This window comes from Schistocerca piceifrons, chromosome 1 (assembly GCF_021461385.2).
Source record: "Schistocerca piceifrons isolate TAMUIC-IGC-003096 chromosome 1, iqSchPice1.1, whole genome shotgun sequence".
Taxonomy (NCBI): Eukaryota; Metazoa; Arthropoda; class Insecta; order Orthoptera; family Acrididae; genus Schistocerca; species Schistocerca piceifrons.
Window position 1 is genome coordinate 220,615,281 of NC_060138.1, and position 144,179 is coordinate 220,759,459.

At 43.0% G+C, this 144,179-nt stretch overlaps 1 protein-coding gene across 1 annotated transcript; it reads left to right on the forward strand.

Annotated features, from left to right (window-relative positions):
* Positions 1-13,369: 13,369 nt before the first annotated feature.
* On the forward strand, positions 13,370-112,743 carry LOC124802727 (protein SOGA3-like). Its single transcript, XM_047263736.1, has 4 exons — positions 13,370-13,688; positions 67,143-67,427; positions 83,068-83,340; positions 112,625-112,743. The coding sequence occupies exons 1-4, from the start codon at positions 13,370-13,372 to the stop codon at positions 112,741-112,743; spliced, it is 996 nt and encodes a 331-aa protein (XP_047119692.1).
* The last annotated feature ends 31,436 nt before the right edge of the window (positions 112,744-144,179 follow it).

The window sequence follows — 144,179 nt, forward strand, 5'->3', positions numbered from 1 at the left end:
TACGAGGCGTTGCCCTAGCGTGTATTTATTTCTATCTTCTATTAGACCGTCTCCTTCTCTCCCTTCACGCTGTTTATCTCCTCCTCTCTTGTCTGACTGACCATCTCCTCGTCTCCTCTGTCTGTCCGTTTCCTCCTCCATCTTTCCCTGCCCATCTCATCCACCTCTTATCCGTGTCTATCCCCTCCTTCCCCCTCTCTATTTGTCCACCTCCTCCTCTCCCTCTCTTCTCTCCGTGTTATCAGCCCCACTACAGCAGAAACCTTGTCGTTCTTACCCCAACAGAATTTCTTTCCACATGGTAAATGCAGGAACGTGTGTACTCAATTTGATTTACATGGTTCCAGTGGTTCAGCATGAGCTTCCCACTCGTGGTAGCCTGCGGACGCTCATCTCAAATGTATTTCACATATATTTCAAATATTTAACACATATTTGTACACACATTTCGCCTGTATCTCTCGTGAATTTCGACCTGCAGTTTCATTTTCAGTTGATTCAATGTTTATAGAATCGTATTTCCAGACCGAACGAGGTGGCGCAGTGGTTAGCACACTGGACTCGCATTCGGGAGGACGACGGTTCAATCCTGCGTCCGGCCATCCTGATTTAGGTTTTCCATTATTTCCCTAAATCGTTCCAGGCAAATGCCGGGATGGTTCCTTCGAAAGGGCACGGCCGACCTCTTTCCGCATCCTTCCCTAATCCGATTAAACCGATGACCTCGCTGTCTGGTCTCCTGAACCATAACAACCCAACGTATTTCCAGAACTGTATGTTGTACAATGATATAATTTTGCAGACAGATCCAGTGCTATATGTGTCAACTACTTGCGAAATATGTTGTGAATACAGTCAGTAGTAAACTATGTGTCACAAAATAATATAATTTCGTTGGTTCATTCAGTGCTGTATGTGAGTACTGTCTGCAACATGTGTTGACAATGAGTTTGTAGTAAAGAAGTAATAAATGAAATCGTCATGCCTGATGCTGCAGTTTTACTGCATGAACTGCGCAAACGTGGTAAGCAATAAACATTTTACCTTTAATCTTTTTGCGGAGATTGCCAAGGGGGAAAAACTTCGTACGGCTTAAAAATTCTGTAAAGTTCGTTGCAAGTCAGCTGTCAGTAAAGATACTAGTCGCTTAGTGAGATATTCAGGAAGAGATACCTACGAGCGCTGATTGTTCCTCAGGACAAGAATTTATTCCCTGAACTTCTCGGACAGTTTGTTCGTTTTTCTGTGACAATATCTTAATGAGTTACTTACATTTTAGCCAAGCTCTGTCAGCGGTGAATAGGGCGATTAGCACAGATTTTTTCCTCACATGGGGCTCACTTATTTCTTATAATCTCTGGATGTACCTGCAAAACAAAAACAAAAAAAAACACGGTATTTGAATTTTCTGTCTTTCTGTTTCCTGATTATGACTGAAAGGAAGGAATGATCATTCTCATATTATTAAACGTAACTGGAATGATATTCTTATATAACACCGTATAGCTTAAGCCTGCTCATGCATCTGCAAATTCTTCTATGAGAAAACATTGAATGATTTGCTAACAGAGTACGTGATATGGCTGCTATTTTTAATGTCTGTGGTGTGAAGTAAAGAAGATTCAGCAAGAACTAATGAATTGATATTATATTTTAATGAGAAAAAATCTTAAACAAAATTTTTAAACTAATTATTTTTTTAATTTCGAAACTTGTTCATTATTTTAGATGTAACTTAAGTTTCCATTACAGATTTTTTGGTTTGGAAAATACAACGAAGCCCTAATAGTGATGGGATCCCTAATTACGCTTCTGTTTCGTCGAAGTGCAGCAGCTGCTCATGAGTGACAAATAGTTGGAACAGGTCTTCATCTGATGCGGAAATAGAGTATAAAATCGCAATCTGAACCATTACAGCACCGAAAAATGTAACACTTACAATATCGTGACGTTGGTTATTGCGATACTACTGTACACACTGAAGCACCTACTGTGCTGAGTCCCGTCACATTTGCGATGTTACAAATTCGTCTAACGAGCGTAGGAGACTCGGGTTCACGGTGTCATACAGAAAGGTTAAATTCTTTGTTGACAACTCGTCCAATGGCTTCTCAGGCCAATACAACATCAGCTGTGACAATTTAATGTTCGTTGTACCAGTAGCCGGGGGCCGTGACCGCTATCTCATCGGTCGTATCATTAATTGGTATCCCAGCGACCCACAACTCCATCCTTGTCTTACCCTTTAGCTATCCTTGCTCACAACTGTTTGCTATTATCGCTCCCGAAGAACAAACCGGGTAAGGCCAGTTAATAAATGCTGCGATGGTAAAAACGCAAAACTAAGTTATCTGCATACTGCATGATGGACTGATTCTCGTAACGTATCCATTTCCATTCTTTTATCATTCAATCTGTCCGTCAGTGCGAGTCTGCTTTTGATATCCTCTTTTCTCCATCCGTCATTGGTTATTTTGCTGTCTAGGTAGTAGAATTCCTTAACTTCATCTACTCTCCGACCATTAATCCTGACGTTAAGTTTCTCACTGTTCTTATTTCTGCTACTTCTCATTACTTTCGTCTTCGTTCGATTTACTTTCAGTTCATATTCCGTACTTATTAGAATATTCATTCCGTTAAACAGATCCTGAAATTGTTCTCCACTTTCACTCAGGATAACAATGTAATTAGAAAATCTTATTATTGATATCCTTTCTCGCTGAATTTTAACTTCATTGTTGAACCTCTTTTAGTTACGTCATTGTTTCTTCGATGTATAGGTTGGACAGTAGAGGCGAAAGACTGAATTCGTGTCTTACACCATTTTTAATCCGAGCACATCATTCTTGTTCGACCGTTCTTATTATTCCGTCTTGGCTCTCGTACATGTTGTATATTACCCTTATCTCCCTTCAGCTTACCCCTATTTTCCTCAGCTTTTCAAACATCTTGAACCACTTTACATTGTCGAAAGCTTTTTCCTGTCGGACAAAGCCTATGAACATTTCTTGATTTTTCTTTAGTGTTGCTTCCATTATCAACCGCAACGTCAGAACTGTCTCTCTGGCGCCTTTACCTTTCCCAAAGCCAAACTCATCCTCATCTAACACGTCCTCAATTTTATTTTCCGTTCGTTTGTATATTATTCTTGTAAGCGACTTGAATGCCTGAGCTGTTAATCTGATTGTGCAATAATTCTCGCACTTTTCAGATCTTGCAGCCTTCAAAATTGTGCGGATGATATTTTCCCGGATATCGGATGGTATACCGCCATATCGTCAGTCTTATACATTCTACACACCAACGGTGATAGTCGTTTTGTTTCCACTTCCTCCAATGATTTTATAAATTCTGAAGGTATCTTATCCATCCCTTCTGCATTATTTTATCATAAGTCTTCCAAACCTCTTTTAAATTCTAATTATAATAGCGGATGTCCTATCTCTTCCACAACGACTCCTGTTTCTCCTTCTATTACATCAGACAAGTCTTCTCCCTCACAGAGGCCTTCAGTGTACTCTTTTCATCTATCCGCTCTTTCAATGCCTTGAACAGAGGAATTCGAAGTACAGTCTTCATGTTACCACCGTTGCTTTTAATTTCATCGAAGAATGTTTTGATTTTTCAATAGACAGTCAGACCTTCCAACAGTCATTTCTTTTTCTATTTCTTCACATTTTTGTGTGGCCATTTCGCTTTAGCTTCCCCGCGCTTCCTATATTTTTCGTTCGTAAGCGACTTGTACTTCTGTATTCCTGAATATCCGTGAGCTTTCTTGTACTTTGTTTCATCGATCAACTGAAGTATTTCTTCTGTTTCCCATGGTTTCTTTGTAGTTACCTTCTTTCATTTACGTTTTTTCCCAATTTCTGTGATTGCTCTTTTTAGAGATGTCCCTTGATCTTCAACTGAACTCCCTACTGGGCTATTCCATGTCGAAGTATCTACATCCCGAAAGAACTTCATGAGTATCTCTTCATTCTTTATCACTTCCATATCTCTCTTCCTTGTGAATTGATTCTTCTTGACTTGTCTCTTAAATTTCAGCCCACTCTGAATCACTACTAATCGTGATATGAGTCCGTATCTGCTTCTAGGTGTGCCATACAATCCAGTATCTGATTTCGGAGCCTTTGCCTGACCATGATGTAATCTAACTAAAATCTTCCTGTATCTTCCGGCCTTTTCCAGGTATACCTCCTCCTCTTGAGAATCTTGAACAGAGTATTCGCTGTTACCAGCTGTAATTTATTGCAGAACTCCATTAGGGATGACCAAGCTGGAATAGGAGTAGCAACTACACATACAAATGTGAGTTTTGTGCAGGTCCTGCAGCGCCATGACCGGCCCTGGGTAAACATTGCCGTGGGCTGCTTGAACACTGAGTTGAGCAGGCTGCTGCTAACTGAAACAAAATCTCATGTGAGTGCAGTATCAGTTGCTAGGGTTGTGGGAAAGATACGTGTCTGAGGTTCTTATACACTCTATAAGGGGGGGGGGGGGGAGGGGGCACAATCACACATAGCAGAATCCCTCTGTTTTCTAGTGTCAGAGAGGTATCATTCTTAGGTTAGAACCAGGATGCACGCACCATGTTTTCAAAGAAAAGAAAATAACAGAAGAGCTCCACAAAATTCTTAATAATGCACAGAAGAAAAATGTTAGCTTATCCGCTAAAGATATTAGACGATTGAGTAATAAGGTAGAAGATCTTTGGAAAATTCTGAGAGCTCAGAAAAGTTTAAGGTCCATTCAGTTAAATGGCATTCAGGTCTGTGGTTATTATCAATGGACACAGAATTCTACAATAAACTCGAATTTGTGGCTTAAGTTACTAAACTAGTTTTATTTGACTCTTTGAGATGGAGACTTGACTGGACAGCCGTTATGACTTTGTCATGTGCATTGCATGCCTTCGAAAAGTATCTCTGTTACATTAAGCTCTTCAGGGACATTCCAGTAGAAACACATCCTGGTAATATAAAGTGTTGCCTACTATGACCTGCATTAAGTGAGAAAACCACAAGTTTAGTTTTAACGGCAATAAATACAAGAAATTATACATTTAAACACTGATTTCTCCCAATTGGTCGTTTCGGAGATATGAACCTCCTTTTCAGCTGTTTTATGTCATATAATTTAACTTTACTGTGATATAAGATTGGTGAAAGCAATGAAGTTTGAAGTTGTTTCTTAACAGTTATATAAATTACAATGGATAAAATTATAATTTAAGCGGTCTACTCATGTTCAAGAACATTTAACTGAACAGGTCATTCAAAATCAAAGGGAAAAAAAGGAATTATTTCAAACAATGCAGGAAAATAAGTTATGTATGCAGCTTTCAAGTAGCAGTTTATGCAGTCTATGTAATCTATTCAATGAGCTTGGACTACAGTCGATACATTCCTTTCAGCAGTTATATGCTCGCGACTCACGATCATGAAAATATTGCACACAACATAGTCTGTTACAAAACGTATTACTCATCGTTGGAAAAAGATGAGGAATAGTTTAGTAGCTATAGATGTAAGCCCGTGCCTTTCGAACATCTCAAAGACACGTTGAACCGATTAGACGAAAAAATTGAATATTACAACAACAAAATTTATCTTTGTTGTCACCTCAGGTAGTCATAATGGCAGTTTACACAATTCCTCAAAAATTAATCTATGGATTCAACACTCCATAGATATCAATGTCATTAGAGACATCTGGATAAGGTTAGAGAAAGAAAACATTTTTTATTTCTTTGAGGTACGTAGAAATTCGCCTAAGTAACTTGTGGAAGCCATGGAAAACGAATGCTGCCATGGGGAATTTTAAATATGTCTTCTGAATGTGAGTCCATTTCTAACACATTCTTCAAGACCTCGGCTCAAGAGTTGTCTGGTTCACTGTTTTGGGTGTAAAGGCAGGTTTGTGGAATGTGGAGGATAGTCTGGTATTTCTATAATCTTTCTGAATGGTTTGTGGTTGACCCGTTCTTGGCTGGCTAATGGCCGAGTGGTTTCTCCACAACGGCAGGCGTTTACCAGTTCCTGTGGTAAATAAATATTTTGAAAAATTCTGGGTGGAAACAGCATATTACAGAATACGGTTGTTAGTGTGTGCAAGAAACAGCAAATGAATGCATTCTACAAGTTGCCTTCGTTGTTTTTTCGGCCTCTTTTTTCTGCAGTCACAGTTATACAAGACATGCAGGTTAAACACCGTCTTTTGCAACTATAATAAACTCTAAGAACAAATGCGTTTCGTTTTATTCTAAAGCGTCTTCGTTGGTCACTGTAACCATATAGCTTTCCTTATAACTTTGGTTTGCTGGGAAAAAATTCTAAAACATGAAAATAAATAAATAAAACTGTACACACACACACACACACAGACACACACACACACACACACACACACACACACACACACACACCGTTGAAAAGTTATAAACACACGCTCACACTAGTCGAAGAATATAAACACTACAAACAGAGAACAATAGCAGACGCTCTCGCTGCCACCAAAACTAAATAAAAGACGAACGTATTTCGCACATCGAAACAAACTGTGCAAAATAGCGAGATGGTAGTAGATCTTCACAACACAAAAATGTGAATATATTTAGTGTTAGTGAAAGTGCTGTGTGCAAAATCCACCTCATATGTATAGAAGGAAGTGAAGAATGACGTAACAAAAAAATGCGAGTATCGATAATAATTAATACCGATTATAGCAGTAAGTTTAAACAGGAGAAATGTTAATGATCCTAGCAAACTAAAATTATTATTAAAAAACTGTATTGTTACAGCGACCACTGAAGACGCTTTAGAATGAATCCAAGCTAATTTGGCCTTAATTAGGCTTTATTACAATCGCAAAATACGGTGCCTGATCTACATAACTTAAAAGCATCCTGCTTCTGAGTTTAATTTCCTGAGAAGTATTGCAGCATGGGTGTTAAAATATTTCCGTAGACCGGTTTTTGGAACTTACGAAACTGGGAGCCCTAAAAAGATGTAAGAAGATAGTTTTGTGTTGCCTCGTTGTAATTTTACCATTTTAAATAATTTGGAAGTGTTTGTATTGAAAATTCCCTCAAAAATTGAAAGTTTCCTTTAACAATTATTTTCGTTTGATTTTTATTTTGAACTGCGAGAGAAACCAGATATACCCGCCTGAGGGAATACACCAAGAATTTCATCCGGTTTCATAATTTTCCTAAAAAAGTGTGCAGTCTGATTAAATACTGAGCCTAACTATTAATTTCGTAACTAAACAAAGTGGTCCTTGTGCGTTAATGATCTGCCTAATAATGCTGTTCATGAAGTGCCTCCTGTGCTTTCACAATTTTCGTAGCAAGCTAATCCTGAAACGAAAATATTTTACTTCGTAATGTAAATGCTTGGAAAGGCGGTGCTTGCCGTTCTCTGTGTGGCAGCTACAAATTTGTATCTACAGTTGATGAGAGATTAGTGCAATGCTCCGGACAACAGGTAAAATATTTTATACACATTACTGAGTGAGACACACTTTAAATAAAAACGACTTGGAACTAAGACATGGACAATGCTCTTAGGTGAAATATTCCTTTCACAAACTGTTTTTAAAGAATCTGAAATGCCATTAATTGTTTGAAATTCATGTTACAACACACATTAACACTGACAAAGGGCAACACAGATATCAATCTCTCACTCTCACAAAAGTTATACAAATAATTGATAAACATATAAAATAACTTACAGTGAAAATAACACAATTTTTATTGAAAAACCTGACGTTCCATGATATGGATGTCTCACTCAACAATGTTTCTACATTACGCGCGACTGCAGTGCCACTAAGTAAAAAACATTATCTCTATTCATCTTATTATGTTTTTCTATTCTCATTACATCTAATTTCATTCTAAATCATTAATCGAATCTTTCTCCTCTGTTTCACAGTTTTCCAACACAAATGATTTTAGTTAAACACGGTTGCTATTAACTTTACTTCTACATTGTCACGAGTCGTCTGCTCGGCGTCTATCTCACCTGCCCTCTAGCGACAGATCTCCCGCACTCCTCTCTGCTTAAAATATTGTCGCCTAGCGTTTGACACATCCAAAGTATGTACAAATTCCAGAAATTCAAATAACAAATTCGCAATAGACCTGTTTCAATAAGTATTAAAAGTGATCAAAATTCAGCCGGCCGGGGTGGCCTAGAGGTTCTAGGCGCTACAGTCTGGAACCGCGCGACCGCTACGGTCGCAGGTTCGAATCCTGCCTCGGGCTTGGATGTGTTTGATGTCCTTAGGTTAGTTAGGTTTAAGTTCTAGGGGACTGATGACCTCAGAAGTTAAGTCCCATAGTGCTCAGAGCCATTTGAACCATTTTGATCAAAATTCAACGCAGTTGTAACACTGAAATACGAAACATAAGCAAATAACAAAAAACACTTTCACAATATCATCAATGATATGGAAAGCTCACAAATTACAGTTTTAATTTTAGAGCTGTATTTCATTTAAAACTATTCTACCGTGTCTTCCATTCAAACAGTATTTATTTGTACTGCCTTTGATTGTTATTTTGAACATCTTGGCTTATTTACTAGCCACAATTACTGAATAATTTAGATCATTTTACAACGAAAACAAAACTGACATAAATATTGATGTAAATTCTTTCTTTGGCAGATTAACGACACTCGATTGTATTATAGTAGAAAAGTTGGGGTTTGCTGTGGTAGGTAACAGTGTCTGAGGTTAATGACAAGATACGGCAGTTCGAATGTTACATAACTATCTTTATTATTTAGTGGAAACCAACCGTGTATGTCTTACAAAAGTTCTAAGCCAATTTGATATGAACAATGTTACAGGTTGTCGACACTGTTGAGTCGACAGTGTCGGCATCTGCGACAATCCTCCATTAGCACCAGTTCTTTCACAGACACACTGGTTAGTTGCAAGAGATTAATCGACAGTATATTGATGTTATCTGGAGCTTAATTCGTCTGCTTACATACGTCTCTCCCACTGTGTCTCGTAAAATGTGACTTGGTCTCACGCGACCCAACTTCTCGTCTTGCATGAAATACACACATTCTCACTGCTCTGTGGCTAACTCTGTGGTCCCCAGCACGTGCTCAGTGATGTTGCAACCATAGTCATTGACTCCCCGACAAATAGATAAGGACACCTAACTGTCGCTAATATTTCCCTGCTGGCACTGACAGAGTGTAATAATAATTCACATAGATGCTACAAAGGTTATTTGAAATTTGTTTCATAAAAATTCATATTGAATACGAAAAACATATTTTGGTTTCATTCACAGGTGATATTAAAAATATACAGAAACGCCAATGTTTTCGTTAGTAAAAAATTAAATAATATATACAGAAACTATTGGCAATACAAACATTTGAAACACTGAGAACAATTTGGGCCTACAACATGTTGATATCGGTTTTGAGATTTTAGCATGTATGGATGCTCCTGACATCTGTTGTTCTTGTGGTCAACCGGCTTTATATCCGTAGCCCCGCAGTGTATACTCGTATGTGAACATTCATGAAACGCTGTCTCACCTATTTGTCACCTATTTCATTTGCTTATTGGCCTAAAACATAAAATGGATTCGGTTGTCCGCACTACTCAGTTGCTGTCTAGGATACACAACACAGTTTAATGTCTACATAACATACGTAGTAGTAATAGTCCATAATCGGAGGAGCAAAAAATGGTTCAAATGGCTCTGAGCAGTATGGGACTTAACTACTGTGGTCATTAGTACCCTAGAACTTAAAACTACTTAAACATAACTAACCTAAGGACATCACACACATCCATGCCCGAGGCAGGATTCGAACCTGCGACAGTAGCGGTCGCGCGGTTCCAGACTGTAGAGCCTAGAACCGCTCGGCCACTCTGGCCGGCGGAGGAGCATCGGTGATTAAATATTAATTAATGTTGCATAAAATGAAGTGGCTGTATTATTTTTCCATAGCTAGTGTAGACTGTTGAGACTTGGTTAAAAAACGTCAGATCTATGAGAATGGTAATTTGTTTATAAAATTTGATTTTCACAAACATCTATTTTTGTCAAAACATTGTTTCTGTGCTGTGAGCCATCATGTTTCTCAGTTCCGTATTGATGTTATAGTGTTACACCATATTTCCACATACTGGGATTCTACTATTTAAGGGGCTGTAATAATCAGAATGCGCAAGAACAATTTCATCTGGGACATATGACATAATCTTAGTGGTGTGTGGAAGCGACCTCTCGACACTGAGAAGAAGAAAATAAATATGGAGATTTTTTTACGTTCCTGCTGGAGCAGTTTTACCACCTGCGTAGGCGTTGACTCACTTAACTGCAGAATGAGGTAATGCTGACTTATGCTGACAAATCACGAGTCGTCTGTAGACTAGAAAAACGGATCGCAGCAACAACCTCGACTGTCTACTACTGCTCACGAAGCCGCCGTTGGTGACTGTCGAAAAATTGAGGTGTTCAAATGGTTCAAATGTCTCTGAGCACTATGGGACTTAACATCTGAGGTCATCAGTCCCCTAGAACTTAGAACTACCTAAAGCTAAGGAAATCACACACATCCATGGCCGAGGCAGGATTCGAACCTGCGACCATAACGGTCACGCGGTTCCAGACTGAAGCGGCTAGAACAGCTCGGCCACAGCGGCCGGCAGAGGTGTTACGAGGGGCGTTCGTTAAGTTGTGCAACACTTTTTTTCTGAAAGTAGGTTAGTTTTACTCAGGATTCGAATATACCATATTATTACTCACTCTTTTCGCTACAAACATATTCTTCGTTCAATGCGACGGTCTTACGCCACATTAGTAGGAGGGCCTTATGCTCACATGGTACCACGCTGCTGGTCGACGTTTGAGCCAAAGTCGTCTTGTATCAATAACATCCCATTCACCCAAGTACTGCTTCCCATGGAGACCGTTCTTCATTCAGCCAAACAGATGGAAGTCGGAAGGTTCAATGGATCCCAGCAGGCACACACCTTTGAGTACCATAACTGGTGGACAGGTATGTCAGCACTACCAACGGAGACAGCGAGGTGTTTGATTATGATCCATCGATCAACTCGAATGAGAGCGTCCGCACGTTCCAACTAAGCACCAGTCACAGCTGTGTGCGACGAGCCGGCACGCCGGAGATCGGACAGGTTTCCTAGACCAGGAGTTCCCAAAAAAATTTTCTCGAGGACCTCCTCATCGAGCATGATTGGTACCTTCTCATATCACAGTATCAAGTACCTAAAAAAGCCAAATTAAGAGTCTTTTTATACGTTTTCTATTTTTGGTACTTACAAGGGAACCTCGCCATAGCACCCCTCTCAGATTTAGTTATAAGTTGGCACAGTGGATAGGCCTTGAAAAACTGGACACAGATCAATCGAGAAAACAGGAAGAAGTTGTGTGGAACTATGAAAAAAATTAGTAAAATATACAAACTGAGTAGTCCTTGCGAAGATACGCAACATCAAGGAGGTTGTAGCAGAAGGAACGCCGTGGTACCATGGTTAGCGTGAGTGGCCGCGGAACGAGAGGTCCTAGGTTCCACTCTTGCCTCGACTGAAAATTTTACTTTCTTTATTTTTGCAAAGTTATGATCTGTAGGTTCGTTCATTGACGTCTCTTTTCACTGTAAGAAGTTTAGTGTCTGTGTTTTGCGACCGCACCGCAAAACCGTGCGATTAGTAGACGAAAGGACATGCCTCTCCAATGGGAACCGAAAACATTTGATCGCAAGGTCATAGGTCAACCGATTCCTCCACAGGAAAACACATCTGATATATTCTATACGACACTGGTGACGGCATGTGCGTCGCATGACAGGAATATGTTGTCGACCGACCTAACTTGTACACCTAGCGAATGGTAAAAAGATTCTTCTACCTTGCCCGATTTAGGTTTTCTTGTGGATGTGATAATCACTCCGAAAAAAGTGATGAAAACATAAGAGTTTGTCACATAAACTGAAAATAAAAATTTAAACTTTTCACTCGAGGGAAGACTTGAACCTAGGACCTCTCGTTTGGTAGCTGCTCTCGCTAACCACGGGACCACGGCGCTCCGTGTCACGCATTGTCCTTGATGTTGCCTATCTTCGCATGGACTACTCAGTTTGTATATTTTACTAATTTTTTTCATAGTTCCACACAACTTCTTCCGGTTTTCTCGATCGATCTGTGTTCAGTTTTTCAAGGCCTATCCACTGTGCCAACTTATAACTAAATCTGAGGGGGGTGCGATGGGGAGGTTCCCTTGTTAGAAAAAACATTGACGTATTCATTATTGAAAAAATACTGAGCAGTCAAAACAAAAAATCTGTTATCATACGAAATATCTTTAATACATTTTTTATTCTAATAGCATCTTGCGGACCCCTCTGGCATAGCTCGCGGACCCCTTGGGGATCCGCGGACGACCTGTTGGGAACCACTGTTCTAGACCTTATTACGATGGTGACAGAGGCCTCGCCCAAGGATTCAACGTGCCTTTGTTGACTGCATGCCATCCGTAGACATTCTGAAAGCGCCTACGAAAATCTGCGATCCTTTGATTTTAAGCCAAAAGAAGTACTACGACAGCTCTGTACTTGGAACGCACCTGCCATTTCGAAGGCTACAAGCAGCACCATCACCTGTCGGAAGTTCATGAATCTATAGGTGCTGAAGCAGGAATATTTCACGATGGCGAAAACAAATTTCAAGTTTTTTCAACGTAATTTGTCCGAGGAAAACTGTGTTTCATCCTTTCCAGCTGTCCGTCCTCCAAGCTGAGTCGTAGGACAGAGCAGTAGTGTCAGTCAGTCGGCAGCCGAGTCGGGCAGCTCGGGTCCGTTTGGCGGGGTCGTCGGCACGCCAAGTGAGTGCCGCCACGCGAGTCCAGCGCCTGGGCGCCACTTTCAATTTGGCGCCGGTCGCGCCATCGGTCTTGCGTCCACCCGCTCCACCGTCTGTCTCCCCTTTTGGGGTGGAGCTCACCACCCACCCGGGCCTCCACCTCTCGTACTCCCCACCCGCTGGGGAAGGGGGAGGGGAATCCCCGGGGACTACCCTGTTTTGTTTGCGCTGTTGTTCGATTCTCCCCAACTCCTTCCACCACCCTCCTCCCACGACGCGCGCCCCATCCCCCTCCCCCGCCCCCTTCGCACCCCTAACTCCTCCCCGGAGGGCGGGCGGCGCGCTCCCTGACCAGAGAGAATACAGACGGCCGAATTATGAAAATGAGTGCGCGCCGCGCGTACCCCGGGCCGAGCAGTGAGTGTCGTCTTGCGAGAAGAGGGCTGAGCGGCGTCGGCGGTGGCGGTGGCGGGAGGAGAGGAGAGAAGAGGCGGGCAGAGTGATGTGCGCGGGCCGGCCCGCCGCGGCGCAAATAAACATGGAGATTTGTGCGATGGCCCGCAGCCACTCGCGACGCCAGATAAACCAAACTGATTTGTGTCTATGTTGGTGGGCGTGGAGCGGCGGCGGCGGCGGCGGCGGCGGCGGCGGCAAGGCCGTGGCAGCAGCGGCAGAAGCAGCAGCAGCAGAGGGGGCGGTTCTGCAGCGAGACGGACAAGGAGCGAGGGGCGATAGCGGGGCCGGGCTGCTGCCTGACGAACGTGGAAGAATTGCCGGGGAAAAACGAAATGGAAGAAAGAAAGCGGAGACAGGCGTGCCGCGTAGGTAGCGCAGGGAGAGGGGGGGGGGGCGCCCTGTGCGACGGAGAGGGGAAAGGGTGGGTGATGGAATGGCGAGAATGGCTCCGGGCTCACTGCGAAACTGCCGTGGTTCCTCCTTTCCGGAAACGGGCGAAAAGTTTTGTGATGAAGCAGATTGAAGGCGGGAGTTCGGCTGCTATGCCGGGGCTCAACGAGGATGGCGCGGCGGAATCGGTGACGGTACGGAGGGTAAAATATGGGAGAGCGTCGAACAGTCAACACGGAGCAGGCTTGGTCGTACAGGCTGGAGGGGCGAGATTGCTGTTTGGGCCACAGTAGATAGGTCTCGAGACAGTCCAGCGATAGGCGCTATTAACTGCGAAGCATAGAGCAGTAGGTCTAGAAGAGGAATCTGCCCTCGAAGATGTATTTGGATTCTTCGACGCAACCATCTTCACTTTTTGTATTTTACATACAAATAACGACCCACTGAGGTGGCTGGGACAATAGAATGGTATTCTTAGGTAGGTGAATTTGAATTTCGCCCCAGATAATCTCATTTCTATGTCCCGTATGTTGCCTAAATTATTTGTAGCGAATGCTAGTCTCGTGTGATACCAAAAAGGGTGCAAATTTTAACATAATTTTATGGACACAGTATAGGAATCGTTAATGGAATTGGAGCTCGATTGTTTAAGGATCAAGAGATCAGTTTAGTGCAAAAATTTAAATAACGATTTTCTATGTCTTCCAAACACGAGAGAGAGAGATGAAATTTAAATACTTCTTTCACTTATTTATTTATTTCTCTTGCAGGATTGCAAAAAGGTAAGAAATCAAGAACTAAAGGTTGTTACTACTTTCAAAGGAAGATTGCCTGAAGCAGGAGTAAGGATCGTGAGGACAGCAGAGGATTAAATGGCAAAAAGACAAGGCCCAGTTTATATCCTTGTATGACACACAAGGTACTGAATTTAAACGTCGAATGGAGAGAAAAAAAGATCTGACAAATGAACCAGGGAAAACGCAATACAGCTAAGGTGAAATGACTACAGGATAAATAAAAAGCTATAGCTACATGGGTCACTAGGGATAATATACGAGGGTTGGAACTTAAATAGTGGCAACTATTTATTCACAACCGATATAAAAGAGTTACATGTTTGCACCTGTTACTGTCCTTCAAAGTAGTCACTAGCGTTGTGTAGAACACTTTGCCAGCGATGTGGAAGGCGTAGTTTACGGTTAGCAGAGCCTGTTCTTTTGATGGTGCGAATGGAACGGTCTATTCATCCGGCCACCCCTTTCCATTAACCATGCAAATCCGTTGTAGCCATGCCGACCCTGCGAATACTGCGGGAACAGGTATAAGCGAAAGAATGGAGCGGTCTACTGTCTGTCGAATCTCTTGGCAGTTCTGAAGCGAATGCCGCGAAATCGTTCCTTCCTCCTCGGAATCAAATCGAGGATACAAGGACTGAAATCAGGGGAGTATGGTGAATGGTACAGTACGTCCCAGTCCCATTGACCGAACAGAGCAGCCACAACTCGTGCTGTATGCGGCCGAGTATTGTCGTGCAAAATGATGGGTAGTTAGCACAGAAAGCGTCGTCGCTTCTTTCAAAAAGCTTGTCGTAGGGGATGCTCCAAAAACGAACAGTAATACCGTGCATTGACGGTCTGCCGTGGAAGAGCTTAATGCATTAGGATTACACCGTCACAGTCGTACACGAGAATCACCATAACTTTCACAGTACTGGGTCTCTGACGCACTTTCGACTTTCGCGGTGATCCATAATGACGCCATTCGTTGGATTGGACGTTCAGTTTTGGCTCGTACGATGTAGCCCATGTCTCATCCAGTGTTACGATACGGCGTAAGAAAGCCCCTCCTTCGCGCTCATAGCGCTCAAAGTGCGTCTGAGCAGCGTCGTAACGCATCCATTTCTGCATTTCAGTCAGTTCTTGCGGAACCCATCGTGATGCAATTTTTCGTATACCCAGACGTTATTTCAGGGTGCGTAGCACAGTCGTTCGCTCTAATCGGGTTTCGTGGGCGAACTCACGAATCGTATGGTGTCGATCACTGTCCACTAATGCGGAAACAGCATGCATTTCTTCTTCAGAGACAGGACGGTCTGCCCAATGCTTGTCTGCCACAGTTTGCCGACCTTCGTTGAAGGCCTGTACCCAATGTGCCACTGTTTTGTACGGCAATGCCAATTCCCCGCACTCCTCTTGAAGGCCTTGATGACACTGTCGTGCTGTACGACCTCTGGCACATTCAATATTGATCCAATTCCGTTGTTCCTGTTTGGAAAACATACTGATACCGTTACGTTAGACCGCTCTCTCACAAGTCACCGTGTTTCTCTCGATTGTGCGCACGCCGGTGACGTGGGGCGGGTGAGTCCATTTGCTCGGAGGTAAGGTAGGTCTGTCAACAACGTGTGCTACAGCGACAATAGTAGATTCCATTGCATACTGTCTCCACAGCAGTGTTGCCACTATTTAAGTTCCAACCTTCGTAGATACTGCCCATAAGAAAATTACAGAGACCTTTGGAGGAGGAGATGCAGCTACACGAATTTTAATACCGATGTGGAAGGCCAATTACAAACAAGAAATGGAAAACTGAAATGCGGAAAACTTTTACAAGAACCATCCAAGGGAAATTAATTTGACGACAATATTATAAAAAGGGAATAGGAAGTAAATGAAGATGAGACACAGGATACCGAGAAAGAATTTGACAAAGGACCGAAAGACCTAAGTCGAAACAAAGCCTCTGGAATAGGCGACATTCTCTCAGAGTTATTAAGATCCTTCGGAGAGCCACCGATGACAGTACTGTATTACCTGCTGAGCGCGGTATATGAAACAGCTGAAACACATTCATGCTTCAACAACAATGTAATAATTCCAATTCCAGAAACGCCAATTTGAAAAAGGTGGGAAAATTGCAGTTCTACCAGTATGATAAGCGATAGTTGCAAAATAGTGATACAACTTATGTGCAAAAGACGGGACGAAATGGTTGAAGCCAACCACAGCGAAGATCAGTTTGGCTTCCGGCGAAATGTAGTAACATGTGGGGCAATACATGCCCTACGACGTATCTTAGAAGATAGTTAAAGACAGGCAAACCTGCATTTATATGATTTCCAGATTCAGTGAAAGCTTTTCTTAATGTCGACTGGACTATACTCTTTGAAATTCTGAATGTAGCAGGTTATCCTACCTACAGACAGCAACAGGTAATCTACAGCTTCAGCAGAAACCAGACTGCAGATGTGAGAGTCGAAGGATTTGAAAGAGGAAGTAGTTGAGAAGTGAGTGAGACAGATGTGTAGGCTATTCCCAATGTCTGTAAAGGAAACCATGGAGACATTTAGAAAGAGAGCTAATATTCGGGGAGAAGTAGTATAAACGTCGAGTTTAGCTTTGATGACACTATAATTCTGTTACGAGCGGTACAGGAATTGGAAGAACATTTGAACGGGGTGGATAGCGTCCTGAAAAGAGGTAATTAGATGCACTTCAACAAGTCAAAGCATGCGATACTGAGAGAATTAAATTAGGACTTTCGGTAGCGGATGATTAATGCTACTTATTCAGCCAAACATTTTATAACATCGAATATAAATTTAAGTCTTAGGAAGCCTTTTCTTATGGTGTTTCTTTGGAGTCTAGTGTTCTAAGAAAGTGAACTGTGGAGATGAACAATTCAGACATGATGAAAATAGGTGTTTTAGAAATGTAGTGCTCCAGAAAATGCTGTGGATTAGATTGGTAGATCGGGTAACTAAGGAAAAAGTACCGAATCGAATTAGGATTAAAAAAAACTTATGACAAACCAAATTAAGACGAAAGTCGGCAGATAGGACACATTCTCAGACATGAACTCGCCAGTATGATAATGGAGGAAGTGTGACAGGTAAGAATTACACTGGAAGACTAGCTCCTAAACACAGTGAACAAGTCGAAATGGATGAAGACTGCAGTAGTTATGCAGACACGAAAAGGCTTTGCACAGGACAGATTAGTATTGAGAGCTGTATGAAACAAGTATTCGGATCTAAAAGCGCAACAACAGCTCATTGTGATTTATTGCTTTATTAATCCTGTCATAATTAGAGCCATCATCAGGTTCTTTCTTACGATTAATCAGAAATTCCATACATTGTACATTATGAACATTAAGTAGTTTACTTTATATATAAACTTACATTTAATATGGGACAAAACACTTACAAATTACTATAACATAAATGCAGAAATAATGGGGAATCAATAAAAGAAGGAGACTTTATATTAGTTCGTGAGAAGTTCACAAACAAGGAGTAATTGGAATCAGGTACATTTAAACTGCAGCCATTGACGCGAATGGTCGTGAGAGAAGGGGTGACAGAGGAAGACAAGGAGCAACGTGACAGAAGTACAAGTAATGAAGAGAGGGGCAAAAAACAGTGACGCGACGGATAAATGAGAAGAGTAAGAATCATAACTGCAAGAAGATCCAAGTAATTGCTGCTGCAGTAGCAGCAGTAATTTTATTCATTCGTAGAACAGTTATACTAAGCTTCTGGACATGTCATGGTATTACAATCTGAGAATAACAAAAACAATATTATTCCTGTGTACAGGAATTTAGATATTTACGGGTTGAAACTACTGAGTCTTTGCTTGTTTTTATCATTTAAACACTGACATACAAAATTTTCCCTGACAAATACAACTCAAATTTAATCTATTCATTTAGTACCCCCAATATACAAGTACAACGCAATCTGAATGCTATACAGTGGCAACATGACTTCCAGTAATTAACACAAAAGAATGGCCCTGAGTTGCAAGAAATGCTAACAATAATAAAAATCCAAAAATATTAAAGATATATGAAACTACCTCCAACTCTGTTAATTGCGTAAACTCATTTCAATCACGAACCCCAACCGAAAATCTTCACAATGCGAACTACAGCGCATACAGCAAGCAGTAACTACAGTCAGTTAAATAAAAATATTGTAACTGCTATAGACTAACTACTACGAACATATGGTTAGCAAAAGAAAGATTTTATTGAAGAGCAAATAATGTATTTAGAAAATTTTACCTTATTCGCGTGACATCCAGCTGTAAAAGTTATATAGTTGTCAATAATTCCACAACCCAAACATTTTTAACAACATCCATCCTAATTTTACATTTCCTTGCGTCTAAGTTTACAATGCATGTCCTACCAACACAGAATCTCTACTAAGAAAAACATGTCCACTCGCTAACTGCTAGTCCGTCCAAACACAGAATCTCTTGCCGAGGGCGCAGAGCGATGTCAGCGATATTAACACACTCTATAGCGCTGCCAACATACAAACAGGCTACTTACAAGATGTAGTTTGACGATGATCGCATAGAGGGACTGAGAGAAACTTGACGTAAGTGTTAATTTTATAGGGAAAATTTATGGATTTGACTAAAGGAAATGCTTTACGTTTCTCTTACATTCAACGTTGCACTGAATTTTGCACAGTGTTCCAAAGGCGGAGACCAGACACATAGACGGAGTTCGCGCTAGCACTGACTCAATGGAGGGGAAAGGGTGGGTGGAGGGCAGGGGAAGGATGGGATAAGTTTCATGAGGTCCACGAAACCCGGTTTTTGGAAAAAAAATAACACTGAAACAGCATAAAACTTGTAATGAATTATGGAAAAATTACAAGTTAATAACACAGGAAACCTTTCAGTTTCTAGTCCGAGGGCCTGCGTGGATGTGCCAGCAGCCTGACCGCGTAGGTGAGAACACTCTAGCAAGGAAAATATGTGAACTGACAGGCTGACCAAAGCTGCTGCCAACAATAACAAACCGACACGACTCGTGAGTTCATAGGCGGAACGGCAAACCGCACGTAGCTTAGTAAAACAAGTCAGAAAGATGAAGACCCGCCATTAACGAACAACTAACAGAAAGACTGAATTTCTCGAATGGAAGCGAAAACGGCTGTAAAAATCATCATAATCCCCTTCCCCTCACCCCACCCTCACATGCGCACGCTTACACATCCGTTTTCTGGAGACCTGTGCTCGCAGTCACAGTGCCAGGTGCAATACAGTACACAGTACTACTTCATTTTGTGTAAGCTTTTACGTTATCAAAGTTGTGACAGTTTGTTGCTCTCGTAGTTCTTAAATCAACTTTATGACACATTATCATCTGAAATTACCGGACGAATGGTTTTAAAATTGTACTTTTCTGGTTTTCAATTGCTTGAAAGTTATGTCGGAGTTATGTACTAAGCACTTATATAAACACATTTTTTTGTTTTATTCTTTATTCTATCGACCAACAAGGATCATGTAACAATTTCAGTTCCTCTTCTTCCCTGGTTGTTCACTACTTTTCCGATACTCCTGTATTTTCTCTCCTTGCCTTTTCCTCTCTTCTGTTCATGTTGTTCCTGATTTTTATTTGTTTTACTTGGCAGCCCTATAACTTCAGTATTTTATTGTTAAAAATTATTTCTATTATTTCCAAGTCTTTCAGGTTGATTCTTTGAAATCTTTTTCTCATGTCTATAATCAACACTAACACAAACTTCTTTTCCCAGAAATACAAGAATATTTGTATTGTTAGACTGTACTCACATACTAGTAGAGGTTTTGCCATTACTTCTGATATTTTCAGTATATTTTGGTAGATCTCCTTATTAGTTCTCATTTTACCACCAAGTAACTCTGTTCTCTCCACTTTACGGTCATTATTAAGCATTCACAGGCTTATAAACATTGTGTCTCATCACTGTGGTATAATGTTTGGATTTAGACTTTCTATGTATGCATATCTTGTAGTAGATAATTATAGTTAAACTGTATGCTGTTTCCATTTTATGAATTGTTACATACACTGCAAACTTTTCTAGTCCATACTTACGTTCAGTATCTCGTAATTTTTTGCTAACTTGATCTAGTTTACCTTCTGGTGTTTCTATTTGTGTTTATCCACATTTTTTTATACTTTTCATGAATTTTGTTTCTCAGAAAATTCTGGGAACAGTTATATTGATTATTCTGCCTAGAAGATTTATTTGAGTCATTGCTTCTGTCAGATATGCTGAAAGTATTGCAAAATTGTCTGTACTCGTCAGGCGGCTTACCTTGATTAAATTTGTTTCCTTTCCAGAATTATTGTTTCCATTTTGTGATTTTTTAATCTCCTCATTTGATAACTAACCTTTTTTTCTAAAAAACAGTAACATTGTATAGATGATAAGCTATCCCATTCTCCTAACACTAGTTATTGCAAATAGCTGAGATATCTCTTTTTTAGCATTTCACAAACTATATTTTGTATGCAAGTTGCACAAGTGACAATTTTCTATAACTGTTAACATTTTTTGCCACCCTTTTCATTTAATTGGTATATTAATGCTTTTTTACTAATCTGGATTATTTTCTGCTTTGCAAATGTTATCAGAAAGAAAGATTTATCTTTGGTTCTGAATCTTTCCAAATTCTGCTGTAACTAAGCCTTCGCAACTTTCTTTTATGTTTTTGTATATTTTAACAACTTTGCAGTTTCTATCTCTGCTGACAGGAAATTTACCTCAATATTTTCTGTTATTGCTCAAAAGTGTAAGCTAACTCTTGGAACTGGAGAGTTTACGAGTCTGTCAAAAAGTGTTGGTAGTATTTTACCATACTACCAAATTCTCATATTATTTTTTGATATCACTTCTATTATTTTTCGTTCAATGGTTGTTTCAGTTTTCTTTCTTACTTTTGAAGTTTCTCCTGTCGATGTTAACGTTGACTAAGGTTCATGTGATCAGATTCTTCTTCTTCTTCTTCTTCTTCTTATTATTATTATTATTAAATGTTTTAGATATTTTATAGTGATTAGTATTAGAATCCTCGGCAACTGCACCACAATAAAAGTGGGACTAACAGCAAATTGTTCCTGGAGGGTAGGGCGAAGGAGAATCTGAGAAACTGTAAACATTCCACTCAAAGAATCCAACTCTGATTCCACACCTGAGTTTGCGAATGTTTTTTTTTTTTTTTTTGATAGATATTATCAAAGAGGTATTTTGATCCAACTTCCATCAGACTACAGCTATTAATTTTCATGAAGATGGCAGCAGCTGTCATCTGGGTTCCTTTGTGTGGAGGAGGACGCCGAGACTGCCTTAGCTGGGACGGGATTGGCAGTTAGGATCAACCACATAATAATAGTTAAATAGTTGTCTTGATTCTTCTGAGAACTCTTATGTAAAAGTCGCCTATTTTGTTGTAGGAATGGAAGATTAGAGTGATAGTAGAAAACAGTAAGAAGCATATGGTTGTTTTCTTTTTGGGACAGAGTCCTTAAACAGAAACCAACAGAATCACTAAGTCGCTGTTTTATGAAGCAGTCAACACGTAACATACGTGTCTGGAGTCAATGTGTTCTGTCGTGCATACAGTACGATGTAGTTGCCCATTACCCACAAGTAGAAGGCACATATTTGGAAATTGGAAATCATAAACATATCCAGCCCAAAAAATACGTTCCAAAGTAACAAGATAACCACCTGCGATCCATTCCATAGACAAATCAAGTCCATTGTAAAGTCTGATAACATAAGGACAGCCAGCATTTGGTAGCTTCACATGAAGCACACAAACAAACACACACACGCATGAACAGAATTCTATTGTCTTTTTGGTGACACGTCCCTTTATAACCTCAGAGAAACGCCGTGGGACCACAGAGCGATGTGTCTTGTTACGAAGCCATTTTTTTCGAAAGCTGTCGCGTAACTAATTTAAAATCAGAATGTAAAGACATTTTAGATCCGAATAATTAATCAAAAGCGAGAAGTGAAGGTCATATTATTAGAGTGCTTCACGCCAATTAATTATCCTAATTCACATTTTTATTCAGATATGTGTGGTGTATGTAAGTATGACGCCATATAGTTACATGTAGGGATGAGCTGCCATCCCTCCGGGGAGCAGTGAGGCTTTTTATCCATATAGATAAGCCATCCCCTGGTGAATTCATGAAGGCCACATGGTATTGGCTACAGGTCAGTGCCAATTGCCTGACCAGCCTTTCCTTTTGAGTTGCCATATCTGGACGTCGGTCATCCTACAGACAACACAGATACCATCTGCTGTGGCGTAAGGACTCGAGCAGAGACTGTTTTAAAACTCGAAGGTGAAAGAAGGAAAAACGGTGTTTTTAGCAAGGTCCAGAAAAGGCACTATTGTGAACAAAACGTAGAAAGCTGTGTTTCTTTAGGAAGTACCACATGCCACAGATGTGTGGTGGTCTTCAGTCCAGAGACGTTTGATGCAGCTCTCCATGCTACTCTATCCTGTGCAAGCTTCTTCATCTCCCAGTTCCTACTGCAACCAACATCCTTCTGAATCTGTTTAGTGTATTCATCTCTTGGTCTCCCTCTACGATTTTTACCCACCACGCTGTCCTACAATACTAAATTTGTGATCCCTTGATGCCTCAGAATATGTCCTACCAAGTCTATCCCTTCTCCTAGTCAAGTTGTGCCACAAATTTTTTCTTCTCCCCAATTCTATTCAATACCTCCTCATTAGTTATGTGATCTACCCATCTAATCTTCAGGATTCTTCTGTAGCACGACACTTCGAAAGCTTCTGTTCTCTCCCTGTCTAAACTATTTATCGTCCACGTTTCACTTGCATACATGGCTGCACTCCATACAAATACTTTCAGAAACGACTTCCTGACACTTAAATCTATACTCGATGTTAACAAATTTCTTTACTTCAGAAACGCTTTCCTCACCATTGCCCCTCTACTTCGACCATCATCAGTTATTTTGCTCCCCAAGTAACAAAAATCATCTACTACTTTAAGTGTCCCATTTCCTAATCTAATTCCCTCAGCATCACCCGACTTAATTCGACTACATTCCATTATCCTCGTTTTGCTTTTGTTGATGTTCATCTTATATCCTCCTTTCAAGACACTGTCCATTCCGTTCAACTGCTCTTCCAAGTCCTTTGCTGTCTCTGACAGAATTACAATGTCATCGGCGAACCTCCAAGTTTTTATTTCCTCTCCATGGATTTTAATTCCTACTCCGAATTTTTCTTTTGTTTCCTTTACTGCTTGCTCAATATACAGATTGAATAACATCGAGGATAGGTTACAACCCTGTCTCACACCCTTCCCAACCAAATCTTCCCTTTCATGCCCCTCGACTCTTATAACTGCCATTTGGTTTCTGTACAAACTATAAATAGCCTTTCACTCTCTGCATTTTACCTCTTCCACATTCAGAATTTGAAAGAGAGTATTCCAGTCAGCATTGTGAAAAGCTTTTTCTAAGTCTACAAATGATAGGAACGTAGGTTAGCCTTTCCTTAATCTATTTTCTAAGATTAGTCGTACGGTCAGTATTCCCCACGTTTTCCAACATTTCTACGGAATCAAAACTGATCTTCCCCGAGGTCGGCTTCTACCAATTTTTCCATTCGTCTGTATAGAATTCGTATTAGTATTTTCAGTCGTGGCTTATTAAACTGATAGTTCGATAATTTTCACATCTGTCAACACCTGCTTTTTTGGGATTGGAATTATTATATTCTTCTTGAAGTCTGAGGGTATTTCGCCTGTCTTATGCATCTTGCTCACCAGATGGTAGAGTTTTGTCAGGGCTGGCTCTCCCAAGGATATCAATAGTTCTAATGGAATGTTGTCTACTCCAAGGACCTTGTTTCGACTTAGGTCTTCCAGTGCTCTGTCACACTCTTCACGCAAAAATGTAGCCTGTGGCTCTTATTTCCTGCCGCAACCGAGTAACAGCGCGGCAAACTGCGGAACAAATCACAGAGCGTAGTGTGCTTCACGGAGCTGGTTGCACTCGGTTTAGAGACGAACTACATGCGCAACGGATCCAAAATTTGGGAATCGGCTGCCGTACGGCAAGTTTCGACGGGTGCGCGGTCTATTTGCCTCTCTTTGTGAAGTATTTGCCACGTGTGCATTGGCTTTTGACTAAGTTAAGCTCCATCTCCGCGAGTATACGCAGACACTGGCGCATACAACCTTGTCCACGCTGGCGGCAGCCGCTGCTACTTTCGGAATTACCGAACGTGCTCCCGAAATCAAAGTGAGCTACACATCAGTCGGAGGACGTCGAAACAGTGACGCAACTCCGACAGGCAGGAGCACGGGGGCAATAAGACGAGTGGTATGCAGCCAAGAGTTAATTCTCAAAAGAAAGAAAATGGAAACAAAAATGATAAACGGAGTTCCCGAATGAATTAAAACAAAACAAAAAGGAGTGAATCACAATTACATCGCTGGCTAGAGACAAAATTTTGGCACTCGCACTAGGTCAAGCAAGGCTTTACGGACAGTATGAAGAGCTCAGAACTGAAAACGCCAGACTCAGAAAAGAACTAGCGGTTGCAAACGCACCAGATGATGAGGAACGCATTCAGCGCCTGGAACAAGAAATAGTGATACTCAAATCCGAAAATCAGAGACTAAAGTCAAAAAATAAAGCCCTCTCACTTTCATTTGCTGCGGTTGCGGCTGCCGGTCCGATTGCAAAACCTAATAGCAAAATACAAGAACGTATTCAACAAACAAATTCTAAAAAGTCCAGCACACTTTTCTTTAAATCAGAAACCAACCAAGATGAGAGAACCATTAGAGAAACCATCACTAAAACAATTAACCCAAAGCAAGACAAATTAAAAATAAAATCAATCATGTCAACAGCAAACACTGTAATAATTGAAACGGAGTCACATGTAGACAAGAAAAAGATAATAGAAAAAACAACACAGCTTAAGGATATTAGGTGTGAAGAACCCAAGGAGTTCAGACCTTGCTGGTAGTGCACTACGTCTCAACATACTTAACTTATCAGGAATTCTTAGAAGACCTCTACAAAATAAACCTGAGTGAACACATTACTAAAGATGAGTTCTATATCGCGGTTAAAATAAAATTTAAAACAAAAACAAAGGGCAATAGTACAATAAATAATATTTTAGAAGTGTCGCCAAGACTACGGTTTCTGCTGCTTCAACAATAAATGGTTTGTATTCAGTTTGAATCTTTGTATATCAACGACTTTGTTGCTGTATAACAATGTTTTAACTGTTGTGGCTTCGGTCACCCATCGAAGCGTTGCGGCAAGGACCCAGTATGCGGGAGATGTGCCAAAGCCGAACACAAAAGGTCAGAATACAGGCAGGAGAATCCTGTAGAAATAGAACATGCAGTTTCCTGTAGAAATAGAACATGCAATAAGGCAGGGGTGCCAGACTGTCCTACATATAAACAGCTCTACGAAAGACAAATAGAAAGCACCGAATGCGATGTTCTGGACAACGTCCATTAATAAGGAGCGCTACCATAACTGTCAGAAACCCACGCCCCATAACACACGCAGGAACAGACGTAACTAATAACACAAACTGGCAAAGGTACAAATCGCCGTCGACTAGGATGAGAGGCTGGCGGCGAGCCGTTACCTAGCGGCAACACTTAAGGTTATTAAAACGCACAAATGCAGATACTAATAGTAATGTAGTGCCTCAGTTCTGGGAGACAATGCAGTATAGTTATTTCAGAATTACCTACCACAAAGACGATATGTGCATGCAGGGAGCAATTGAATATGAAGTGCCCAGGCACATGAAACATCACATGTTTAATTGGACCATCTTCTAGGCTTGTCTCCTTTTGCGAGTTGACGCAATGGAAGACGAAATACTACGAGATAGTACAGAGAAATGTAACGATGTCCTTGAACATCCTGAGATTGAAGACGTCACGGAGTTCACATGAAATCCAACACCACAGACAAACACACACAAAGACAATTGCACACTACCCGCACAACAAGCATAAAATGATACAAGCAAATGTAGACCCTATATTACACCAGTTCGTTCTGTCTACGGGGGTAGCACGCACAGTGACTACGAAAAACAAAACAGTAAGGTAGCTGAACAGAAAGACAAAAACAGTCACCTTTCATGAACAAATCCCCGGAAGAGATCAAAAACAAAAAGTCACTGTCGGGGGAAATTCCCAGCGAAAACACATCAAACTCCACAGTACCAGAAACGATAAAGCACGGAGAACATGCCGCACTACAAAATTACTCGAAAAGGGAGCAAGGAACAAACAGTCAAGAAGACCAACCAGACACAACAAAGGACTCCCAGCTGAATACCGTTAATCATATAAACTACGAAAACTTAGAAGCTAACCAACGGCTTGGCAGACTAGAAAACAAAGATATATTTCACACAGCTCTTCGTTATGTAGTGAGAACTAAGCACGAAAACAAGGATAAATCTGCTTCCCAACTACCGACCAATCTGACAGGACGATCCTAAGAACTGAAATTCTGCCAACGAACCCCTGAGAACTATGCAAGCTTTTAGGAGAGGCATGTGCGCGAAGGGGAGAGGGCCTGAACCTAGAGAAAGTGTATAACGACTTCGTGAGAGCCCATGGACGTCTGTTTCTGAATTTTAAAGAAACCACACCTAAGTGTTTTTCCTTCACTAGATATCCCTACTGAAAATAAAACAACTAGATTGCCAGGGCAGTGCCCTAGTAAACATGGAACTAGGTGGGCTCTTAGTAGAAACAAAAGCAGACATCGCCTGCGCTCAGGAACCTTTTCTGCAAGGCGGGAAGATTTCAGGGCTCCCCTTACATTACATCACAATAGCAGAAATACCAAATGCAAAAGCCGCGATAACACAGTTCACCCAGTATTGCTCTCAACATGTGGCCACGGCAGAAATAAGAGACGGACAGAATGTATGGCTCACGTCGTCTATTTATGTTCAGCACTCGTATGATATGGAACCTTTCTTAGACAAAATAAAAGACATTGAACGACACTCAGAAAGAAAAATTCTGCTCATTCTAGCCGATATCAACGCAAAAGTCCTCTTGTGGAACTCAGATAGAACTGACAACAGAGGACAACTGGTAGTTGACGTGGTAAATGAATGCAGCCTCTTCATATTGAATAGAGAGGGTCAGCAACCTACCTACTGCGAAGACGCCGGTGATGTAAGTTGTTGTTGTTGTTGTTGTTGTTGTTGTTGTGGTCTTCAGTCCTGAGACTGGTTTGATGCAGTTCTCCATGCTACTCTATCCTGTGCAAGCTTCTTCATCTCCCAGTACCTACTGCAACCTACATCCTTCTGAATCTGCTTAGTGTATTCATCTCTGGGTCTCCCTCTACGATTTTTAGCCTCCACGCTGCCTTCCAATACTAAAATGGTGATCTCTTGATGCCCCAGAACATGTCCTACCAACCGGTCCCTTCTTCTAGTCAAGTTGTGCCACAAACTTCTCTTCTCCCCAATCCTATTCAATACTTCCCCATTAGTTACGTGATCTACCCATCTAATCTTCAGCATTCTTCTGTAGCACCATATTTCGAAAGCTTCTATTCTCTTGTCCAAACTACTAATCGTCCGTGTTTCACTTCCATACATGGCTACACTCCACACAAATACTTTCAGAAACGACTTACTGACACTTAAACCTATACTCGATGTTAACAAATTTCTCTTCTTCAGAAATGCTTTCCTTGTCATTGCCAGTCTACATTTTATATCCTCTCTACTTCGACCATCATCAGTTATTTTGCTCCCCAAATAGCAAAACTCCTTTACTACTGTAAGTCTCTCATTTCCTAATCTAATTCCCTCAGCATCACCCGATTTAATTCGACTAAATTCCATTATCCTTGTTTTGCTTTTGTTGATGTTCATCTTATATCCTCCATTCAAGACCATTCCGTTCAACTGCTCTTCCAAGTCCTTTGCTGTCTCTGACATAATTACAATGTCATCGGCGAACCTCAAAGTTTTTATTTCTTCTCCATGAATTTTAATACCTACTCCGAATTTTCTTTTGTTTCGTTTACTGCTTGCTCAATATACAGATTGAATAACATCGGGGAGAGGCTACAAACCTGTTTCACTCCCTTCACAACCACTGCTTCCCTTTCGTGCCCCTCGACTCTTAAAACTGCCGTCTGGTTTCTGTACAAATTGTAAATAGCCTTTCGCTTCCTGTATTTTACCCCTGCCACCTTCAGAATTTGAAAGAGAGTATTCCAGTCAACATTGTCAAAAGCTTTCTCTAAGTCTACAAATGCTAGAAACGTAGGTTTGCCTTTCCTTAATCTAGCTTCTAAGATAATTCCTAGGGTCAGTATTGCGCCACGTGTTCCGATATTTCTACGGAATCCAAACTGATCTTCCCCGAGGTTGGCTTCTACAAGTTTTTCCATTTGTGTGTAAAGAATTCGCGTTCGTATTTTGCAGCCGAGACTTATTAAACTGATAGTTCGGTAATTTTCACATCTGTCAACACCTGCTTTCTTTGGGATTGGAATTGTTATATTCTTCTTGAAGTCTGAGGGTATTTCGCCTGTCTCATACATCTTGCTCACCAGATGGTAGAGTTTTGACAGGACTGGCTTTCCCAAGGCTGTCAGTAGTTCTAAAGGAATGTTGTCTACTCCTGGAGCTTTATTTCGACTCAGGTCTTTCAGTGCTCTGTCAAACTCTTCACGCAGTATCATATCTCCCATTTCATCTTCATCTACATCCTCTTCCATTTCCATAATATTGTCCTCAAGTACATCGCCCTTGAATAGACCCTCTATATACTCCTTCAACCTTGCTGATTTCCCTTCTTAGCTTAGAACTGGATTTCCATCTGAGCTCTTGATATTCATACAAGTGGTTCTCTTTTCTCCAAAGGTCTCTTTAATTTTCCTGTAGGCAGTATCTACCTTAGCCCTAGTGAGATAAGCCTCTATATAGTTACATTTGTCCTCTAGCCATGTCTGCTTAGCCATTTTGCACTTCCTGTAGATCTCATTTTTGAGACGTTTGTATTCCTTTTAGCCTGCTTCATTTACTGCATTTTTATATTTTCTCCTTTCATCAATTAAATTCAATATTTCTCCTGTTACCCAAGAATTTCAACTAGCCCTCGTCTTTTTACCTACTTGATCCTCTGCTGCCTTCACCACTTCATCCCTCAAAGCTACCCATTCTTCTTCAACTGTATTTCTTTCCCCCATTCCTGTCAATTGTTCCCTTATGCTCTCCCTGAAACTCTGTATTCAGTTTATCCAGGTCCCATCTCCTTAAGTTCCCACCTTTTTGCAGTTTCTTCACTTTTAATCTACAGTTCATAACCAATAGATTGTGGTCAGAGTCCACATCTGCCCCTGGAAATGTCTTACAATTTAAAACCTGGTTCCTAAATCTCTGTCTTACCATTATATAATCTATCTGAAACCTGTCAGTATCTCCAGGTTTCTTCCATGTATACAATCTTCTTTTATGATTCTTGAACCAAGTGTTAGCTATGATTAGGTTGTGCTCTGTGCAAAATTCTACCAGGTGGCTTCCTCTTTCGTTTCTTACCCCCAATCCATATTCACCTACTACGTTTCCTTCTCTCCCTTTTCCTACTGACGAATTCCAGTCACCCATGACTATTAAATTTTCGTCTCCCTTCACTATCTGAATAATTTCTTTTATTTCATCATACATTTCTTCAATTTCTTCGTCATCTGCTGAGTTAGTAGGCATATAAACTTGTACTTCTGTGGTAGACGTGGGCTTCGTATCTATCTTGGCCACAATAATGCGTTCACTATGCTGTTTGTAGTAGCTTACCCGCATTCCTATTTTTTATTCATTATTAAACCTACTCCTGCATTACCCCTATTTGATTTTGTGTTTGTAACCCTGTAGTCACCTGACCAGAAGTCTTGTTCCTCCTGCCACCGAACTTCACTGATTCCCACTATATCTAACTTTAACCTATCCATTTCCCTTTTTAAATTTTCTAACCTACCTGCCCGATTAAGGGATCTGACATTCCACGCTCCGATCCGTAGAACGCCCGTTTTCTTTCTCCTGATGACAACATCGTCTTGAGTAGTCCCCGCCCAGAGATCCGAATGGGGGACTATTTTACCTCCTGAATGTTTTACTCAAGAGGACGCCATCAGCATTTAACCATACAGTAAAGCTGCATGCCCTCGGGAAAAATTACGGCCGTAGTTTCCCCTTGCTTTCAGCCGTTCGCAGTACCAGTACAGCAAGGCCGGTTTGGTTAGTGTTACAAGGGCAGATCAGTCAATCATCCAGACTGTTGCCCCTGCAACTAATGAAAAGGCTGCTGCCCCTCTTCAGGAACCAAACGTTTGTCTGTCCTCTCAACTGATACCCCTCCGTTGTGGTTGGACCTACGGTACGGCTATCTGTATCGCTGAGGCACGCAACCCTCCCCACCAACGGCAAGGTCCATGGTTCATGGTGTAAGTAACATAGACCTTTCTCTAGCGAACGCAAAATCTCTTCCACCAGTCAACACATCGAGGGCAATTCGTAGAGCCATACACAGCGACCACAACGCAGTCGTCTTAACCACAGACACATATGTCAATACCCATAACATGGACCATGAACAGCAGCATTTACTCATAGGAAGAGCCGACTGGCAAAACTTCGAGATATTGTTGAGGTGTCATCACTAAATTCTGTTCAAGGCAGTATAGATTACAAAATGCATGTACCGACAGAGGTCCTATAAAGAGCACAGGTAGTAGCTATACCATGGGCAAAAACTGAGTGGGGACAGAAACAATCATCGTCGACAGAACTGGCAAGATTAAGGAAGGGTTCACGGGACAAGAGAAAGTACTACCAACAAGCAAAGACAGCTCCTGAAAGACAGATAAGACATGACTTGTATCGTGACACTGAAAAGAAATACCAAAAACAACTAAAGACAACAAAGCAAGACGACTGGACCAATTTCGTCAAAACCCAGCTACAGAACGACATCTGGGGACAACCTTTCAACATATAACAGATCAAGTTAAGACACCGACAGTTCTGCCATCATTAAAACAAGCTGACGACACAATGACCAGAGGATGGAGAAGCACAGCAGAATATCTTCTTAACAGGCTACTCTCAGATGGCGACCCCACACAAGACGAGCGACATCACGCTGACCTAAGAGAGAGCATGAGACAACCATACATCAGTGACAGCATAACCACACTATTCTCACAAGAAGAAGTCGCGACGGCAATCAGCAGGCTCAAAACGGAAAAGCACCCGACCCAGACAAAATACTTTCAGAAACATTAAAACAAACAGTAACGCTAATCACACCTTTTCTTACTAACATTTTCAACGAGGCGTACTAACAGGCAGAATTCCAAACCTCTGGGAAACTGCTAGTGTAGTAATAATCAGGAAATCACAAGAAAAAGAGCCAAAAGACCCCAAAACGTATCGACCGATCCGCCTCTTAAACACTCTTGCCAAGGTACTGGAAAGGCTTCTGTGTGACCGCTTACAATCGCACACATGCCTCCTCGGCTAACGCCCAATCAATTCGGCTTCAGGGAAGGTACATCAATATAAGATGCCGTCAACCAAGCACTGACAGTTGCAAATAGCATCAGCGATAAATACGTGGCCGCAATACTAATCGACATAGCCGAGGCTTTTGGCAGCCTATGGTGGCCGTCTCTCCTCACCAGGTTGAAGGAAATGAGGCTATCAGCTTCCCTCTACAATAGCCTCCTCGACTACTGCAGAGGCAGAATGGCGGAGTGGAGGGCTGGTACACTTAAGGTTGTCAAGTGAATAACGAAGGGATGTCCACAGGGCTTGATCTGCGGACCAATACTCTGGGATATTGCAATTGAGCCCTTGCTGAACACGCTGTACGGTGACGACAGTGTAAGAGGTGTGGTGGCGTACACAGATGACCTGCTCGTAGTGGTGCCAGCCAACTCGAGAGCAGCACTAGAGACAACAGGCACGCAACTGCTTCAGGAAATTAACAGTTGATGCAAAGAAAATAAATTAAAAATCGCTCCCAACAAAACTGTATATTTACTGCTCAGAGGGACACTACAAAGGAATCCAATTCTAAAATTAGACAATACCAGCATACAGAGGAAGCAAGCCACACGTTATCTAGGACTGCATCTTGACGAAAAAACAGACTTTTAACTATCATATCAAAACTGACAATTGACAAAGCCTCCAAAATTATGCACAAACTAGCAAGACTCAACACAACTCAGTTCAAATTACCTATTAAGACGATAAGGACCTACCACATTGCGAATTTTGAATCCATCGCAAGCTTCACCGCAAGTGCGACGGCTCAAAAACTGAACACACAGACTGTCAAGGCAATTGTAAGACGAGGTCAACGTAGTGTATTCCTGAGAATAAGCGGAGCCTTCAGCACCACATCGCTAGAGGCACTTTTCGTTGTAATGGGCTCCTGTCCTATAGGTATAACAATATGCTACAGAGCTGCACTTTACTACTTTAAGAGGGACAGGCTCGACAAAGTAAAAGATATTACACGAACCACTATTATGAACAAAACACAAATGAAACAGTGGCGGATTCAAACATTGCAGAGAGAAAGTGGGACGCACCCGAAAAGGGTCGCCGAATACAATCTTTCTTTTCTGAGGTACGAGAAAGATTAGAACTGAAACACGCCGACCCAAGCCGGGGAGTGGTCCATTTCCTGACATGCCACGGGCCATATCCGGTACACTTAAACCGTATGGGGCTAACTAACGGTGAAATACTTGTTTGCGGAGAAACTGGGTCACCAGAACATGTCACACTGCTATGCAACACGCTGGCACAAGTGAGACCGATACAGAACGATAGTGACATCGCCAGAGTAATACGTAATCCCGATGATTAGAACACAATACATAGCGTAACCGATATTGTATCGAAACACTGCATGAAGAACACAAGCGGCGAAACCCATATGGAAGGAGGTGTAAACAAGCACAAACCACACGACAAACCACATGGGAGGACACAAGCACGACCACAGATTCCGAAACCGAGGAAGGAACCAACACACTAAATGAACATGATTCAGAAGGGATCAACACGCAAGGGACCTGAACCAACAACGCATGACACTGCATGCCACAACACAGTCACAAACAACACAACAGGCAGTAACAATCGTGAAACAAACAAACACCGACACCACATACTAAGACTCTAGTAATAACGTAACGTCGCTTGGGAGGAGAAAGCTCGAAGAACTTTTATTCTGAGGCTCATACTGCCCACCGACAAATTGCATAGCGTTTAAAGTATATCGCACACAAGCAGTAATGTATTGTCTGTCTTATTGTGTGTAAATGGAAGTGTATTCTCTTCTCCATTTAAAGCTACAATGAATTAATTTTATATATAAAATGTATTTTCTGTATGAAGTATGTATAAAACTTAAAATGTAATGTATTAAGTTATTTAACGAATAATGTATTCAAGAAGCAATGAACTACATTCTATTTAACTAACAAATTTACAGACGTAAGTGTATTTCTCTTGTAAAGCTAATATTCATGTATTCCATGTATCATATGCTCAGTCAGCATGTAATCTATATAATACCAGGTATATGTATCTAAGGTATCACATAGAATATACCGCAACTACCAACAATAGGACAAACAAACAGCTGCTGAATATCATGTAGTGTCCTGACGTGCTACACTCTCAGTAATATACCAATACAAAAAAATACAGTAAACATACAAAAGCGCAAATCACTTCTGATATGAATAGCTGTAGATTCTATGGAGACCTTCTCACCTGAAATTGGTAGAAATAGGCTATTACCATCCAACATGCTGCATAGGTAATATTACACATCCAGACACAGTATATCACTTCCCTCTACATATTACACATTATTTTCATAAGACTCATTGTATTACTTATTTCTTATTTCTCTTTGACTTTTGCATTATATAAATTATATTCTCATCAACTTGGCAGAAACAATCTATATAGCGAACCATTTTAACAATTGTTAAGCACTCAATTCGCTGTAACTTTAGAGAAATTTTTGTATATATGTTCTTTATATTATTTAAAACAGCATTAACAACTGTATACCAATAAGACTGTAATAATGAGCAGTGTTTGCTGTTGGATTTAAAAGCATCCGACCCACCTTACATTTCACGGCGGTGGGTCACTCTGTACTGTTAATGAAATAAATAAAGAAATAAACGTACCACTTCCGTTAGTTATCCTTGTCTGGTTGGTATAGGTTTCGTCGAGCACAAACCGGTACAGGCAGCATTCCATACATGCTTCCATTGGACTCAGATCGGTCGTTTTGGGGGACAAACCGTAATTGTAGTTTCACTAGAGTGTTCATCAAGAAAATTACGTGCAACCAAAGTGTGGTGAAGTAGCGTCTCCATCAGGATTCTCTAGTGCCAGAAGAGAATGAAAATAGTCTGCAAAATTGCCCCTATAATGCTTACCTCCTGCCTGGGCAACAGCTTGTAGGGACCTAGGATCCACAGCTGCGAGCCCCAATATTGCCAGCTAAATAAATATGCTAACTACTCAAGGCACTTACTACTGATAGGCATAGTTAGCAAATGAAAGATTTTGATAGAGAACAAACAATGTATTTACCTTAATAGTGTTCAAATGTCATTATATATATCGATTCATGACATCCAGTTTTACAAATTTACTCTTTCTGATGGACACATGGACACACGTCCAGATCGTCCGCTGTCAAAACTCTGCCATCTCTCTTCCCACAACCACCAATGCCGGCGTCTTACCTCCGACTGCGCCACGCTACGCGCTGTTCACATCCAGCTGACCAACACTGCAATAGCGAACATTCCAATAATGCCAACCAGCCACTGACTGCACACAGCACAGCCAGTGATTTTCATACAGAGCGCTACGTGACGTTACCGACATAAAAACCTAAACAGCCTACTTACAACAGGTACCCAACTGCTACCCTAACTTCATGCTGACGAAACTCCGTTCGTCGCCTCTGTAAACAGTTGTCAGAGGTGCGCACTCAGAAGTCATCATCAGAGGATTTGGCATCGGAGGGGTTCGACTCCAGCGTCTGGAATTCGGACGCAGTGGTCTGCCTCTACAGTGTCCATACTTCGCGGCAGTAACTGCACTGAGGTGATCACTAAAATCAATTTTCCTTTCTTTGTGATGGGACAGAATTTAGGTATACTGATGGACGTGCTACGTCAAAAGTATCTTTTGTGAAACCAACAGAGCCTGTTGATTTATCAGATTCCAGAGGCAGTTGTAAAGAAAAAGTATTTGGTACCAGTGAGATGAGCTGTTTATAATTTAACGGGTCATAATGAACCATGCACTAAGTTTGTACCGGTATCTTGTTCTACCTGTAGATGTTATTGTCATGCAGCACAAGAATGTACTGAGTGCTGCTGGGTGAATATCAAGCAAAAGAAGTAATGGAGTCTCGGTTCGTACCGTATACGACGTGTTTTTCCTGTCTGGTGTATGTTGGCGCTTGTATTTTTGGTATACATGTAAGATAATGGTAAATTGCACTAAAATGATAGGCACAAGCTCAGCTACTACTAGTCATAACATATCCACTTTAATGTATCAAATGTCACAACTGTTAGAGGAGAATGTGCAACAGAAGTTAGGCCATGAGGAATTGATGACACGGCCAGAACCTCTGCAAGTCGCGCGAGATTAACAGCCAGGTTCGAGTGAATTTAAGTCGTCATTAACTGTGTCCCGCTTTTCAGTACATTCTTCAGTAGCTAACCTCATCACACCTTGCTCCGGCAAAGCAACAGAGAACGTCATGGTATTCATTTATGATATACTGGCTATTTGCAGATTGTATAATTAGTCAGATGAAATTTCTTTGGGAATGGCCAATTAATGCCTTACTGGTGAGGCTAAGATGTACTTGAGGTATAATGAGACACCGAGCAAAGAAAGTAAATTGGAGCGGTTTACGGAAGACTTGCATCAGAAATACCGTAAGCAAAATAGTACCAGGTTATTTTGGGAGAAGTTGACTGGGTTAACACAGAAGGCAAATGAGAGTGTAGTGACTCTTTCGGACAGAATCCGTAAAATAAATGCAGACATATATGAGTTGACGGGAAATACTGGGCCGGCCGCGGTGGTCTCGCGGTTCTAGGCGCGCAGTCCGGAGCCGTGCGACTGCTACGGTCGCAGGTTCGAATCCTGCCTCGGGCATGGATGTGTGTGATGTCCTTAGGTTGGTTAGGTTTAAGTAGTTCTAAGTTCTAGGGGACTGATGACCACAGCAGTTGAGTCCCATAGTGCTCAGAGCCATCTGAACCATTTGGAAATACCGACGCGGATCGCGTCATCTCTGGGAGTCATAGAACAGACGTTCTCAAGCGCACCATCAAAACTATCATGTTAGACGGTACTCTCATATAGTGACAGATGAGAACATGTAATGCATCCAGGGACGATGTCTGCTCGAACGTACTGGTGATGCAGGCGATATAGTCTGGGGAGGTATAAAGCTGCTTGGGCGTAATGACCTGCAAATAAGGGGCACTCACCCCTCAATGTTATTGTGACTCTGTTGTTCTGTGCTATGTAAGCCATTCATTCGGCCCTGACTACATTCATGATCCTATCGAACAGTGCAGTTGAAGTAGACTTACCTACCCGTTCCTCGGACTGAATTCCATCGCGCACGTGTGGTTTATGTCGGGGGGATGTATTGCAGGATGTCCACATGCAGCAACGACATATAGCATTTGCCGATGCAGCTTGTGGAGCAGTGGAACGCCCTACCACAAGAACACTTTACCCATGTTGTGGCCAGCATGGGGAAACGTTGCACAGCACGCATTACCTCTCTCTTAAGCGTCATGTCCCACCTTCTGTAACGTCCAGAGGACAATCATAAACCGCGGTGACATTAATGTAATTATTCTCTTTGCATATAAATACCATTTCCTTTCGTCTCATGGCTATTCCTTGCGTTGCTGGATTCTAAGATTTTAGTCTCAAAGTATACTGCGTCATAAACTCCGTTATAACATTTTCTACTATGTCGCTGTTGAGCGTACTTACAGCTTGTGCGACAGCGCCTGCGGTGACGCACTTTGATACTCCGCAGTTTCCGACAGTAGGCAGAGGCGCAGACTCCAGGTTCCGATGGTGGGAATCTGCACTCGATGAAACCTAGACCACTGGTGGCAGGAACGAAGTCATCACTTCCAGGGCACTTACGCGTTAGCTGCGAAGTTAGCAACGTGTAAGAAACGACTGTTACCAGGCAACGACCCGAGAGTGTTTTGAGCATTAGTCTTCCTTTTATTGTTGCGTCGATTATCTCATTTTTAGCAAATGAAATTCCATGCGTTCATCCAACACAACGACAATAACTTTATTCGTGAAATGACTATGTCTACCAGTCTCTTTTTTAAGGTCCCAACTGTAATTAATCAAACCTTACATGCATAATACAGAATATTAGCAAACATTCTACACTCCTGGAAATGGAAAAAAGAACACATTGACACCGGTGTGTCAGACCCACCATACTTGCTCCGGACACTGCGAGAGGGCTGTACAAGCAATGATCACACGCACGGCACAGCGGACACACCAGGAACCGCGGTGTTGGCCGTCGAATGGCGCTAGCTGCGCAGCATTTGTGCACCGCCGCCGTCAGTGTCAGCCAGTTTGCCGTGGCATACGGAGCTCCATCGCACTCTTTAACACTGGTAGCATGCCGCGACAGCGTGGACGTGAACCGTATGTGCAGTTGACGGACTTTGAGCGAGGGCGTATAGTGGGCATGCGGGAGGCCGGGTGGACGTACCGCCGAATTGCTCAACACGTGGGGTGTGAGGTCTCCACAGTACATCGATGTTGTCGCCAGTGGTCGGCGGAAGGTGCACGTGCCCGTCGACCTGGGACCGGACCGCAGCGACGCACGGATGCACGCCAAGACCGTAGGATCCTACGCAGTGCCGTAGGGGACCGCACCGCCACTTCCCAGCAAATTAGGGACACTGTTGCTCCTCGGGTATCGGCGAGGACCATTCGCAACCGTCTCCATGAAGCTGGGCTACGGTCCCGCACACCGTTAGACCGTCTTCCGCTCACGTCCCAACATCGTGCAGCCCGCCTCCAGTGGTGTCGCGACAGGCGTGAATGGAAGGACGAATGAAGACGTGTCGTCTTCAGCGATGAGAGTCGCTTCTGCCTTGGTGCCAATGATGGTCGTATGCGTGTTTGGCGCCGTGCAGGTGAGCGCCACAATCAGGACTGCATACGACCGAGGCACACAGGGCCAACACCCGGCATCATGGTGTGGGGAGCGATCTCCTACACTGGCCGTACACCACTGGTGATCGTCGAGGGGACACTGAATAGTGCACGGTACATCCAAACCGTCATCGAACCCATCGTTCTACCATTCCTAGACCGGCAAGGGAACTTGCTGTTCCAACAGGACAATGCACGTCCGCATGTATCCCGTGCCACCCAACGTGCTCTAGAAGGTGTAAGTCAACTACCCTGGCCAGCAAGATCTCCGGATCTGTCCCCCATTGAGCATGTTTGGGACTGGATGAAGCGTCGTCTCACGCGGTCTGCACGTCCAGCACGAACGCTGGTCCAACTGAGGCGCCAGGTGGAAATGGCATGGCAAGCCGTTCCACAGGACTACATCCAGCATCTCTACGATCGTCTCCATGGGAGAATAGCAGCCTGCATTGCTACGAAAGGTGGATATACACTGTACTAGTGCCGACATTGTGCATGCTCTGTGATCATGTGATGTATCTGACCCCAGGAATGTGTCAATAAAGTTTCCCCTTCCTGGGACAATGAATTCACGGTGTTCTTATTTCAATTTCCAGGAGTGTATTTTCAGATACAACACATTTGACAGATCGTTGATTGAGTCTTAATTGCTTTATGACTGAGTGCTGGCCGTCTTCATAACAAGCCTTTTGATTTATTTATAGATTACTGAAATTATATCGATGAAATAATAAAAAAAGAAATGAGCGTCTGGCATTGCTGGCCGGGAGGCCCCATTCGGGGAAGTTCGGCCTCCGAGTGCAAGTCTTATTTGAGTCGACGGCAAATTGGGCGACTTGCGTGCCGGCGATGAGGATGAAATGATGATGAGGACAACACAACGCCCAGTCCACGAGCGGAGAAAATCCCCAATCCGGCAGGGAATCGAACCCGGGCCCGCTGCATGGGAGGCAAACACATTACCACCCAGGTAAGCTGGCGGACGGTGAAATAATATTCAGCATTACTTCAAACATTATGTTTTGTCTTAAATAATTTTATTCCAACTTGAATAATCTAAAATTCTGATTTTTTTACAAGTCCTGGTTAATGTCTTGTAATGAAATGAAACACGCCTACATTTAAGCTACAGATGTCAGCTGTTTCTAAACTTTGGTATCAACGTTTCGGAACAAATTAAATCTGTTCAAGAGGGTCAAAAGGCGTCGTGTTGTAAATCATCCTGCACGTCTTATGCAATGATAGAATTAACTACGCCAATATTGACGTTACAGTCTTCAGCAGTATGTTCAGCATCCTCCGTTTGTAATAGTCCTAGAAGGTCGTAAGAGTCATAGATATTTCAGCAATCATTCAAGCATTTTGAAACAATTTTAATTTTCTCGGAAAATGGAAACACTTTTTTTCCCTTGGTTATAGGATACACGCTATTTTTACTAAACTAGCTGTTGTAAGCAGATTAGAAACTCTCTCGCGACATAACCTTCTCTATAATATTTTCAGTACTCTTCAGGCCACAATTATCAAAAACTCTCAAACTTCCGACCATTTTATCAGTTTTCTTCACGCAAAAGTCCGTTTGTACCAAAAACTTCATTTTATGTGTTTTCTTCTTCTACCACCATTTATCAGTTTCTTTCTGATGCTACTGGGAAAGCAGGGAATTTATTTTTGATACCATTACGACTGCGCTTATTATACAGCTTCGGCCTCTTCAACAAACCAATACCAGTGGTTAGAAGCAAGGAAGAATTTTCGTGTAGTTAAACTTCGAAAGGCTGTGCTGCGTCATCATCATCTTCCCCAGGCTTCGAAAAGTGATGTGACATTGACTGACGAAAATGATTTTTGAGACAACTGTATTTTTTTGATTGTGGATTTTCTCCACACTTCACACAGTGGTCGTCATTAACACTCTGTTACATCACTGTTTATAGTAGTACGTGTTTTACTTTCAGAAATTTCAATAAATGAATAATACATTCTCTTAATAAGTGTGGTGGTGGTGGTGGTTAGTGTTTAATGTCCCGTCGACAACGAGGTCATTAGAGACGGAGCGCAAGCTCGGGTTAGGGAAGGATTGGGAAGGAAATCGGCCGTGCCCTTTCAAAGGAACCATCCCGGCATTTGCCTGAAACGATTTAGGGAAATCACGGAAAACCTAAATCAGGATGGCCGGAGACGGGATTGAACCGTCGTCCTCCCGAATGCGAGTTCAGTGTGCTAACCACTGCGCCACCTCGCTCGGTTCTAATAAGTGTAAAGTATGTTAAGTAATTTCTTAAGCAACATAATGAGACAATGGTTTATTAATTAATATTTCACAGTTTAACAATATGATGTCTTTAATTTCCACTGAAGACATAACTGTTCTTGCAAACAGGAATGATGCTGGAACTCAGTACTTCGAGGGATATTCCTTTTTCTTGACAAGCTTTTTCAAATGATCCTGCATGTTACCAACGATTTTGCGGTTTCAACTCATTTCAGCTTCGGTTTCGGTCTTCTTTCGAGTTGATTTTTAGGTCTCATTTTCCTATCTAATTAGTTCGATAAATTCCCTATGGCGCTGAAGTCTGGTGACAGGGAAGATGACATAAGAACTTGGATGCGATTATAATGAAGCTATCCTTGTGTTAGTATGATACGTGAGTCGAATAATTATTATGAAATAATTTCAGTGTAGATGTAATCCCCCAACTCTTATGTACTCCTTTGTAAACTTTGTTTCATGATGTTGAAATATCTTTGTTTAGAAAGCTGCCGAGAGAGTAATCTCCTCTTCGGCAGATGCAAAAATACAGGCCCATGTCGTTACACCAACCACTGCTGTGCTTTACAATACGTTGCAGATGTTGAGCCTGAAGAACGTCAATTGCCGTTAGAAACACCCTAATCTGTCCGTTGAATTTGATCCCGCCAGCAAATATAGCATGAATGTACCACTCTGGACTTCTGTTAACATGGTCTCTTCCGAATTATAGCTTTTATTCCTGAATCACTTTCTTCATGTACGTTCTTCTCCCAGTACTCTTCTGTCACCCCCTTCTTCTCTGAAAGCTATTTTCACAGTTGATTGACCAACTTGTTTAGCATATTCTTCTGGATTCCAGTTTTAGGAACTCTTAATGGATGGTTACACTTAATCTTTCTCATTACTAATCGTCTTTCTCATTCATTACGCTTCCTCAGCTGTTCTTTCCGAGGGATAGATACTATCCAATACTCCTCCTGAAATTGTCTGATAACATCCCTAACCGTACCTCTGAATACACACTGAGGTGACAGATGCCATGGGATGCCTCCGAATATCGTGTCGGAGGTCTTTTTGCCCGGTTTAGTAGAGCAACTCCACATGGTATGGACCCGAAAAGTCGTTGGAAGTCCTCTGCAGAACTACTGGTTCATGCTTCCTCTATACCTGCCCACAATTGCGAACGTGTTGCCGGGAAAAGATTTTGTACACCAACAGATTTCTCGAATATGTCACACATATATTCGATGGGATTCATGTTGGGCGATATGGGTGACCAAATTATTCGCTCTAATGGTCCAAATGTTTTTCAAACGAGTCTCGAACAACGGTTGCCCGGAGATAAGACGTCGTCTTTTTTTTTTTTTTTTTTTGGAACTTCACTCCATGAATGGCTGCAAATCGTTTTTCCAAAAGAACGTAACCATTTCCAGTCAATGATCTGTTCTGTTGGACCAGAGGACCCAGACCATTCCATGTAAACATAGCCGATATCATTTTGGAGCCACCACCAGCTTGCAGAGGGCCTTGTTGACAACCTGGGTAACCGGCCGCTGTGGCCGAGCAGTTCTAGGCGCTTCAGTGTGGAACCGCGTGACGGCTACAGTCGCAGGTTCGAATCCTGCCTCAGGCAAGGATGTGTGTGATGTCCTTAGGTTAGTTAGGTTTAAGTCGTTCTAAGTTCTAGGGGACTGATGACCACAGATGTTAAGTCCCATAGTGCTCAGAGCCATTTGAACCATTTGAACAACTTGCGTACATGGCTTCGTTGAAATTGCGTCACCCTTGACCCTTGCCATCAGCTCATACCACATGAAATCGGAACTCATTTAAACAGCCCATGATTTTCCACTCATCTAGGTTCCAACCGATATGATCAAGACCATAGAAGAGGCGTTTAGGCGATGTTGTGCTATTAACGAAGGCTCTCGCTTCGGTCACTGTTGCGATAGTCCCTTAACGCCAAGTTTCGCAACACTATCAAAACGCATAAGTCCGTCGTACGTCCCACATCGATTTCAACGGTTATTCAATGCAGTGTTGCTTGTCAGTTATCATTGACAACTCTAACCAAACGCCGCTGTTCTCGGTCGTTAAGTGAAGGCCGTCGGCCACTGCGTTGTCCGTCGTGAGAGGTAACGCGTGAAATTCGCTATTCTGGGCACCCTCTTGACACTGTGGATCTCGAAATATAGAATTTCATATGATACTGCGTGAAGAGTTTGACAGAGCAGTGAAAGACCCAAATCGAAACAAGGCCCCGGGAGTAGAAAACATTCCATTTGAACTACTGACAGCCTTGGGAGAGCCAGGCCTAACGAAACTCTACCACCTTGCGAGCAAGATGTATGAGACAGGTGAAATATCCTCAGACTTCAAGAAGAATATAATAATTCCAATCCCAAAGAAAGCAGGTGTTGACAGATGTAAAAATTACCGAACTATCAGTTTAATAGGCCACAGCTGCAAAATAGTAACACGAATTCTTTACAGACGAATGGGGAAACTGGCAGAAGCCGACCTCGAGGAAGATCAGTTTGGATTCCGTAGAAATGATGGAAAACGTGAGGCAATACTGACCCTACGACTTATCTTAGAAAATAGATTAAGAAAAGGCAAACCTACGTTTCTAGCGTTTGTAGACTTAGAGAAAGCTTTTGACAATGTTGACTGGAATACTCTCTTTCAAATTCTGAAGGTAGCAGGGGAAAAATACAGGGAGCGAAAGGCTATTTACAATTTGTACAGAAACCAAATGGCAGTTGTAAGAGTCGAGGGGCATGAAAGGGAAGCAGTGGTTAGGAACGGAGTGTGATAGTGTTGTGGCCTATCCCCGATGTTATTCAATCTGTATATTGAGCAAGCAGTAAAGGAAACAAAAGAAAAATTCGGAGTAGGAATTAAAATCCATGGAGAAGAAATAAAAACTTTGCCCGCATCTCGTGGTCGTGCGGTAGCGTTCTTGCTTCCCACGCCCGGGTTCCCGGGTTCGATTCCCGGCGGGGTCAGAGATTTTCTCTGCCTCGTGATGGCTGGGTGTTGTGTGCTGTCCTTAGGTTAGTTAGGTTTAAGTAGTTCTAAGTTCTAGGGGACTTATGACCACAGCAGTTGAGTCCCATAGTGCTCAGAGCCATTTGAACCATTTTTGAAATAAAAACTTTGAGGATGGCGATGACATTGTAATTCTGTCAGAGACAGCAAAGGACTTGGAAGAGCAGTTGAACGGAATGGACAGTGTCTTAAAATGAGGATATAAGATGAACATCAACAAAAGCAAAACAAGGATAATGGAATGTAGTCGAATCAGATCGGGAGATGCTGCGGGAATCAGATTAGGAAATGAGACACTTAAAGTAGTAAAGGAGTCTTGCTATTTGGGGAGCAAAATAACTGATGATCGTCGAAGTAGAGAGGATATAAAATGTAGACTGGCAATGGCAAGGAAAGCGTTACTGAAGAAGAGACATTTGTTGACATCGAGTATAGATTTACGTGTCAGGAAGTCATTTCTGAAAGTATTTGTATGGAGTGTAGCTATGTATGGAAGTGAAACGTTGACGATAAATAGACAAGAAGAGAATAGACGCTATCGAAATGTGGTGCTACAGAAGAATGCTGAAGATTAGAGGGGTAGATCACATAACTAAAGAGGAGGTATTGAATAAAATTGGAGAGAAGAGAAATTTGTGGCACAACTTGACTAGAAGAAGGGATCGGTTGGTAGGACATATTCTGAGGCATCAAGGGATCACCAATTTAGTGTTTGAGGGCAGCGCGGAGGGTAAAAATCGTAGAGGGAGACCAAGAGATGAATATGCTAAACAGATTCAGAAGGATGTAGGTTGCAGTAGGTACTGGGAGATGAAGCTGCTTGCACAGGATAGAGTAGCATGGAGAGCTGCATCAAACCAGTCTCTGGACTGAAGACCACAACAAGAACGATTTCCGAAACGGAATGTCCTATTCATCTAGCTCCAATTACCAATCGGCTTTCAAAGTCTGTCATATGTCCATAAGAACGTCGGAAACCTTTCCACACAAATCTCCGGAGATCAAATGACAGCTCCGCCAATGCTCAGTCCTTTTATACCTCGTGTACGTGACGCTACAGCCATCTGCATACGTGCATATCGCTATACCGTGAGTTCAAACAATGGTTCAAATGGCTCTGAGCACTATGGGACTTAACATCTAAGGTCATCAGTCCCCTAGAACTTAGAACTACTTAATCCTAACTAACCTAAGGACACCACAAACATCCATGCCCGAGGCAGGATTCGAACCTGCGACCGTAGCGGTCGCGCGGTTCCAAACTGAAGCGCCTAGAACCGCTCGGCCACACCGGCCGGCTATACCATGAGTTCTGTCATCTCAGTGTATTCAGAAAACTAGCAGTATCCTTGTGGCTGCTTCCCTTGGCATGATGATAGATAAGAAATGGTGACAGATCACAAGTTTCCGCTGTTCTCAGTTATCACAAATTCCATTACTACCCCTGGCGACCTTGCACACCACGCGGCGTGCGGAACAATATAAAGTAAGCGAAGGAGGGAAACAGACCCTATCGTACACGGTGCGTTTGTACATGGGAACTCGAGTCATACCTTTACGTGGCCGACTATAAAAATTCATCCCTTGATGATCCTTCCAAATAAATTGTTTGCAAAATATAAGTTTACTAACATTTTCAGTGTTTCAAAGACGCTTTGTTATTTAACAGGTATGTCTCTATTGACGCAGGAAATTTTCGTCCATGTAATCGCTCAACTGACATAAAAAATTATGAGAAATTGTACCTGACAGAATATTATTGGCAGCTTCCATGCCATGTTCATAATGTCAGACTGAATACAACAGTGCGCGTACAGGAAGAAGTCAGGTTCATAGAGACAGCTTCTGGAGTTAACTATCGAAAACTTGACATAGGGCATAACATTTTTTGTTGTATCAGAGGAAACATTCTTCATTGTTGTGGTTATTGCGTATTTTTCGATTGGAAGACTGTAATATTTCGGAAAGAGAAGCCTTGAACCTAATTTCGCCGTCAATTTTCAACCTCTTCCTTCTCAATAATAACTAATATAACATGACAGAAATGGTAACCTACAAGAGTTAAATGGTATGGAAAGCCAGTTGCGACTGACATAGCTGATTCGGCTAACTGATTTCCTGTCAAACATATCGCTGTGAATGCGATGGGTCGAACCGCGCTTCTGGTGGGAACTTCAGGCTCCCTTCTGACAGCACAGATAATTGAAATTAGCATTAAGACTTTTTACGCCTACGTGTAATTTTAGCTGGTGTTGGCAGGTAATGTGGAAGAAGTATCTACGGCAGTTATCAGAGGCCACATTTTGTACGTTAACAAGCCTTCCAGCTGTTGTAGGTAATGGAGATAATCGTAAATGGCAAACGAAGGCTACAGGAAAGCAACACTGACACGCAGTCAGTGGTATAGAAATGAAAGCTGCGGCTGATGTGGAGAGTTTTGTTTATATTTATTGCGTAGTACGGAATTCAGTGTGCAGAATTCTGATGAAGCTCATTTATCTCCTACGAAGCATGTGCGCTCAATACTGTAGGTAACATACCGGCGGCATGACTGAAAAGGCTCGATTTGGTGTTAATGGACGCTGAACAAACCCAACGAACTGTCTAAGCGCTTCTGTTTGCTCCGTAACTTCTTCACCCTGTAGTTGTGATATCTTTGAATCAACTGAGAGGCGATATTTTATTTCAGACCTCTGCCGGCACGGGTTCTCGATATTTTTAAAGGAAACAATTCGTTTGATTTTGGGTGCGTTGAACATCTGTAAAACTCTGTCCTTCTGATAAAGTTGACAAATTGCAAACTGTGTGGAATTTAGGTTCATTTATTTAATTCCATCAGTCAAGCGGACCTGAAAGTGAACCCAGGTCGGCGAGTCATACTCAAAATTTTGACTCTAGATTTTGCTACTTCCACAAAGAAGACTAGAGAAATACAAACGTTTGTCTCTTCCTAATGTTTATCAGATCATATGGCGTTCTGCTGTTATCGTAATTTGGCAGACTTATTATATTTTAACTTTTTCTCTGTAGTCACAGCTTTCGGCTGACCTAAGGTAGCGAATGGGTTATCAACATTCGTCCTTGAATTGAGTAAGCTTTGATCTGCGTTTTGTCGTATTTTTACACGTTCTGTATCGTATTTTCGGAGGCAGACATTAGGGGTCAGTCCAGCACATAGCGATTCCCATTTTTATAAACTGGATAAAGTTTGCAATCGCAGGTTTAAGTTCAGTTTTTATATTGGCTACTTTTATTCTGGTGAGCAGCAGTTGTTACGGACCTAAAACAAAAATTCCGCTGAAATGTTAATTAACCAGACAAGTAATAATAACTGGGGCCCTAGCATACGCATCTGACTGTGATAATAATACTTCGCCGCTGCGAGCGTGTCTAAGCTGCAAAGAATACTACATGATAAAGAATGGAACGAAACTAAAATACTCGTTATGTCCCTTTCAGATTATTTCGTTTTGTAAAGGAATCCACTAACAGCTGAAACAACAAATGATGTATTATTTGAAGAAAATTACGGGCACCTCAAATCTGGTGTCTCGTCGATATAAATTTCTAATAGATTTAAATCAATTTAAAGAATAGGAACGGTAGCCCTAGCCTGGCACAAACATAAACACGTCAATCCACAGCGATATAAACTAAGACTGACGAAAACATAATTCAAATAAAATATTTTTTTCATAACAGTAGCTGGATATTTGTTTGTTTTTTTCTTTAGTTAATCAAACGCGTCTCCGCTCCCACCAAGTCGACATTCTACGGCGGCTTCGAACTTCTTTGCATCAAGCAGATTCTTTCAAAAATCTCAGTGAAAGGATTTTTCACAAGATGTCACCCGTCCTCCAACACTCAGCAACAACTTGAAATTAATATTTTCCTCACTTATATCTGAAACTAATATTTTAGCGAGTAATAAAAATACTTGTGTAACTGACTGATGGCAGGAATTGACCTAAAGGAGCGTAGGATGGCCAGGGTAGCGAAACAACTCCCATTAAATGCGGGTATGGCTGAACTCCTTATCTTGCAAGCTAGTGTGCTGCTCATCAAATTATACGAGCAGTTCTTGAGAAGCACAATCATCATTGATGGATATGACAAAGTTTTCAGGTGTGCATCTACGACAGCAATATTTCTTCTTCCCATATTTCGGCCATCTTAAAGGAGAATATATGACGAATTAAAACCTCTTGACGTAATACAAATGCGAGTGCATCACAGATAAGACAATCGGCACAAAAGCGTCAGTCATAGACAAAACTTTATGCATCTCAAAATAAAATCCAAAAAGAGTCAGAAAATACACAGTGATTACGAATTATGTGGTTAATTATTAAAATCGATGGCATTTGTTGCAGCGCCAGTACCAAGCAGTGAAGACTCAGAACAACAATTCCTCTCACTGCACAGACGTGCGATGAGTGGTTTCCATGATTTGTTGATCATCTAAAGCAAGGCCTCACAAGTTATACCGAACAGCACGCGAGATGGATGTGAGGGCTGCGTTCGACTCGAGCTTCAGCCGGTCTCGACTTTGGTCGGTGCTTCGGGGAAGTACTCGGTACACCGGAACATTTCATTTAATGTAGCGGTGCGGCATTCTTTGGTGGGGCGATGTTATTCAGTTCGGTAGAATCTTGGAATCAGCGCTGTTTACCCTTCGCTAATTGTTAGTGGTATGGAGGAAGTCAACAGGCAGTCTAATGATCTATCGCCACAAGACTTTAAAAACTGATGAAAGTGACATAAGAGAGGGATGAGAAGTCTGAATGCTTATTAAGAAGTCTCATAATCGACGAGAACCCCAAATTAGCGATTGAATCACATCAAAAAATATTGCAGAAAAAAATTGAAGATTTAGTTGACGATGAAAGAGCCAAACATTAAAACAATCTGCAGACAGGATTCTCCGTTCTGTGCATCAAGAATCACTTTGTGCCATATTTGCAGGCCTTGAGAACGTCAAACTCATTGTTAAACTGTCAGTTGCAACATTTTTCGGCGGAACTGAACGAAGAGTATGGAGACTTTAGGTATTATTGCAAAGTACGTATTTTACGAGGAAGCCATGATCTGTGAAACAAGGTCTCCATACAACTGGACAGGGATGTCGTAAACAAGATCCTTCATGTGGCTCCACAAGAAAAGGTCCACAGGGGTTAAACAGCGGGATCGTGGTGGCCAAGCATGTAATCCACTTCGGCTGATGTACCTGTGTCCGTAGACTGCTTTCAAACGGCCGGCCGGAGTGGCCAAGCGGTTCTAGGCGCTACAGTCTGGAACCGCGCGACCGCTACGGTCGCAGGTTCCAATCCTGCCTCGGGCATGGATGAATGTGATGTTCTTAGGTTAGTTAGGTTTAAGTTGTTCTAAGTTCTAGGGGACTGATGACCTCAGAAGTTAAGTCCCATAGTGCTCAGAGCCATTTGCTTTCAGACGGTTTCGGACGCGCCATTATGCAGGAACCACAAATCGTGCCTAATGTACATTGACACATCCTCCAAAAACCACGCCATCATTTGTTGCAGGAACATCAAATATGTGGAACCGGTGAGGTGGAGAGGAAGAACGTACGGTCCAATCACATGACCATCGTAGATACCAGCCCAGAGATTCAAGCCAAAAGTGTGCCGAAACCTTCGTGTACACATGATTTTGGAGTTTTCTTTCTCCCAAATGTGGCTCTTTCGAGTGTTGAGAACGCCTTTCCTGTTGGAATGTGCTTCGCCACTGTACAAAATGCCTCGGAAACTGAGTAAAATTCACACAATGGTGCAAAAACAAACTACAGAAACTCACACCTAGCACAAAATCCGCCGGAAGTATGGCGTGTACCTCGTGACGGTGATACGGGTGAAATGGCTGTTCGTGCAGAGCGCGCTAGACAGATGAGTGAGAGATATGCAAGTCACGAGCAATGGCTCGAGTACTCGTCGATGTGTTCTCTGCAACTTGTGGAGCACTTCATCTTCCAATACAACAGTAGACCCCCTTCTTGGACCACCACAGTTTGCTCTGTTGCATGTGAACTTGCCACATTCCCGCTTCCATTCCTCTATTCTGGCCAATATGGAATTAGATGGAGCCTCACGATTTGGGAAGTACTCTTGGTACAGATGTTGAGCTTCTCTTCTATCACGGCGAACTTCGCCGTAAATTAACAACATATCAGTGTACTCTGCGAACATGTACTCCGGCATCCCTTTATAGCAGTGCTAGTCACCATAATGTAACTGACGCATCTCCAGGAAGCATGAAAACAAGCCAGATGGCAACAGAAGACATCACGTGACATGGAGTCACCATACTGTTAATGAATGTATGTAGCCTACCATAACAGGTGAACCGTGTAAGAAAAGTTGAGAAGTTTCTGACATGGAAGCGAATCGCTTCCGAACTTGCGTTCCAAAGTAAAACTCGATCCATTATGTCCTCACTACAACCTCTAGAAGAGTGTAAAGCGAAATGTGAAACACCATGTACAATATGAACAGCAAGATTCCCGACACACTTTTCTGGGGCACATCTAAAGCTGCTTCTGTATCTTACAATGACTCTCCAGCCAAGATACACTATGTGATCAAAAGTATCCGGACACTCCCCAAAACATACGATATTCATATTAGGTGCATTTTGCTGCCACCTACTGCCAGGTACACCAAATCAACTACCTCAGCAGTTATTAGACATCGTGAGAGAGCAGAATGGGCCGCTCCGCGGAACTCACGGACTTCAAACGTGGTGAGGTGATTGGGTGTCACTTATGTCATACGTCCATACGGGAGATTTCCACACTCCTAAACATCTCTAGGTCCACTGTTTCCGATGTGATAGTGAAGTGGAAATGTGAAGGGACACGTATAGCACAAAAGCGTACAGGCCGACTTCGTCTCTTGACTGACAGAGACAGCCGACAGTTGAAGAGGGTCATAAAGTGTAACACGCAGTCATGTATCGAAACCATCACAAAGGAATTCCAAACTGCATCAGGATCCACTGCAATGAATATGATAGTTAGGCAGAAGGTGAGAAGACTTGGACTTCATGGTTCAGCGGCTGCTCATAAGCCACACATCACGCCGCTAAATGCCAAACGACGCCTCATTTGGTGTAAGAAGCGTGAACATCGGACGGTTGAACAGTGGCAAAACAATGTGTGGAGTGACGAATGTGGCGATCCGTTGGCAGGGTGTGGGTATGGCGAATGCCCGGTGATCGTCATCTGCCACCTTGTGTAGCGGCAATACTAAAATTCGGAGGCGGTGGTGTTATGGTGTAGTCGTGTTTTTCATGGAGGGGGCTTGCACCTCTTGTTGTTTTGCGATGCACTATCACAGCACAGGCCTGCGTTGATGTTTTAAGCACCTTCTTGCCCCCTACTGTTGAAGAGCACTTTGGGGATGGCGTTTGCAACTTTCAACAAGATCGAGCACCTGTTCATAATGCACTGCTGGTGGCGGAGTGGTTACACGACAAAAACATACCTGTAATGGACTGGCCAGCACAGAGTCCTGACCTGAACCCTATAAAACACCTTTGGGATGTTTTGGAACGCCGACTTCGTGCTAGGCCTCAGAGGCAGACATCGATACTCTCCTCAGTGCAGAACTCCCTGAGGAATGGGCTTCCATTCCCCAAGAAACCTTCCAGCACCTGACTGGACGTATGCCTGCGAGAGTGGAAGCTGTCATCAAGGCTAAGGACGTTCCAAATTCACACTGATTTCCAGCATTATCGATGGACGGCGCCACGAACTTGTGTAAGTCATTTTCAGCCAGGTGATCTGATACTTTTGATCATATAGTATAACACGCTGCGTCCTCCTCACCAAAAAATTCTCATTCTGGATACAGGATTTGTTCGATACCACAACGATGCTACTTTCTGTAAAAAGGGTAGGGAGAGTAGGTGTGGTACTGAGTCACACGCTTGTCGGCAGTCAAGAAATAAAATGGCTCTGAGCACTATGGGACTTAACATCTGAGGTCATCAGTCCCCTAGACTTAGAAGTACTGAAACCTAACTAACCTAAGTACATCACACACATCCATGCCCGAGGCAGGATTCGAACCTGGGACCCTAGCGGTCGCGCGGTTCCAGACTGAAGCACCTAGAACCGCTCGGTCACAACGGCCGGCGGTCAAGAAACAATCCATCTCTCCGGTTGCGTTCATCCACGATATTCAGGACGTCATTAGAGAAAACTGCGAACACGGAATCAATGGTAGTTGACATATTGATCATTACATTCGAGATAATCCATCGCGTTTGAATTCAGAATATGTTCTAAGATTCTACAACAAATGGATGTCTAAAATACTTGACGCTAATGTTGTGGGTCATTGCTGCTACCGTTCTCGTAGGCAGGTTAGTAAGTTATTAAAAGTCAAGGAGATTATTATCCTTCAGAGAGTACCTCAGTACAGTATGGAATAAAATCGGTGAATCATATGTGAATCATGCGTTTTCGAAAAAATTGATGTAGGATTTAATTTTGTTTCATCTTCTGTCTTTTGCTCCATGTTTGCTCTCTCGAATGGATCTGCAGAAAAGGAAGTTTTGTATTTAGAAATGCACTTTGTTTCATTCGTTTCACAAACATTGTAATCCGTCCTACTAACCGTGTACTGTTTATATTTTCACAGCTAATTAAAATGTTGTAATTGGTCAGTTTGGAGGAGTGACGATTGCGGCCCATCACAGCGCTGTTGAATGTAATTTACATTAGCCTGCAACCTAAATTTCTGTTTATGAAATCAGATTATCATTACTGCTGTCATGCAAGTCATTTATTACATCGCAGTTTAATATTCACCGACCTTTTCCGCTCTCCAACGACGACTCCTGCATCTGATTTTTACAACAATCTGAGATCTTAGGTAACGGAATTTTACTTGACGCAGCAGGAGTTTCAGTTTTATCATTAATAGAAAATTCTATTTCTACATGCCCTTATCATACTCCTGCCGTCGTCAGTGTGATGTATTCCATCTCTCTAACAATGAAAACAAAGTAGATCCAGCTAAGGTTCAGAAAGTAAAGGCTGAGAGGAGTTGCCTCAGGGATACCAGAGAGGAAACACTTTCCGCCCAGAGATCGAAGATAACACTTGCTCCAGGTCGCTGCAGAGAACTGCACAGAGGGATGTCTCCGAGTACACGAGTGCAGAGGTCGAGCGGGATGCAGAACTCCCAGCCATTATTGCCGCCGTGTTCCACACATGCACCATTTAGCAGTGGCGAGCATGAGCCGGCGATACAGTCACTGAGTTGGAGACGAAGCAAGTTAATCTACATCAGGGTTTAGCTGCACAGTTTTCACCATCGCAGCCAGCTAATTGTTACCATAATGCACATCGGCGAATGTATTGGCATTTGAACTTACCTTTCCAAAGTCTTTCTACCCAGTCATTGGCCTTATCCGTGATATAGTTTCATAATATGTTTTCATGCGTCGATTTTCCTGTGCCAAGACTTAGTTCATTATTGCAATCCTTTGTCCACTTGCTAATTATTTTTGTGTTTGTTTTTGTGTTTGTTATTATAGTGACGACTAGTTTCCTTTTGTAGTCAAATGATTCTGTTCATTCATATTTCCCTGTAAGGTGTGGCATCTGTATTTTCATGTTTAATTGGGCCACTCCTAATAATTTTCATTCAGTAAGACGTGTCTGTCGCGCCACACTGTTTCTCTTAAGCTTGCATGATGTTACGGGGAGCTTCCCATCCTTGTAGGTCGCCAGAGAATAGACTAGTAGCATCTTAGCGGTATGTTAAGCAGCGCAGCTCACACCTCAGAGGGAGCAGACGGAAGAGGAGCTGAGGTGCTGCCAACAAGCGTATCCGGGCGCAAACCTAGGACGGAGCAACTTGTCGGCAAGAGGAATGGGGGAGGGGGTGATATCTGCAGACGGCGGATAGGACGGGCAGATCAGCAGGAATAACGACTGGGAAGGGAGATCAAAGCATTGGTCGGATCATCTGCGTGTGATAGCACTGTCGTGGCTAGCCAAACACTGTGGCCTTTGGACAGTGACAGCTGTTCCATCGTGATGAAGTCGGTGTTTTAAATCAAAATAGTTACAAAGATAAAATTATGGTCAGTATGTGAACGTAAAACTAGTAAGGAAGAGAATGGCGCAGTTCATACCTCGATCCAATTTTCTTCCGTTTTGACCCTTTAGTACGATTCTTTTTGCGAGTGCTGTATTGCAAAACAGCAAACAATATGACAATGACTACAAGACGGCCGGACCTGCAGCCTGCCCGTTATCGGGTGAAACAGCGGTGTTTACTACTGCACTGGACACAGCCTATCTTACTAAACGCACTTCTTCAACACATGAAAACTATATATACTCAAAACAGAAGACTCAACTTTTAATTTGAAACCTGTATGTCGAAAGGTTCGGGTTTAAAATGAGTACCTGTGCTTAAAGGTTAAACAGATTAGCAAACAATATGAAAATGGTAAGGCTTACTTCAAAGTAACCAACGTCTTAATTTCAATCGATAACCAAGGTGCGACTGGATCCAAACCCGTCCCTTTACTTTGACAAAAGACATGGTGACAGTTGACTGTTACTATTTTCATAGTTAAACTGATTGTCAGTTATTAAGACCGCTCTGAAGGAACGTCTTAAAACATTACTTGTGAACACTTATTACAAGAGAACTTACTCGGCGGGAGCACAAGATCCAGCTAAAATTCATCAATAATGGCCCGGTCTTTCAAACACAGAAACGAACAGCTTAGTACTACGGGTTGTTCAGATTATAACTAATGTCTGAGAAAGGCAATTACAATCAAAGAATTGTACTGGTTAACAGCTAAACCACAAGGTCCCGCTTTCGTTTAATGAAACTTGTGCCTCAGTACAATTGTTCCGGCTGTATTTACGACCAAGAGCTGATTAATTAGAACATTAATGATCGGGTACAAACCAGAAAGGAAAAGTAATATAATAGCGGGACAAATTTTCAAACGACAAGTAGTGGCTTAGTATTATACTATTGCCTATATTTACGACCAAAGAGCCGACCGGGTAAAACTCTGAAAGTCCAGTACAAACCAGAAAATAATAAGGAGGACATGTAGACAATGAAACAAATCACCACGAGGATTACGGAATGTTTATTAGCAAGCAGTTCCATGAATTCATGGTGCGCCACAGCGGTTACTGAGTGGTGCCGATGAAACCTAGGTAGAAGAGGGCAGCCAGGCCACGAACGGTCGTCAGACACGAATGTTGCCAACCAACTGACGGGATGTCGGCTTAGTGTTTGTAGTCAATGCTGACCCCGGTGAAATACTCAGGTATCTTCGCTCTGCGCAGGCCCTCCTTGGACATCTCATCGCTTTGGCCACTCGGACCTCGTGACCTCCTCTTATCGCGACTCTTCCGCCAATCCCCACACTTCGTGATTCCCCCTCGGACCAGTGAACCCCGTATATATATAGGGAAGCACAGACCTTCTAAGGACACAACCCAAATATACCAACTCTTCCTCATAGATATTGGCTATGGGGCAGCAAGAGGGATAGTCGATACTACATCCCTGCCTGTGGTGCCAGACTTCAATGGCGCCACAGCTCATGGTCCAGTACCTCACTCACGATATCACGGCCCGAGTATTGGTCCTCGCCGCCCCCAAAGCCACCAACTTATTAGGAATGTATCTTTTCCCTTACTGGGCCCCGAGATACATGACTCAGGCCCGACCGTCCACTCATTGTCAGCAGACAATCACTTGCAGCAACTTCTCGATGACTTCCCAGATGTGTTCTCTGCCACATCTCCGGGTGTCTCCTGGTTCAAAGCCCATGTCGAACTCTTCCCCTCAGTGATCCCAAAGTTCCACAAGGCTCACTTGGTACCATTCACCCTCTATTACAAGCCCCAGAAGGAGCTCCGTCGTCTAGAGGCTGAGGGTATTCTGACCCTGGTCCATCATAGTTGTAGGGCTACACCCATTGTGGTCCTTGAGAAGACCTTACCCTCCAGGCACTGATACACCACGTTCGGATGGGTGGATGTTGGACCATCGTCAGCTGCCACACCTGGAGGTCCAGGCCTACTGGCACCACTGCTAGGGCTTGTCTGTCAGAGATGGTTCCTCCTCATCTTGGGTGATAATGATCGTTGGCAGGTGGTGCTGCTTCCCTCCCTCCACTAGAAGGCCTTAGAGCTCCTGCATGTTGGTCATTGGGGGATTGTCCTGACGAAACAGCTTGCCTGCCAGCATGTTACTGGAGGGCAATGAACGCTACCATCACCCACATGGTGGCGTCATGTCCCTCTTGTCAACAGCATCAGTCGGAACCCACTCACCATCTGTTCCTGTGGCCTCCTCCTCCTTCTCTTTGGTCCCATTTGCACTTGGTTTTCGTGGGCCCATTCCTTGGCTCCTCCTCGCTTATCCTTGTGGATGCAGGCAGTGGGTTTCATTATGTCATCTGCATGTCCTCCACGACATCCTCCCATATCATGCAAGCTCTTTCCCACATCTTTGCCACTGAGGGAATTCTGGAGTCGTTGGTGGCCGACAAGAGCCATCAATTTATGTCTGCTGAATTTACCTCCATCTGTACCACCCTGGGCATCCAGTTGATTCATATCACTCTCTTTCATCCAGCATCTAATGGCTTAACTGAACAGTTTTCCATACAGTCGAAGCCCAGATGTCAACATTGCGTCCCCAACACTACCTGGACGACGCCCTTACTATCTTTCTTTCCTCCTACCAGTCGACTGTACAGGTTGAGTCATCCCCATCTGAAAACCTTCATGGCTGCCCTCATAGGTCCCCCTTGTCGCTCCTGTTTCCATCTTCTCCCCACCCGTCTCCTCCACATTTGGAAAAGCCCCATTTCTCTCCAGGATCCGGTCTGGGCGATGGTGTTCACCTCGAATCGTCCCCAGCAGCTCCCAGCCAGGGTGTCGCTCATGAGCTGTGCTATGGCGGCAGTCACCCTCGACGACAGCACAGTGTGCCAGAAGCACACCAACCAGCTTCGCCAATGACATGGTCTGCAGCCAGCTCTTCTGCCCCCTCCATGGCTACTGGCCCTCAGGGATGATGGTGCTCCTCTCCCTGCCCAACCACCACCTCCACCATCGCCACTGGTCACATCCCAGGCAGACACTCTGGCAGAGGTCCTGACACCCACAGAGATTTATCCTGTGCCTGCAACAGCCCCTGGTCTCCTCCTGGGGAGGTGTGGGGGGAGGAACGTCTGCTGTGGGCGCCTACTTCATACATCATAGCGCTTACTGCATCGGCATCCCACTTCACATCCTACCAACACGGGATGCCTGCATTACAGGGCGTATATTCACCAGGAAAAACTATCTCGTTTGTGTGGTCACACAAATATTCACCGGCGGCCACAACACAGCACTACACCAGGTCTCCACCAGTGGCCGCCAGTTCGCAGAGTCTGAAGAACACCGTCACCAGAGGTCGCAGCTAGCCCAGGAACTACTTTTATAAGCCAGGCACGTGATCACAAATAGATCCTGCATATACATCCGCTTCACGGGCTTTAGAGGGCGGCACACTGCCCGCAAAGGGTAGTTCGATACACCGCTTGGAAGTGTACAGAGCTGCCACCCCGGCAGCAACGGCCAGAAGGCCTCTTCTAGCTGGCCGATCTCTTGCGGACGGACTTGGTATGTTTGACAAACCTCTTGACCTTGTACAATTATTTCATTGTGATCTTTACACGTGAGAGACGGATATTTTCTATTATTGATTGTTATTTTATATTTGTGACGATCCGCAGTTGGGATCGAGCCTGTTGTTCTTTTGGATATTGTATTATTGTTTCATTTTGGTGAGTCCAATAAATTGTTTTCGGACTTGTGTTTTCCGCATTTACATTCTGCTAGCGCTGATACTTCAGATGGAATGGTACATATCATTAAAGCTGATAGGAAGAGAAGCTTAAGAGTTTTTGGAGATAATTAAGATAATAAGTAGGACATCAATACATTTGCTTAGTTATCTTACGTTTTTATACTTTTACATTATGGTTTATGATACATGTTAGTTTTTTGTAGCAAAGGAGATTGTTTAATTCCATCTTACGTGGTATTTAATGAAGATAATTTTCAGTGAAATTATAAAACTTACAAAGCTGCACAGAAGTTTACTTTTACTTAAATGGCGACCAGTTTGGGACTAAAGACTATTATCAAGCAATCTACATAAGGCCTGCCGTAACACTATGTGTATTTACATTGGCCACATTGTTTTTCAAAATGGCTCTGAGCACTATGGGACTCAACTGCTGAGGTCATTAGTTCCCTAGAACTTAGAACTAGTTAAACCTAACTAATCTAAGGACATCACAAACATCCATGCCCGAGGCAGGATTGGAACCTGCGACCGTAGCGGTCTTGCGGTTCCAGACTGCAGCGCCTTTATCCGCACGGCCACTTCGGCCGGCTACCACATTGTTTTTAGGAGTGGCTAAGGGCAGCTTACTATATACATATGACAATCCAGTGCTGGGTACAGCAAAACAATGTTACGTAAGCACTGAACATCGTTATGTACATTGTCTTGTAAACGTAGCACTTGATGCACTAAATAACAATGTTAGGCACCTAACGGTGCTCAATGCTCATGTAACACTGTTTTGCTGCATGCAGCACATGACTGTAATATGCATATAGTTGCACTTAACCACTCATAAAAGCAGTGTTGTCAGCGCAGACACACGTGGAGTTATTGAAAGGCTAATGTGGATAGCTTGATAATTGATTTAAGTCCGAAACTTGTCGCTACTTAATAAAAGCAAATTTCTGTGCAACTTTGACGGCTTTGTAATTTCATTGATTCATAGTAAGTTGCTGCCTATTGACATCCAGCATCCTGGAAGTGACTGAATATTAATTTATTTACTTTATTCACCCTAGCAAGGTAACTTTTTAACCGGGTATTCCATTATTTGTCTTTGTTATATAATATGTAAATTAAAAATTCGTTCTTGTTTTTGTTTATTTATTGTTTTCTTTAAAATTATTTAATATTTGTATTATAACGAAAATGTTTTTATTTTTTATTTTCAGTAAAATAACGTAATATTCTACTTTTAGTTACATGCATCATTATAAGTTTCATTTAATTAATATTAAATCGTTATTTCAATTCATACATTCTCAGAAATCATGGGGACCTATTTTTTCTACGGATAAAGGAAATTACTATACATTAAAAATTTTATGGTAATATAACTAATTATTTTATACTATATGTATTGTGGTATCGTCCAGTCATCGCAGTACTACGCCTAAATCGGCTACGCATATCGATACCACAAACGTTAGTGAGGGCTCGCTACAATCCACAACGACCAGCGACAAGCGCTGCTGAAGACCACGCCGGTACCCCAGCACTGAATTGCCCTCGCACTGAGGACAATATACAACTACGCTCGGAAGAGCTCTGTCCAGTTCGTGACCTTGTCTCACGGAGTCAACGTCATCGTGTAGGACGTGACAGTTAAAAGTTTCTCATGGCCTGTACTGTTGTAAATGTCGAACATTGAACCTCAAGAGAACAGTTCATTACATAGTGCACCAAGTGATCCATTCTCAGTGACAGTTGTAAATATTCAAGGACTCCTGTGGCAAAAAAGTGGCTCAAAATTATGTAAAGCTTTTAATCGTTAATGTTATAAAGTGAACTACTATTGCATGTGTTCTAGTTTCGTGAACCTCGTCCCAGAGTAATCACACAACCCACAGTAATGTCCAGACGATTGTAGTGTCGTATGCTTATAACGTAAATGATATCATAAATACAGTTGTTTAGTTGATATAAACAGTAGCACCTTGTTGCAATATGGCCGCTATTGCTGGTAATATCCACTTGGCAGCTTCCATTTCCATTGCCTGTCAGTCACAGAATTAAGCGCTGTTCACTGCTATTGGATTTTGTCAGATTTCTGATGACACTCAGTATTTATAGTGAACAGGGCATAATATTGTAGCCGACAGGCAACGAACTAAAAGATGCAACGTATATATTAAAACCAATACCATCAAAAATACCGCAAGAATCGAACTCCAGTACCCACTATCCCACAACACCATGCATACCTCACCTGAAGATGAACCTGGAATGGTTCCAAAACTTTACTTTCTGAAAGAAAAGTGAAGCCCACAGAAGGTGATGATGCTTCACGAGTTGAGACGATATGTATGATATACAAATGATAACAAAGTCGAGTCAGGTTTAAAAGAGCCTGACAGTTGACTTATCAGTACTTTATTGCACTACCTATGACCTGGATGCATGCATTGATTCGGTTGAGAAGGATGTCTAAACTTGCTGTATCATCTCCTAAGGCAAGCTGGCCCAAAACCGTTGTAACTGGACCTTGGTAGTCGGCCCCCATTAGCTGAGTGGTCAGCGCTGCGGAATGCCACGCCAAGTGTCCCGGGTTCGATTCCGGCTGGGGTTGGAGATTTTCTCCGCTCAGGGACTGTGTGTTGTGTTGTCCTCATCATTTCATCCCCATCTCCGACGCGCAAATCGCCCAATGTGGCGGCGAATGCAGTAAGTACTTGATCTCGGCGGCTGAACTTCCCCGAATGGAGGACTCGCGGCCAACAATGCCGTACCCCTATTTCCATTTGGACCTAGGTGTCTTCGATGCTTTCACCGTGACGGACCGAGGTGGTCCCACACATGTTGTATCGCGGACATATCTGGGGAGCTTGCTGGCCGCGGGAGTACCTCAACATCACAGACAGTTCTGAGTGTTGTACTGCGTGTGGACGAGCATTTTCCCGTTGAAAAATGGCACCACGATACTGCCACATCAGAAGTAACACATAAGGAGTCAAGACGCCTATGTCGTATTGCTGTGTCGCCAGAGTTCCTTCAGTCACTACCAGCCGTGCCTTGGATGTCTCGCCATAGCAAGACGCCGGGAATAGCACATCTCTGCGTCTGCAAAGCAATGGAAGAATGGTAAATCCGCCCAGGTCGCCGCCACACTCGCCAACGATAGTCATCCACGGTGAACCGTGATTTGACTTTCAAAGCTTTCTCTTAAGAATTTACTTTATTTACTAGCGATTCATCAAGAAAGTTAACACATTTAATAACACTATGTGACCGTGGAAGTAGTTGCCAGGGAGTAAATGATGAAATCAAAATGAAATTGCTTTTAACAAATGGGAATTTTATTCCTAAAACCTTTCCTTTTTAAGAAACAGATTTAAAATTATAAGCAGAAAGCACCCTCTAAACATCAAGTTACAATTTATTCAGAGGCAGAAAGAACAAATTTTGACAGTATGAGCTTTCGGGCTGAGATGCTTGCTACTCCCTTTTGACAAGGCCGTAGTCACGACCGCTCACAACAACCTCTGAAAGACTACACTGGTGCAAATCTGCAACACACCAGATTACTTTAAACTAAAAATTTTAACAACTCACACAAACTATGCACCCCGTAGGAGGGATGGAAATGGTACAAAACACTCATATTAAAAAAAAAAGAAACTTGCCACCGAAAGTGCAGAAAAGTCTTACGGTGGATGGGTGGCAACTTTATATACTAAAATGACCATTTAAATAAAAGCCCATAAAATGCAATCTTACATAAAACTATACAAGGTTGGCCAAACATGCTCTACAGTACACATATACCGCCTCTCAAGATGATAGGCACGATAAAAACATATTTCAGGAATGAGGCCGTTACACTTCAAGCAATAAATTCGTTAACATACCGAATCCGACAAACATGACAGAGGCAGGTATTAACGTACGGCAGATTGATAGGGCGATTACCGAACAACTCGAACAGCAGGTTGCTCTAACCCGACCCTACTCCGCAAGGGAAAAACGGACCGCCCAATTCATAAATAACCACCTTCCCGCGGGTGAGCAAACGGAGAAGAATTGTGGGACGACCCCAAAACAAAGCGGCTGGTGACCTCACCAAGAAAACAAGTAGAATTTAACAAGTAAATGAAACAACATATCACAAGTCACTTAACTTCTAATAAACTACGATTTCTAGCGAGGACCTGGCGCAGCACCAGCAAAATGCTCTCCCTAGCCGTCCGCTGCCAGCCGCTTCAACGGACGCAGGAAGGCCGATCTCCAGTCTCACGGCGTCGTAGCTTGCACCGGCCAGACTGATGTCGTGGGTTGACTCCTGTTGCACTCGTGTCGGCTGTGAAGCCACTACCCCTCGCTATACGGCGCGGCCCACTGGACTCACGTGGTGACCTCACATGCGCCGACGCTCAAGGCGGATAAGTCATCTTCTGTCCCAGTGCTCGACCGACCGACCGATCGATCCAACCGCCAATAACCGTAGCCAGAGCAACTCGAGCAGACTGGCGGCCTAACGCGCAGACTCAGATTCAGGAACTAAGCCCCCGACCGGGCGACCACTCGTTGAGTTCTCTCACTGCGCCACAAATTCGGACGAGAGACAGACTAGCAAGCTGGGGACGAGAGACTGACCCCAGACTGACCCCAGACTGACTCCAGACTCACCCAGACTGACCAACTGCCACTGGAGAGCTTATAGCGCCCCTTAAATACACGTGAACAGGCAACCTTTCCCCTTTCCCGCCAGAGGGAGACAACAAAGCTGCGATTGCCACAGCGGCGCCAGCGCCAGAAGCGGAGGGCGACTGCTTCGCATTACGCGCTGCGGCGCGCTCTTAAAAAGAGCAATTTTTACCACGGCTCACACGGTACTACGGACTTGCAGTTATTCACTGAACACAATTTGATAGCAATCATCAGTAGTCATGCTTCCCTGTCACGGCACCAACCCAAACGCAGCACGGTGCACAGTACGACGATGCTGCCTTGTGGTGGTCAGACGTGATCCTCTGGAACTTTGACGACGAGTATGTCAAAATTTCAAATGGCTCTGAGTACTATGGGACATATCTGAGGTCATCAGTCCCCTAGAACTTAGAACTACTTAAACCTAACTAACCTAAGGACATCACACACATCCATGCCCGAGGCAGGATTGGAACCTGCGACCGATGCGGTCGCGCGGTTCCAGACTGAAGCGCCTAGAACCGCCACACCGGCCGGCGACGAATATGTACGCCTCCGAGTTTCCATGCAGTTCAACAATGGGCGACTGTCACATCAAAATGCCCTACAAAACTGGATCGTTTTGTAAGTAATGCAGCCCCGTTTCTTCTCACCCAATTTCGGTTGAAAAAACGCGGGATTTATCATGGACATCCTGGAAAATTGCCCCTTCAGCCCCTAAAGTTTCATGAAATTCCGAGAGGTGAGGGCGCTATACGCAACCTTCAAAATGGCGTTCAACAGAGGTGCGTTCCAAGCAGAAAGCTGTCACTGAGTTTCGTTTGGCGGAAAACCAGAGCATCAGAGGTATTCATAGGCGCTTGCAGAATGTCTACGGGGCCTGTCGGTGAACATGATCACGGGGAGTCATTGGACGAGGCGTCTGTCGTCATAGCAACAGGGTCGTCCAAACCCGTCCAGTCTCGCACAAGCCAGCTGGCCGCACACAGCACTGATTGCTGCAATGTAGGAACGTGCGGACACTCTCATTCGAGATGATTGGCCGATCACAACCAAACACCCCTTTCGTTAACTGGACGTTTGTAGTGGAAGAGCTGACAGACTCGTCCATCACCAAGGGTACTGAAAGGTGTGTGCCCATTGGTTTCCTCGCCTACTAATAGGTGAACAAAAAGAGCAACAAAGGACCATCCGTGCGGAGTTTCTTGCGCGTTGCGAGACTGATCATCACAGATGATGATACAGGGGTTCATATTTTCGATCCGAAAACAAGACGATAATCCATGGAGTAGCCTCCAACAACTCTTCTTCGAAGAGTTCAAATCCGAACCTTCAGCCGGTAAAGCGATGGCGGCGTTCTTCTGGGACTCTGTATGAGGGAGACATACTCGTAAAACAGAATAGCCCGGTTTTATGTCTCCCTCATGATGCAACAATCAACTCTGAAGTGTTTTGTGTTACCTTCAGGAAATTAAAGAAACGATTTCAGCCTATCTGCCACCACAAAAATGCAAACGTACGTCCCCTTCTCCATGTTGATTTAAGGCTTCAGGAAATTCTGTGCACCCAAGGGAAGATCACAAAACTTCACTGGACTACTCTTCTTCCTCCGCCCTACAGCCCATATCTCGATTATTTCGACTTCCAATTGATTGGTCCAATGAAGGACACATGCCCCGGGGAGCAGTTCTTGGATGATACGAGGTTACTAATGCTGTAAGACGTTGAGTTCGACCAGTAGAGTGGTACGTTACGAGCATTCGGGCCCTGCCAGTAAGTTGGTGTAATGTACTGCACGGAGGTTATGTATGGTTCTGTAGCAAAATGACTGGGGAATAATACGCTGTATTAGAATCCTGAGTAAGACCAACCTACTTACAGACAGAACTTTGTTGCATTACTTACTGAACGCCCCTCGTACACGTATGTATACATACATCAATTTTTATCATATGTATCGATTGAAATAAAGTCACGGGGTTTCTCAATATTAATGATGGATGAACGCAATGAGATAATTATTTTGAGAAGAATGGTTAGCGTCAAGAAGTGGTCAGATGAAAGGAAAGATACTGTCTGAGGGAAGTGGAGACACATTAGTAGTAAAACTCGAATCTTTAACATTGCCCAAGATAAACTCAAAATGCTATTTTGTCTAAAACTGACATAGTGAGACCGTGGTTGTGTACAATTAATGTAGGTTAATTCTTACAAAGAAGAGGACAGCAACCAGCCACTATTGATGCTGCTGTTTATTTAAGTAAATACCGCCGTAACCGGTTTCGAACTGGCAAGTTCATCATCAGACGGCTGTTCACATGATTTGCAAGATACACTGCACGTAATCGTGTTTTCGATTTTTATTCTTCCACTGCGGCGAAATATTCTTGGTGTGTTGGCGCCATCGAAAATTCCGCGCGATTTTGTTGCGAAGTTCCAGGATCGTATTTATCAAATATTCCAAAATATGTCCAGCGCTTATCTAATTTGTAAGTCACCATATTGTGCAAAGCACCACACACACACACACACACACACACACACACACACACACACACACACACACACACACACACAGACACACCAAAAAGTATCTGCCACATTTGTATTTGTAAATCTGCAATCTCTGTGATAACTTCACATGTGGCAAATACTTTTTGGTGTGTGTGTGTGTGTGTGTGGTGCTTTGCACAATATGGTGACGTACAAGTTACGTAAGTGCTGGATATATTTTGGAATATTTGATAAATACTATCCTGCAACTTCGCAACAAAATCGCGCGGAATTTTCGAAGTCACCAGCACACCAAGAATATTTCGCCACAGTGGAAGAATATAAATCAAAAACTGACGATTATGTAAAAAAAAAAGTGTGTGTGAAATCTTATGGGACTTGACTGCTAGGGTCATCAGTACCTAAGCTTACACACTACTTGTCATAAGGACAAACACACACACCCATGCCCGAGGCAGGACTCGAACCACCGCCGGGACCAGCCGCTCAGTCCACGACTGTAGCGCCTCAGACCGCTAGGCTAATCCCGCGCGGCGACGATTATGTAAAGCAGGGCTTCCCAACCTTTTCAGCTGGCGGACCCCTTCTTCAGTCGAAAATCCATGGCGGACCCCTAGTCAGTCAAGAGCACAGTAACTTCAAATTTCAGAGCGAAACCCATGGGAACTGACAGCTTCTCAATGCAGATGCCATGTTCCCAATGACCCCTCCCCCCCTCCAGTATCAATAATCTTTGGTTTAGAGATGAATGAAAACAACTTGAAATTAACGATCCCATTTGAATTCCCACTGTATCCAGACACTTACTAGTGGATTTACTCCCTTTGTTCAACACACTATAGCATGATAAAAATTACTTGGTAATTGAAATTTCACACGATGGAGCTTTCTTCCTCCAAGAGCAATCAACGTCACGTCCAAACTGTTCGCTGTTGACAAGCTGTCGCTTATGGGCTGTTCACTTCCATTATTTGGCTACTGTTGTGTAAGGAGCATGCATATTTCGTAACGGTCGTGGGTGTCTGTGGTTTTTAGTGAAATCCGAAGAAAAATGTTCAAATGTATGTAAAGTCTTTCTTTGGTCGTCCTCCCTCCTCATTCATTTCAACTGGAAACTTCCCTTGTTGTGGAGGCGATGGAGAAACTGCACCCTTCTTCAATGATCCTGACTTCAGCCACCGATCCATGTTAGAAGTAATAAACTGGTCGAAAATCGACTTATGAAACAGGTAGTGCACTGACAAGGCAAGTTTAACATTTAATTATGCCTGGGGCCGCATAAGTGCCAGCGAGCGCTGTGATTGGTCGACAAAGGTTTCAGCGCATCTAGCGTCGTGAGCCAGCGCACAAACGACCCCTGTATTGTTGCTAAACAGTCGATCAGAGAAGCCGCATTCTCCGGCACTAAACTGTGTATACGTTCTCACTTAGGACCGCAAAGGCTGCTTGGGGATACGACCTGAAGTAAAAGTACACATGTTTTTCACACGGAAAAAAAGGTGATGACTTTGATTTTCACATTTTAATTCAATAATTTTACTCATTATTTTACACGATTTGGTGAAAGGTGGCCACGGACCCCTTGAAAGAGCTGGCGGACCCCTAAGGGGTGCGCGGACCACAGGTTGGGAAGCCCTGATGTAAAGTGTATCTTGCAAATCATGTGAACAGCCGTCTGATGATGAACTTGTCAGTTCGAAACCGGTTACGGCGCAATTTACTTAAATAAATAGCAGTATCAATAGTGGCTGATTGCTGTCTGCTTCTTTGTAAGAATCAACCTACATTAAACTCAAAATGACTGTAGCACGGGTAGAACAAATATCTGACGCGCGTGTTCGCCACTGCGCCCTTAACGCAACGTTACGTGAGAGCTAGACGGGAGCTGGCGCGTCAGTGTCAAGTGGCGCATTTTTGTCGCGGCGCTGCGAGTGTGGCGGCGCCGGCCTAGGGGTGGAGAGGCGCAACAGGTGCCGGCAGCGGGCTGGGCCGCGCCGCGGCGCGCTCCGTGTGTCCCGGCTGTTTCTTTGGCTCTTTTTGGGGGGCGGCGGCGCGGCGTGGCCTCGCCGCCCCCGCCGCTGAATGAATCGGGCTCCGCAGCTGGGGAGGCCGCGGCGCGGGGAGAAAAATTGAGCGCGTCGACCCCGGGAGCCGGCGAGCAGAGTAACTACACGGCTGCCTGCAGGCGGGGGGCGGGTGTGGGTGGGCGACCGCCAGCGGCGCGGCTCTGCCGCTGTCCCACTATACCTCGCTTCCCACGGATACGTGAGCGGCACGCGACGGTTATAAAACGGTGTACAGTTCAGGCAAGGTAACAGCCCGCCAGAGCATTTCCTGATTCTTATTTAAGGCAGGCCCCTTTTAATTATACAGGGTGTAACGGACATAAGTGCACGAATTTCTACTGGTGACTGAGGACAGTGTACCTGTTGTGTTGGCAGAAGAGCCAACACCGTGTTACTAGTGGGGGCCGAAATGCACGCGTTTTAGCTCAGGCAGGCTGGTGTGAATAGGGAAGGGCTCTACTGACGTGAGGTCTGGAACATGACAGGGAATTAGAATTCAGAAACCGGCCGTAATTAGTTTGATACTTAGCTTTAATCCATTAATGATGAACGTCGCTCTTGACGGTACATGATTCACAATATTATCTGTTCAGAATAGTAACTGAATATGGCGCGTTGCTACGTCGTAGCAAATGACGTAGGTGAAGGCTGTGGTAAACTGTCGTCTCGGCAAATGAGAGCGTATGCAGGCAGTGAACCATCGCTAGCAAAGTCGGCTGTACAACTGGGGCGAGTGCTAGGGAGTCTCTCTAGACTAGACCTGCCGTGTGGCGGCGCTCGGTCTGTAATCACTGATAGTGGCGACACGCGGGTCCGACGTATACTAACGGACCGCAGCCGATTTAAAGGCTACCACCTAGCAAGTGTGGTGTCTGACGGTGACACCACAGTACTCAACAACATTACATCACTATTTACGTCACTTGCAAATTAGTAATTATAGTTATCATGAGTCGTATGTTTTTAGATTGGTTAATACCACCAAGTACTTGCAAGAGCAAGCCATTAATAGGAGAGAGGATATTAGTGTTTAATTTCCTGTCTACAAGGACGTCATTAGAGACGGAGTACAAGCTAATGTCAGGGAAGGACTTGGGCCTTGCCTTTCAAACCGAACCATCCCAGCATTTCCAAGAAGCGATTTAGGGAAATCACGGAAAACCTAAATGAGGATTGGCGGACTTGGGCTTGACCCGTCGCCCTCTCGAACGGGCGCCCAACGTTCTAACCACTGCGTTACCTAGCTCGTTCGCAAGCCGTTGATGCTTTTTTGCTCCGCACGGATACAGATGTGGTAAACGACAGCTGTAAAACGGTGTACAGCTCAAGCAATCTAACTGTCTGCCAAAACATTTCGTAACTGTTGATAAGGCAGGCCGTTTTTAATTACGCACTGTGTATAGGATATAAATGCCAATGTTACAGTTGGTGACAGAGAACAGTGTACTATTGTTGTTGTGGTGGTGTTCAGTTCTGAGACTGGTTTGATGCAGCTCTCCATGCTACCCCATCCTGTGGAAGCTTCTTCATCTCCCAGTATACTGCAACCTACATCCTTCTGAATCTGCTTAGTGTATTCATCTCTTGGTCTCCCCCTAAGATTTTTACCCTCTACGCTGCCCTCCAATATCAAACCGGTGCCTGAGAACATGTCCTACCAACCGATCCCTTCTTCTAGTCAAGTTGTGCCACAAGCTCCTCTTCTCCCCAATTCTATTCAATACCTCCTCATTAGCTACGTGATATACCCATCTAATCTTCAGCTTTCTTCTGTAGCACCATATTTCGAAAGCTTCTATTCTCTTCTTGTCCAAACTATTTATCGTCCATGTTTCACTTCCATACATGGCTACACTCCATACGAATACTTTCAGAAACGACTTCCTGACACTTAAATCTATACTCGATGTTAACAACTTTCTCTTCTTCAGGAACGCTTTCCTTGCTATTGCCAGTCTACATTTTATATCCTCTCTACTTCGACCATCATCAGTTATTTTGCTCCCCAAATAGCAAAACTCCTTTACTACTTTAAGTGTCTCATTTCCTAATCTAATTCCGGCAGCATCACGCTATTTAATTCGACAACATTCCATTATCCTCGTTTTGCTTTTGTTGATGTTCATCTTATATCCTCCTTTCAAGACCCTGTCCATTCCGTTCAACTGCTCTTCCAGGTCCTTTGCTGTCTCTGTGTACTAAACAACCTGAAATCAGTATTTACATCATTTACAGTCTAGTGATTATAGAAATTACAAGTCGTGTGTTTTTAGGTTGGTTAGTACCTCCTTGTACCTGTAGCAAAAGTAGGCCTTTAATGCTTATTTGCTCCTCACGGATATATAGGTGATACGTGACGGCTGTTGAAATGGTGTTCAACTCAGGCAAGCTAACTGTCTGCCAAAGCATTTCTTAACGCTTATTAAAGACAAGCCACTTTTAATTATACGTGGAATAACGGACATAAGTACGGATATCTCTACTGGTGACTGAGGACAGTGCACTCAACAACATTACATCAGTATTTACGTCATTTGCAAACTAGGAATTATAGCTGTTACAAGTCATATGTTTTTAGGTTGTTTAGTATCTCATAGTATGTGTGACAAGAGCAATCCATTATGGCTTATTTTCCCCTGGGCAGCAGCTCAGGTGTTCAAGTGCGAACGCGTCGACACGCTGATAAAATCGTCGTATCCGACGAGCTGTTCCTTTACTATACACATTACACAGTACAGTAAAATGTGTTTACGTCCTACCCCATTTTGCACACTCAGGTGCAAAGAGTAAAATGGGTCAAATGGCTCTGAGCACCATGGGACTTAACTTCTGTGGTCATCAGTCCCCTAGAACTTAGAACTACTTAAACCTAACTAACCTAAGGACATTACACACATCCATGCCCGAGGCAGGACTCGAACCTGCGACAGTAGCAGTCGCGCGGTTCCGGACTGAGCGCCTTAACCGCGAGACCACCGCGGCCGGCTGGAAAGAGTACATTGAAGGCCACTATGACGGGGAGGGCTTGTCTGATGACGTAATGGAAGAAGAAACAGCACTCGATACGGAAAAGAGAGAGGATGCAGTATTAGAATACGAATTTAAAAGAGCATAGTACTACGTAAAATAAAATAAGGCAGAAGGGATAGATCACTCTCCATTGGAATTTGTAAAATGAAAGTGGCAACCAAGCGACTATTCACGAAAGTGTGTACAATGTATGACTTTCGCGATGTGACAGCAGACTTTCGGAAAAATATCAGCCACACAATTCCGAAGACTGCTAGAGCCGACAAGTTCAAATGTTCGAAGGTGTGTGAATTCCGAATGGATCAAACTGCTGAGGTCATCAGTCCCTAGACTTACACACTACTTAAACTAATTTATGCTAAACACATCAAACGCACCCATGCCCTAAGGAGGACTTGAACCTCCGGCGGGAGGGGCCGCCACTCGGCGCGGCAGCCAAAAAGTGCGAGACATCACACAATCATCTCAGCAGCTTATGCATCCAAGTTGTTGACAGGAATAATATACAGAAGAATGGAGGAGAAAATTGAGGATGTGTTAGATGACGATCAGTTTGCCTTTGGGAAAGATAAAGCTACAAGAGAGACAGTTCTGACATTGTAGGTTGTAAGGGAAGCAAGACTGAAGAAAAATCAAGACACGGTCATAGCGATTTTCCGACTTCCAGAAGCATTCAAAAGTTTAAAAAGGTTCGAAACTGAGAGGAGAAAAGGGATAAGCTATAGTGAAAGACTGGTAACATACAATATGTACAAGAGCCAAGAGAGTGGAAGATCAAAAAAGACGTCTTCGAATTAAAAACGGTGTGAGACAAGGATGTAGCATTACGTCCCTAGTGTTCAATCTGTACATCGAAGAAGCAATGACGGAAATAAAGGAAAGGTTTAAGAGTGGAATTAAAATTTATACCTACTCTGCGTCTACAGTGCAACAGGAAGAATAAGTGTGAAATTTTCTTAATCTTGTGTCTGATGTTAAGCATCATTGTGCTAGGTAAGAAGAGCAGCGCAATGTTAGTTGCTTTTTCAAAATAATAACTAAATTATCCTTGTACTTTCTCACTCTACACAACGACAGCGCCGACACAGCAAGCATAACTCGGTAGTAAACCGGTTACATTTATTTTTTAATGGGTCGCCTAACCTGGAAAACTGTAGGACAGTTTTAGAATCTCGAAATGCAAGTCCGACTTTAACAGAATTTTATTTACTACAAGTTACACTGAGATTAATCAGAAGATATGAAAGGAACAAGATTAATTGAATTAACTATTAAGTTAACAAAAAGTGACACTAACGCTGTGCGAGGTACTAAACTGGAAAGAAGACTACATCGAGAATGAAGCACTAAGATATCCTTCTGTGTGCGGCTCACAGATACGAGATTATCGAAATTTATACTTATTAGAATCAAATCAGCAACACAAGTTGGTTGCCAGGAACGAAAGAGAAGTGAGCTGCTCAGACTGTGGATTGCGCTACCGCGGACTGAGTAAATTTGTATCTCCTCAAGATCAGCAAAGTGTGCTCATATGCCCTTGATGGCGGTCAGCTCCCATCTCTTCCGACACTCCGTCCCCAAATGCCCAGAAAATTCCTTCCTTCTCCCAAACGTCCATTCATCAAAAAATTTTACGTTTACCGGACGACTCCAAGCTATAGCTTCAGTATACGGTCGATGCGGATACTTCACGGGCTCGATAACAGCCGGGGAACAGAGGGAAATGGAGTCGTGCGAGTCGATATACGGAAAGCAGAGAGTCCCAACCTACGTCGAGACAAGCACGAGACGAATTCAGCGTGCGGCCGGCGAGGACTGCTAGTCTAAGCACTCGGCACAACACACGGCACGGTACGCTGGGCAAGGTCCGTGGTCCTCGAACTCCGAGTTCAGCCGTCGACAAACGGACCGAGCATTCGAACGCTGAGCGTTGAGCATGCCGAATTTCTGACGTCATTGCACGGAATAGCACGTTGGGGAGTCTGTCCGAAAATGCAGAGCAGTATCTAGCTTGTCAGATATTCTGAACGTGCTTCTGAACGTTGACCAATGAGATGGCAGAGCACCACCTACGTCACGTGCACGACATCTCCCTTCGGTGCACTGTTGTGAGCGGTCATAGCGGCTTCCATTTGAAGCCCATATGTACAGGGCTATTACAAATGATTGAAGCGATTTCATAAATTCACTATAGCTCCATTCATTGACATATGGTCACGACATACTACAGATACGTAGAAAAACTCATAAAGTTTTGTTCGGCTGAAGCCACACTTCAGGTTTCTGCCGCCAGAGCGCTCGAGAGCGCAGTGAGACAAAATGGCGGCAGGAGCCGAGAAAGCGAATGTCGTGCTTGAAATGCACTCACATCAGTCAATCATAACAGTGCAACGACACTTCAGGACGAAGTTCAACAAAGATCCACCAACTGATAACTGCATTCGGCGATGGTATGCGCAGTTTAAAGCATCTGGATGCCTCTGTAAGGGGAAATCAACGGGTCGGCCTGCAGTGAGCGAAGAAACGGTTGAAGGCGTGTGAGCAAGTTTCACGCGTAGCCCGCGGAAGTCGACGAATAAAGCAAGCAGGGAGCTAAACGTTTGGAAAATCTTACGGAAAAGGCTAAAGCAGAAGCATTTCTTAAACAGGAGATTGGAAAACCGATGGATCGGTCGTGGTGGAGATCATGATCAACAATTCATGTCATGGCCTCCACGCTCTCCCGACTTAACCCCATGCGATTTCTTTCTGTGGGGTTATGTGAAAGATTCAGTGTTTAAACCTCCTCTACCAAGAAACGTGCAGAACTGCGAGCTCGAATCAACGGTGCTTTCGAACTCATTGATGGGGACATGCTGCGCCGAGTGTGGGAGGAACTTGATTATCGGCTTGATGTCTGCCGAATCACTAAAGGGGCACATATCGAACGTTTGTGAATGCCTAAAAAAGCTTTTTGAGTTTTTGTATGTGTGTGCAAAGCATTGTGAAAATATCTCAAATAATAAAGTTATTGTAGAGCTGTGAAATCGCTTCAATCATTTGTAATAACCCTGTATATATACCGTTTCTAAGCATCAGAAATTGGGAAGCTCGCGAAAACGAGCCGTTAATTGTATTATTTGTTGTAATAAAATGACAACGTATTACTGTAACTTGCGTATGATCGTATTAAGAGAGTATGCCATTTGAATTGAACGACATTTTGAGGATCTATTAAAATACGTTGTTGTTGGTATAGTTCGTTATAATTGAACTTGAATCAGTAATATAGCTACAACTAAAGGTTTCATGCAACTGTGACAACCGAGGTAAGGCTGCCCAATTGAATAGCGTCACAGGTTTATAACCAGCCAACACAATAGCTCAGCGTGTTCAGTCAGTAAGTTAGCTACCTCTGCAATAATAATAACAAAAAAACTTGAGTGGGTGGATCAACGATGGAGTTCAACAGGGGCCTTGGGGCGTCCGCCCCTAACAAATGGGACGAATAATAACGAGCAAAATGAGGTAAAATAAAACGAATTTTATGGTGTGTTGATGGTTCGCGTCCAACTACATCGAATTACTCTTTCTAGCGTTACCGTTTTTATTAGGTTCTGATACTTTCTTATTAGTTTAGTATAAGTATATAATATATGGCTCTAGGCATTATGGGACTTAACATCTGAGGTCATCAGTCGCCTGGACTTAGAATTACTTAAACCTAACTAACCTAAGGACATCACACAAATCCATGCCCGAGGCAGGATTCGAACCTGCAACCGAAGCAGCAGCGCGGTTCGGGACTGAAGCGCCTAGAACCGCTCGGCCACAGGGGCCCGCAGGAATATATTATAGTACTCAATGTTATGTAAATATAACTGCCCTGGTTTTGAGAAGTGAGTTTGTTCGATTGGCTTAATCTACGGCCAACCTTGCACTACTTCCAATAAGACGTTTTAACCTTTCTTTAAGTTTTGTAATTCACATGTTCCTACTGAGTAGGAACGGTGATGAAGTAATAATGGTCGTAGGATTTTACTAAAAAATGAGAATGATGAAATAATTTTCATCTTATGTAGAAAACTATTGTAAATATGTATCGCACTATTAGTAACGGTCCTTTCCACGCCATCTCACTATGCTACCGATGCCTGTTCATCTGCCTCCACTGTGATGTCCGTTGACGGGGATACTAAGGCCAGGACGATATGGCCGAAGAAGGGCAGGGCAGGGCAACGCTGCGAAGGAAATACATCGTGACCAGTGTGTGCACATATTGGGATGCAGTTTCCATTGTCGCGCCCACACTGCGAGAGCACGTGGTCTGTACGGAGCCCGTCAGCTGTGTGGCGCTTGGGCTGTGTCCCGGACATTGTGCGGCGAAGGCTAAAGCAGTCACTGTGCTGCGCTGCCTCGCCCTGTGCCTCATTTGCAGTAATGCATTTACAAGCATGAGTCACAAAAACCTTCGCTGTGCTGCCCTGCCTTGCCCTTCACCACTTGCGTCTCAGTATGCGCCTGGCCTAGAGAAGGCAAACTTCCCCTTTTTTGGGTACAAGACCGACATTTTACCATTATCAGGTTGGCACTGGGCTGAAACAGAGTTAAACTGATAGGTGGTCCCATGCGTGCTATGCGCTAGGTAGAGCGACACAATCTGATTGGATAAACCATATTATTGGATTGAAATGCAACCGGCACTTCCATGCTAGCCGAGCAGCGCAGCAGTGCCTGGGCCTTTCAGGTAGTACAGAAACGCAAAAATGTTGTGCTCATTACCTACAAGGGGTGACAAGGTGCACCCAGCATTCAGTGCAGAGCATGTGGACTGGCACTGGCCATGGACACACAATGGCACCAGAGTCTGGCTTCCATGAAAGTTGCTCACTGCCCCAGGGAGGCATGCTTCACCTAATGAGATTCACAGACTGCTCTCTGCCGACAAAGGAGTTCCGACTCTGATGCTTACTGTAATGCAAGGAGGGCGCAGAACTTCCTTTCCGAGTACACATACAAAGTTCCCATAAACGAGACTGAAAAACAGTGGTCGAATACTGAATTGATATTGGATATCGTACGTGTGAGCAATGTCACAAGCGATTAAATTTTTAAAAGATTTTGGGATATGCAGAGCATGAAATTGAGTCCATAGACTCGTCACATCTGTCTGCAATAACGTCTCTATGCAAGTGTCGAACTGAATTACTATGACAAATACAGGTAGTTCATTCCCTGCTGTTTGATCTCTATGTCAGAGTTTACCGTCGTAGTGGCTGGCTAGCGTTGACATGGCAGCCTATGACCATATGTTTGAAACTGCTAAGTGATCAGCAGATAATCCTGGCTAGGACAACAATCGAATACTCTCTGTATATAGATAACTTAGCACAGTTCGGGTTTCCTTTATCTAATTGAAAGGTAATGTCAAGGAGACCTCGAAGATAGACCACAGCCACTGCCAATAAAATGTCAGAAATGTAATGGTTACAGTTCAAACTATTAGCTATCGTTTTGTGTGTACAGAGCCAGCTATAGCACCATGCCAGCGGCTGGACTCTTTCGACAATGACGAAAGCAATCTGCCTACAGTCATTCTCCTCGGAGACCCTGCAGATGGCTATGTCCTTCTTGATGGAGTTATGCGGAATTGGAAACTTTCTGAGAAGACGACGCGGTTCCACTCCTGTCCCCAATGTTTTCGTAGGGCAAAAACATTGTCGGTACGCCCCTCTATGTGCTCGTGTCAACGGAATTTACAACAATGCTCGCTGTGCCGACGGTTCGTGGTGCCGTCATCCCACTAGCTGTGTGGATGCTTTACTTGCTGCAAATAAGGTTTTTTCCCAACTGGAGGTATATAACATGGATGTACGACCCAAAATGCGTTTCCTGAATAAGAAACACGTTACATAATCCTTCTAGCCGCGCGGGATTAGTCGAGCGGTCTAAGGAGCTGCTGTCATGGACTGTGCGGCTGGTCCCGGCGGCGGTTCGAGTCCTCCCTCGGGCATGGGTGTGTGTGTTAGTCCTTAGGATAAATTAGGTTAAGTAGAGTGTAAGCTTAGGGACTGATGACCTTAGCAGTTGTCCCATAAGGTCTCACACACATTTGAACATTTTTTAAACTCTTTCTACATAATCTTTTCTTAATTACGAAGTGTCATTCCATGAACTGTGGAACCGAGGTGGTGAGGCTTGCGAAAAACCTCAGCGATACAAATAGCTGAACCGTAAATGCGACTAAATGACGGAGGGCTATCGGCGATTTGGTCAGACTAATCTACGGTTCCCGAGTACAGGGCGCAGTGTTATAGCAGTTGCGTGGCCATCAATCTATCTGGATGACTGATCGGTCTGCCCTGTAACATTAACTAATATGGCCTTGCTAGCTGGCACTGCGAATGGCTGGAGGCAAGGGGAAACTGCAGCCGTTTTGTTGCCCAAGTAATGCAGCTCTACTCCACGGTTAAATGAAAACTGCATCTACTTATGTAAAATATTTCGGACGTAAAACTGTTTGCCACTCACATTTCTAGGCTGGGAATACTCAGGAGGATATTGTTATCAGCAAAAAGAAAGTAGTAATCTACGGGTCACAGGACGAAGTGTTAAATCTCTTAATGGGATAGGTAGATTCGAGAACTTAAAAAGGGAAACGGACAGGTAAAGAAAAGTAAATGCCGTGTGGCTAGAGCCTCCCGTCGGGTAGACCGTTCAAATGGTTCTGAGCACTATGCGACTTAACTTCTGAGGTCAGCAGTCGCCTAGAACTTAGAACTAACTAACCTAAGGACATCACACACATCCATGCCCGAGGCAGGATTCGAACCTGAGATCGTAGCAGTTGCGCGGTTCCGGACTGAAGCGCCTAGAACCGCACGGCCGGCTATTATTATTATGAGTTTTGCTTTGTTGTGTGACTGCTAACATTCGAGAAGAGCTACGTTGTGTTAGTAAATATTCCTTTTCATGTGGTACAATTAGTTTTGCCCCCGTACATTCCAACACACCTTTCCAGCTCGTGTGATTATTGAGAATAGCTAACCTGCCCGATAAACGAATTTTTAAATAGTAACATTATTATTAATTGCCTGATCAGTCGTGCTGAAGTCGCTTAGTCACATTCCGTTCCGCGTTATAGATAAATTACTGGGCCAAATTCCACTAAAATACCTACCCACTTCTGGTGATATTGCACCCTATTAGTTTGTTGAATGTTCCAACGATCATTTAAACGATGAAGTCGAACCAGTCAGTTCACAGGTAGTGTATGCATTATACCGAGGTGACGAAAATCATGCGATACCTCCTAATATAGCACCCCACCTTCTTTTGCCGGGCGTAGTGCAGCGTCTCCACGTGCCATGAGCTCAAGTCGTTGGAAGTCCCCTGCATAAATACTGAGCTATGCTGCCTCTCTAACAGTCCGTAATTGCGAAAGTGTTGACGGTGCAGGATTTTGTGTATTATCTGACCTCCCGATTAAGACCCAAAAATGTTCGATGGAGTCAATGTCGGGCGACCTGGGTTGCCAACTAATTCGCTCGAATTTTCCACAATGTTCTTCAAACCAATCACGAACAACTGTGGCCTGCTGACACGGCGCCTTATCACCCATAAAAATACCATCTTTATATGCTGCAAATGGTTTCCAAGTAATCGAACATAAACAGTTCCAGACAATGATGGGTTCAGTTGGACTAAAGGATCCAGTCTATTCCAATTAAACACAGCCCACTCCATTACGGACCCACCACCAGCTTGCACAGTGCCTTGATGACTACCAGAGTCCATGGCTTTGTGGGGTCTGCGTCACACACGAACCCTACCATCCGCTTCCAACTAACTGAAATCAGGACTTATCTGACCAGGCCACGGTTTTCCATTCGTGTAGGTTCCAGCCGATATGGCCACGAGCCGAGAAGAATGTTTCCCAACGATTTCCGAAATAAAATGTCCCATCCGTCCAGTTCCCATTACTATTCCACGTTAATTCCCGTCGTGCCCCATAATCACGGTGGAAACCTTTTTGCACGAATCACCTGGTTACAAATGACAGCTCCACCTATTCGCTGACCTTTCATGCCGTGCGTACGCGATACTTCCTCCATCTGTGCATGTGCATGTCACTGTCCCATGGCTTTTGTCACCTCAGTGTATTAGTATTACATTCATCATCATCATCTTGGAGAGTTTCCAGCCTCTGGCCGGGTCTATATGGGACATAGGCCTCTCCATCGTCTTCGGTCTTGCCACCATCTCTCCGTCTTCACCTTGTTCCAGTCTTCTACTTTCTTCTGGACGCATTCCTCTATTCCTTTCAGCCATCTGTTTCTCGATCTTCCTCTTGGTCTCTTTCCTTCCAGTTTCATCTTGTGTATCCTCCTGGGAATCCTCTTCTCCTCCATTCTCTTAACGTGTCCATACCATCTCAGCCTTGATATCTCTATCTCCTCCTCTAATGATCCTCCCATTTCTTAACCTGTCTATCTTTGTCACTCCAATACTGTTTCCCAAGAATTTCATCTCACTAGCTTGTACTTTGGTTTTCTCTCGTCCTTTCATAACCCAGGTCGTGAAAGGATTAATATTACATTAAAGAACGCATTAATTTTTAGTGCTATTGATACAACAAACTTAAAAATTAGTTTTTTTTATGTTACCAGTTCTTAAGTAGAAATTCCTTCATGGAATAGAAGGAGCTATCCTTGCTACATGTCAGACGTTTTATGTTATTCGGCAAATGATCAAAAATTCCTGTTGCCGAGTACTAAACTGCTTTCGGAGCCACTGACAGCTTTAATAATGGGCAATAAAGGTAGTTCTCCTTCTAGTGTTATAGGCATGGATATCACGGTCCATCTCTAAACGTGGTGGAGTGCTTACGAAGAATTTCAATAGCGAACTGAAATAAAAATATTACGACGGTGCAGTTTAAACAACTAACTCCTTGAAGTGGTTCCTACATGACGACTGCAGGTTAACATCACATGTTTCTCTTACTGCTCCTTTTTGTGCAATCAAATGTTCAAATGTGTGTGAATTCCTATGGGACCAAACTGCTGAGGTCATCAGTCCCTAGGCTTACACACTACTTACACTAATTTATGCTAAGAACAACACACACACACACACACACACATGCCCGAAGGAGGACTCGAGACCATGCAATCAGTGACATGGCGCCTCTAACCACGCGGTCACTCCGCGCGGCTTGTGCAATTAGTACTTCCATTCTAAGTGGTGAGTTACCCCAGAACATTATTCCATAAGTCACTATTCGGTGGAAATATGCAAAACATGTCAGGAGGTTAATTCGTTTGTTTTCAAGACTAGCAATTTGAAAGAAGGGTGAAAGTAGCAGAGCTTAATTTTTTAAGAAACTCAGTAATATCCGTCTTCAAGTTCAAGTTTTCATCAATACGTACACCCGAAAATTCTTACCATTCTGCCCTATATACTGACTACTGTTCACGTGCTACATCAGCTGTTGGTATGACTCCAGTTGTTGCACTGATGTGCAACTGTATTTTTGTTTAAGTTTAGGAAGTGTCCATTTCCAGAGAAACACTTAATAATTTTGAAACAATATCATTAACAGTCTCTTCTGTGGCTTTTCTCTAATGGGATTTATTCTAACACTAATATCGTCTGCATAAAGTAACATTTCTGCTTGTTGCTTGTTAAGTGGAAGGCCATTCACGCATATGAGGAATAGGAGTGGACCCAAAATTGAAGGCTGTGGGACGCTTTTTGTGGTTTCCCCCAGTCACGAAAATTTTCCACCCTTACAACATACTTTGAGTTATTCAGCACAAATTTTAGCATTCTATTTATTATGTCTAATTCAACCAGCTGTGTGCAAAGCCATCAGTCCTGTGGCACTCACTTTTTTTATTTCTCCCCAACTACAAAAATTTTCCACCCTCCCGGAGTTGTTTGAATTATTCAGTACAAGTTTTGGCATCTGTTTCTTACGTATGACTCAAACGAGCTGTGTGTGAAGGCACCGATTCTGTAAAACTTCAGTTATTGTGAGAGTGTAATTTATTAACAGAGAAGCACTGACTGCTCTTGATACGAATCACAATGGCATCACAAAATCCGTGTTATATGGAATTATATGTATTCCGTATTTAAATATAACCAAAAATCAGAGTTAAACAGTATCAGACGATTCCTGACGTAAATCCAAGCGTAGTGGGAAAATAAAAGAATGGAGGACATTGTAAACTGTTTTATTTATAGATGAGGCTTTGCTTCCAATTCCGTGTCCAAGCACCACTGACGACCTGTCTCCGCAGCGAAATATAGCGTTATTATAGGAAATTGAAAAACCGATCAGTGCTATTTTAACAACAACACGGACAGAAAAGAGCGACAGACACATGGTATAATAATTGGTATAGCACTGCTGATACAATAATGTAGCTGTTACCATGTGGTGAGGCCTATTAGACAATAAGTGTGTTCACACAGTGCGCAAGATTTGCTTAATATGGTGTACATGGTAGTTTCTGACCGTCGTCTTCGGACATCCGTTGTATTACAGAATGGCGCGATCCCTAGTCTGGAAGTTCTTACGAAGTGTGGTATCAGTGAATTACAACGATCCATTTGCTATAAAAGATTAAAAACGGCAGGAACACAACGAATTTGTGACATAATATTACGAGAAAGCTCGTAACTTAACAGTTCATTCATAGTCTGCAATAAAAACAGAAAGCAACAAATCAGCTGCCTGTGTTTGCATAACATAACTTCATCTGCTTGTAGCCCTTGAGAGCGGACAAATGAACACTGACTGTTTGTAATGTCCAAATGCTGGTATGATACCCGATTACAACACGATTTTTGTGCACAGTTTCAAGAAATCGGAACGAGTAGGAGATTACTGATGATTTTTTTGTAGTAGTGAACCACTTACCACTTTTCAAGAAATGCAGAGAACGATGGACGGATTGTTTTCTTTTATCCGCCTCTTTAATTTAATACACTACTGGCCATTAAAATTGATACACCACGATGATGACGTGCTACAGACGCGAAATTTAACCGACAGGAAGAAGATGCTGTGATATGCAAATGATTAGCTTTTCAGAGCATTCACACAACGTTGGCGCCGGTGGCGACACCTAAAACGTGCTGACATGAGGAAAGTTTCCAAGCGATTTCTCATACACAAACAGCAGTTGACCGGCGTTACCTGGTGAAACGTTGTTGTGATGCCTCGTGTAAGGAGGAGAAATACGTACCATCACGTTTCCGACTTTGACAAAGGTCGGATTGTAGCCTATCGCGATTGCGGTTTATCGTATCGCGACATTGCTGCTAGCATTGGTCGAGATCCAATCACTGTTAGCAAAATATGGAATCGGTGGATTCAGGAGGGTAATACGGAACGCCGTGCTGTATCCCAACGGCCTCGTATCACTAGCAGTCGAGATGACAGGCATCTTATCCACATGGCTGTAGCGGATCGTGCAGCCACGTCTCGATCCCTGAGTCAACAGATGGGGACTTTTGCAAGACAACAACCATCTGCACGAACAGTTCGATGACGTTAGCAGCAGCATGGACTATCAGCTCGGAGACCATGGCTGCGGTTACCTTTGACGCTGCATCACAGACAGGAGCGCCTGCGATGATGTACTCAACGACGAACCTGGGTGCACAATGGCAAAACGTTATTTTTCAGATGAATCCAGGTTCTGTTTACAGCATCATGATGGTCGCATCCGTGTTTGGCGACATCGCGGTGAATGCACATTGTAAGCGTGTATTCGTCATCGCCATACTGGCGTATCACCCGGCGTTATGGTATAGGGTGCCGTTGGTTACACGTCTCGGTCACCTCTTGTTCGCATTGACGGCACTTTGAACAGTGGACGTTACATCTCAGATCTGTTACGACCCGTGGCTCTACCCTTCATTCGATCCCTGTGAAACCCAACATTTCAGCAGGATAATGCACGACTGCATGTTGCAGGTTCTGTACGGGCCTTTCTGGATACAGAAGATTTTCCGACTGCTGCCCTGGCCAGCACATTCTCCAGATCTCTCACCAATTGAAAACGTCTGGTCAATGGTGGCCGAGCAAGTGGCTCGTCACAGTACACCAGTCACTACTCTTTATGAACTGTGGTATCGTGTTGAAGCTGCATGGGCAGCTGTACCTGTACACGCCATCCAAGCTCTTTTTGACTCAATGTCCAGGCGTATCTAGGCCGTTATTACGGCCAGAGGAGGTTGTTCTGGGTACTGATTTCTCAGGATCTATGCACCCAAATTGAGTGAAAATGTAATCACATGTCAGTTCTACTATAATATATTTGTCCAATGAATACCCGTTTATCATCAGCATTTCTTCTTGGTGTAGCAATTTTAATGGCCAGTGGTGTATTTTGGTTCAACTTTATCTTAAGACTGAGGAGGTCAAAACTTTTTAATCTTTGTTCGATTTCTATGGTCAGCACAGGAAATAATAGGAATAAAAAAGCGAAAATTGGTTATTTCAGAAACCGGTTATTTTGAGCGATTTTAACTGTTAAACTGGCGTTGAACGAAAGAAAAGATATAAATTAAAATCGGTTGTTTCAGTGGTAGCAGCCATCCCTAAGAGAGAGTCGGCTGTAAATATCGAGGAAGCAGGTCCAGCCGACCGGAAATCTACGACTTTAAGCCTTTTCTGTCGCTTAGTTTTGCCAGTTCCTTGTCCACTACAGACAACGGCAGTGCGCCACAAAGGGTTCCTCCGGAGTTCGTCACTCTCCTCCTGCAGACGACGACGGAGACGACGACCGCGCTCGCAGGTGGCGGAGAGCGCGGGTTTTTCTGGACGCACCGCGGCGGAAGGCGTCGTAATGGAGCCGCCTTTCAGGCGCGCATCACGGCTGACGCCCGGGCCCGTAATTCCGGGACAACATTCATCTTGCCACCTGTTGGATGCGGCGGCGGCGGCGGCGGCGGCGGTGGCGGCGGCGGCGGAGGCGGCGTCGGTCGCGGACGCGGTCGTCAAAGCGTGCGGCGCTGCCACCGGCCGGCGCGCGGCGGGGTTCCGCGCGGGCATTCGTCAGGCCGGCGGCCAAATTGCTCCAAATTGTCCGCTCTATGACGAATCCCCTTTCTCCGCCGCCCAGCTTTGTGACACTCGCCACAATAGGCGGAGCGCCGCGTATTTAGACGTACGCAGCACGTCAGCGCGCCCGATTCCGGAAAGCCGCGCCGCGCCGGGGAGCGAACCGTAAGAAAGAATGAAACGTCGCGCCCTGCTCCTCTCGCCCATTCAGGGTAAACCAACCTGAAACCGACTTATAATGCGGCCTCCGCCGGCCTTCGCCGCGGACAATGGAGCGACGTAATTACGAGCGCCTGAATGACGTGGGAAAGCGCATCGCCCGCTCAAGAAACGCATTCCGTCCGCCCCCTGCGTTATTCTTCGGCTGAGCTCGAAATGCCGGAGTTGATTGCCTGTCAACGTCCGACTGTCCGGTGTCATTGTGGTGTGATATTTTACGCTCTTCAGAGCAGACTATTTTTAGTATTTGATCTCCGTAATGAGGCCGAATTTTTCATCGGAAGTTCATCGTTTGATGTCATAGATATATTAGGGGGTCCGGGAAGTAACGACGGTTCTGCACATGTCGACACTCATTTGCCATTTATCAGTTCACTGTATTCTTCAGAATCGTAAATAATTAAATCTTAACTTTAATTTTTGCAATTTATGGTGAAACGACCAGCTAAATACCAGAGGAGGTACGCATCCGGCATTATATCCGCTTTGAATTTGAAACGTCCCCTTAGAAAAATCAGTGATTTACTGTGCTAATAAACCTCTACGTTGTTTGATTTTCGAACAGCTGAGCATAACTGAACGTAGTCAGACATTTCTCACTTGACTTATTTGAATCATCGCTGAACTGACACACACTATTTTTAACGCAACGCAACTTGATTTTCAATAATCCCTACAAAAGAATGGCTCTGACTAACAATAACCTATACCTTTCATGAATCACTTACCTCACAAAAATGTTCGTTACTCGAACTAACGCAATACAGCGAGTGCCAATACTGCGAGCTAAATAAAAGATTCTAACTACTGAAGGCACTAACTACTGATAGGCATAGTTAGCAAATGAAAGCTTTTCACAGAGAACAAAGAATGTATTTACCTTAATACTGTTCAGAAGTCATAATATATATAGCAGTTCATGACATCCATTCTTACCAATGTACTGTTTCTGATGGACACACGTCCAGATCATCCGCCTACTGCACACAGCACAGCCAGTGATTTTCATACAGAGCGCTACGTGGCGTTACCAATATAAAAACTTAAACAGTCTACTTTCAAGTTTCACAAGGGTAGTAACGAACAGTTTCCACCAAAAGTATTTGCGATGTTTATCCAAGTGCATTAGAAGTTCACAAATGCCGAAGTTGGTTTTCTAAGTTCGAATCCGGAGTAGGGTGTAGAATAATAACTGGTACCATTCACAATTAAGGGTGATTTTATTTAACATGCGATCGATTTCGAGCTTGTGGCCATCTTCAGGTGGCTTACATCCATGTACGTGTTTTCATACTCAGTGCTGGAGCCCATTGCTTAAACCAAAACCAAATAATATGATGATGGCTCAATAGACAAAAAAAAAAACAGTGATCTCCAACACTGAGTATGGAGACATGTACGGGAATGTAAAACACCTGAAGATTGGCACAAGCCCGAAACAGGTCATGTGATAGATAAAATCACCATCTATTGTGACGGGTGTTGTTGTTGGCGTCTTCAGTCCAGAGACTGGTTTGATGCAGCTCTCCATGCTACTCTATCCTGTGCAAGCATCTTCATCACCCAGTACTGCAACATACATCCTTCTGAATGTGCTTAGTGTATTCATCTCTTGGTCTCCCTCTACGATTTTTACCCTCTACGCTGCCCTCCAATATCAAACCGGTGCCTGAGAACATGTCCTACCAACCGATCCCTTCTTCTAGTCAAGTTGTGCCACAAATTCCTCTTCTCCCCAATTCAATTCAGTACCTTGTCATTAGTTACGTGATCCACGCATCTCATCTTCAACATTCTCCTGTAGCACCACATTTCGAAATCTCCTATTCTCTACTTGTCCAAACTATTTATCGTCCATGTTTCACTTCCATACATGGCTACACTCCATACAAATATTTTCAGAAACGACTTCCAGACACTTAAATTTATAATTGATGTTAACAAATTTCTCTCCTTAGAAACGCTTTCCTTGCCATTGCCAGTTTACATTTTATATCCTCTCTACTTCGACCATCATCAGTTATTTTGCTCCCCAAACAGCAAAACTCCTTTACTACTTTAAGTGTCTCACTTCCTAATCTAATTCCCTCAGCATCACCAGACTTAATTTGACTACATTCCATTATCCTCGTTTTGCTTTTGTTGATTTTCATCTTACATCCTCCTTTCAAGACACTGCTCTTCCAGGTCCTTTGCTGTCTCTGACAGAATTACAATGTCATCGGCGAACCTCAAAGTTTTTATTTTTTCTCCATGGATTTTAATTCCTACTCCGAATTTTTCTTTTGTTTCCTTTACTGCTTGCTCAATGTACAGATTGAATAACATCGGGAATAGGCTACAACCCTGTCTCACACCCTTCCCAACCACTGCTCCCCTTTCATGCCCTTCGACTCTTATAACTGCCATTTTCATCTGTACAGATTGTAAACATCCTTTCGCTCCCTGTATTTTACCCCTGCCACCTTCAGAATTTGTAAGAGAGAGTGTTCCAGTCAATATTGTCAAAAGCTTTCCCTGAGTCTGCAAATGCTAGAAACGTAGGTTTGCCTTTCCTTAATCTATCTTCAAAGACACGTCGTAGGGTCACTATTGCCTCACGTGTTCCAACATTTCTATTGAAACCAAACTGACCTTGCCCGAGGTCGGCTTCTACCAGTTTTTCCATTCGTCTGTAAAGAATTCGCGTTAGTATTTTGATACCGTGACTTATTAAACTGATAGTTCGGTAATTTTCACACCTGTCAACACCTGCTTCCTTTGGGATTGGAATCATTATATTCTTCTTGAAGTCCGAGGGAATTTCGCCTGTCTCATACATCTTCCTCTCTAGATGGTAGAGTTCTGTCGGGACTGGCTCTCTCAAGTCTGTCAGTAGTTCTAATGGAATGTTGTCTACTCCCGGGGCTTTTTTTCAACTTAGGTCTTTCAATGCTCTGTCAAACTCTTCAAGCAGTATCATATCTCCCATTTCATCCTCTACTACATCCTCTTCACTTCCATAATATTGTCCTCAAGTACATCACCCTTGTATTGATCCTCTATATACTACTTCCACCTTTCTGCTTTCCCTCCTTTGCTTAGAAGTGGGTTTCCATTTGAGCTCCTGTTATTCATACAAGTGGTTCTCTTTTCTCCAAAGGTCTCTTTAATTTTCCTGTAGGCAGTATCTATCTTACCCTTAGTGAGATATGCCTTTATATCCTTACATTTGTACTCCAGCCATCCCTGCTTAGCCAGTTTGCACTTCCTGTCGATCCTATTTTTCAGACGTTTGTATTTATTTTTGCCTGCTCCATTTACTACATTTTTATATTTTCTCCTTTCATCAATTAAATTCAATATATGTCCTGTTACTCAAGGATTTATAATAGGCCTCGTCTTTTTACCTACTTGATCCTCTGCTGCTTTCCCTATTTCGTCCCTCAAAGCCACCCATTCCTCTTATACTGTATTTCTTTCCATCATTCCTGTCAATCGTTCCCTTATGCTCTTCCCGAAACTCTCTACAACTTCTTGTTGTTCAAGTTTATCCAGGTCCCATCTCCTTAAATTCCCACCTTTTTGCAGTTTCTTCAGTTTTAATCTACAGTTAATAACCAAAAGATTGTTGTCAGAGACCACATCTGCCCCTTGAAATGTCTTACAGTTTTAAACCTGGTTCCTAAATCTCTGTCTTACCATTATATAATCTATCTGAAACCTTCCAGTACCTCCAAGCCTCTTTCAAGTATACAATATTGTTTCATGTTACTTGAACCAAGTGTTAGCTATGCTTAAGTTATGCTCTGTGCAAAATTCTACCAGGCGGCTTCCTCTTTCATTTCTTATCCCCATTCCATATTCACCTACTACGTTTCCTTCTGCCGGCCGCGGTGGTCTCGCGGTTCTAGGCGCGCAGTCCGGAACCGTGCGACTGCTGCGGTCGCAGGTTCGAATCCTGCCTCGCGCATGGATGTGTGTGATGTCCTTAGGTTAGTTAGGTTTAAGTAGTTCTAAGTTCTAGGGGACTGATGACCACAGCAGTTGAGTCCCATAGTGCTCAGAGCCATTTGAACCATTTTGAACGTTTCCTTCTCTTCCTTTTCCTACTATTAAATTTTCGTCTCCCTTCACTATCTGAATAATTTCTTTTATCTCATCATACGATTCATCAATCTCTTCGTCATCTGCGAAGCTAGTTGTTATATAAACTTCTACTACTGTGGTAGGCTTGGCTTCGTGCCTATCTTGGCCACAATAATGCGTTCACTATGCTGTTTGTAGTATATTACCCGTACTCCTATTTTTTATTCATTATTAAACCTACTCCTGCATTACCCCTATTTGATTTTGTATTTATAACCCTGTATTCACCTGACCAGAAGTCTTGTTCCTCCTGCCACCGAACTTCACTAATTCCTGCTATCCATTTCCCTTTTTAAATTTTCTAACCTAACCGCCCGATTAAGTGATCTGACATTCCACGCTCCGATCCGTAGAACGCCAGTTTTCTTTCTCCTCGTAACGACGTCCTCCTGAGTAGTCCCCGCCCGGAGATCCGAATGGGGGACTATTTTACCTCCGAAATATTTTACCCAAGATGACGCCATCATCATTTAACCATACAGTAAAGCTGCATGCCCTCGGGAAAAATTACGGCTGTAGTTTCCCCTTGCTTTCAGCCGTTCGCAGTACCAGCACAGCAAGGCCGTTTTGGTTATTGTTACAAGGCCAAATCAGTCAGTCGTCCAGACTATTGCCCCTGCAACTACTGAAAAGGCTGCTGCCCCTCTTCAGGAACCACACGTTTGTCTGGCCTCTCAACAGATACCCCTCCGTTGTGCTTGCACCTACGGTACGGCTATCTGTGTCGCTAAGGCACGCAAGCCTCTCCACCAACGGTAATGTCCATGGTTCATGGGGCATTCATGTGACTGGTAGTGGTTATTATTTCACATCTTATAAAGGAACGGTGACGGAGTTGGGCTGCATCCATTATGAATAAAATACATTCAGATCGGGTAGTTTTGATTTTTCAGACTCGTCCCGATCACGCCGACCAACGACATTAGACAGTGACAAGTTAAGAGCCGAAGTGAAAGCAAATCCCTGTCAGACGATCAGGGAGCTGTCAAACACTTTTAACCAACATTGATTGACCAACCACGAACATTTGCAACAGATTTGTCAGAACAAATTGGAAAATCGTACACTAGATGGCAAAGATTGTTGGTAACGAAGACGTTTACATTATCGATTAAAAATGAAAACTTGTTAAGAATTTATCTCTATGAATTCAACGTGGCATTACTTTCCGATCCTCTAATAAATGAGTAGCTCTGTATTGGGAACGTCATCTAACAAAGATGTAAACTACTGCCTCTTCTAATTTTATGTGAGTAGATAAAAACTGTATTTCACACTTTTTTCAAATGAAAACCTGCAGCCAATAATTGCGTTTGAAAAATTTCACAGAACACCATTGAAACGAAGAAATTAAAGGAATGGGCGTTAGGGACACTGGAAACACAAACTAGCACTGCAGTTGCTTGGTAATTTTCCCGAGCATTCATAAGATAAAGCGCTTAAATTATACAAAGCCCGACTAAGGAATTATACATTTTGTACGAGAACATGAATTCGAAATAAGATTTTTCTGCCTATTCGTGGAGTGCACTTCCAGTTATGTCATCCGAGCTCGCTTCACGGATCGACACAAAATAACCAACTCCTCTACTTCCTCCCACATGTTACATAAAAGCACCGCCGCGCTGTAGAAAAATATCTGCAAAGTTCAGAGGGGACAGTGTGGATCCAGTAAATGAGCATTGAGACCATGCATGAGGTGTGCTCGGATGGATTAACTGACAGCAAAATGCATGGGATCCGGGTGTGAATCCTCTGGCACACACCTTGTAACACAAAACCTTTGTAGCAAATATTCTGCTTGGAGTACAAGGTAAACTATAACAATGTTGAGCGCAGCAGGCGGACGTACAGAAAACCTATGTGTTGCAGTAGGCGAAAAGACTCAGAAGAGATAGGCGAATTTTGCTAACATGGAAATGGAATAGATAAAGGTGGGAAGCTTGAAGCTAGACACAGGAGCAAAAATTCAGCAAGGCAAAAGGACTTTCCATAACTGAAACAGCTACTAACACCCTAAAATGTAAACTCTCAGACCACGAAAAGGTCCATGAAAAACAATGTTTAGAGCAAAATTCGGTATAGATGGGAAACGTAGAAAATGAGAAAGATAGAGATGAAGTGGTTGGAAGCCTTTGAGTTGTGGTGTTACAATAGATTAAAACTCCTGCAACAATTCAACAACAAAAAATTATAAAAATAAAGCGAACCTAAGAGGTTGATGTGTTGGACACATTACGAAAAAAGCCGTTGCTGAAAACCGGAAAGAATAAGAACCGCAGAGCTAGACCGTCCTTGACATGGGATGCAGCGGTAATGATGAAATGAAAAGAATAGCTTTTTATTATTACTGTTTCCATCAACTACAGCAACAAAATTGCTATACCGGGTGATTCAAAAAGAAAGAACAGATTTCAGTTGTTTATTACAGACAAACTATAAAAGATAGAAACACACTGCTCGTGTCACTGGATACAAGAAGGTTCAGTTATTTGACACAGTTAAACTGTTGTTTCGTTGTAGCAACATGGCGACTACACTACAAGTAATATCATTTTGTGTGATGGAATCTGAGCATTGTTCAAATGCAACGTGCATTCCGCCTTCGAAGCCGCCACTGAACAAGCAGATTTATGGCTGGCGCAGAAATTCTTGGAAGTTGGTAGCATAATCAAAGGGGAGAGCACTGGTCGGCCACTCACGTCTGATGAGAATGTCGAGTGTATCGGAGATGTGTTTAGGCGGACCTCTGGGAAGTCCACAAGATGGGCAGGCCAGGACATTCATCTCCCTCGAACAATGCTGTGGTGTTCTGTAACGACGCCTGCGTATGAAATTTTACTATTTCAGTTACTGCAGCGATTGCGTCGCGGCGACCACAACAGAAGGCACGAATTTTGCACTTCTTTTCTAAAGGATATGGCAGAGGGTACTTTTTCCGATCGACCCATCTTTTCGAACGAATCAACTTCTCTTCTATGAGTGAAGTACACTGCCATATTATTAGAATCTGGGAGTCACAAAATCTTGGCGTCTTCGAACATGAAGGAGACACACAGAAACTGAACATGTTTCCTGCCGTTTCTGTTGACAAAGTTCATGGATATTCCCTTTTTGCAAAGGAAACTGTGACAGGAATTTCATACCTGCACATGCCGCAGAATTTGTTGTTTCCTGAGATTCAGGTAGATTCTAACGATTTCATTTTCGTGCATGACGGCGCACCGTGCATATTCACTGAGGTTTAGCGTTATCCTAGCAACACCATCCCATAATGTTGGATTGAAAAAAGTGGACAACAAGATTTTTTTCGTTGCCTTTGGCCTCCCAGGCCACCAGACCTCACACCTTGCGATTTTTTTTCCTGGAAGGTGTATAAAAGACAGAGTCTTTGTCCCAATTTAGCAGCTATTCTTCAATACCTGAAAAATCTAATTGTTGATGCTGTCGATTCAGTAAACAGGGGCCTGTCGATTCGCATGTGAAATGAACTAGATTTCTGTTCTGATGTTCCTCGAGCAACAAATTGTGTTCGTGTTGAGTATAGTGTCTGTGAGAACACAAAACGCTGAACCTTCCTCTGTCCAATGACATAACCAATGTGTTTTTATCATTGATAGTGTGTCTGTAATAAACAACTGAAATTCAGCGGTTAAGACTACACATAAATGTCAGAAGACTCAATCCAGTGGAGTTCAACGAAAGAGAAGGTGCAGTGGTTAGCACACTGGACTTGCATTCAGGAGGACGACGGTTACAATCCCCGTCCGGCCATCTGGATTTAGGTTTTCCGTAATTTCCCTGAAGTGCTCCATGTAAATTTCATGCTTGTTCTTTGAGAAGAGCAGGCCGACTTTCTTCCCCATCCTTCCTTAATGCAAGCTTGCGCTCCATCTCTAATGACCACGCTGCCGACGATGCGTTAAACTCTAACCTTCCTTTCCTATTCCAGTGGAACATGTCATCGGTTGCTTCATGCGGACTCTTGATACCGCCAGAGAAATGTCTGTTGGGACACTCATTTACAATGTGGCAATACAAAAACGCCATTTCAGCATGTTGTATTTGCACATAGCTTCTCTACTCCGTAATGTATTAAGCTGTACCCACGTCTCTCTATGGTGCTAAAAGCCTGGAACTTTAAAAGCTACGTTTTCAATAAGTTCGTGGTTCCTGGTTTTCGTGGCTTGTCACCGTTTCCATTCAGCGTTCCAGTTGAACCCAGTGGAGAGCATCAGGACGCCTTCTACACATGCTGGTCTCCTAGATTCGATGTGTTTCCTAGGCAGCGAGAGTAAATCATCGTGAAGAAGAACTGATTCATTTTTAGAAACTTACTGTCGTTTCAACGAAATTGATCTGGAGAGGTATTCGGTAGTAGTGGAAGCCACCAAACAAGTGTAGATCTGTCTGTGCCACTAATGGTTGTCACAGCTGCATTTAAATTAAAGCCATCTTCGTTCACATGTGGGCTGCAGAGCCAAAGTGGTGCGCAATGCTCTATTGCACAATACAACATCGCGTGGGTAGCTCCACGAAGAACTGCTGTATTTGCTCCCCGTGTGCTACCTACCTGCTCCCTAACCAGAAGGACTAGTATTTATACGTCCCGAGATGTCTTGGAAAGCTGTTTACGGTATGAATCATTCTATCACTTACGACACCAAGATATTTGGGATTTTCGTTGTATTTGACGGTGCCAAGGTGGCAAATCCAGGAGCTGATCTTTGCTGATGCTAGACCATTAGAGAGACGGTAAAGACACACTTCTGTGTTAGAAACATTAGGCTTAAGTCGGCATGTCTTTAAATATTCATAGAGTTTATTCAGACAGTTTGTTATGTTTTCTTCACATTCAAAGAGATCTCCACTCTGATGTGAAATTGAAAAGTCGTCTGCACACTGGAATTCCCGACAGGTTAAGTTCTGCAGGTCTACTGCCTACAGACCGAATAACATCGGAGCAAGAACAGAGCCTTGAGGCAAGCCAACATAGAGTCTGTGTCACTTGCTCTTCTTTTCACCTTCTTATCCTTTAATCCGCCATCCGCCATTTGCTCAATATGTTGCTTAGGAGGTTATCTAGAGTCTACAAGGCCCTGTTTTCAAATGGTTCAAATGGCTCTGAGTACTATCGGACTTAACAGCTGAGATCATCAGTCCCCTAGAACTTAGACCTACTTAAACCTAACTAACCTAAGGACATGACACACATCCACGCCCGAGGCAGGATTAGAACCTGCGACCGTAGCAGTAGCGCGGTTCCGGACTGAAGCGCCTAGAACCGCTCGGCCACCGCGGCCGGCTGCACTGTTTTCATAAAATTTAATATCAAACCCTTGCGCCACACTGTGTCATTAACTGATGACAAGTCAACGAAAATAACCTAGGTCCTGCGTTTCTTCTACTAGCCAGTTTCTACGTGAGTAGCCAAGAAAAGCTGACAGACGGCAGGAACTGACAGTTGCATGAAACCAGCCTTGGGGTTCATCACCAACTGAATAACATAGTAAAAGAATTAATATTCTCTGTCGCCTCATCTATTTAAATCATACCCTACGTTACTCTTAATTAGTAGACGTACGCATAAGATGCGTCTGCTTAAGTTTTACATTCTTCTCCGAACCAGGAGGTCGATAACACTCGTATTTGACACAGACGTAGTCTATTCGACTCCCGGTATCCGAAGAAATTTTCATCACTAGTATTTCGCCAAGAAGTAATTGGGATCACTTTTAAATTCCGCACTTCGCGCCAACACTTTCACATTGAGAGGGAAGTTACCAACTGGCAGCCACAATAATGCCCACATGATGCGCTCCCGCCCTGCACAATTTTTGTTAGTGGGTAACCCCGCACAGACGCATGGACATCACAGCTTGACATCCTGTAATCTCCGCGATTTAAACTGACAACACAAAGGTGACAGCAGATCTTTTATGATGGTCACTGCGTTGGTGTGGGCGTGGAGGAACTTAACACCTTAGTAAAAAAATAAAAAATCTGCACACACTAATTAAATAGCCCACAGAATAAGGTAGAAGAAAATCTAAAGGAGGAACTACAAAGCGTCAGGTCCATCTTTGGAGCCAACACTTGTGGGATGAAAATGGTAGCCAAAAGTATGGCAATACAAAGATGAAGACAACAAGGGACAGCAGAAGGAGACACAAAACAACGCCCTATGACCATACGTGCAAGGGGTCACTAAACATATGAGCAAAATTCTCCGCCGAGTCAATTTCCCAAAACAGTAACAAAGTAAAAGGTGTTCCAGCCCCAACGAGAGATGAGGTCGATAAGCTACACTGCGCAACAAAATAAAAGTAACACATTCTTGATACGATGGAATTACCTTCTATCGCGGCGCATAAGTTCGAAAATTCGCTCAGAGGTGCCTACAGCCTTCCTCTGTAATGATGCAAAAGCGTAGCGCCCTGAGACGCCATAAGCAAGCAAGATGTCGAGACATACGAAAAAAGGACTACAGCTCAGAAGTTCATGAGAACTGTAAAGTGGGTTCACGATGTTACATTGCCACCAAATTTCATCACTATTATGCCTAACACCATTGTGGACGTGTCACAGAATGTGGTGGTCGTCACATCCAATCTTGCCCACGTTTTACCCCTTGTTTTGACGCCTTTTCACTGGAGGTCAAAACAGCGATACCCTGCGTTGCAATCCCGCAGTTTTCTTTGGCCGAGGAAATCTTTTCTGACAGACCACCGCTCGGAAACGACACGAAATATCCTTAGGGGTTGGCCTAAAAAGCGTCAATGTAACCACCCCCTCCTTTGGTGCGTTGATTGCCGGACATTTCGCGATAAAAAATGAGAGTTCGGAGTGTGATGAGCAACAGGATGGCTCCTGAGAGTGCTGACACCTTTTGGACGACTCAATAGTTCTCTACGGACATTGTGGACGAGAAACCTCATTGAACGTCATCATATCCTTTTGGAACCCACTGCGACCGCAATGTTTGCTCTGCTGTACAGAGTGAAAACAGTGGGGACCATTCAAAAGCATTCGACGAAATTTGAACGCTATCCGAATCAGCAAAGGGCGTTTACATTATTTTAGCTCTATTAATTCGCGCCTTGCGGCGGCGTGGACATAGAGGGATTCAATATCGACACCTGCATGAATATAGTGGGAAAACTCTCAGAGCCACCTGCAACCTTCCTTGAACACGTTAAAAATGCACCTGTACAGACGGATCCAGTGACTAAGACACTTGCAGACAGACCTACCGGTAGGTTATCCAGAAGGTAGGGGTATCGAAGGTGTTGCCTCTCTGCAAGCGTCTAGGATTTCGTCACAATTGGTGGCACCATGAGTGTTGCCGAACTGGGCAGGGGGGGGGGGGAGGAGGGCTTAAAAGAATCCTTTACAGTTTCATTCACGCATGTCAATTTCGCAACCTTCTGTGGTCACGCCACAGGAGGGCGCAAAACAGGACGGCTGGATCGTGTTCAGATTGCGACGTCGTTCTGGTGCTCATAATATTGCGAACTCCCGTTCTCGAACGGGATAGGTGATGGGATCGACGCCCGACGCCTCAAGGGAAGAGGGAGTTCCACTGATGCCCCTATTGTCACCCTATAAGGTAATTTCGTGTCGACTCTGTGGAACGGTGTATATTAAATATTTTCCTTGTCCACCGTTAACAAAACTGAGTGATTTCAATGCTGGACATCGGGGTTCTGACCTCCAGCGCAGACGCTGTAAGTGGGTTGCTTCTGTTTTCGTAGCGCTGTGTAGCGCTTTGCATTGGATCTCTGACTGCGCTTTCTTTGTAAGAGACTCTTTGGCTTGTTGGACTCGTTGTTAGAAGTTAATCGCCAGTAGCGTTGGGCAGTTGCAAGCTAGTCACCAGCATAGATGGAAGTACTGTTGGGCTGTTGGAGGTGAACAGCCAGCAGTGATGGATGTTGGATGTGAGAAGTTAGCATTGATGAAGGGTAGAGGTCTGAAGTGTTAGCGTAGGCTAACGATCTATACATGTTCGACTTGGAGATTGAATATTATTCATGATTATATACCTTTGTACTGGATAGCAATGACGACTTATATTCGTGTTTGAACTGGATGTCACACTACTAAGAAAAAAAAATACATTATTTGATTTGCAAAAAAATCTTCCCTTTGCTAAATGGTTCAAATGACTCTGAGCACTATGGGACTTAACTGCTAAGGTCATCAGTCCCCTAGAACTTAGAACTACTTAAACCTAACTAACCTAAGGACATCACACACATCCATACCCGAGGCAGGATTCGAACCTGCGACCGTAGCGGTCGCGCGGTTCCAGACTGTAGCGCCTAGAACCGCTCGGCCACTTCGGCCGGCTTCCCTTTGCTAAATACATGCCTATTAGTAGTTAGTGGCTTTAGTAGTTAGAATCTTTTATTTTGCTGGTAGTGTTGCTGCTCGCTGTATTGCAGTAGTTCGCGTAATGAAAATTTTTGTCAGGTAAGTGCTTAATAGTAGAGGTTATTGCTAAGATTTCTTTTTAGTCAGGGCCATTCTTTTGAATTAATTATTTGAAGTCAGATTATAATTTCTTTTGAGCAGTCAGATTGCGATGCTCTATGATATTGTGGGTCTCAGTCATTCAGCAATTTAAGTACAGCGACACTCATTTAAATAAAGAAGTTTCATGGTGTTAAAACAAGGGGTGAAGGGTGGGTAAGATGTGGTATGTGACGACTTGCTCTTCGCGTGACACGTCCGCGGTGGAGTTATGTGTAATTGATGTGAAACTTGGCGTCAGTGTGACATCATCAACTCACTTCTGAGCTCGGGCCTTGTATTGCGCAGTGTACATACTGCTGGAGCCTAAGAAATCGGCTGCGAGTGTAGAATGGTGTATGTAGGCGAGACAGGACGACCGATTAGCACATGGGTATTTGAAAGTGAGAGATACACTCGTGTAAGACAACACACGAAGTCAGCGATAGCAAAACATCAGGTCGAGTGCGGCAAACGGATAATAATTCGAGAGCGTTGAGTACTGGTGAAACAGCCACTTAGCTTGAGGAAGTTTAGAGAGACGATAGAAATAGCCAAGCAAACCGCCAACATGAACAGAGAAGACGGGTAGACACTTACAGTGTCTTGGCTACCAGCAGTAATAGCGCTACGGGACGACAGCGTTCGCAAAAAAAAAACGAAAACAAGCGCTCGGGAGACCACAGCCGCCGCAAATACACAGAGTACTGGCGCGCCTCAGCCGGCACTAGGCAACAAGTAAACAGTGCTACGCCATTACAGCCGCCTCTCATTCACCTATTTTCACTAACGACAAGAAATAAAGAAAACGCCAGTCAAGGACGTGTATTTCCACCAATAACAAGAAATAAAGCAAACACCAATTAAGGACACCTAACACCCCATCGCCTCATCCTCAATACCCGATCAGAATACAAAAACAGCTTCTCCCATTACTAACTAACTAAAATTTTTCTCATCAAGCACTAAAAAAAAAAACGCCCTTAAGAACTCCATTTGCAACAGTGGCCGAAATGTCGGAGAATTTTACAAACTGACAATGCGTTCACATACCCTGAAGAATTTTGCTGAAAGTGTGTTACCGTTACATGGACAGTAAAGTGATGTGTGATGAGGATTATTTGTTGGGTGTGCCAGTGAGGCTATACATCGAAATTTAACTCTGTACATAACTGTTCATTTATTTCATTGTATATGCCTTAAGTGAAATGTCTGTTTAAATAATTTCATTGTGGTCTTTACTTACCTTTTTGCAGGAGATTCACTTCGCTGTCACAGAGAGTGCAGTAATAACCAGAACAGCATCGCTTAACACTTTCACTTTCAGATGTTTGGATTTTAAAGGTTTTACCTCCCAAGATAAACCTAATTGAATTTGGTAAGACAGTATACATAATGAAAACGCTATTTTTTATCTAAGCATATTTATGTCATTTATTGTCAAAGATACAGTTTTTATGGTTCAAATGGCTCTGAGCACTATGGGACTTAACAAATGAGTTCATCAGTCCCCTAGAACTTAGAACTACTTAAACCTAACCAACCTAAGGATATCACACACACCCATCCCCGAGGCAGGATTCGAATCTGCGACCGTAGCGGTCGCGCGGTTCTAGACTGAAGCGCCTAGAACCGCTCGGCCACACAGGCCGGCACAGTTTTCATGTTCTATCTATTAATCACATACAAAAGATTTGTTGCCATTGTTTGTGCTATCTTAGGAAGAGAAATAAGTTTATCTAGTATTTAAGAGCCTCTGAATTGTAAACATCCGAATGTGAAAGTGCTAAGTGATAATTGTGATTATTACTACGCCCTTTGTGCCGGAAAAATAAATCTCCAGCAAAAATTTAAGTATAGTCATCAATAAATAATTTAAACATGCAATTCACTTCAGGTATGTTCTGAAATAAATTGATATTTCCATACAGGGTTAAATTTCGTTTCATATACTAACTGGCACATTGCACAATTAATCCTGATCACACTTGAGTTTAACGCACATATAACTGTAAAGCACCTATGATGGCAGAGTGCTGCCGAAATGCAACAAAAGGTAGTAAAATTATTTCATAAACTTAATCGATTACGCAGGGCTATTTATAATGTACTACTCCATTTCACCCATACGACTGCCCTAAATAACTGTAACATGTCACAGTCAGTGAATAAAGGAGACTCCTCTAACATAAACACATCGAGCATGTTGTATATTCGTCATCCGATAACAATAAGTACACATTTATATGAATGCCAGTGCAGGCAGTTTATTACAAACTGTGAAACAGGCCAGCTAATAATGATGCTTATCCTCCAGACGACCGAACCATATCCATCCACCAGAGTGGTGTTCAGGCAGCCATCCAGCCATGAAGCTAGCAGTACAACCAGCCAAACGAACCTGGAAGTTACGCCTCTGGAGCCGCCCTCAGCCGTTCTCTACACGCCTCGGCCTCTTCGGCATTGGCCTTCCGAGAGCCTTGGCACCAAGACTTGGTAGCCGCCCACTGTTATTGACTTTTGAGATTCTGTTCAAGTACTTTCGACCCAGAGTGGGTATGTCTGGACTCTGCCACGCGACCTAACGGTTTTCTGCCGAGTAGTGATCCTTCTGGGTAGCATCCCATACGAGCAAACCAGTTGTGATTTTACTTGATGTTGCTCACACCGTAGGTAGTTGGGCTATGCACAGCTCTGTTTAATAAGAATAGGTCGATGCAGTCACAGCATGTCTGCTACCACGCTCAGCAGCTAACTCGCTGCAGCAAATAACGTGAAGCTGCAGTCAAAGAGCCTATGCATTGGCTATAATTGCAACTTAATAAATACACAGAAAAATAAAGTAAAAGATAAATGTATAATCTAACAAAAGGGGTCTTATTTTAACGTCTGTAACTAACGTAGATGACAGAGAATTATGTTGAATAATGTTTATTAAAAAACGGACATTTGCAATAAACGGAAAGTGATCCCACGATAATCAAGTATAGTACAGACAGAAAATACCTTTCTCAAATGCATTAAAGTTACGTCGAGCATACGAGAACAATAGTAGAATACCTAAACTAAATAGTCATCGAAGACTTGCGATAACTAAGACCATTTCGTGATCACAATACACGAAATATTCATGAGCTCCAAACAGTTCAGAGTTCAAGATGTGATTCACAAATTAACACGTGTCATACAAAGAATAGAAACTTGTACTCTCTCTGACCGTATTTCTTTATTACAAGTGGAAAAAGAGACTGAAGCAGTTTCAGACCTCTCGAAGTATCAAGTCTCTTCAAATTTAGAGTATCGTAACGGCCGTTCACCATCCATAGTCTATGTCCGACACAACCGAATGTCACTCGTTACCACAGACAGGTCTCAACGTAAAGTGTCCAGAACCACTGCCTTGAGCTCTTCACTCAAGCAGTCTCAGTCTCTATCTGACTCCTGTTGTGTTCCACTACCGTCCGCATTCCCAGTGTCTGGAGACCATCCTACTAAATATCATCGTTTTTATATTCTACGGACATGATTTGACTCAATTTTACCACTTGCCGAATTACAGACTGTATTACAACAATATTTAAATAAAGAAATGTTGTAAACATTCGGTCACCCTCAGACCAAGTACAATAAATTACAAATAAAGAATTGTTCCTAAATACATAAACCAGTACTCCTGCGCAAGTGCGCTCATGTTAAATGGCAACAGGCGTTTGTTAAATATCGTTTAAACAGTTATTTATACCTGTTTGACAGAGACATTGTTTGGGTCTTCTTTTAGTAGTGGTTTCAGGTAACATACGCGACCGACCCCTTCTTAAATTCCCGTGAGTTTTTGACAGCACTTTCAATCAATATTTCAATGAAGTATCGGGCAAAATAGTAAACTCTTCATTAAATAAATACACAAGTATGACAAAATGTGAGGTATGGATGCTGCATTGATTTTCTGTGTTGTTGAGGAGAATACCACGTTCTGAGAAACATTTGTGCCATGAAAAAGGTATAAAACACGCCGTAAATCAAGAAATACAATCTATGTAGATATGTAGCTTGTAGGGATGATAGCTTTAGTGAAATGTTATCATCTGAAATACTGTTTGCTGAAATCGTATGAAGCATTTAAAAGTTGTTAATTCTGAGGTTCATAGTGAAAATGTTTAGTTGCAATAAATAAAACTTTTGCAATTTCAAAGATATTGAAAATATTATCGTTTCATTGGTTGCGCCTCATTTTTCTGAGATCGTTGATGTATTCAGAGTTTCTTTAGTATTTGACTGTGAATTATTGTCGAACATTAAAGAGCCGTAACTTAGCCATCTTTAAAATTATGTGACAATCTGCCATTTCTTGGAGCGTTGTCTGTCCTCTTAAGCGAGCTCGCGTTGTCCTAATTGTCTGTAGTGGGGTTTACCCGCATCCAGCCATGCTGCTCGTCTTTGTACCTGACTCGCCTAGCCAGACGTGCCCTCTGCCCTTGGGCCGCACAGCTAGTTCCCAGCAGCCCAACCAAATCCACCTGCCCTCATACCAGCTCCAGGTGGCCAAATCGCTCGCATACATAAGCATAACGTTACATAATTGTGCTATTAAACACTCTGCTCCTAGACTTATTTGCTTCAATGTGTTAGTGTAATTGACACGAACTACAAGAGGCAATTGCTCATTATCAATTATCTATCACGGAGACCTTTTATTTGTTTTCAACTAATTATGCTAATTTCTGCCCCCGTGGACCTTAGATGAGAATCATTAATTTTATCCTTACTAAAATAAAATGTTTATTATTTTATCTCTATATGGGAATATTGTCTGGTGTTTTGAACCTATGGGAGGTCATCACAAGTTTGATGCTGCATTATTATACAGTTATGACAAAAGATGTGTTTACTGTATTCAGGAACCTGACGCCGAAATGGATTGCAAATAAAGTAAGACCTGTAAATGTCACTGTAAGTGTCGTTGTTATGACATAAAGATACATGGTAGGTGGGCTTATGTTTCATCTTCTGTCGATATGGACTTAAATCTTGACGGAGCAGTAGTTCAGAGTGATCAACATGTGAAAGGAAACTGGCGATAGGTGTGTCTGCAAGAGCTACAGAGACAATCGTCTGAAATAAGCGTTCAAGTATGGAAGGCTGGAAAGGGATTTTATTCCCGCTCCTCCTGTATTTAAGCGCTGTGTGGTAACTTCTGTGCTCTTGACACGATTCCTTTTTGCTATAAAACGATTCACCGGGGTAAACAATACTCGGAGGATAAATGTTAACGTTTTTTCGGTTATTATCAGCAGTTTAATGTTTCATCATTGTTGGTAGAGAATCTATTAAGACATAAAGGACTCCTGAACACAATCATAGAGGGATATGTCGAGGGAAAAAGACCAAGAGGAAGACCACGACTGAGGTACATGGATCAAATCGTGAAAGATGCGGGATGTAACACCTATAAAGAAATGAAGAGAAAAGCTGAAAGACGCACAGAATGGAGACAAGCTGCCATTGTAGCTGTTGCAAACCAATCCTTGGATTGACCACTACGGAAGAACAAGGTAGAGAATCGTCCTCTAAAGATTGCCACATTCGTTACTGAAAATCATACAGTCGAAGCATGTCACCTGGGGGATGTGCAGTGGCACTCTGTGTTTCTCTTTTTGCTCTAAGCCCTGCAGTCCTCCTGACGCCATTAGCACACTATAGAGCAGTCTGTGCTGTTACTGATGCTTTTGGAACAAACGTGTGGAGTACAACGTACTGTGGACACACAGTCTTGTCTGATATACGAACATAAAATTCAGCACGCCGGTAAACACAAGCTGAGAGATCGCCATCAATTTTGTAACATACCTTCGCTCCCAGAAGAGGCGGAGTAGAAACGTGGAATTTAGTTCACGTTTCTAGCTGCAATATGGTGATCAGAAAGTGTTTGCTGCCATATTTCCAGAGTTCTGCGACAAACTCTCGTGATGAAAGTTTCTTGCACCAGTCAGATTCTTATCTGCAACCATAGATTACTTAAAATAACAGTTCTTTTAGTAGTAATAGAAATTAATGAAATACAGAGCAATGCAATCTCTTGGTCGATATGCAACAATACTGTTTCGAGTTCCGCAGCTCCCTAAGAAAAAACTTGTATGGTACAGTAAATTTTTCACTTCACGTAGAGTACAGATTCACAAGAGCTTCATGAACTGTACGCTCAACACCAAGCGAAATAACTGTTTCCCCGAACCGTTTAATAACTATGTTACGTATTTCGCTCCGTTACTTGAAATGTGATACTAGTTTGTAAATGAACGTTACATTATGATAATTGCTTAAAATTTCTGCTATGGAAGTAATTAATATTAAACTAATGTAACTGCGGGGAAAGGTCATTCAACACTTGGGGAGGACGTTATACCTAGACGATAGTGTAAGTAACAGATGATGATTCTTTGGTCGGTGCTTCAATCTAGTGATCGATTTTAGCTATATGGAATGCTTTGTAAATTATTCATTTACAGAATTTAATGGTAAGTAAAATTCCACATATTTTTAAAATTATTTATGTAATGTTTGGACGGCTGAGCCACAATTCGTTGGATGTGCATCAGTTTTTACCTCGAATATGTATTTTACCATGGAACATGTGACAGTTGCAAATTAACTGGGTTTCTTTAATATTTTAACAATTTTACCTGTTTTGAAAATGGAAATTTTTGTTAGTTTCCAAAAGCTTAAATTCTGTAATGTATTTAACTTGTAACTGGTTTTTATAACACTTGTGTTTAATTTTATTTCACTTGATAATTATTGCTGTGTAGTAGGCCAATAATGTAACAGATATACGACTTATAGTACTAACAAGATTTTCTCGATTGCAGTGCTTTAAATCACAATTGAATATTTGATCCTCGGTAGATGACCAAGTTGTACCTTGAGACATATTTTCACATTTGGAAAACCCTTAATTCTCCGGAGTAATTATTGTAATTTCAGAGAGCAGCACATAAAAAGTGAATGCCACAATTTAAAAGCTGAATAAGGAAATATATTAAACTTCTATTAGAAGGCTGGCTAGAGACGAAAGATTGAAATGTGTTCCAAGGTATAAAACTCTTTAACATAATGCAGCGCGTCAGCAACCGTATATGTATAGAAATAAACAATTTTTTCAGCCTTCAGTTGCAAGGTAATTTTTACTCGTTTACCTAGGTTTCGATTCCAGTAATGGGATCTTCTTCAGAACCTATAAATTAAACCACATACGGACATATATTACTCACTGAAATGCATCATCAGTCTAATGATTGAATAATAAAGAAATCGTGATACTTACAAAAAATTAAATTATTTTGAGAGCCAAACACTGGCCATGTCACAGGTTAAAAATTAAAACAATAAAGACGCATAATCATAAGATTATGTCTGTCAAGATTAAAACCATTAAGGCGAACGTAGACGGAACTACGCCGGCCAGAAATAAGGACCATATGTGAGCGGCACGGAAACTAGGCGTCGCGAGCAGTTTCGCGGCGAGGCTCGGCCGCGGCCAAGCGTATGCGCGAGCGCATGTTAAAGACATTTTATGCTTAGCACGCATGGTTTCTACACTAATTTTTTAGTTACTATATTTAAATGTAAAAAAAAATAAAAAATAAAAAAATTTTTTTGTACCTTGGCTCTGTAGTTTGTTCTCAGGTAAATTGTTTAATGTTGCCATACCAATAGATAGGTTTGTCCATTTATAGGACGGCTTTCGGTCACATTTTGTTTATATGTATATTTGCTCTAAATAATTTTGAGACAGTTTGTCTCAACTGCAGGATGTTGTGCTTCGTATCAGATTAAAAGCATGGAAATTAAGGGAAAAGCAGCATTCTGCATTTAAGTATCTAAATCTCTGCAAGTGGTATCAATTACAAATCTGGTTTACCAATTTGTACTAGTGCTTGCATAAATTGTACGAAACGGACTGCTCCATATTTTTGATCTTATATCATTGTTTCCATGCATTTCAGAGCAACTTTTTCACTCCTTTTGTCAACCTTGCACACTTCGCATGAAACCACGTTTGGCATGCCATGCAGCTGATCATTTCTTGCCTGGGCTAATAGTCAGCTCACAGGCTCTTTAGCTAGGTCTTGAAGGTTTTCTCACAGCTTTCATCTACACTCAGATTCGGCGATACAGCTTTGATTATCACCTTCAACCGACTCTCTGCCGTGGCGTCTTGCGCATAGAAATTGTGGGACAATATCGAGGTTTTCTGACGTCTGACACGCTTAACCCAAACACCATATCTGCAATAGTATGCTCTCCCAATCCGTTTTCAACTGTGTTGGTCAACACTTTACTGCGACCAAAACGTTTTTGTATCCTTCTTCTCATTTTTGTTTTCATTTTTAGCATTCCTCTCAACTTTTGACTTAGACACGTTTTATTACGTGCACGTTCACTTAATCTTTGGTCCCCATTTAGATACGACGTTACTGATAATTGCAATTCATCTGTGCTCCATTTTCTATTACGCCTTTCTGCCGCCATTTGAAATACAAAGTAATAATTTTAATTAATAACTTGCGACAAAGAACGGGATAGAAAAATCACTACACCCTTTCTAAACATTACGTTGCACAAATAACGCTAAATGACTTTTTTTACTCACTACGTGAGCAAGTTCCTTAAGCCGTATTGGAACAATTCCGGAAACTGCCAGCGGTTCATCATAGTCAACACCGCCAAGTTTGGCGCTGGTAGGCTTTCTACCTGTCTTTCTCAGACTGGGTCTTTTTGGAGTCATTATATCATCAAACCTACCTGGAACAGCACTAAGCTGCATGAAACTGGGTGATAATACACAGTCTTGTAATAGACTGAGCGGCTAAATAGCAGTCGATATGTGCCTACATAAATCATCAGTATAATCACAGTTTTGGTGACCAGTGCCCTTCCGTTTAACACAAAATAAGTTTTCAAACATAAAATACTTTCACAGCGCTGTTCTCACGTGTACCTAGGAAAAGCATGGGCTGGAAACGAACAAGGTCTATGCTAAAGTAGAAATGTAAGACCTGAGGTAGATAAGAGAATAGCGACTTTGAGATATTCGAACCGGTGCAGAACGTTACTTTTTTGTGTAAAATCAGAAGGAATCCTCAATGGTTCTTCAACTACCCCACAGCGCAATCGTCAGTTCGTATCCCTTTGTGTTAATTCTTTGAATGTATTAGATATTTCGAAAAAAAGCTGCGATGTTGAGTGTCCTAAAAACCAAACAAAAATTTACCCTTTGACAAAGCAATACGGTTCCGTCTACCAAACAGCAGCCGCTTCACAATGTTGTGTACGTTAATCAAATGGAAAAATTACTACTCTGATCGAATGAAGCGAGGACATGAACTGTAGAAAGTTGGGAAATTCATCATTAAAACTGAAACTCTAATTTCAAATATTATAACTGGAAAATACTGCAGATTAGATGGTTAGATCATATAATTAATGAGAAGGTAATCAATAGAATAGGAGAGAATATAGATTTTCATCCAAAGTTGTGAAAAGAAAGGATCGGTAGATAGGACATATTCTGGGACGTTAAGAAATCGTCAATTCTGAAATAGAGAGAAGTGTCGCACCTAAGAACTGTAGAGAGGACCAACTTTGACAGCAGTAGACAGGTTCGAACAGAGAGTCGTTGCGCAGAGATAAAGAGGCTGCATAATATAGACTAGCGTAGAAAGCGGTATAATACGAGGCTTTGCAATGAAAACCACAACACTGGTAAGTCTCCAGCCAACAAACCCTTCATGATTTCTAAATTAATGACACTGTGTTTCTGCCGGGCTATAAAAGTCAAGTTAGTGAGGCAAGAATTGATTACCGATGTATAAATAATTATATGAATGTGAATAATCATAACAGCAAATACAGTGCGAAAAACCCCGGGAGCGTAGGACAAAACGACTACTGCTGGGCGCACACTGTTCCTCCCATCAGTTAATTGAATAGTTAGTCACCTGTATCCCTCAACGATCTAACAAGCCAACAGGAGAAGCCATAGAGAGTTTGTAATACATTTCGGAAATGTCATAAGCACCGCAAAAGTCAAAGCAGTTTACTGTGGCTTTGGATGACCCCCGAAACTAAGATTTTCCGTGGTGATAACTGTTGTTGGTTTATAACCATCGAGCAAGCAAAGTACTGGTGAGCCCATTCCGAATTTTTACACTTGTAACGGATTCATATCAGCAAAATATCGCTGACAGGCGATTCATTAAATGTGATTATCTTAAGAACTGTACAGACATCAAAATGGAAAGTGCCTGTATTAGTTTCATATTTTCTGTATTTCCGCATTTCTGTAGATGTGCAATAGTAATTTACACGTTACCTTTGTCAGCTGATTTTACTTTTTGTAATAGTTTAGACTGTCATAAGTCCATCACTTAAATATGACATATAAGGGTAACAGTAACAATTTGTTTTTAAAATTATTTCTGTGACACTAATGCTATTTACGTTACTGCCTAATAATTGTATGATGCTTTCCCATACGAAATCCTAATCGATGATGTGTCTATATAAATTCTTTCACCTAATTTTATTTACATTTGTTACGCAGTCTGGCTTGTGAATGGTATTGCTACCGAAACGAATCGTCATTGAACTTGGCATGCCTATAATGCTTGCTGGTGTACAAAAAGTGATTTTCTTTTGTTATATTGGAGCACTGTTGTACAGTCCACAAGACGCACTGATTTCGAATAGTTGTCTAACGTGAAAAGAAAGTCGGACAGGGAGTCAGTTACCAAAGACCGTGCTACCTTTTCGGAAATAGGAACAGTTTAAAATTCATTTTAAAACACGAGAAGTTCGTCCTCAATTTCGTCACCTGTGACCTCATGAGTTGATATTGCTACAGCTGAAAGCTGAAAGAAGGCGATTGATGGTCTACTCTTGGGGCGAGAAATTTTTTCCACTAAAACGTCAAGCATCGTCCTCGCTTCAGTATGAAAAAATCTATGCAGTGTCTATCAGAAATTTAGGTTCAAACTCATGTACATTGAAGCACCAAAGAAACTTGCATAGGCATACGTACTGAAATACAGAGGTATTTAAACAGACAGGATACGGAGCTGTGGTAGGCAACGTCTATATAAAACAGCAAGTGTCTGGCGCAGTTATTAGATCAGTTACTGCTCTTACAATGGCAGGTTATCAAAATTTAAGTGAGTTTGAATGTGGTGTTGCAGACGGAGCACGAGCGATGGGACACAGCACCTCCGACGTAGCGATGAAGTGGGGATTTTCCCGTAAGACCATTTCACGAGTGTACCTTGAATATCAGGAATCTGGTAAAATATAAAATCTCCGACATCACTGCGGTCGGAAAAAAGATCTTGCAAGAACGGGACCAACGTTGACTGGACAGAATCGTTCAACGTGACAGAAGTGCCACCCTTCTTCAAATTGCTCCAGATTTCCATGCTGGGTCAGAAACAAGTGTCAGAGTGCGAACGGTTCAACGACACATCATCGATATGGGCTTTAGGAGCAGAAGACCCACTCGTGCACTCTTGATGACTGCACAACACAAAGCTCTACGCTCCCCTGAACCCATCAACACCGAAATTGGACTATTGATGTTTGCTAACATGTTTCCTGGCCGGACGAGTCTCGCTTCAGATCGTATCGAGCTGATGGACGTGTACGAGTATGGAAAAAACGTCATGAATCCATGGGCCCTGGATGTCAGCAAGAGACTGTTCAAGCTCGTGGAGGCTCTCTACTGGTGTGGAGCGTGTGCATTTGGATTGATATGGGACGGCTGATCCTGTTTGTTCACCTGTATCCATTCGTGTCCATTGACTATTCTGACGGACTTGGGCAATTCCAGCAGAACATTGCGACACCCCACGCGTTCAGAATTCCTACAGGGTCGCTCCAGGAACACTCTTCTGAGCTTAAGCACTTCCGGTGGCCACTAAACTTCCCCGACATTAACATCATTGAGCATATCTGGAATGCCTTGCAACGTGCTGTTCAGAATAGATCTCCACCCCCTCGTACTCTCAGAGATTTATGGACAGCCCTGCAGGATTCGTGGTGCCATTTCCCTCCACCACTACTTCAGACATTATTCGAGTCCGTGCCACGTCGTATTGCGGCACTTCTGCGTGCTCGCAGGGGCCCTACATGATATTTTCAGGCAGGTGTACTTTGGCTCTTCAGTGCATATGGTAGAGGACCCTAAACTCCGTACGGATTTACAATCATAAATAGATATTTAGGCTTCTGCTAACACCAAAATATCCCTTTAACACTACAGAGCAAACACTTCAAAAATGGCTCCGAGCACTATGGGACTCAACTGCTGTGGTCATCAGTCCCCTAGAACTTAGAACTAGTTAAACCTAACTAACCTAAGGACATCACATACACCCATGCCCGAGGCAGGATTCGAACCTACGACCGTAGCAACAGCGCTGCTCCGGACTGGAGCGCCTAGAACCACACGGCCACCGCGGCCGGCCAGCAAACACTTTCTAGCAAGAGCTGCTCACAGCGAAGACTTACAGTCGCAAACGTCCACTACAGCATAATGCACTGACAGAACTAAAAATCCTTTGGCTCCACTGCTCTCACGGGTTACCTGTGATAGAGCCAAAATGCTGCGTCACCGGTAGTTTCGACTACACTCTTCGAAGTGTGTGTTTCGTTTGGAAGTTGACAGCTGCTTACTGACGGATCTTTTCGCATTCGATCCAAGACAACTCAGATTTTGCTCTATGAACTGTTCATTGTAGAAAACATCGGCAAGCTCTCTGTCACTCCAACAACGGTTTTCCCGTAGAGACGAATACCTTCCAGTTACGGAGACGCCTTTTCTGAGGCTTTCTTGCATAAATTCATTCGGATTTTCCGCCAGTACACTCCGCTGCACCATGCATTTTGGAGGCCTGTATACTCAGAAAATGAGTGAAATTCTGTCATCAACATGAAAAAAAAAAAAAAAAAACTGGCAGTGTCAAACTTCATCGTAAACAGTCTGAAACATCAATGGTGCGTTGTTGTGCGATTACCATTGTTACTTGTGCTAATCTTAACTGAGATACTTACTTCTTTAAATTGTCTTTGGTTTACATGAGATGCACAGAATAATGATAGACGGAAAAAAAGTTATGTTATGGATACGTGAAAGTCGAGCATAGAAAATGGGTTAACAGTACACTAATGGGTACATGTGTAAAATATGTCCAATAAACAGATATTGCTATCAATACAGCGAGATGCATCTTAGGTCTACATGACCGCAACAAATTTAAAAAAAAATAGTCGAGTGACTTACAATTGTATTGCCCCTCTTGGAACGTTACTGGGTGATTTTACGGAAACTGGTGGAGAGATGGCATAACGGTAAACGATTTATGCCCCTTTATTGTATGCAGTTTAACGGTAACGCAACCTGTGCATCGGGCGCCCAAATGACGGCAACGCAATGTTGTTGCAATCAGTGAGCAGAGAAGTACGCCCCAGAGGCGCGTGTTAGCTGAACATACGCCTGGAACACGGCCCACAATTACCTTATCGCAATGTGGCTCTGTCGCTTCAAAAATCTCAGTACACCAGTGACGAATATGCCAGAGATCAAAGAGAATGAGAAGCTACAAAATAAAATTACTGTCTGTGGAAAAAGGACATGAAAGATGATAAAAAGGGATGAAACAGATTGCTTTCAATACCACAAACTATTGTACACTCTTTTAAGATTGCGGCACCAACGTCGATGTGATGGGCAACTGTTTATTATGAAGCACAAGCAGTTTACATATTATCGATGTCTCACAGGCTTTACAAATTCAAGGCCTCGTACTTTCTTGAAATACCCATCCCCTATTCCTGTTTCGCATAACAGTTTGGTTTTACCGATATCTCAATTTTTACCCAAAAGGCTGTGGAATCCATGATACGGTCTGTGACGAAGTTTTGGCGAACATAAACTGAAGAGGTAAAATATTGCGACCGTCAACTTAATTGTGTATTGGTCCACATTTGGAACGCAATACAGCAGCGATTCTCCGAGGTATGGATTCGATAAGTCTGTGGCAAGTTTACGAAGGAATGTGGCACCAGGTGTCTCTCCACGGATCACGTAAATTATGGGACGGTGGATTATTAGCGCGGAGCTGGTGCCGAAAGCACCTCAGATTTGTACCATTTGGTTCAGATAAGGCGAATATGGTGTCCACATAATCAATGTCATTTGACTATCATGCTTCTCAATTCACTGTAGCATGGTTCAGGCCCTGTGACACGGACAGTTTTCTTTCTGGAAGACGCCATCGCCGTCGGATTACGAAAGATGTCGTAGTCCCTTCAGTTACTACACAGGTCCCATGGATTCTCAGGTGAATATCCTCATGGCACAATACTGTCCCCTGAGTGCGGGCCAAGGGCATGTTTCCATCAACAGTTCACGTGTAGTACGGCGTAGATGTACACGGCCATGAACCTAGTGTAACTAGAAACGTGGTTTATTTGGCCGGGCGACACGTTCCCATTCATCCACTGTCCAATCTCATTAATGTAATACCTACTGCGAATGTAAGTGACGATGTCGTTGGATCAACGTGCGAACAATTATTAGTCACCTACCGCAGAATTCTATGTTCAAAAAGGTGTGCTGAACGATGTGGTCCGAAACGCCATTGAACCGGTACTATATTCTGCCGATATAAATGTCACAGACAGAGGCTTATCCTGCTTTACAGAGACGGTAAGTCTGCGACCTCCACTTTCTTTCATGAGGCTTGGACAAGCAATACCTGGTCGCCTACTCGTGCTTCGATCGCCCTTAAGCCACTTTCCATAGATGCTCTTGACAAAAGCATGCGAACAGCCAACCAGCTTCGCATTTCCGATTATTTTTGTTCCCAGGCGCCGGCCATAGCATCCGCGGTTTGTCAAAGTCGTTTACGTCAATGGATTTCCCCTACTTGCGAACCGTATCTGAGCTGCAAAGGTTCTCCATTGGTTACTGTTTTCTTGCATACTTGCCTTACGGTGTCACGTGCACGTGACGCAATGAGCTGGCATTCATTCTCGCAGTGGGCAGTGGTCTTAATGTTTTGGTTTATCAGTGTAGTAGATCCACTGTGAGAGTCGACGGACATGGACGGGAAGCAGTAGTTGAAAAGTGAGTGAGAAGGGGTAAGCTTTGTAGAGGGAGATCTAAGCTTCACTATGTAATGTCTCTTGCAGCGGTCTCTCCGCGATATTTTCAGAAATTTTTATAAATTATATAACTCAGTACATATCTCGAAATATCTCTTCTTATCTTAACGATTCCTAAACGTTAATATACGATGATTATCTATGCAAAGTAGTTTCAAGCCCTATTATTCTTTGGAGCGTGCATTTACTCCATGGAATAGCTTCTCTGCTATCTATGTTTTCTCTTATGAAAAGAATGACGGAGATCGTGCCGATTAGCCGTGAAAGAACGATGATGTATACGTATGTATTGTTGAGCTAGTCGCCATCTTCATGAGATTCTGTATAAGAAGGAATTTAATACATGAACTAAACTAAAGTAAGTGGGTTCGCGTATTATTTAACTGAATATTATTGACAGTGTCTGCTTACTACGCTGTGTTACACGGGATCAGTGGGGAGCGTCTGATTTACACTGGACGAACCTGCCATTTGTACGCTCAAGATATCCAGTTTATTACTTTCAATAAATGGGCTAACACGGTCTTACCAGCAGATCTACGGTCTTCCCCATGTAATCACCGAAAGTTAATAATTATTACAAATATTTTCAGGAGATCGACTGACAATTTTCGTCGCACCGAGACTTCGAAATTGCTTCACTGCCTTATGGAATTTAAGTTAAGTTCAATTTAATCAGGATAGAACAATACTGAACTGTGTGAATGTTATAAGCCTGCTTTGTGAATGAAAATTCCCTTAATATACGCATGTTTTTTACTGTCCTGATCAGTAAGCTAAATCAGGTCGGTGTGAGAGAGGTTTTTTAAATTTCAGATCCCACAAAAAATATTAAATTTGGCGACCGTGACAGGACTCGAACCTGCAATCTTCGGATGGCAAATTCAAATGGATATAGTCTGCAGTAATTCAGAGAGATAAATAGGACTTCACAGAGTAGACTAGCATGGAGAGCTACATCAAACTAGACTTCGAACTGAGGATCACAACAAAAACAACAGCAACAGTAGATCCCCTGCAAGGGAAGTCCACTTCAGGCCGAGTTGTTCAAGGCGGCATCCACGCCGCTGCACGGCGGACCATGCTCCAGAAGCAGGACAAAGCTATAATCAATATTCATCAATCAGCCTCTGGCACCCGTGTGGCACGAGCTACATTTCTGAAGAAATATTTCTGGACGCGCCGGCGCTGGCGGGCGCCCACGATTGATGACCCGGACATTGATGGAAGGGCGCAGGCGCCGTGACAGGTGAAGTATTGGGGCCGCTCGTTAGATGTTTGGCCCGGCCCGTACCCGCCTCCGCCCCGCACACAGCGGGATGAAACATTACCTTCGTTCTCCGGCGGAGCAGGCGGCCGCCATTGTGGGACCGCTCGAGCCGGTAAACATCCGAAAAACGGCGGGGCCGCGCCACGTGTCCCGCCGAATCCTTTCATCACGGCCTGATTGATGCCGCCAGTGCGGGGGGAACGCCATCTGACAGCGCAAAAGCTCCTTATCTGGCGATAAGGGGCGGCAACATACTACACAACTGTCGGAGACTTTGCAACGCAGCTCGCGAGTGTGAATGCACTCCGATATTTTGGTGGAAGCTGGACTTACAAACAACAATCACCGACGCCGAGGTATAATTCGCTCTCAGCACATATTTTCTAAATACAATGCCAGCACCAGTTGCACTTTTATTTTTATTTGAAAACCCATAACCTGTTTCGGCCGCCAGGCCATTATCCAGTGGTGTGTGTCAGGCTTCCTGAGAAAACACAGAACGCCTGCTCTTTCATTCTCTGTTCTCTCGGGAGCTCTGACGTTTAGAACTGGATTAAAAATACGGTTCATAAAATGTGACTACACCAATTCAGGCTGTTTTTATTTTATTTCTAGACCATGCCCTCTTAGACAAATTATACATTCAACTATATCTTCTGAAGAAGGCTGAATTACTTGGGCTGAAACCTAGGTAAAGGTTGGTTTCACTACCGCAATCGAGGCTGATAGTTTCTTATATATTAGATTATCACGATTGCGGACTGTGCTGCAATGTTCAAAGTACAAAAACTCAACTGTACTTAAAAAAACTAATCCTAAGTGATAACTTTAAAAAGTTATTTATTTTATGTAATGAGTCAGTTCTCCTCAGGGCGGTCAGATTCGGTGCCGTGGGCGTCGATTAGCATCCATGGAATGTACTCCACTATTTCTCAGTTCATAAAAACTGCGAGTTCCTCCCTGTCACATAAACTTCTGCAACATTGTAATAAAATGTACATGTTGGTTCACAATATCGATAAAAACTGCAATTCACATAATTTAAACAAGATAATTTTCATTAACATTTAGCCTATCATTTGTGTGCATGTGACGCGTTAAGCTCATTTCTGCCCGTCACAAGAGGACGGGCAGAAGATATCCACGCACATTAATATAGAGATCAGTTTCGAGTAGGCGTTCAATGATGCTATGAAACCGGTAACCATAGGGATATAAGCGCAGATATTGTGATCATTGGTACCTTAATAGCGCATATATCCACTAGAATGTGTATTATTTGTTTTTTCACTGCGACTACGGTGTTCCTGCAAACACGACGCACAATTTACTTCAAAAATGGTTCAAATGGCTCTGAGCACTAAGGGACTTAACTTCTGAGGTCATCAGTTCCCTAGAACTTAGAACTACTTAAACCTAACTAACCTAACGACATCACACACATCCATGCCCGAGGCAGGATTCGAACCTGCGACCGTAGCGGTCGCGCGGTTCCAGACTGTAGCGCCTAGAACCGCTCGGCCACACTGGCCGGCCACAATTTACTATCTGATGTTTTCTGCGTGGTCGTACCTGCCTCACTAAGCAGACTACGGTTTTCAATATAGACTAACCGCTTTGCGTCCACACGTCCACACTTCAACATCTGATCTGCTGCTCAGGGGAAAATAAGCTTTCATGTACTTAGAGACACTAACTAACTTATTCCTGAAGGTTATAATTACTGGTCTGAAAATGAAATAAATTTTGGAAATTTTGGGACTAAACTGCTAAGGTCATCGGTTCCTAGGCTTACACTCTACTTAATCTTAAACTAACTTACACTAACAACAACACACACACCCATGCCCCAGGGAGGATTCGAACCGCGCGAGCCGTAGCAAGGCGCCCGAGACCGCACGGCTACCCCGCGCGGCTGCAGATGAGGTAAACACTACTGTACTGCTGTTCAGTACACTGTCCTCAGTCATCAATAAAAATATCTGTACATATACCCCAATACACAGTTTACTGAGGAAAAGCGTTTTGGCATTCTTTCTTTCTAAAGCTCGAGCATCGAGGACATTGTCGATTGCAGTGTTTCAGCTGCTCTCCCATAAAATCTGCGTCGCCTATACTGTTTCCACCACTATTAACACGATGGTCATTAAGCTGCTCGTCGGCCTCCTTGGCCGATCGGCCGGCCGTCGCTTCTTGCGCCGCTCCGAGCGTCTGCAGCCGAGTGACCACGGACCTCTAATGCGCGCCGCCCAAGTTGTGCCGGCTGCGATCCGCCAGCCGCTGCGCAACCGAACTTGGCGTCCCCGCGCAGCGCCGCAGCGGTATATACTACAGGATTTGGCTCGCGCTCCAGCAAACCGCCAAGAAACGGCTTACTTCCTTGAACCGATGCCACGCAGTTGCACACTCCATTCCCTCCAGCCTCCCCCGCCTCCGGGCGCCATGAAATATGAATATCTCGAGTCTATCAATCTCATTAATGTTCCCGGGAAGCGGTCATGCAGAGCCACTTGCAGATTACAATCGCCGTTTAGTCTCGCGGAGGAGGAGCAGGGTGCCGTAAGGAAGGGTAGGGGAGGAGGGGGTGGGGTGATGAAGGGGTGGGGGTCGTAGGGCAAGGGATAGGAAAACCACCCGGTGTGCGGGGTGGTCGGAATCGCGACTGCGGCGCAGGGATGAGGCGCTTCCCCTAACTCACAACTGATAACAGAGGTGAACGTCGTAAGTCTATTTTAAGCGTTCGGCGATATATCAGATTAATTAAAGCAAAGCAACATTGTGTATCAACGCCGAGAATCTCCGGCTTGTAATAACTTTATAATTTACGGCTGCAATAGAGAAGGAGAGGTAACGTGAGAGAGAGAACGTCCAATACGTAAGCACTGGCGATTGTTATATTACAGAACCGATCAGGGAATATTGGGACTAACAGTGTGTTGTAGTTCATTGCTATGGATTATTCTGACCAGTTTACTGACGTGTGACTATCCAATTGAACATTTAGTTCCTCCCTGCATCTGCTGACGACCATTCTGCGCTTGCATAATGTAAACTGACGAAAAGTGTAAGACAGGTAATAGAAAATATACCGCCCATCCAAAACGTTATGAGTCTGATTTTATTCTTGGCGTGTAAACGGTGTCAGTGCAGTTAGTACGGGAGCAACTTGAAGTAACAACAGATGTGCATTCGACCAGTCAGTTGTGAAAAGACAGTGTTACCCTGTGTGTCAACGGTGCTGTGTTACAGACTGCAAGGGCCACATCTCTAAATCAAGAGTTCAAGGCATCATCAAGAATATTTTGAAAGAGAGGAATGCTCAAAAATGGCACAAATGGCTCTGAGCACTATGGGACTTAACGTCTGAGGTCATCAGTCCCCTAGAACTTAGAACTACTTAAACCTAACATAAGGACATCACACACATACATGCCCGAGGCAGGATTCGAACCTGCCACCGTAGCGGTCGTGCGGTTCCAGACTGAAGCGCCTAGAACCGCTCGGCCACACCGGCCGGCAGAGGAAAGCGTCTGAAAGTTTGTCCTACACACCTTGACTCCTGGACAAAAACAACGACACATAAATGCCTGCTGAAACTTCATTGAAATATTCGGACAATTATTTTTGGAGAAAGATGTCAGTACGAACCTACCACAAAACGACAAACCGAGCTAGGTGGCGCAGTGGTTAGCACACTGGGCTCACATTTGGGAGGACTACGGTTCAGCCCCGCGTCCGGCCATGCTAATTTACGTTTTCCGTGATTTCCGTAAATCACTTCAGACAAATGCCGAGATGGTTCCTTTGAAAGGGCACGGCTGACTTCCTCCCCTTTCCTAATCCGCTGGGACCAATGACCTTGCTGTTTGGTCCCTTCCCCCAGAAAATGCAACCAAAAGGACAAAATGCAGGAATTTACATGACGGGTCTACACTTTGACGACATAACCAACATTCAAGCCAATGTGACGTTTGAGCTGAACAAAATCCCGAAGAAGAACTTTCCTGACAGTTTCATTTGGTCGTGTGAACGTTCTGTTACACTCAAGTAGAGGGTGACAGTATAGAACAACTAAGGCACTAAAATCACGATCTCAACTTCTATTTGTTGTTAATCCAGCCTCGAAAATTTTTGAAATGACTTGATACATATGTTCTTTCTTTTCTCATGTGAAGTATACTAGAAGATAAAAATTGTGTCTATTTTGTAAAAAGTGTTTTGGTCAAATTTTAGCAATGACTAACCGAGGTGTCAGGGTGGTTAAGAAATGACCTCTCATTCGGAAGGATGCAAACTTAAATCCTCGACCAGCAATTGAGATTTACGTTTTGTGTGGCTTATCAAGTCGCTGAAGGCGAATAATAGCTGTCCCCTTTTAGGAAGATAGGCCCATATCCATCTCCGTTCTAGTAACCATGCGTACTGTCACTAAAATCCTCCTTGTCGTAGTACGTTAAAGATTAATCTTCCACTCGTCACGTTTGGCATCTAATAGTGATTAATTTTCTATTTCTAGTTACATCCCGCAACATATCTACGCTCTGTTCACACAGCTCCTGTAGATGATAAAATGGTGATCGGTGAGCCGCCAAGTAACTCCCAATGAAACGCCAAAGGTGTTCAGTATAGTCCGAAGTTTCGCAGTTCTGGAGATCATCTAGAACTCATCTAGAACCGTCCTCGACATTACTGGTGTAGTACATGTAGTTTTATTCTGCTGAAACTTTTACATGAATGTACGCGACCGGAAATAAAAAAACCGGGCAAATGCTCTACCAGTACATCTAACCAGGCGCTAGCCACGACCTGCCTTTACAGCTGTGGGGGTGGTTCGTGGATATCTTACTAGGTAGAACATTTGCCCGCACTAGGCTAAAGTTCCACGTCCATGTCCTGGACAGGAACACAGTTTTAATCTTGCACTAAGTTTCAAATCAGCGAACATTCCACTGCAACGTGAAAATTCATTCTGGAAATAATAATGAGGCTGTCGATAGCTTTCATGCTGCATCGATTATAATCAAAAGATAATGTAAGTCCCCTCCAGCCGGTGTCGAGAAGGAGTTCTTAAGAAAGATGCTTACCCGACACGAAAAAACTGAACCTGTTTCGCGTTGTTCGACGGTACGTTTTGATGTCCTGCACCTACTTCCAATTGTAATTAACAATGTTGAGTTTTGAAAGATTCACAACAGATGAGTCACACTCTGTTTCAACTTAAATTTCTGATATTTGACTATATTTACAACTCTTCGTCTTACATGAAGCAAAAGGAGCACACATTAACAGAGCATACCAGTACACCACATTAAACTTTCTTATATATTTTAGGTACTGGGAGATGAAGAAGCTTGCACAGGATAGAGTAGCATGGAGAGCTGCATCAAACCAGTCTCAGGACTGAAGACCACAACAACAACAACAACAACATATATTTTAAAGGCACATTTGCAGAATGGGCGTGGATACATTGCATAAACGGAGATATAAGTTTAGAATATAAATAAACAATTACTTAAGATATTAATTAGTATAAGCGATTGTATCGATTGTGGCCTGCAACCGCTGTAACACTTGAATAATCACGCAGTTCAGTTGTCTTGCCGAGAAGAAGGCACCTTTTTCATTCTTGAATTATCTGCCATCGCTGCAGATAATTATTTGGCACACCGCTGTTATTCTATTGAGACCTAATCTCACTAGACGTACTCATAGTTACACATAGCAACAGAATTAATGTAAGTGTCTATGTAAATTAATTTAGTATAATATTTTGTGAATACAGTGACATTATTTAAACTTGTGTTTCATTTATGTTGCAAGCTATTGTTCCAGTTAAACGGCGTCTTGGCGTAGCTAAAGGTTGCGTGTTACAAATTTAGTAGTCATCGTGTGGCTAGGGTCTTCCGTCGGGTAGACCGGTCGCCTGATGCAAGTCTTCTTAGTTGACGCCATTTCGGCTACTTGCGTGTCGATGGGTATGAGATAATGATGATGACCACAACACAACACCCAGTCGCCGAGCAGAGAAAACATCCGACCCACCGGGAATCAAACCCGAGCCCCTTTGCAAGACATTCCGTCACACAGAGCACTCAGGTATCGGGGCGGATCGGTCCAGCACGAACCAACGTTTTGGAGTTATTCAGTCTACGAAGTCCGATAAAGAAATATTTTCAGCAAAAAGCCATTGTCAGGCGGCCAAAGTTTGTATTAACATACTCTGAACAGATACTATTAACATTACCTATTATTATTTGTCTGCTCTCTGGTATTCTCAAACCAGACAGGAAAAGCCATGATAAACCAAAATATTTATATGTGTTCTTGTGCTTCCCATGATTAGCGTGCGACGAGGAGTTGCAGATTATGAATTCTACCTTGAAAAAAAAAAGCCTCTTAGGACCCATGTCCATATAACATTTTGTCTTCTTCTTATGCGTCTTCCATGTGTCTTGCATGTTTTTAATGCCTTTTTGTTACACTCTGTATATACTAACTGCAGTTCAGCTATAAATAACATTGTTGTTATAGAGACTTAAGGTATTATGACCCATTAAATGTAATGACAGCCTTCGCACCGAGTTAAAATATACACAATACGTCGCTTTTAACTTAAGTAAAAAAGTGATGACATGTGGATTCCGATAAAATATCAGTACTGTGGCCGTACTTTAGTGGCTATACGTGCTGCGAAACGGTTTATTTTTTACTAACCCTTTATGAAATACAGATTTCGATTTAGACGCTAAATCAACAACTATTGTTAAGACCGCTTCACCATGTAAATAAAGCAATTGGCGTTCTGTATAGTCTATATGTAAGGAAAATAATGGTGCAATGTTGTCAGTACTAGGTACGGATTCCTGTCAGCTATCCTCTTCATTTCAGAATAAATGTTGCATTTTATATTCCCAGTGATTTGTCATATATACTTTACTCTCATCTAGACATGTCCCAGCAGTTCTAACTCAACATATGTATATAAATAGTTATATACTCTGTAAACTTCTGTTCAGTTCATTTTGTACCAGTATTATCAATTTTCTGTTCCATTCAACAACAGTTTCCAGATAGTCTCTTGTTTATATATGCTGTCCATTCACTCTCTCCCTTAACTTGATTCTGTCTTCCATTAGTAACATTTTTGTTAATTTTCAGTGTAACAATAGGAAAAGAAAAATTGTGCACTATTAAGTGGAAGTAAGTTATCTCTTTTACTGAAGACCCCTTTCATTTATTTGAGAAAGTTATAGAATTTTTACGCTGTTGCGTGCAATGCGCGTCAGCTGATTAAGCTTCAACGATACCGATTATGAATAAGACATCGACGCGCTCTTTGGAATGAACGAACATTTTTACTCCATGTAATGGAATTCTACGCAGAAGAAGTCATTTAGCACATTCTTGTTCCAGACAGTTTTCTGATGGTCAGTACGCAATTCTTCGTCTGGGTAGTCATTGTTGTAATCCGGAAAAAACATTCTATTAATTTGAAAGGATGTTTTCCACTTTATTATTTAGTGCAAAAACACCGTACGTATACTGAATAGTCGGCTAGTTCTGAATCGTAAGCGTCACCATAAGTTTGATGCGTAGACAGAACCTGCAGTCCCATAACAGCTCTGTTTCGGGGTGCATTTCTTTTCTCGAAATTTTCACTTTTACTACAATACGACGACAGTTACCATCCACCAGCAGCCATTTCAACTCTATGGACGTCAAGTCGGAGTACGTAAGTCTTTCAATTAATCATGTATCGTATCTTCGAATCCATGCCGAGACAGTAATCACAATTCTAATTTTTGAAGTGCTCTTATAGAGGAATTAGTCTTATTAATCGAGTGCACCATAATTTTAAGAACTACATCCTAAATATTGTAGGATGCTAAGTCCGCCAGTTATGCAAAACGCCGTTTTTCCAAGTACCCAAACATGTTTCAGCACCACTGTGCCATCATCAGTGGGTTTCCGTTTTATTTAATCTTTACACTTGGTGTGCACGATTTTTCAGGACCACTTGTGTGTTATTTATTACAGGTAGCTTGTCATGTTTTCGTGTGGCAAGCTCTTTTATTCTCAGCATTATGGTGAGGCGTCGTAATGGGTACGTAAATATAACACGTATTTTAACAAATAAAGTCGTAAAAGAACTTTGCACTTCACCAAAACACAGTGTAATTGTGGTGTAGTTTTGGTGAAGTGCAAAACGCTTTTACGACCTTGTTTGTGAAAATACGTGTTATATTTACGAGTGCATTACGATACCTCACGCTGAGAATAAAAGGGCTTGCCACACGAAAACATGACAAGCTACCTGTACTAAATATCACACAAGTGGTCCTGAAAAATCGTACACACCAAGTGTAAAGATTAAATAAAACAGAAACCCACTGATGATGGCACAGTGGTGCTGAAACATGTTTGGGTAGTTGAAAAAAAACAGTGTTTTGCATAACTGGCGGACCTCACATCCTACAATTTTAACTGCAAACACGGGAAACACAAGGAGCTGCAAATCCAAATGATGAATCCTAAAGATTGTCCCCTCGATAATTAATTTAAATAAGTTGAGGAAAGCCTAGTCACTTTTAGAAAATAAAGTGTAAAGGTGTAAGTTCTTTTCATAACGAGAACAATTTGTACAGTGTAATCTATATTATTGAGAAGCTAAAATGCTCATGGGCACCCAGTCACCAAGCCCCAGTTTCCGGCTTCCAATAGCAACAAATATCGGATTTCAGAATTTTATTAATCTGTTGACCGAACCGAAAAATTTAAAACGCTGTCTTTAAGACGTTTAACCCTACGTTAAACGTTTAACGAAATAAGTCAAGCATTAAAATTAGAAACTTTGTGTGTAATTCACGAGATGGCATAGCTCATGGCGCGCAAATTACTTAGACTATATTCATGCTGCTTTTGAGAGTGAGAGAGCTTACAATGGCGTGTACTCATGATTTCGAGCCTCTAGAATCATTGATGAATGAAAGGAAAAGAGATTAGGGCTAACTACATTTTCGCTGTTCAACCAATAAAACTTCACGGTTTTAATAATAACTCGTTCGTAACATATTTTACAGTATCGACACATACCTGTGGATACACCTACAGAATTACTGTGTATCATTGTGGGATCATAATTCATTAGAGATGTGATAAACCATTGAGATGCAATAAAAACTAGCGATTCATTAAATAAACGGAGGTGGTGGGGCTGCTTCTTACAATGTATTGCGCGAGATGAAGGTGATGTGAAGTTTTTCCGCAGAAAGAAAGGTAAGAAACAATTTCGAGCTGCGAACACACACCTGTGTGGTAGTCCTCACAACCAACTGCCCCTGTTTGCTGACAGCCAGCCGTGCCGGTCAGCTCGGCGGGTTAGCCTACTATGAGAGGCAGCCAAGTTCCACTGCCTGGTCGCCGTACCGTATAGCGTTGTATTGTCCTCCATAGCAGCGAGCGGCGGCCGGCGCTGAGGTGGCGGTTTCGGACGTGGCACCGTATTTATGGCAAGTGGTGGCGTCCCAGCCGCTGCTTAAACTACGGGCCCGGCGTCCAGGAGCTGAATCATGTAATTACTCCGCCCCTGGACCCTCGCACGGTGGCGATCCGAGCATCGCCGTATCCAGGCCTGCAAAGTAAGGCGACCACCGCAGATCACCTGACCGAGGCCATCACAACTTGGCCTGCACGTCGTGTCGCTCGCACTTGTACACACACACACACACACACACACACACACACACACACACAGCTCACAGCACAGGTAAGGGAAGTAAGCTGGTGCCGAGATCAATAGAACAGTTTCCCTCGCATAATTATTAAGTTTTAATTACCACTTCCGAATAGCGAAAATATACAACTATTTATTGTTGCAGTTATGTCCCTACAGTCCTGATACACACTCTGGAATCCCCACGTCACATTACCGTATCACGCCACTGGTGAAGCCGAAAACAAAACGGCGTAGCCTACTAATGAAGTGTAGTTTCCTGCAGCATTAATTCGTTTCTCCACTTCTGAAGGGGAACAATGTCACAACAACTCAAGCTAATTTTTGTACTATACATAATTGATGTGAGATCGTGGTTGTAAAAATCAGTGTTAAAATGTCGACTCAACACCTATTTAGAGTGTATAAAACACTAAATCAGAGGTCGTCAAACTGCGGTTCGAATCAAGTGTTCGTGAGGACTGCCGTTCTTAGGTATAATTTATAATAATACGCATCTAGCAACTAATGGCCTAATCCTCAAGCGTCATCAGAGCTTTTTAAAAATATAGTTTTCCTGCTTAGTAACAAATAACACTTACAGGGACAGTAATATTTAAGATGTGTTTTGCTCTCTTCTTATTCGTTTGCTCAGGTCCACTATAAGTTACACCATTTTTGCTGCTGTCTCGTTTGGGACGCCTTTTTGAATGTGGTGGTGGTGGTTAGTGTTTAACGTCCCATCGACAACGAGGTCATTAGAGACGGAGCGCAAGCTCGGGTTAGGGAAGGATTGGGAAGGAAATCGGCCGTGCCCTTTCAAAGGAACCATCCCGGCATTTGCCTGAAATGATTTAGGGAAATCACGGAAAACCTAAATCAGGATGGCCGGAGACGGGATTGAACCGTCGTCCTCCCGAATACTTTTTGAATGTGTGTGAGCAGTCATGGATCCTAGTGGGCAGCAACATTTCTCGTGTTCTAAATATCATGCGAAATATTGAAACCTGTGATTTGACTGTAAGCGGTCTGTCACTTCGTTTTTCGTCACTGAAACTTGTGTAACTGCAGTGCAAGCGTCTATTTCACCTAATCACTGTGTCATAATGCCGTACATTGTAGCCATAAATCTCCACCAAGTTAGCGTGAGGTAATGTTAAAATGTCGGCTCAGTATATATGAAAAAACGAAAGCAAACCAGAATTTATGCGTTTCTTCATCTTCAGAATAACGGTATAAGAATCTCTAAAAGTGACCAATATAAAAAATAAACAAGAAGAAAAAAAATAATAAAATAAAGTAGCTGCTTCCACTGCAGCCGTGTCCTCTTAAAACATACTTCCAAATCACCATCGACTGATAATGTAGATTAAAACGGGATTTCATATATTGTCCTGGGGAGTGGAAGCGTCACGATAACAGCTATATGAACACACAATGCGTGTATGTTCCTGAAAGCCATATCTCGCAGAGAAACATGGAACTATCGTGAGTGAGCACTTCCTAAATGTTAACATGAAACTCAAGGATAACACCGAAGGGACAGAGGTGTGCAATTATGCGGGGTAGCTCAGAAATTCAAACCCAGTCGTGGACAGAAAGCTGTAAAGTCACTAAACCGTCAACAGATATTAAAGCAAATCTGAAAAGTGCATGAAAATGTTATTTGTCACCCGTAAGTTGTTTATTCAGAAAGACAAACGGGTCGTGTATAGCTCTTACTGTGACACTGCCGGTACCCAGGACAATATATGGACTTGTATTTTAATCTATTTTATCACTTGACGGTGGTGTGGAAGTAATCTTAGGAGGGCACGGCTAAAAGGGAAGTAGCCACATTAGTTTATTATTATTTTTCTTCTCGTTTATGTTTTGCATTGGTCGGATTTAGAGATTTTTGTACGGCTATTCTGAAAATCAAGGCTTGGTCATCGAAACGCACAAAGTCTGGTGCAATAATAGCCAAACTTTTTCACTCAAAAACCAATACTGACCCAGTGCTGTGACAAGTTCGGCCGCCTAGGTACTGACCTTATTATTAAATGGTGACCTACATAAATTAATATGTTGTGAGCTCCTAGTAGACTAGCTATAATAAGGGCGCAGTAAGTTGGCCAGTCGCCCCCAAGTACTGGTCGTTAAAAGTGGGCACCATTCGGAACAGATCGCGTCGACTGTTCTCTGTTCCATATTGCTGCCACCCTCAGTGACTCAGAAGCTGTGACATTGTAACTGACTAACGAAGTATTATTGTGCTGACTCTATGAGCAGATAATTCATTGATTAGTAACAGTAACTGGACTTATTTCTAATTGCATTATCCAGTATACGATCACAAATGTTTACTAAATGTTTTGAATATAATTTTTCTTCTACTCATTCCGTTATGCTACAGTTGCCTTAATTTATTTTCATGAAGTGTGGTGGCACAATGGTTACCACATTGGACTCACATTAGGGGGGACGAAGGTTAAAATGCAAGTCCCGCCACCCAGATTTAAGTTTCTGTGATTTCCCCATAATCGCTCGAGATCTTTGAAAAAGCGCGGTCAATTTCCTTACCCATTCCCGAAACATTTCGAGCAGTACAGCGTCTCTAGTGACCACGATATCGATGGGATGTTAAATCCTTATTTCCCATCCTTTCTTCCTTAATTTACTTTCACAGTAATTGCTGCAAATATGTACTGCATTTGAAGATGACCGTTTCTGTGATGCGCATTCTCAAAGAGATCTTACTTCTATGTCAAAATTTATACCATAGCAACTGGTCGGTACAAGTTGCGCTAGGCCGTGGGTTGTCGGTAATGGAAGACGGGCAATAAATTATTTCCCCCTCCACGTGCCACGCGGAATTAGCCGAGCGGTCTCAGGCGCTGCAGTCACGGACTGTGTGGCTGGTCCCGGCGGAGGTTCGAGTCCTCCCTCGGGCATGGGTGTGTGTGTTTGTCCTTAGGATAATTTAGGTTAAATAGTGTGTAAGCTTAGGGACTGATGACCTTAGCAGTTAAGTCCCATAAGATTTCACTCACATTTGAACATTTGAACCCCTCCCCGTCACATCCTCTAACCCCACAGTGGCCGCACTGCTTGCCCCTCTGCCTCCTCTCGGGAGAGGAGGACGCGCAAGACGTCTTCATCGACACTCGTAAGCTGATGGAGTGGTCTGGGTATAGCAGTGAACAAGATTACTGAAATGGTGTATGACAGTCACCTTGCTTCATTGCCATTGGTTTTCCTATCCAGCAACATTTCGCCCCCTAGTCGTTGTAACGCAAACAATTGTTGTAAGGTATAGCGCTTCCAATAGCATATCAATAATGTACTGTAGTTGGGATGAGGATTTTATATTGAAAAACAGTCTTATCTTGACTTTGATTTTGGGTTGCGAACCCAATGGCAACCTTGAAATTTTTATTAGTTCTTACTGATATTGTGGCACTGGCTGTATGGAGAGTGCTGTGTGTATCCGTTGTGCAACAGGATACAAAGGTAGAGGTATATGTGGAGGTCAGTTGTGCTTGAGCAGTGCAAAACAGATCTCGGTCCGCTGGATTTCGCAGGAGAGAGGGTCTACAAGGGCAAACACAACAACAGCTTTTTAAGCCCCTACGCCACAAGCAACTTATACCGCTGCAAACCGTCTCAGGCCAAACCAGATAATTTCCTTAACCACCGAATCAATGGGTGCGCCACTGTGACCACCAGACACAGGAGCAAGGTCATCAGTGCAAGCACGTCGATTCACCACTGCCTTCATCAGAAAAGATGATGGTGAGCGCTTTAGGAATAGAAAATGTGTGGTGATAACACGTTATGCTCGTAAGGATAAACCATCAGAACAGCATCCTACCGGAATCTCTTGTCGAAGTTACGGGACACTCTCAAGACGAAGCGTCGCAAGAAGTTACTCAAGAGGGTATTTTTGCTGCATGGAAACAGATCAGCTCATTTTATACGTGACACAGCAAAACATGCTGCCTCTTTGCCCTTACATAGTTTCGTATTCTCCTTACAATGATCTCAACGATTTAAAAAAAAAAAAAAACACACTGCATGGCACACATTCTCAGAGTGACAACGAATTGATTTTATAATTGGAATATTTCTCGACCTGACAAAATGCAGACTTCTACAGCTAAGATCTCCGGCAAATCATCCGAGCTTGCGAAAAATATGTCGCTTTCAATAATGAATATACAGAGTAAGGTTAACATCATCACCAAGTTTTATGATGGCAGTTTCATTCTTTTCGAGGTGATAACTAAAATTTTATGAAAACCCGTCGTATACGTTGAGAAAGCAATACACTTTTCACGTGGCAAAGACACAAAAATTTTTATGTTTTCACTGAGACGGAGAAACGGTTAACAAGGATTTTTATCGTAGCGTGATGAGCTTCAACGTCCCGTCCCTCTACGTATAGATTTCTCGTTCGGCACTTAAATTGCTGTTGCCTCAACATGACATAATGTCCGCACGCGCGACCGCTACGGTCGCAGGTTCGAATCCTGCCTCTTACAGACGTTTCGTTGTTGCAGTCCACAGTCCGAAGACTGATCTGATGCAGCTCTCCATGCTGGTCGGTGCTGCTAAGTCTTCATCTCTCAATAATTACCGCAAACTACCTTCATTTGAACCTGTTCAAATATGTCTAGGACTCCCACTGAATTCCCCTACTCTCTCCCCACGCCACAAACACACTCTTGCCTCCATTGCCAAACTACTATGCCCTCGTTTGTCAGGACGCGTCCTGTCAATTGATTCCATCTTTTAGTCTAATTACGACACAAATTTATTTTACCCCATTTCCATTCAGCACCTCCTCATTAATTATTAAATCCACCCATCTAATCTTCAGCGTTATAGCACCACAGTTCGAAAGCTGCTCTCTTCTTGTCGCAGCTGCTTGTCGTCCACGTTCCAGTTCCATTTAAAGCTTCCAGAAATGACTTCCCAATACTCAAACTGATATTAGATGTTAATAAATTACTCTTTTTCAAAAATGTTTTCCTTGCCACTGCCAGACGTTACAGCTCTGCCTCACTACCTTCTCAACTATACCTTCCCTTTCACTGCCTTCACTGTCAGAAATGCAGTCTGGTTTCTGTACAAGCTGTAAATAATCCTTCGTTCTCAATATTTGACCCCAATTAATTTCAAAAGTTTAGAGAGCGTGATTCAGTAAAAATTGTAAACAGCTTCCCTCAACTCTACAAATCCTATAAATATAAGTTTGCCTTTCTTCAGTCTGCCTTTAGGGTTAGTGTTGCCTCATGTGTTCCCACATTTCACCACAACCGCAAAATTAGCTTCCATCAGTTTATGAATTCTTCTGTAAACAGTTAGTGTCAATATTTTGTAATATGAGTTCCTAAACGGATGATTTGGTAGTATTCACAACTGTCAGTTCGTGCCGTCTTTGGAGTTATAGCCCTTCATTCTACATGCTATAAATTTCATCTCCGCTGAGTTGTTTCCTAGACAAACAGTTTTAAAAATTAGTTCCTTACTACTTCCTTTCTGTTCTCTATGTGTAAATTGCTTGGCAGTTAATTTTCCCCGGTAGGGAATACTTTAACGTACCATGCAGCCTCTTATATTCACTTTTCTTTATGTCATCAACTTGTAGTTTTGTCGTTAGAGTTGCTGACACTCGATCACAAGGCCCCGAGTATAATTCCCTGTTGGGATGAGGATTTTATCCACCCGGGACTGGGAGTGTCTTTATTGTGTCCATCATCATCGTCGCGCAAGTGGTGTCAAATAAAAGGGCTTGCACCCGGCGGCAAAATATCCATTCGCACATCAATGTTTCCTTTGTTATTATTTCTGTAGGTTATTGACATTTGAGAAAATCTGTTGAAAAGTTTAGAATTATTTTTTAGTTTGATTTCTGTGCTTCGGTACACTGCCAATTCCACCGAATGGCCCTTTCAAGGCAGAAGGTGCCATAAGTTTTTGACTTGTGCACTCCTTTAAGCGATAATCTCTGCAAGCTATGAGGGAATGTTAAACGGGCATGGACCATCAATGTTTCCCAATGTTTCTATCGTCTATGGAATCCGTGGAACGACTAGTCTTCTAGTCTTCACCCTACCAGATGCTAAAGTAATTGACATTTGTTTCATGTAGTTTCTTGTTGCTTCTGATCTCAGTGATGGATCGCCTAGTGAGGTTTTCAGTTTATCTGAATTGTGAGGTGTTGAATCCATACCACAATATTAGTACTTGCACATATGTCAATATGGGCAGTATATTTGAATGCGGAATATTATGACTGAAGTACGTGGTGCACAGAGGAAAGGTTCGCAAGGTTTACTGTGGCAGAAGTATCTTCAAAAATGCTCGCTTACGCTTCTGTATTTACACCAGCCAGTCTCTCACAGAAGAACATAGTCTGCTGCCCCGGCATAATCAAGGGCTGTGCACTTCGAGAAGAGCTTCTTACATTCTCCTCTCGTGACGACTGCCTCACCCAGCCACTAAGAGCACAGTCAACGCAGAATCCGTGGACTGGCCCTTCTGTCTCCTGTGGTATATCACCATAAGGCAATAATGAGTGTCTTTCGAGGTACATCTACGTTCAGCATACGTAACTAAATGGCGGTGACTCTTCTTTGTATCCCAGAGGCCTTTGGAACTACGTCTTCCAGTGGGCATCTACCTGCTAGACACTGCGTCTGCAAAGTATGGCGTTACAGTTGCCTTTGCGTGACGGCCTACTGTCACATGTGGCGCGTTGTGTGATCCACTTCCATCTAAAAGCACATCTCTTCATAACTTTTCAAATAAGATATAAATGCAAATGTTGTAAGTTGTCTGTTCCTTTCACGTGTAGAAATACACCTTACTGTGAATATAGTCCTGAAGCTGAATTCCCGTCTTCGTGGTTGGATCGATTATAACGATAACTACGTAGCCTTAATTTCACTAATATTCATGAAAATAAACTAGGTGACAAGCCGAAAGAACGAGTAAAGTAAAGCTGTCAACAACCTAAAGGTTGGTTTGAACCCACAGTACAGGGTGATTAAAAAAGAATACCACAACTTTAGGAATTTAAAACTCTGCAACGACAAAAGGCAGAGCTAAGCACTATCTGTCGGCGAATTAAGGGAGCTATAAAGTTTCATTTAGTTGTACATTTGTTCGCTTGAGACGCTGTTGACTAGGCGTCAGCGTCAGTTGATGCTAAAATGGCGACCGCTCAACAGAAAGCTTTTTGTGTTATTGAGTACGGCAGAAGTGAATCGACGACAGTTGTTCAGCGTGCATTTCGAACGAAGTATGGTGTTAAACCTCCTGATAGGTGGTGGATTAAACGTTGGTATAAACAGTTTACAGAGAATGGGTGTTTGTGCAAAGGGAAAAGTTCTGGACGGCCGAGAACGAGTGATGAAAATGTAACACGCATCCAGCAAGCATTTGTTCGCAGCCCAGGAAAATCGACTCGCAGAGCTAGCAGAGAGCTGCAAATTCCACAATCAACTGTATGGAGAGTCCTACGAAAAAGGTTAGTTATGAAACCTTATCGTCTGAAATTGGTTCAAGCACTGTCTGCAGCTGATAAGATTAAAAGAATCGATTTCTGTGATTTTATCCTTGCGCAAATGGAAACAGATGAATCTTTCGTTTCAAAGATTCTGTTTAGTGATGAAGCAAATTTCCACACTAACGGGAAACTCAACCGCCACAATGTCTGTATATGGGGCACTGAGAATCCGCGGGAAACAACTCAGTATGAACGTGACTCGCCTAAGGTGAACGTTTTCTGTGCCATTTCAGCCAATAAAGTTTTTGGTCCGTTTTTCTTCGAAGGTGCTACTGTAACTGGACTACAGTATCTGGAGATGTTAGAGAATTGGCTGTTCCCTCAGCTCGAACAAGAAGCACAACAATTCATATTTCAGCAGGATGGAGCGCCACCACATTGGCACTTATCTGTCCGTAACTACCTGAACGTCAACTACCCGAGGCGATGGATCGGCCGCCAGGCAGCCCGTGACAGAGCACTTCATCACTGGCCTCCAAGAAGCCCTGATCTGACCCCCTGCGATTTTTGCTTATGGGGGTATGTTAAGGATATGGTGTTTCGGCCACCTCTCCCAGCCACCATTGATGATTTGAAACGAGAAATAACAGCAGCTATCCAAACTGTTACGCCTGATATGCTACAGAGAGTGTGGAACGAGTTGGAGTATCGGGTTGATATTGCTCGAGTGTCTGGAGGGGGCCATATTGAACATCTCTGAACTTGTTTTTGAGTGAAAAAAAACCTTTTTAAATCCTCTTTGTAATGATGTATAACAGAAGGTTATATTATGTTTCTTTCATTAAATACACATTTTTAAAGTTGTGGTATTCTTTTTGAATCACTCTGTACTTTACATGGTGTGGTACGCTGTAGCCTTCCTCCAACCTTTTAACTGACTTACCCAGCTAGTTATAGGTGGATCTACACTTTAACGTGGATCCTGAGCCACGCTGTAAGTCGGCACTTTTAACATTAATAAGCATTTACGGAGATACAAGTGGTGGTAAGTTCAAATGGTTCAAATGGCTCTGAGCACTATGGGACTTAACTTCTGAGCTCATCAGTCCCCTAGAACTTAGAACCACTTAAACCTAACTAACCTAAGGACATCACACACATCCATGCCCGAGGCAGGATTCGAACGTGCGGGCGTAGCGGTCGCGCGGTTCCAGACTGTAGCGCCTAGAACCGCTCGGCCACCACGGCCAGCTGGTGGTAAGTGACGTAGGAAAATCGTGGGGGGGGGGCGTGGGGGGGGGGGAGGGAGCCGATTGATCTGAGACGCCTTGTCACGGCCCGTGCGGCTTGCCCCGTCGGAGGTTCGAGTCTTCCCCTCGGGCATGGGTGTGTGTATTGTCCTTAGCATAAGATGACCTCAGCAGTTTGGTCCCATAAGACCTTACCACAAATTTCCCAAAATGGTAGGAGTGCTCCGCGAGTGGACCCACGACTTTTCGATTTGTAGTTTAGCACTTGAACACTAAGCCACGAAAGTGTTGCCAGGAAACTCCAAAGAAAGTATCAGCTGCTAAGACATTTGTTTATAAACTGTATTTATTCAGACTTCAGCTTAATACATTAGGTGAGTGACCACGTGATGTAATACACCAAAGTTCTGTAACAGGATATTGTTTCAATCAAAAATGGAATTCGTTCCATGAAATGTCTATTCGCAATTCTATTATATACGTAGTCCACCTGTAATGGCTCATCAGAGCATCGTAAATGAACCGGTTGGATGAAAGAAAGTCGTAAAAAGATCGCTAACGCTACCTCCCTCGCGGCAGCCTCACATCCGTATGGCCAGCCACCATGAACTGTCTTTCCTCAAGGATTTTTGCGTTCTTACGTCGCCCAAAGACCTTCGCATCACGGTGTGAAGACATGTGCCCGAGTCGCTAACGCCAGCGATCACACCGAGAAACCTATAAAATAATATTTCTGTTTCAGTCACCTTTTATTACTCTTTATCAGTACGAGGAGTTTCCGCAGCATGCAGCCATAACACCCACTTTAAACTTACATGTACGCTAATTTTTGTTTACAGATCCCTTTTTAATAAGATGCATAACGTGTCTGTTAAGTGGGTGTACCAGTGAAATCATGCGCCAAAAATTTATCCCTGATTTATTTCAGTAAATAAATTAAGTGAATTGTATAATGTCTGACATTATGCTTTTGCTGGATATGTATTTGTCTGACACACATAGCATACGAAGAAACACAACACCTCCGCCAAGCTAGATAGCATAGCGGTCAGCACACTGTACTCACATTAAGGAGGACGACAGTTCAAATCCCCGCCCAGCCAACCAGATTTAGGTTTCCGTCATCTCCCTAAATCGCTCGAGGCAAATGTTGGGATGGTACCTTCGAAAGGGCACCCATCACTGAAAAAATCAGTGCTTGTGCTCCATCTGTAATGACCTCAATGTCATCAGGACGTTAAACTGTGATCTGGCTTTATTTTCCTCTACTGCACCGTCACGTAACACTTTCATATTCATTTGATTGCGTTCCGAAGGTTTTTAACTGGTGAGATAAATCTTATTTCAGTTGCTAAAACAGTACAAACAACAAAAATGTTATCTTTTTATAGAAAAGCATAATTATGTCGTGGCTTATGGTTACTTAATATTATTTTCTAATTCAGTATTGTTAAAATTGTTTCAGTTATCTAAGTATGCTTATGCAAATAAAACAAGCATTGTACATTGGAGGCATTTCTGAAGAAATTCACGTTATTACTTTTCAGTAGCAACCTGGAACCACGAAGAGTTTCATGAGTGAGAATTACTAGTTCTTCCGTCCTTTTGGTAGCCTTTGTCCATTTTACGTAATACACATGATGATCATTTACGAAATCATGGAATGGATGGCCAGTGTTTTCAATGTGAGTGGCTATTGATGATGTAGCATAATTGTTTGTGTGGGGCGCATTTACCTGTTCATTGTATTTATTGTGGAACTCTCATGGTTGGCCTGCAAATAGCGTTTTGCATGTACTGTACATTATTTTGTAAATGCCAATAAAATCATTATGGTACATTGTGTCACGTCTTGCCCCCTGCAGTCATCCTTCGTTACTGGCTATTTGACCTGCTTTAATGTTTCCTCATACTCCCACGTACTCCAGCACCCAGCAGAATATTACGTGTTTCCTTTCCTGCTGAAGAAGGAGAAATGTGTCCAGTAGTATTAATGTGATATACCCTAAAATGACATCGGATCCGAAGTACTACACTGTGCAAAGGAATTAAAGGGTCAGTTTTTTTAAACCCCATTATTTTCTCCTTTTTACGACGCAGAGGTTTGAAATTTGTCTCAAAGGTGCCCACAACCTTCGCTGGGCGATTCAGCCCTTCGCTAAGAACATCGGGGGCCTATAGCCCCGCGCGACTGCAATTTTCTCTCTGTTGTGCACGGTGGCACCACTATGGAACGCTCAAATCCATTTTAACGAAAACTTAATGTGATACGAGGCAGCAATGGATGTTTATGCTTTGTCAACCTTCCTGTTTGGAGTTCTCCGAAGGTGTGATCACAGGGGGAGACAGATATGTGACAATAACACATACATGAATAACATGGTAAAGAATCCCTCCAACATCCTCAATCGCCCACCGCCCCCCACCCCCTCCCCTGTTTGGTGGCACCCCGCTTTTGTTGAGAATATTAAAAACGTAACTGTACAGAGAATGGCTGATTTCTAGATCCTTGCAGATGAGCAGCCCCCTCGACATCCCTCAGATTTTGCTTGTTGCTAGTAAACAGGCAGTAGAGTAGCAGGGTGTTGAAGGGGTTGCCTGCCCACAGGCGCCTAAAAATAGGTTAAAGGTTGTATCTGAAGAGGAACATTTTTAATGTGCTCAACATAGGTGCATAAGTGCCACCAAAGGCGTTGTCGAGCTGGACGCTCTTAGAGAGGCCCTTCGCCATTTTATTCATGCGTCTGTCAATGTCAAAATCCCTGGATAACAGAAAAGAAGACCTTAGAACAGGAGTGCTTAAAAACTATAAACTCCCATTGCTGATTTGGAACACATCGGATTTCGTCGAATGGTTTTGAACGGTCCCTAGTTGTTTAGAGGTCAGATCATGTTCGAAGCAGGCCCACAGTATTGTTACTGAAGTGGCAAATCATGTGTCGGGTTCGGTCTGTTGGACATCGCCCTACAAACTGTGGTTAAAGACGGTGAAATGAATGTAAACGAACGCGCCACCGAAGAAGTGGTTCCACTGGCGCCCTTTCTACCACCTCCTCAGGAATTATCGTGTGGATTTTGAGAGGCTGTACATCTGAAATATTTTCCACGGCCACCCACAATAAAACAACGTCGGTGATGGAGGGAAGAGCTGTAGTGAAATTTTAGCCAAAGTTACCTCATTAACTTGCACTACATCTCACATGGACGAGAGAGCTCTGATCATTTTCTCGTATGTGTCGACTCCTTGTTGTTTGAAACGTCACCGGTGTCGCAGGAAGCCGTGCTTTTGCATCATTACAAAGGAAGTTTGTAGGTACCTTTGAGCCTCATTTCAATCTTCTGCGTTGCAAAGGGGTGTAACGACGAATTTTCAAAAAAATGACCTTTTAATTCTTTCGCGCAGTGTATTCTCTCGACTGTTGATGTAACGTACACGGACACGGCAAGCAAAAAGTTTTGATATTTTGTGTGAGACGTTGTTAACTGCGAACGTAAGTAGGTGCAGTTCTCGCTCAACGGCCCCAGCAAGCAGTGTCGCACCGGAGGGCAATGGCTACCTCCGATTCCGGTCGTAAGGCGACTTAATTAAAAAATGAAATGGCGCGAGATTCGAGCGCAAGGCGGCCCGGACGGCAGCGGCAAGTTAACGACCGCCGGCAACAGCGGGTGTCCTTCCGCCGCTGCCGAAACCCGCTGCACCGATTTCGGCCCTCTCTGCCTTGTTCGCCGGCACTCCATTCGGCCCTTTCTGGACGACTCGGCCGGCCGTGTTATCACGCGTATTCGTTTTAGGGCGCCGGGAGCGGGCGCCGCTCCGCCCGGAGCATTTCCGTAGCGTATGTGCGCGCCTCTGCCGCCTGCCGTCGTACACAGCATACGCCCGATGTCTAAATTAGTCCGTACATTACAAGAGAGCGCGCGCGCAGGAGTCGGCGTGTGTTGGGGATAATTGGCGCAAGGGAGACCGGGAGGGGCCGGAATGGCGGTTTCCTCTCCGATTTTGAAATTGGAAGTCATGTTTAACGGCGGCCGAGTATTAACCCGCTCCCTCGCGCGTCTCTTCCTCCATTCGCCGGCACCAACCAACCTCTCCCCTCTCTCCCCTCCTCCCCTCCCCCTCCACCCAGTTCCCGCACACCCTGCCGTATAATAGCCGCCCGTGCCGGCAGCTCTCCATGACGCCAGAGTGGGACCGGCTACCTAATTTTTGTCGGTCCCAATTTTGTTTATAGTGTCCGCCCGCTTGCGATCTCCGTCCCTCTTTCTCCCTCCCTCCCCCGATTATGCCCATTTCCTGCTGGTCAGACTCCGGGCCCACCCCTCCGCTGTCTGCCGGCACCCTCTCGCTAACAGAGGGAGAGCCAGCAAACCAGCTCTTTTGTCGTAACGGCTGTGGGTCGCGGGTGACCGAGATTATAGCTGGCTGTGATGTCTGATGCTCGTGACGTGCCGTGCCAGTCGATTGCTTTATTGATACAGTCAGTGCACACTCCGTAGTGGTCTGCAATCGGCGCTCTGCTATAAAGCATTTACCTTCACCCTTACCTCTGCAAGGACTGTGAAACGTCTCTATGAAGTCGTTTCATAAGACGCTTGTCGAATTCGGTACAAATTATTCACTTTACTACCTGATTTTAGTTCAATTCATGAACTCTTCCAGAAAGACTGAGCACTCAAATAAGGCCTATTGAATATTATACGTGTGTTTTAATGTGGGATTTCGGTTTCGTTTTGTGAGAAACGCTGAGTTGGTCATCGTCTGCTGGGAGCAGACGATGTTTCTTCTCGTCCGAAGGAGAGCACAGGATGACCAACTTAGGTTTCCAATACCTGAACAGAGAGATGTACCCATGTTAGTCGAAGGTTGTGTCGAAGGCTGTTTTGTGTGTGAAGTTGGTGACGGAGTGCTACCCCTCTGGTAACCTCTACTGCACGGGGAGCTACGTAATCTCGAAAGAGAAAGGGGCACTCTTCGGTGAACGCTTGGTGAGTACGGATCGTAGCTCTTAAGGGGGGGGGGGGCTCAGGTGATGGGAAGCAGTTTGAGTTGGGACTTCGTTATGTTTAACTGTTGAAATACTTAAGAACTTCAGCTTAACTAAAGCGTGTGAAGCGAGTTATTTTTCCGAATGTGCCATAATTGTATTGCTTTAAATAGGCGATTTTTGGGTATTGAGTTAAAAAGTGTGGAAGTTACTTTGTTCGTTTTCAACAACGATGAAGTAGAATTTCAAACGGTAAATGTAATTAGGAATAGCTAGTTAGGATCACTTCAACCATACGTGAGTGTAATACTGTGTCGAAGTGAGTATGATTTTAAATGATTTTTAATCTTATATTTTGTGGAAGTTGCTTTTGTCTTTGTGTGTCGATTTTGTGCCACGTGTTTGGTAATCAATGACCCTTCTGGTCCACCATGGCACCGTATAGGCTTTATTTTAACAGTTTGCTTCTTTAATGAGCTATAATTTCTGCAAGAATATCTGTTCTTTCGTGCGCTGTCGACAAAGTAGCACAAAAGTTTGACTGAGAATGCACCACGTGCTCTAGTTCGGCCGTTTTCAAACAGTAGACGCAGTTAGTATGTTGAATAATTATCGCACAACCTCGTGCATTGGTTAATACTCTGTCCAGAATAGTGCATGAGTAGAATCGTAATGCGAATCTCACTAAGATATTTTTATGGTATGAATGCAAAGGACATGATAGTATAATTGTCTCCCACCCCCGTTGCCGGCCGCGGTGGCCGTGCGGTTCTAGGCGCTCTAGTCCGGAGCCGCGCTGCTGCTACGGTCGCAGGTTCGAATCCTGCCTCGGGCATGGGTGTGTGTGATGTCCTTAGGTTGGTTAGGTTTAAGTAGTTCTAAGTTCTAGGGGACTAATGACCACGGCAGTTGAGTCCCATAGTGCTCAGAGCCATTTGAACCCAGCCCCGTTTTTTGTGTTTGTTCTTGCTGCAGTTAAATTGTGCTCTGTTACATTCTCACGTAAATCTTACTTAAATGTTTCTAGTCAGGCACCAGTTATGTGTAGTTAGGATGTGCAACCAAATACTTAGATACAATAAATAATCTATGTTAAAGATAAATTCTGTGGTGTGGATCTTACCTACTTACTCCGATTTCCAATCCTGAATGAATCAAGTTGCTTCATGCACGACATGGAGCGCTATTTATCTGGTTACTTAAAGAAATTTACACAGTTGTAGTTAAATTATTAAAGTAATTAAACTTACAATTTTCCAGATCAGTTTTTTTTCTAAATTATTAGGAAGGGCGTGGGCGGGTGGCGACCCTGAATTTCTGAATTTTTATCGTTATTTGTGTGAGAGAACGAGCTAGAAATGCGAGATAGCGTATATGGCTCGATGAGAAACGTCGTAGACATAATAATACGTTACAACTGCCATTTTCTATTGACGATATTAGCTGCAGCTAGTCTGCTGGCACACGACACTACGGATGGATCATGTTGGTAGGTAGGTAGGTGGTTAGTGTTTAACGTCCCGTCGACGACGAAGTCATTAGAGACGGAGCGCAAGCTCGGGTTATGAAGGATGGGGGAGGAAATCGGCCGTGCCCTTTCAAAGGAACCATCCCGGCATTTGCCTGAAACGATTTAGGGAAAGCACGAAAAACCTAAATCAGGATGCCTGGAGACGGGATTGAACCGTCGTCCTCCCGAATGCGAGTCCAGTGTGCTAACGGATCATGTTGGCACATTAGTAAGACACTGCTGGGGCGCTCAATACGTAATGCAACACATCTTTCTTCTGGACCAATTCCTATCGAACAAAGCGTAGGTTGTTGTGCGACATCGTGGAATATTCCCCTTGAGACCTTATAGCTTCATGAAGTTCCGATAGTGGCGGACATATACGTAGCCTTCAAAAAGGCGTCTGTAACAGAGATGCGTTCCAAGCAGAGTCACTGATTTACTTTTAGACGAAAACAGCAGAATCGCGGTTATTTGTAGGCACTTGCAGAATGTCTGCGGAGACCTGGCGGTTAACAAACGCACAGTGAGTCGTTCGGCGAGGTGTCTGTCATCATCGCAACAAGGTCGCGCAAACCTGTCCGATCTCCCGTGTGTACAGTTGAACTTCTTGCAATGTTGGAACATGCGGACACACTCATTCGAGGTGATCGGCGGATTACAGTCAAATATCTCGTTGTACAACTGGACTTCTGTGTTGGTTGTACTGACACATTCGTCCACCAGCTGGGGTACTCAAAGGTGGGTGCCTGCTCGGTTCCTCGCCGCCTAATGTAAGACCATAAAGAGCAACGAAGGACCATCTGTGCTGAGTTGCGTTACGAGTCTGTCATTACAATTTTCTATGCATCATCCTCACAGGCGATGAAACATGGGTTCATCACTTGGAACCGGAAACAAAATGGCAGTTCATCGAGTGGTACCACACCACCTCTCGTCTTAAGAAAAAATTCAGAGCCGCATTCTCGGTCTTCTGAGATACCGAAAGGGTTGCTCTGTTTGGCGTCCTCCCTCAAAGTGCATCTATCACCTCTGAAGTGTATTGTGCTATTATTGATGCAGCAAGATGTTGGCTCCGACGTCGACTATTCGGAGATACACGCCCTCCCAGTAAGGTGACGTAAGATCGTCTCTTTGAAAGTAAATTATGTTGAAAAATGGGATCTTGTAGCCAAAAAAGTGGGGGATAATTTGCTGTACTAAAATGCTGAATAAAACCGAACTGTTTTCAGAAAAAAATGAGTTGCATTACTATTTGAATGCTCCTCGTAGAAACGCCTTCGACAGGGTGTCTGGCCACCCAGAAATAGGTGTTGCATGTTTGCCCTAAATTTCTTAAGGCAAATACTGGAATAGATCCGTTTCAAAATCGACACAATCAATTTCCTCCCCTTGCTTTCTCAGTCCAAATTTGCGATACGTCTGTAGTGAGCTCTCTAATCATCCGTAATTATTCACCGCTGTACGATGGTTTATCACGAAACGTTCCCCCTACATCCCCTACATATGTTACCATTGTGTCCACGGTACTGACCTCCTTTGTACTGAGGCCACAGTCCGTGTGGGGATCGCAGAAGGATCTTGACGCATCTATGAAGATCATAAATTTCTGTAAACTTTACTGACCTGGCGTCTTCACTTCGAGTTGTGATGGGCAGTGAATCTGATCTTGAACCGGTAGTGTTGGCTGACATGGATTTCTGCTCTGTCTGACTCGGATATTCAGTCTTACGCATACTATTAAGATACAGTCGAAATTTCACATGGGATCCGAGTTATAGGATGACTTTTCCCAACTTTTAATTAAACCAGTTTCGAAACCTTTTGGACTGACGGTGTATATTCCTGGCGCAGGAAAATCAACATTCTTACAAAGAACACTTGCCATTCGCAATGAACTATTAATACCTTTGTAAATAAGTAACTGACCTGCACCACTTGCAACCACACTGCTACAGGCAAGGTGTGCATTCTAAGTCTAAACTGGCATGGCTGTTCTTTTTTTGGGGTGTTATTCGTAGCAACCTGATTATGCACGCAGTGATATGGGCTTTAACAAACCCTATAGTCACATTATTTTAACAAACGTCCCGATGAGTTCACTAAAAAGAAACTTTTTACCCTAGTGCGAATTCTTATTTGGCACCTTCTGTAAGTGTTAAGTTGTGAAGTTATAGATTTTGCAGCACAAGCTGTAATGCAGCAGCGAATTATGGAGTGGCAATCTCCACTTGTTCCACGTCAGCTAAAAGCAGGAGCTCACCAAACAGAAGTTCCTGCGTAAATAGACAAGTGGAATGTCTCCTTGGTCGTTAACACAGATCAATGATGTTAGCTGCCTGCTACACAACAAGTAAGATACTTCGTATGTCAAGAGAATACCCATGGCTGCAAAAGCCAGAAATGATCATCTGGTATGTTAGAAAACCAGGGGAGGAAGAAATCTGGATCTGGACGACACAGAGTAATACTGTCCAGAACTGCAAGTCATTGTTCTTGATTCAATTTTAAACTTATTCCAACTTTTGTCACGGAGTAAAGTTGTTAGACCTAGCGATAACGATGGAGGCACTTGACACAGAATAACGGAAAACTGTTTCACCTGGATATAAGATACGCACATCAACAAAAGTGTTGCATTACCCAGATCTGTTGTGCAAGAATTGCTATTGTGACTGTTTGTGTACCAACCGAGCATGAGCCTCCGACGTTGTTTCTTAACAAACACACAGTACTATGAGTGATACCTATGGGTAGAAGGCCGCACTCTATTGGATTGCAGCATTATAGTTGAAAATAAATAACCAGCATGAACGCATTAGACATTCCTGTGAAACAGTACAGTGGACATATATCATGTCACGAAAGACAGTTGCGACCAGTGACTGGGTCCACATCGTCACGTTATGCACAGAAGGCTTGTCTACCATGAAAGTTGCTCGACATGTGCACTGGAGTCAAACTAATGTCATCGGAACTTGGAACTGGTTCCAGATGACAGGTTGTGTTGAAGACTCATACCCCAAAGGCCGTCTACATTCGACATGTTCACAAGATGATCAGTATCTACGAATTTTGAGTTGAAGGAACCGTGCTGTGAGTGCTCCAGAACCGAATTCGAGAGGCTACAGGACGCAGTGTATCGAATCGGACTCTTAGAAGACGATTGCGTGATGTGAATCTCTATTCCTGACGACCATGGCGAGCGACACGTCGTACACCACAGCTCCATGGATTCTGTTACAGATGGGCAAGAAATCATGCAGAACGGACCCTCCAAGATTAGTGTAGTGGGTTGCTAACGGAGGAAACTCCGATCTGTTTCTATCCTGACAAACGCAGACAGCGTCTTCGGAGACAAATCCGTAACAGCAAACGTCTGCAGTACTGTTCCCACGTGTTCAACAAGGTGATGGAGATGTTCAAAAATGGTTCAAATGGCTCTGAGCACTATGGGACTTAAATTCTTAGGTCATCAGTCCCCTAGAACTTAGAACTACTTAAACCTTACTAACCTAAGGACATCACACACATCCATGCCCGAGGCAGGATTCGAACCTGCGACCGTAGCGGTAGCGCGGTTCCAGACTGTAGCGGCTAGAACCGCTCGGCCACTCCGGCCGGAGGAGAGATGTTCTGGGGTAGCATTACATGTGGCCACGATACACCTACCGTGTTTCTTGAGATCAATCTCACTGCTCTACGATACAAATGGGGCCATCTAGCCAACATTTTGGGACATTTTCATCTTGATGCGTGATAACTAGCACGATCATCGTGGTTTTCTCGTAACACATTCCATTAGCATGCTAGATTCACCGGAATGGATTGGTCTTATTTCTCGGACATAATCCCAATCCAAAATATTTGGGATCGACTGAAAAAAGTTGATTTTGGACGTCGACAGCGCCCAAGTACTGTGCGACTTCCACAGATTCGCCATGAAGAGTGGGACAATCTGGACCAGGGCTAGCTTGATGACTTCATCGATGGTACGCTTGCATCCGAGAAAAGGGGCGTTGCACCGTTTATTGATTTAGTTCACGGGAAACAGACAATTTTGCTGTGACACACATTATTTGTTTTCTTGATTTGATGACATGGATATATTTCATAAGAATACAAACGCATGATTCAAAGACAGTCATTGTTTTCTGTGCCACGATTTTCGAGAAAGGGGATCATACGAAACTTTTGTTGATTTGTGTATGAGACAGGTGAAATACTCGTTGAATTCAAGAGACTGTAATAATTCCTAATTCCACATATGGCAGGTGGTGGCAGGTCTGAATACTTCCAAGCTATCCGTTTCCGTTTAATAAATTATGGTAGCAAATACTAACATGAATTATTTACAGAAGACGGTAAATAAGGAGAGAAGCCGACCTTGGGAATGGTCAGCTTCGTTTCTGAAGAAATCTACTAATACAAGAGGCAATACTTGTCTCACAAGATAGGTTGAAGAATGGAATACCTATGATTACGGAATTTGTTTATTTAGAGAAATTTTTCGACAATTGTGGCTGGAAAACACTTTTTTTAAAAATTTTGAAGGTAGAAAGAATAATAAACACGTAACGAAAGGTTATATGCTACTTGTATAGAAATCGGATTACACTCGTAAAGGTTGAAGACCATGAAATGGAGGCAATTGTTGCGAAGGAAGACAGAGTTGTAGCCTATCTACAATGTTATTCAACCCGTACACTAACTGACAACGGAACCCAAAGAACAATTTGGCGTGGGAACCATACTTCATGGAGAAGAATCAAAAACCTAAAGATTTACCGATGATATTGTAGTCCTCTCAGGGATGACAAACGAACTAGAAGATTTGTGAACAGAATGGATCGTGTCTTGCAAAAGGTTATAACATATCAGGGAAAGTAAAACAACGGTGATGTACTTGAATTACACGTGGAAATGTGATGCTAAGTGCACAACTTTTGCTATTTAGGCAACAAAATAAGGGACGATGTGTGAAGTAGAGAGATTAAAAATGCAGGCAGGCAATAGCAACGAAAACCTTTCCTGAAAAAGAGAAGTATTTTCATGCCTAATATAAATGAAAATTTTCGAGAGTCTTTTCTGAAAGTATTGGTTTGTAAGTGAGACGTTCACCATCAGCATAGTTCAAATGAAGAGAACAGAAGCTTCTGAAATGTGGCGCTAGAGAGTAATACTGAATATTGGATATGTAGATCGAATATTTGATGAAGAGATACTGCATCGAACAAGGGAGAAAAGAAATTAACTTGATTTGAAGAAGGGATCAGTTAACAGAACAGATACCCCGAGACATCAGGCAGTATTCAGTTCGGTTATGGAGAGAAGCTATAACGTTACCGGTCGGGTTTGATCTATGAGGTCTTGAATCTCTTATTTGTATCTGTCAGTTGGTATGGAGAAATTGAGATCTGGGGGATTCCTTTATATAATTTTGCGTGATTAAGTCCCGACGCTATGCAAGGCTGTCATTTAGTTACGTGCGATTTGCGATCTGTTATGTGTTACTTTCCGATAATAAATCATATTTTTTTCTGATTGCCTTTTAAATATAACGACGATAAGTGTTTGAGATCATTTGGAATAATATTTTAATAAATATGTAGATGACGTGACGTCATTCGTTTACTCTTAGGAAAAAAAAGGGTTAATTGTGGGTTTATGGACGCTCAGTGTCGGGAACAGTGATTACGATTCCAGAAATAATTCATCGGACGAAGTTCAATTGTACACAATCGTGTAGGGCGAATTATGACCTTGACAGTGGTTGTAGATGTATGCAGGCTACTTTCGTGACAGGCTACAGGATAGTAAGCGTCGCGAGTGTGTCACGGTACCAAGACTGCTTTCGCGCCGCCGATGGTTTGCTTTAAACTCGCGAAAATACAATTTATGCGAATTCTTAACTATAGCGAAAGGGTAGAATATTTGATGAGCCATTGTGGATGACGTAAGTTTGGATAGGAAGATCATTTTCAAAATCCAATATAAATCATGTTGATCGAAGTTGCCTAGCAACCAAAAAGCTCATACGTGGTTATTGGGAGGAACAGTGTACTATTTTTCATGCACACATTTACAGTCTACATCGAGGTATGGATGATTTGTGGACGCGAAATAAACATTTGAAAGCATTTGATTAAACAAAAAGGAAAAATATAAAGAAATTTATTCGTATATTTTGTTATTTCATGAACAGTGATATTTTCTTATAGTGGTGTAGAGCCTTACGTATTATTAATATTGCGACAGACTGATCGTAAGTGCTCTCGTTACAAGTCGTGTCTTGGGCCTGATTAAGAGAAGCTGGTTCTTAAAGTCTCAAAGGTTAATTGAAGAATAATATCACGCTTAAATAATGCAGCATCGAAACCCACTATCTTTATACTATATTAAGCTAGCTATTCCTGGATCAGGTGATACCGTGACCGTATAGTTGTGTGTTGTCGAC

Coding starts and splice junctions, on each gene's coding strand:
- LOC124802727 (XM_047263736.1), top strand. CDS start 13,370: ATGTGCGCGGGCCGGCCCGCCGCGGCGCAAATAAACATGGAGATTTGT. Junction 67,428..83,067: donor CCCGGGAGCCGGCGAGCAGA/GTAACTACACGG, acceptor TGTCCACTACAG/ACAACGGCAGTGCGCCACAA. Junction 83,341..112,624: donor CGGCGGCGGAGGCGGCGTCG/GTCGCGGACGCG, acceptor TTCATCAATCAG/CCTCTGGCACCCGTGTGGCA.